Source organism: Trachypithecus francoisi, unplaced genomic scaffold (genome assembly GCF_009764315.1).
Source record: "Trachypithecus francoisi isolate TF-2019V2 unplaced genomic scaffold, Tfra_2.0 Lachesis_group3, whole genome shotgun sequence".
Classification (NCBI taxonomy): domain Eukaryota; kingdom Metazoa; phylum Chordata; class Mammalia; order Primates; family Cercopithecidae; genus Trachypithecus; species Trachypithecus francoisi.
This window is the reverse complement of record NW_022681468.1, coordinates 75,986,535-76,108,430: the sequence shown is the minus strand read 5'-3', so window position 1 is coordinate 76,108,430 and position 121,896 is coordinate 75,986,535. Positions and strand designations below refer to the sequence as shown.

At 38.1% G+C, this 121,896-nt stretch overlaps 1 long non-coding RNA gene across 1 annotated transcript; it reads left to right on the top strand.

Annotated features, from left to right (window-relative positions):
- Positions 1-2,692: 2,692 nt before the first annotated feature.
- On the top strand, positions 2,693-94,040 carry LOC117069867. The gene is made up of 3 exons (XR_004431694.1): positions 2,693-2,796; positions 20,226-20,277; positions 93,979-94,040. It is a non-coding gene; the product is annotated as an uncharacterized LOC117069867 (long non-coding RNA).
- Positions 94,041-121,896: the final 27,856 nt, after the last annotated feature.

The following is a 121,896-nucleotide window of genomic DNA, read 5'->3' as shown; positions in this document are numbered from 1 at the left end:
TAAGAACCATTTCTATGTTACAAATATATGAGACAAAGGCAGGTATAATTATTTAAAAATTTTCACAAGTTTTATGAAATATTTTAAACACAATAGCCACATGTAGTATACATTTGTCATTTTTAGCTGCACATCTTTTGAAAACCCACCTGCATTTTTGTATTTACCACAAGATAAATTCTGTTTTCTTTTTTTTTTTTTTTTTTGAGACGGAGTCTTGCTCTTTCGCCGGGCTGGAGTGCAGTGGCCGGATCTCAGCTCACTGCAAGCTCCGCCTCCGGGTTTTACGCCATTCTCCTGCCTCAGCCTCCGGAGTAGCTGGGACTACAGGCGCCCGCCACCTCGCCCGGCTAGTTTTTTTTTTTGTATTTTTAGTAGAGACGGGGTTTCACCGTGTTAGCCAGGATGGTCTCGATCTCCTGACCTCGTGATCCGCCCGTCTCGGCCTCCCAAAGTGCTGGGATTACAGGCTTGAGCCACCGCGCCCGGCCAAATTCTGTTTTCTTAAGATACAATTTTAAGACTGCATTTCCCAGCTTTTCTTGTGCCCAGAATTACAGGTGGGGACCAGTTTCCAATAATCATTTCCACCTGCATATGTCTTCAATTTGGAAGTGATCAAGTAGGGAAAAGCTCTGGCAGAGCACACATTTTTTTTTTCTGGTGGCTGTGGAGTTGGCACTGTCATAGGTAGCTTCTCCCTTGGGACTGTTTTTGAAGCAATTCAGAAATTGGCAATAGACTAGGGGTATTGTTCTGGTGAACTTAGCTTGTTTATTACCCTAGCACAATCAATGAGCATACATGCTACCTAGTATCTTTAATAAATATCTATTCTGCTTAATCTGGGTGAAATGAATGTGTTTCCTTGCAACTAAGGTTGTTTAATAGAATAATTTGTACTAAAAGTGCAAGGAACCCTCAAGGAAATAAGTATCTGGGATTCATTATCTGGCAGGTTGGATTTGAAAGCTCTGAGAATACAATTAGTTCTAGAGAAAAGAGCACTGGCACCCATGGCATACTAAAATGAAACACTTGCTTATATTTATCATCCGTGTTCTTGGTTACCTGGAATAATGTTATTATAGAAGGTAAGGAAGTAGGAGAGTTTATGCTTAGAAAAGTACAATAGGCATGAAGAACATAAGAGCTATAGGGTGACTTGGCTACTTCTAAATGTGCTTAAGCTTTGAAAGAAAGGAAACAACACCTTAAAGTTTTAAATTCTCAGCTCAACATAGTAAAAAAGCCAGGGCGATAAAATGATTACCCTAAAATTAGCTCTCCTCTCTGTATGGCTGATGAAACTGAAAATTAAATGCACAGTCTAATGCTGTGGTTTCTCAATTACATCAGTTGAATTCTAATCATACCATGACTCTTACTGAAAGTTAAGACACTTCCATGGAATTGTAATTGAGACAGATGGGAAAACCCTGAAAACTCAGAGTACTTTGAACACTCAAATTTACTAAACATCCCTTAGTAGAAGAAATAGCTTTTTCTCCAGTCTTTAATGGGTTGTTCCTGCTTTCCTGAAAACCATGTAAGCACATTGCCCGAGGCAGTTACCTCAGGAGGTGGTATAACTTTCTTCACAACTCATTCCTGACACCTTTCAATGCCTTGGACCCAAACCTAGTGTCAGAGTCCAGAGTGCTCCAAAAAGCTAGGGCAAAATTAAACCCAGGAAGAAAAGGCTTACCCACCAAAGGAAAAGAAAAGCAGTGTTTTGCCAAGTTATATTGGCAAATACCTGCAGGAATATATGTGAGAAAGCATTTTAAGATGCTAAAGCAGAACAAATGAAATATAATGCATATGGAAGCAACGTTTTAAATATGGACCCAGAAAAAGGAAAATATGTGATTTCTAAAAACCATAAAAACAGACACAAGCATCTTTGAAAAGTGTGCAGTATCTATTTCCTACAAGATGAAAACAAAGGTGGGAGATGCTGCCATTAATATGAGCCTCATTAGCAGCACTTACCCACGTTGTGATAATCAGAGTGCTTTGACACACACTTTGCCTTGCTGATTGATTAGGGGGTCCCTGGGTCTGAAAACGTGTAACCATTAAGGTCCCACTTGATCTGTATAAGTAACACAAAAAGAAATAAACAAACAAAAACAGCAGCAACAAATAAGCCTAGAAAACAGATTTCCAGGATTGTGCTTCCATGCCATGACTCCGAGTTAAGTCACAACACAGAATTTCTTGAATGAAGAGTGGGCTGGGAATTCTTGAGGAAGAACCCATAACCAACCCACTCCTGGGATAATGGTATTAATTATTGATGAAGGCAGAGCCCTTATGACATACTTACTTCTTAAAGGTCCTAGCTCTTAATACTATCACAATGGCAAATAAATCTCAACATGAGTTTTTGAGGGAACATTTCTTTTTTTTTTTTTTGAGACGGAGTCTCGCTCTATCGCCCAGGCTGGAGTGCAGTGGCCGGATCTCAGCTCACTGCAAGCTCTGCCTCCCGGGTTTACGCCATTCTCCTGCCTCAGCCTCCCGAGTAGCTGGGACTACAGGCGCCCGCCACCTCGCGAGGGAACATTTCAACCATAGCACCTGTAGACACCTACTTTTTCTTACTTGGTGATCATGGAAATGTTTATATATTAACATTTCCCATGCTCTACCTTTTCTAATAATTATTATATTTTTCCATAGATTAGAAAATATCCAGAAAAAATTGTGAATAAATCAGAGGAGAAATGGACATTACCCAGATGTCAGGCTTGAAGCTTCATAAAGTAACTGAAGAGAATTTGGAAAACAGTAAGTGTGTTATAATTATAACTGATATTTATAGAATACAAGGTTGGAACATAGCATTGTTGCTATGCTTTTATAAATTTAATATAGTAGAAGAATATATATTGATTTTGTCCACTAAAAGATGGGCTGAGAGAGACATCACTCATTTATGTTTGCCTACCAAATACATTTTGAACAGCCACTTTGCATTTTGATATTTTACCACACTCTAAATTCTACTCAAGGTTGATTTCATTTTAAAAACTCCCATATGTCCTAGAGAGTCTAGTAGCTAGGTTGTGGAAATGTGGCTATGGTTTCATCAATCAGAAACATTCATGCAAGACAATGACTCAGAAGTGACCTATGTGCAAAAAGTTTCCATATAGTAATTTTTTATTATGTTTTTATTTTTATACTTTAAGTTCTAGGGTACATGTGCACAATGTGCAGGTTTGTTACATATGTATACATGTGCCATGTAGGTGTGCTGCACCCATTAACTTATCATTTACATTAGGTATATCTCCTAATGCTATCCCTCCCCACTACCCCCAGCCCATGACAGGCCCCAGTGGGTGATGTTCCCCAGCCTGTGTCTAAGTGTTCCCATTGTTCAATTCCCACCTATGAGTGAGAACATGCAGTGTTTGGTTTTTCCATTCCTGTTTTAGTTTGCTGAGAATGATGGTTTCCAGCTTCATCCATGTCCTTACAGAGGACATGGACTCATCCATTTTTATGTCTGCATAGTATTCCATGGTGTATATGTGCCACATTTTCTTAATCCAGTCTATATTTGATGGACATTTGTTGGCTCCGACTCTTTGGTATTGTGAATAGTGCCGCAATAAACATATCTGTGCATGTGTCTTTATAGCAGCATGATTTATAATCCTTTGGGTATATACCCACTAATGGGATGGCTAAGTCAAATGGTATTTCTAGTTCTAGATCCTTGAGGAATTGCCACATTGTCTTCCACAATGGTTGAACTAGTTTACAGTCCCAACAACAGCGTAAAAGTGTTCCTATTTCTCCACATCCTCTCCAGCATCTGTTGTTTCCTGACTTTTTAATGATCGCCAGTCTAACTTACGTGAGATGGTATCTCATTGTGGTTTTGATTTGCATTTCTCTGATAGCCAGTGATGATGAGCATTTTTTCATGTGTCTGTTGGCTGCATAAATGTCTTCTTTTGAGAAGTGTTTGTTCATATCCTTTGCCCACTTTTTGATGGGGTTGTTTTTTTCTTGTAAATTTGTTTAAGTTCTTTGTAGATTCTGGATATTAGCCCTTTGTCACATGAGTAGATTGTAAAAATTTCCTCCCATTCTGTAGGTTGCCTGTTCACTCTGATGATAGTTTTTTTTGCTGTGCAGAAGCTCTTTAATTTACTTAGATCCCATTTGTCAATTTTGGCTTTGGTTGTCATTGCTTTTGGTGTTTTAGTTATGAAGTCCTTGCCCATGCCTATGTCCTGAATGATATTGCTTAGGTTTTCTTCTAGGGTTTTTATGGTTTTAGGTCTAACATTTAAGTCTTTAATCCATCTCGATTTAATTTTTGTATAAGGTGTAAGGAAGGGATCCAGTTTCAGCTTTCTACTTATGGCTAGCCTGTTTTCCCAGCACCATTTACTAAATAGGGAATCCTTTCCCCATTTCTTGTTTTTGTCAGGTTTGTCAAAGATCAGATGGTTGTAGATACGTGGTTTTATTTCTGAGGGCTCTGTTCTGTTTCACTGATCTATATCTTTGTTTTGGTACCAGTTCCATGCTGTTTTGGTCACTGTAGCCTTGTAGTATAGTTTGAAGTTATGTAGTATGATGCCTCCAGCTTTGTTCTTTTGGCTTAGGATTGTCTTGGCAATGTGGGATCTTTTTTGGTTCCATATAAACTTCAAAGTAGTTTTTTCAATTCTGTGAAGAAAGTCATTGATAGCTTGATGGGGATGGCATTGAATCTATAAATTACCTTGGGCAGTATGGCCATTTTCACGATACGGATTCTTCCTATCCATCAGCATGGAATGTTCTTCCATTTGTTTGTGTCCTCTTTTATTTTGTTGAGCAGTGGTTTGTAGTTCTCCTTGAAGTGGTCCTTCACAACCCTTGTAAGTTGGATTCCTAGGTATTTTATTCTCTTTGTAGCAATTGTGAATGGGAGTTCACTCACGATTTGGCTCTCTGTTTATCTGTTATTGGTGTATAGGAAAGCTTGTGAGTTTTGCACATTGATTTTGTATCCTGAGACTTTGCTGAAGTTGCTTATCAGCTTAAGGAGATTTTGGGTTGAGACGATGGGGTTTCATAAATACACAATCATGTCAGCTGCAAACAGGGACAATTTGACTTTCTTTTTTCCTAATTGAATACCCTTTATTTCTTTCTCTTGCCTGATTGCCCTGGACAGAATTTCCAACACTATGTTGAATAGGAGTGGTGAGAGAGGACATCCCTGTCTTGTGCCAGTTTTCAAAGGGAATGCTTCCAGTTTTTGCCCATTCAGTATGATATTGGCTATGGGTTTGTCATAAATAGCTCTTATTATTTTAAGATATGTCCCATCAATACCTAGTTTATTGAGAGTTTTTAGTATGAAGGGCTGTTGAATTTAGTCGAAGGCCTTTTCTCCATCTACTGAGATAATCATCTGGTTTTTTTCTTTGATTCTTTTTATATGATGGATTATGTTTATTGAGTTGGGTATGTTGAACCAGCCTTGCATCCCAGGGATGAAGCCAACTTGATCGTGGTGGATAAGCTTTTTGATGTGCCACTGGATTCGGTTTGTCAGTATTTTATTGAGGATTTTTGCATCGATGTTCATCAGGGATATTGGTCTAAAATTCTCTTTTTTTTGTTGTGTCTCTGCCCAATTTGGTATCAGGATGATGCTGATCTCATAAAATGAGTTAAGGAGGAGTCCCCCTTTTTCTATTGGTTGGAATAGTTTCATAAGGAATGGTACCAGCTCCTCTTTGTACCTCTGGTAGAATTTGGCGGTGAATCCATCTTGTCCTGGACTTTTTATGGTTGGTATGCTATTAATTATTGCCTCAATTTCAGAGCCTGTTATTGGTCTATTCAGGGATTCAACTTCTTCCTCATTTAGTCTTGGGAGGGTTTATTTGTCCAGGAATGTATCCATTTCTTCTAGATTTTCTAGTTTATTTGCATAGAGGTGTTTATTGTTTCCTCTGATGGTAGTTTGTATTTCTGTGGGATTGGTGGTGATATCCCCTTTATCATTTTTTATTGCCTCTATTTGATTCTTCTTTCTTTTCTCTTTATTAGTCTTGCTAGTGGTCTATCAAGTTTGTAGATAGTTTCAAAAAACCAGCTCCTGGATTCATTGATTTTTTGAAGGGTTTTGTGTGTGTGTGTGTGTGTGTGTGTGTGTGTGTGTCTATCGCCTTCAGTTCTGCTCTGATCTTAGTTATTTCTTGCCTTCTGCTAGCTTTTGAATGCGTTTGCTCTTGCTTCCCTAGTTCTTTTAATTGTGATGTTAGGGTGTCGATTATACATCTTTCCTGCTTTCTCTTGTGAGCATTTAGTGCTATAAATTTCCCTCTACACACTGCTTTAAATGGGTCCCAGAGATTTTGGTATGTTATGTCTTTGTTCTCATCAGTTTCAGAGAACATCTTTATTTCTGCCTTCATTTCATTATGTACCCAGTAGTCATTCAGGGGCAGGTTGCTCAGTTTCCGTGTAGTTGAGTGGTTTTGAGTGAGTTTTTAAATACTGAGTTCTAATTTGATTGCACTGTGGCCTGAGAGACAGTTTGTTATAATTTGTGCTCTTTTACATTTGCTGAGGAGTGCTTTACTTCCAACTATGTGGTCAATTTTGGAATAAGTGTGATGTGGTGCTGAGAAGAATGTATATTCTGTTGATTTGGGGTGGAGAGTTCTGTAGATGTCTATTAGGTCCACTTGGTGCAGAGCTGAGTTCAAATCCTGGATATCCTTGTTAACTTTCTGTCTCATTTATCTGTCTAATATTGACAGTGGGGTGTTAAAGTCTCCCATTATTACTGTGTGGGAGTCTAAGTTTCTTTGTAGGTCTCTAAGGACTTGTTTTATGAATCTAGATGCTCCTGTATTGGGTGCATATATATTTAGGATAGTTAGCTCTTCCTGAAGAATTGATCCCTTTACCACTATGTAATGGCCTTCTTTGTCTCCTTTGATCTTTGTTGGTTTAAAGTGTGTTTTATCAGAGACTAGGATTACAACCCTTGCTTTTCTTTGTTTTCCATTTGCTTGGTAAATATTCTTCCATCCCTTTATTTTGAGCCTGTGTGTGTCTCTGCACATGAGATGAGTCTCCTGGATACAGCACACTGATGGGTCTTGACTCTTTATCCAGTTTGCTACTCTGTGTCTTTTAATTGGGGCATTTAGCCCATTTACATTTAAGGTTAATATTGTTATGTGTGAATTTGATCCTGTCATTATGATGTTAGCTGGTTATTTTCTCCTTAGTTGATGCAGTTTCTTCCTAGCATCAATGGTCTTTACAATTTGGCATGATTTTGCAGTGACTGGTACCAGTTCTTCCTTTCGAAGTTTAGTGCTTCCTTCAGGAGCTCTTGTAAGGCAGGCCTGGTGGTGACAAAATCTCTCAGAATTTGCTTGTCTGGAAAGGATTTTATTTCTCCTTTGCTTCTAAAGTTTAGTTTGGCTGAATATGAAATTCTGGGTTGAAAATTCTTTTCTTTAAGAATGTTGAATATTGGCCCCCACTCTCTTCTGGCTTGTAGGGTTTCTGCTGAGAGATCCACTGTTAGTCTGATGGGCTTCCCTTTGTGGGTAACCCGACCTTTCTCTCTGGCTGCCCTTAACATTTTTTCCTTCATTTCAACTTTGGTGGATCTGACGATTGTGTGTCTTGGAGTTGCTCTTCTCGAGGAGTATCTTTGTGGCATTCTCTGTATTTCTTGAATTTGAATGTTGGCCTGCCTTCCTAGGTTGGGGAAGTTCTCCTGGATAATATCCTGAAGAGTGTTTTCCAACTTGGTTCCATTCTCCCCATCACTTTCAGGTACACCAATCAGATGTAGATTTGGTCTTTTCACATAGTCCCATATTTCTTGGAGGCTTTGTTCATTTCTTTTTACTGTTTTTTCTCTAAACTTCTCTTCTTGCTTCATTTTATTAATTTGATCTTCAATCACTGATACCCTGTCTTCCACTTGATCAAATTCTCTCCTGAAGCTCGTGCATGCGTCACATAATTCTTGTGCCATAGTTTTCAGCTCCATTGGGTCATTTAAGGTCTTCTCTACACTGTTTATTCTAGTTAGCCATTCATCTAATCTTTTTTCAAGGTTTCCTCCTTTACCTCGGAGAAGTTTGTTATTACTGATCATCTAAAGCCTACTTCTGTCAACTTGTCAAAGTCATTCTGCATCCAGCTTTGTTCTGTTGCTGGTGAGGAGCTGCATTCCTTTGGAGGAGAACAGCGCTCTGATCTTTAGAATTTTCAGCTTTTCTATTCTGGTTCCCCCCCATCTTTGTGGTTTTATCTGCCTTTGGTCTTTGATGATGGTGACATACAGATGGGATTTTGGTGTGGATGTCTTTTCTGTTTGTTAGTTTTCCTTCTAATAGTCAGGACCTTCAGCTGCAGGTCTGTTGGAGTTTGCTGGAGGTCCACTCTGGACCTGTTTGCCTGGGTATCACCAGTGGAGGATTCAGAATAGTAAATATTGCAGAACAGCAAATGTTGCTGCCTGATCCTTCCTCTGGAAGCTTCGTCTCAGAGGAGCACTCCCCTGTATGCGGTGTCAGTCGGCCCCTACTGGGAGGTATCTCCCAGTTAGGCTACTCACTTGAGAAGGCAGTCTGTCCATTCTCAGATCTCAAACTCCATGCTGGGAGAACCACTACTCTCTTCATAAGTTGTCAGACAGGGATGTTTAAGTCTGCAGAAGTTTCTGCTGCCTTTTGTTCAGCTATGCCCTGCCCCAAAGTGGAGTCTACAGAGGCAGGCAGGCCTCCTTGAGCTGTGGTGGGCTCAACCCAGTTTGAGCTTCCTAGTCACTTTGTTTACCTACTCAAGCCTCAGCAATGGTGAACACCTCTCCCCACAGCCTCGCTGCTGCCTTGCAGTTCGATCTCAGACTGCTGTGCTAGCAGCGAGTGAGGCTCCATGGGTGTGGAACCCTCCAAGCCAGGCATGGGATATAATCTCCTGGTCTGCTGTTCACTAAGACCATTGGAAGAGCACAGTATTAGGGTGGGAATGTCCCGATTTTCCAGGTACCGTCTGTCACAGCTTCCCTTGGCTAGGAAAGAGACTTCCCCTACCCCTTCTGCTTCCCAGGTGAAGTGATGCTCTGCCCTGCTTTGGTTCACACTCCATGGGCTGCACCCACTGTCCAACAAGCTCCAGTGAGATGAACCTGGTACCTTAGTTGGAAATGCAGAAATCACCCGTCTTTTGCATTGCTCATGCTGGGAGCTGTAGACTGGAGCTGTTCCTATTCAGCCATTTTGGAACCAGTTCGTATAGTAATTTTTTATCCTAATGCAGGCAGTGCCATCGTTCTAGAGACATTGCTGATAGATTTCTCATCAGGCCAATTTTCTGATGTGTTTCTGTTCTTTGTTTCTGGAATCTTATATGATTTCTTTGCTTCTCCCTCTTTACTTCTTTTTCTGTGTATTAGCCAGAGTGGATTCTCTTGTTTGCAATTAAGAATTTTTATCATATCTTATAAAATAAATATGTTTGAAGCTAGTTTTCAAGAGCATGTAGTATTGGAGCAAGTAAATCTTTTAAAACATCTCTTTTGACTTTTACATAGCATTCTCTAAATTAACTTCTCTAATTGCTAATCTTATTTCAGAGAATAAAAATGAGATTTCAGAGATGTCCACAATTTTCTTACTGTAGCCTTTTCTGGAGGACAAATAAGATGAGACTACTCCCTTTCGTTCTTGGTCTTTGCTGATTTGTAAATAAATAATAGACTACAGTTTGCAAGCATCCATAGGGTAATCACCACCTTTAGCCCTCTGTACTATTAGGTAAAAAGAATAGAAGCAGCAAAAACATTGCAGAAAAGGCAAACACATTAAAAATAACAATTTAGTAAAACTTTTGGAAGTTAACTTAGAGTGATCATAAACTCAGGTTATAAGATCATAGAATAAATAAAATAGAAGGAAAGGGAAATGCTTTAGAGAATAGAGAAAGCTGACTGACCCACTCTGGTAGATTAAAGGTGGCCACAGATTCTTTGATAATTGTTTCATTGCTTAAACAGTAAATTATGGTGGAAGTGATGCTGTGCCAGATCTGAGTCTCACCTTTAAGAGAACTCTTTATGTCCATTCCCCTACATTTGGAGCCATGAGGGACTTTGTAAGAAGTCTGATTGCCTGTGGCTATGAGGAAGCCCACAATAGTCACAATAGCCATGGGTTGAGAGAGAGGGGAAGAGAAGGAGAGATAGAGATTGTAAGCTAGTCTCTAGCTGAGCCAGCCTCAGCCATTAGAGTCATCCAAGATGACTCTAGACATTGTGAAGGGGAGAGAAGCCATCATCCTGTCTGTGCCTGTCCAAAGTTGTGATCCACAGCATCATGAGATAAAATAATAATAATGTTGTTGCTGTTTTTAGCCACCAAGTCTTGGAGTAGCTTGTGCAGCAATAGATAACCAGAACACTATACCATCTTCATTTATTTCTTCATTAATGTATATACACTGAATACTATTTGGTATACCAGTCTCTGGCGTTAAAGTATATTGGAATAAGTTTCTCCTAAACTGGATTCTTTAATATTCTCATTTCCAAAGGAGAAAAAATGTTTTAAAAGCCGCAGGAGCTGATTGGAAGTTATAATAGAAAAAGGTGAATAAGGTGAGAAATTTAGAGTTGAAGGAAGAGAAAGTTAAGAGAGGAACAAATCAAGGGGTTACTTAATGATTTGCAGGGAGTCTTTCCCCCAGAAAGTCAAGCAAAGAGGGGTGCTAGTGACAGTCAAGAGGCATAGACAGACTGACTTTTAGTCTGAAAGACACAATAGGCACTGAACAGAGGATGATGGCAATGGTAGAATGAATCATGAGGCTCATAATCAGGAGACTTAAAGCCAAAAAAAAAGAAAAAAGAAAAAAAAAATCAACAACCAAACAGCAATGGGTGAAGAGTTCCCAGGAAAGGCTAATCTATAAATAAACACTGTGATCTTTCCTGGCCTGATAAAACATCTCATTATGAATAAAAATACAAATGCAGGCCAACAATTCCAGATGTGTTAGAGAATTAAATTTTTTTAAAATTTAGAAACCAACATACACTTACTATATATTTAAAATCTTCATCTGGGTTTAAGGCCACACTGTAATGAAACATATTCCTTTTTTTGTTTTGTGGCAAAATGTATAAAAATAGTGGATAATGATACAAATAGCTTCACATCAGTTCATGTTGTGTTTTGCTACCAAGTGAGTGCAGTTTGGGTTTGATTCTGGCACTTTGTGAGTCATGAAAGTTTTCAGTTTTAAGAGTTTCTTGAATCTTATAAATGTGGACAAAGGATTGTTGATCTGTATTAAATTGACTGTGGCTGAAGATATATAACATCTATAAGAAAATATACTTTCACTTGGGAAAAAATCTATTGTACCTAATTTTGGAAATAAACTGAATGTTAACTTTAATGACTGATTATTATGCTGAAACAAAATCTAAAATTATTTCTATTGAGTATTAAAATCATATATATAACAATTATTTCTAGACTTCAGCTGACTTTGAAGTGTTACTGAAAAACAACAAAAAATTTAAAGCAACAAAATAATTTAGACCATTCCAAATAGTTTACTATAATAGAGGTTGGACTCTAATACTTTTTGGACTAAATGAGATAAACCGAAGAAAGGAGAGAAAGCTACAGTATAGAATATGAACTTCTATTATTTTGAAAGTGAAAATAGCAATAAATCTTATATTTGCTTACCAATTTCAACTTTTAAAAATGTTTCAAGATGGCAAGGTAGAATGATTCTCATTCTATTTCAAATTTTTGATACTCCACAAAAGTATTTGATACTCCATAAAAGTATTAAGTACAATATTTGTCAGTTTTCTCTAGAGGAACAGCATACACACACACACACACACACACACACACACATCTCTCCAATAGATACATAAATAAATAGAATGAATAGTATTTATATATTATCTCACTTATATGTATGTGAGATTTATTAATATCCTGTGACCTTGTCAAAACTTGGCATATAAAATTAACCATCACAGTACTATACTATAGTTCTTAGTCTTATGATAGAACTGTGAGAAATACAAAGCAAATACATGTCATGGACCCTACTTCTTAACACATTGAAATAATTAGATAATATTACAGGAGTGTTATGTGCATAAATGTTAAATGAACAAAATCAAGACCCAGTGTATTAGGGTATTGGGCAGAGACAACCTCATCTTCCCCTTTCAGATAAAGAAGTAAACTTGTACACAAAGCTACGTAACACACTATTATAAAAATCAATTTCCTTCTCATTTGTCTGGGTCCTTGTTCACTCCTCTATCCTGGCGGCAGGGAAGTCTTTGAACGGTGACTCAGGAAATAAGTCAAAGGACTAATTGGAGGAATTCTTATCTCTGTCAATGTCTAAAGAAGGACATTGAGAACAAGGGATTCAGTGGGTTTAGAGTTCCCATTAGTATAATTTTTCAGACCAGAATAACCTCTGGAATGAAAGGGAAGAGGTGCAAACCTTATGATCATCTTTTAATCTTATAAAAAACTTTAAAAAGTTATGCTTCACCTGCAGTGTTTGTGGTTGCAAAATAAACTCTGATATGACAAGTATCATATTTCATTTATTCCTTCTATAAATGAAACATAATATAAAAGCTACCAGAGCAAGGTCAATGCTTCTCCTATGAAGTCCTTAGGTAGAAATCTTATCTTCTGACAAGCTTGTGGAAGATAAGTCTTCATTTGTGACTTTTAAAGTTTATTTTACAGAGAGCCCTTAGTAATAAATTACTACACTCCAAGGTCAGCTCTGTTTCTACTTTAAAAATCTTACCAAAGGCTATAAAAATTTTCTTGAGAAGATAGAATCCTACAGCTATTTTAGAGTGTGCTACTTAGAACAAAGTTAAATAATAAAAGGAGACACAATTGTTAATACATTATCAAATTATTTAAAAGATAATCTTTCGAAGATGGCCGAATAGGAGCAGCTCCAGTCTCCAACTCCCAGCGCGAGCGACACAGAAGACCGGTGATTTCTGCGTTTTCAACTGAGGTACTGGGGTCATCTCGCTAGGGAGTGCCGGACAATCGGTGTGGTCAGCTGCTGCAGCCTGACCAGCGTGAGCTGAAGCAGGGCGAGGCATCGCCTCACCTGGAGAGCAAGGGGGAAAGGAATCCTTTTTCCTAGCCAGGGGAACTGAGACACACAACACCTGGAAAATCGGGTAACTCCCACCCCAATACTGCGCTTTAAGGAAACAGGCACACCAGGAGAATATATCCCACACCTGGCCGGGAGGGTCCCACGCCCACGGAGCCTCCCTCACTGCTAACACAGCCGTCTGCAGCGATCTATCCGCAAGGCAGCAGCGAGGCTGGGGGAGGGGCGCCCGCCATTGCTGAGGCTTAAGTAGGTAAACAAAGCCGCTGGGAAGCTCGAACTGGGTGGAGCTCACAGCAGCTCAAGGAAGCCTGCCTGTCTCTGTAGACTCTACCTCTGCGGACAGCGCACAGCTGCAGCCCATTAGGGGAAAGAGCGGGCGGGGGGCTGCAGACGCCAACGACTCTGTCTGACAGCTTTGGGGAGAGCCGTGGATCTCCTAACGCGGAGGTTGAGATCCGAGAACGGACAGACTGCCTGCTCAGGTGGGTCCCTGACCCCTGAGTAGCCTAGCTGGGAGACATCCCCCACTAGGGGCAGTCTGACACCCACACCTCACAGGGTGGCGTCACCTCTGAGAGGAAATTCCAAAGAAAGAATCAGACAGGTACACTCGCTGTTCAGCAATATTCTATCTTCGGCAACCTCTGCTGCTGATACCCAGGCAAACAGGGTCTGGAGTGGACCTCAAGCAATCTCAACAGACCAACAGACAGTCCTTCTGACTGTCAGACGGAAAACTATCAAACAGGAAGGACACCTATACCAAAACCCCATCCGTACGTCACCATCATCAAAGTCCAGAGACAGATAAAACCACAAAGATGGGGAAGAAGCAGGGCAGAAAAGCTGGAAATTCAAAAAATAAGAGTGCATCTCCCCCTGCAAAGGAGCGCAGCCCATCGCCAGCAACGGATCAAAGCTGGTCAGAGAATGACTTTGACGAGATGAGAGAAGAAGGCTTCACTCCATCAAACCTCTCAGAGCTAAAGGAGGAATTACGTACCCAGCGCAAAGAAACTAAAAATCTTGAAAAAAAGTGGAAGAATTGACAGCTAGATTAATTAATGCAGAGAAGATCATAAACGAAATGACAGAGATGAAAACCATGACACGAGAAATACGTGACAAATGCACAAGCTTCAGTAACCGACTCGATCAACTGGAAGAAAGAGTATCAGCGATTGAGGATCAAATGAATGAAATGAAGCGAGAAGAGAAAACCAAAAGAAAAAAGAAGAAAAGGAATGAACAAAGCCTGCAAGAAGTATGGGATTATGTAAAAAGACCAAATCTACGTCTGATTGGGGTGCCTGAAAGTGAGGGGGAAAATGGAACCAAGTTGGAAAACACTCTTCAGGATATCATCCAGGAGAACTTCCCCAACCTAGTAGGGCAGGCCAACATTCAAATTCAGGAAATACAGAGAACGCCACAAAGATACTCCTCCAGAAGAGCAACTCCAAGACACATAATTGCCAGATTCACCAAAGTTGAAATGAAGGAAAAAATCTTAAGGGCAGCCAGAGAGAAAGGTCGGGTTACCCACAAAGGGAAGCCCATCAGAATAACAGCAGACCTCTCGGCAAACAGAAACTCTACAGCCAGAAGAGAGTGGGGGCCAATATTCAACGTTCTTAAAGAAAAGAATTTTCAACCCAGAATTTCATATCCAGCCAAACTAAGCTTCATCAGTGAAGGAGAATAAAATCCTTTACAGATAAGCAAATGCTTAGAGATTTTGTCACCACCAGGCCTGCCTTACAAGAGACCCTGAAGGAAGCCCTAAACATGGAAAGGAACAAGCGGTACCAGCCATTGCAAAAACATGCCAAAATGTAAAGACCATCGAGGCTAGGAAGAAACTGCATCAACTAACGAGCAAAATAACCAGTTAATATCATAATGACAGGATCAAGTTCACACATAACAATATTAACCTTAAATGTCAATGGACTAAATGCTCCAATTAAAAGACACAGACTGGCAAACTGGATCAAGAGTCAAGACCCATCAGTCTGCTGTATTCAGGAGACCCATCTCACATGCAGAGACATACATAGGCTCAAAATAAAGGGATGGAGGAAGATCTACCAAGCAAATGGAGAACAAAAAAAAGCAGGGGTTGCAATCCTAGTCTCTGATAAAACAGACTTTAAACCATCAAAGATCAAAAGAGACAAAGAAGGCCATTACATAATGGTAAAGGGATCAATTCAACAGGAAGAGCTAACTCTCCTAAATATCTATGCACCCAATACAGGAGCACCCAGATTCATAAAGCAAGTCCTTAGAGACCTACAAAGAGACTTAGACTCCCATACAATAATAATGGGAGACTTCAACACTCCACTGTCAACATTAGACAGATCAACGAGACAGAAAGTTAACAAGGATATCCAGGAATTGAACTCATCTCTGCACCAAGCGGACCTAATAGACATCTATAGAACTCTCCACCCCAAATCAACAGAATATACATTCTTCTCAGCACCACATCGCACTTATTCCAAAATTGACCACATAATTGGAAGTAAAGCACTCCTCAGCAAATGTACAAGAAACAAAATATAACAAACTGTCTCTCAGACCACAGTGCAATCAAACTAGAACTCAGGACTAAGAAACTCAATCCAAAAGCTCAACTACATGGAAACTGAACAACCTGCTCCTGAATGACTACTGGGTACATAACGAAATGAAAGCAGAAATAAAGATGTTCTTTGAAACCAATGAGAACAAAGATACAACATACCAGAATCTCTGGGACACATTTAAAGCAGTGTGTAGAGGGAAATTTATAGCACTAAATGCCCACAAGAGAAAGCAGGAGAGATCTAAAATTGACACTCTAACATCACAATTAAAAGAACTAGAGAGGCAAGAGCAAACACATTCAAAAGCTAGCAGAAGGCAAGAAATAACTAAGATCAGAGCAGAACTGAAGGAGATAGAGACACAAAAAACCCTCCAAAAAATCAATGAATCCAGGAGTTGGTTTTTTGAAAAGATCAACAAAATTGACAGACCGCTAGCTAGACTAAAAAAGAAGAAAAGAGAGAGGAATCAAATAGACGCAATAAAAAATGATAAAGGGGATATCACCACCGACCCCACAGAAATACAAACTACCATCAGAGAATACTATAAACCTCTACGCAAATCAACTAGAAAATCTAGAAGAAATGGATAATTTCTGGACACTTACACTCTCCCAAGACTAAACCAGGAAGAAGTTGAATCCCTGAATAGACCAATAGCAGGCTCTGAAATTGAGGCAACAATTAATAGCCTACCCACCAAAAAAAGTCCAGGACCAGATGGATTCACAGCTGAATTCTACCAGAGGTACAAGGAGGAGCTGGTACCATTCCTTCTGAAACTATTTCAATCAATAGAAAAAGAGGGAATCCTCCCTAACTCTTTATGAGGCCAACATCATCCTGATACCAAAGCCTGGCAGAGACACAACAAAAAGAGAGATTTTAGACCAATATCCCTGATGAACATCGATGCAAAAATCCTCAATAAAAACTGGCAAACCGGATTCAGCAGCACATCAAAAAGCTTATCCACCATGATCAAGTGGGCTTCATCCCTGGGATGCAAGGCTGGTTCAACATTCGCAAATCAATAAACGTAATCCAGCATATAAACAGAACCAAAGACAAGAACCACATGATCTCAATAGATGCAGAAAAGGCTTTTGACAAAATTCAACAGCCTTTATGCTAAAAACGCTCAATAAATTGGTATTGATGGAATACCTCAAAATAATAAGAGCTATTTATGACAAACCCACAGCTAATATCATACTGAATGGGCAAAAACTGGAAAAATTCCCTTTGAAAACTGGCACAAGACAGGGATGCCCTCTCTCACCACTCCTATTCAACATAGTGTTGGAAGTTCTGGCTAGGGCAATCAGGCAAGAGAAAGAAATCAAGGGTATCCAGTTAGGAAAAGAAGAAGTCAAATTGTCCCTGTTTGCAGATGACATGATTGTATATTTAGAAAACCCCATGTCTCAGCCCAAAATCTCCTTAAGCTGATAAGCAACTTCAGCAAAGTCTCAGGATACAAAATTAATGTGCAAAAATCACAAGCATTCTTATACACCAGTAACAGACAAGCAGAGAGCCAAATCAGGAATGAACTTCCATTCACAATTGCTTCAAAGAGAATCAAATACCTAGGAATCCAGCTTACAAGGGATGTAAAGGACCTCTTCAAGGAGAACTACAAACCACTGCTCAGTGAAATCAAAGAGGACACAAACAAATGGAAGAACATACCATGCTCATGGATAGGAAGAATCAATATCGTGAAAATGGCCATACTGCCCAAGGTGATTTATAGATTCAATGCCATCCCCATCAAGCTACCAATGACTTTCTTCACAGAATTGGAAAAAAACGGCTTTAAAGTTCATATGGAACCAAAAAAGAGCCCGCATTGCCAAGACAATCCTAAGTCAAAAGGACAAAGCTGGAGGCGTCACGCTACCTGACTTCAAACTATACTACAAGGCTACAGTAACCAAAACAGCATGGTACTGGTACCACAACAGAGATATAGACCAATGGAACAGAACAGAGTCCTCAGAAATAATACCACACATCTACAGCCATCTGATCTTTGACAAACCTGAGAGAAACAAGAAATGGGGAAAGGATTCCCTATTAATAAATGGTGCTGGGAAAATTGGCTAGCCATAAGTAGAAAGCTGAAACTGGATCCTTTCCTTACCCCTTATACGAAAATTAATTCAAGATGGATTAGAGACTTAAATGTTAGACCTAATACCATAAAAACCTAGAAGAAAATCTAGGTAGTACCATTCAGGACATAGGCATGGGCAAGGACTTCATGTCTAAAACACCAAAAGCAACGGCAGCAAAAGCAAAAATTGACACATGGGATCTAATTAAACTAAAGAGCTTTGCACAGCCAAAGAAACTACCATCAGAGTGAACAGGCAACCTACAGAATGGGAAAAAATTTTTGCAACCTACTCATCTGACAAAGGGCTAATATCCAGAATCTCCAAAGAACTCAAACAAATATACAAGAAAAAACAAACAACCCCATCAAAAAGTGGGGAAAGGATATGAACAGACATTTCTCAAAAGAAGACATCCATACAGCCAACAGACACATGAAAAAATGCTCATCATCACTGGCCATCAGAGAAATGCAAATCAAAACCACAATGAGATACCATCTCACACCAGTTAGAATGGCAATCATTAAGAAGTCAGGAAACAACAGGTGTTGGAGAGGATGTGGAGAAATAGGAACACTTTTACACTGTTGGTGGGATTGTAAACTAGTTCAACCATTATGGAAAACAGTATGGCGATTCCTCAAGGATCTAGAACTAGATGTACCATATGACCAGCCATCCCACTACTGGTATATACCCAAAGGATTATAAATTACTCTACTACAAAGACACATGCACACGTTGTTTATTGCGGCACTATTCACAATAGCAAAGACTTGGAATCAACCCAAATGTCCATCTGTGACAGACTGGATTAAGAAAATGTGGCACATATACACCATGGAATACTATGCAGCCATCAAAAAGGATGAGTTTGCGTCCTTTGTAGGGACATGGATGCAGCTGGAAACCATCATTCTTAGCAAACTATCACAAGAAGAGAAAACCAAACCGCATGTTCTCACTCATAGGTGGGAACTGAACAATGAGATCACTTGGACTCGGGAAGGGGAACATCACACACTGGGGCCTATCATGGGGAGGGGGGAGGAGGGAGGGATTGCATTGGGAGTATACATGATATAAAGTCATGCACATGTACCCTAGAACTTAAAGTATAATAAAAAAATAAAATAAAATAAAATAAAAATTAAAAAAAAAAAAAAGATAATCTTTCATGATTTCTACTTGCTTTTGAACTACAAATATTTTTAAAATAAACATTTAAAAGAAGTTTTACTACTCTAAATGTTTTATCAGTAACTCTTATTTGGCAAATTTTCTTTTTTCATTATCTACTAGAAAAAGTATAGGATTATGTTGTGTACTTCTGTTTTATGTACAGTTGACCCTTGAACAACACAGGTTGAACTCTGTGGAACACTTAAAAATGGATTTTATTCCACCTCTGCCACCTCTGAGACAACAAGACCAACCCCATTGTCTTCCTCCTCCTCAGCCTATTCAATATAAGGACCACGAGGACGAAGACCTTTATAATGGTCCACTTCCACTTCTTCCACTTACTGAATAGTAAATATATTTTCTCTTCCTTATGATTTTCTTAATAACATTTTAATTTCTCTCAAACTCCTGGCCTCAAGCAACTCTTCCACCTCAGCCTCCCAAAGTGCTGGAAGGCCACCACGCCTGGCCACATTTTCTTTTCTTTAGCTCACTTTATTGTAGAAATACAGTATATAATACATATACAAAGTATGTGTTGACCATTAATGTAATAGTATAGTTGCTGGTCAAGAGTAAGCTATTAGTAGTTACATTTTTGGAGAGTCAAAATTTATACACAGATTTTTTTTTTTTTTAAGAGGAAGTCTCGCAGTGTTGCCCAGGCTGTAGTGCAGTGGCCCCATCTTGGCTCACTGCAAGCTCTGCCTCCTGGGTTCACTCATTCTCCTGCCTCAGCCTCCCAACTAGCTGGGACTACAGGCGCCCGCCATCACGCCTGGCTAATTTTTTTTTGTATTTTTACTGGAGACGAGGTTTCACCGTGTTAGCCAGGATGAATCAATCTCCTCAATCTCCTGACCTCGTGATCTGCCCACCTCAGCCTCCCAAAGTGCTGGGATTACAGGCATGAGCCACCGTGCCCGGCCTATACACACATTTTTAATTGCGTGAGAAGTTGGGGGTTGGTGCTGTAACCCTTGCATTGTTCAAGGGTCATCTGTATTTAGTTTTTGAATTCTTCTCCTTGTAGTTCATTCACTCTCTACTGTCTCATTAAGTGCTTTCATTCCTTCACTTGCCAACAAACATGATAATTTTTGTATGTTTGTTTTTTCAGCGGTTCTTCTTGGAATCTTCCTAATGTTTCAGGCATAACTTTTCACCTCATGGTCAGTATCAATTTCTCCTCTGACAAATCATATGTGATTAAAAATACAAACATCTGTTGCGAGGTCTTTAGTTTTGTAGCAGACTTAACTGTTCTTATACTATAATGTTTTAATTATTATAACTTTACAAATATGCTTTAGTATCAGTAAAGCAAGTTCATTCTCCTTACTCTTCTTTCATTTATATTTTTTCTTGTAATATTTGTTCATGTGTTATTACAGAAGCAACATAAAAATACTTTAAAATTGTTTTAAATTCTGTTAATATACGGTTTGTTTTGTTTTGTTTTTATTTTTTATTTTTTATTTTTATTTTTTTTTTGAGAAGAGTCTTGCTCTGTTACCCAAGCTAGAGTGCAGTGGCTCAATCTCGGCTCACTGAAACCTCCACCTCCCAGATTCAAGAGATTCTCCTGCCTCAGTCTCCCAAGTAGCTAGGAGGTGCAACCATGTCCAGCTAATTTTTGTATTGTTTTTAGTAGAGATGGGGTTTCACCATGTTGGCAGGCTGGTCTCAAACTCCTAACCTTAGGTGGCTCACCCACCTCAGCCTATACTTTAGTATTTAAATTACAAACTACAATTGTAATTCACAGAAGAGGGAGGGCATATTTAATTTATTTTGGAATTCAATTAAAATTTATAGGCATAATATTTTCATGTTTGTTAAAAAGACATTGCTTTAACATATTGGAAAACACTAACTTTGAAAATAATTAAAATGAATATAATATGTATGAAAACTCAGTTACAAAGTCAAACTTGAAGCAGTTCTATGGTATTTTTATTATTAGCTGAAAGTATTAAAATAAATTCACTACACATAATGCTTAAAAAGGTAGAAAGAAAACACAACCATCTAAAGTAACCAGGACAAAAAAAGTAATGAATTCACTTATAGATATCAGTTCAAAAATCTTAAGCAAAATGCTCAATAAAAAAATGAAAATATACTTCAAAATGATCAATGAAGGAGAAAGTTGATAATTAAGAGGAAAATCTGTTTCTTTTGTATTAATCAAAAAAGTTTAACAACCCAGAAGAAGGTTGAAATTTTTTTTCTAAACTTAAAGATAAATTAACATGATTAAGAATTTCTATTTCTTTTTTTTTTTTTTTTTGAGGCGGAGTCTCGCTCTGTCGCCCAGACTGGAGTGCAGTGGCGCAATCTCGGCTCACTGCAAGCTCCGCCTCCCGGGTTCACGCCATTCTCCTGCCTCAGCCTCCCGAGTAGCTGGGACTACAGGCGCCCGCCACCTCGCCCGGCTAGTTTTTTGTATTTTTAGTAGAGACGGGGTTTCACCATGCTAGCCAGGATGGTCTCGATCTCCTGACCTCGTGATCCGCCCATCTCGGCCTCCCAAAGTGCTGGGATTACAGGCTTGAGCCACCGCGCCCGGCCAAGAATTTCTATTTCTAACCAAATTCTCATCTTATATTTAATAAAGCACCCCATCAAAGTTAAATTTAGGAATGACGTGGCCTGGCAGCACCATCTCTATTTTTCCCGGAATTCAAACTAATGCTTTGAAACAAACCAAAACAAGAAGGAAGGAAGGAAAATGAAGAGAAAGAAGGGTAGAGGAGGAGCTGGAGGAAGAGAAACTGTGGTATAAATATTGGAAAAAAATATATACTTGGATTATAATAGGATTATCATTGGTGCCCTAAGGAAATATTAGCTACTAATTAAAAAGGCATAGAATTTCTATGAAAACAAAAGCAAATTAAATGTTAGACCTAATACCATAAAAACCCTAGAAGAAAACCTAGGTAATACCATTCAGGACATAGGCATGGGCAAAGACTTCATGTCTAAAACACCAAAAGCAACGGCAATAGAAGCCAAAATTGACAAATCAGATCTAATTAAACTAAAGAGCTTCTGCACAGCAAAAGAAACTACCATCAGAGTGAACAGGCAACCTACAGAATGGGAGAAAATTTTTGCAATCTACTCATCTGACAAAGGGCTAATATCTAGAACCTACAAAGAACTCAAACAAATTTACAAGAAAAAAACAAACAACCCCATCAAAAAGTGGGCAAAGGATATGAACAGACGTTTCTCAAAAGGAGACATGCATACAGCCGACAGACACATGAAAAAATGCTCATCATCACTGGCCATCAGAGAAATGCAAATCAAAACCACAATGAGATACCATCTCACACCAGTTAGAATGGCAATCATTAAAAAGTCAGGAAACAACAGGTGCTGGAGAGGATGTGGAGAAACAGGAACACTTTTACACTGTTGGTGGGATTGTAAACTAGTTCAACCATTATGGAAAACAGTATGGCGATTCCTCAAGGATCTAGAACTAGATGTACCATATGACCCAGCCATCCCATTACTGGGTATATACCCAAAGGATTATAAATCATGCTGCTATAAAGACACATGCACATGTATGTTCATTGCGGCACTATTCACAATAGCAAAGACTTGGAATCAACCCAAATGTCCATCAGTGACAGACTGGATTAAGAAAATGTAGCACATAGGCCAGGCGCGGTGGCTCAAGCCTGTAATCCCAGCACTTTGGGAGGCCGAGACAGGCGGATCACAAGGTCAGGAGATCGAGACCATCCTGGCTAACCCAGTGAAACCCTGTCTCTACTAAAAAATACAAAAAACTAGCCGGGTGAGGTGGCGGGCCCCTGTAGTCCCAGCTACTTGGGAGGCTGAGGCAGGAGAATGGCGTAAACTCGGGAGGCGGAGCTTGCAGTGAGCTGAGATCCGGCCACTGTACTCCAGCCTGGGGGACAGAGCGAGACTCTGTCTCAAAAAAAAAAGAAAATGTAGCACATATACAACATGGAATACTATGCAGCCATAAAAAAGGATGAATTTGTGTCCTTTGTAGGGACATGGATGCAGCTGGAAACCATCATTCTCAGCAAACTATCGCAAGAACAGAAAACCAAACACCACATATTCTCACTTATAGGTGGGAAATGAACAATGAGAACACTTGGTCTCGGGAAGGGGAACATCACACACCAGGGCCTATTATGGGGAGGGGGGAGGGGGGAGGGATTGCACTGGGAGTTATACCTGATGTAAATGACGAGTTGATGGGTGCTGATTAGTTGATGGGTGCAGCACACCAACATGGCACAAGTATACATATGTAACAAACCTGCACGTTATGCACATGCACCCTAGAACTTAAAGTATAATAATAAAAAAAAGAAAAATATTTAAATGAATGGCCATATATTTCCTACTCTGTGTGTGTGTGTGTGTGTGTGTGTGTGTGTGTGTGGTGTGTGTGTGTGTGTGTGTGAGAGAGAGACTAAATACGGTGAATGTATCAATTGCCTCCAAATTAATTTATATGCTAAATGCAGTTCAAATAAAAATCTTGGCCAGACTCACACCTGTAATCCCAGCAGTTTGGGAGGCTGAGGCAGGTGGATCACCTGAGGTTAGGAGTTCGAGACCAGCCTGGCCAACATGGTGAAACCCCGCCTCTACTAAAAATACAAAGTAGTAGCAGAGTGTTGGGGTGCACGCCTGTAGTCCTAGCTACTTGGGAGGTTGAGTCATGAGAATCGCTTGAACCCAGGAGTTGGAGGCAGTGAGCTGAGATTGCACCACTGCACTCCAGCCTGGACAGAGCGAGACTCTGTCTCAAAAAAAGAAAAAAAAAAGAAAAAGTGGATTGTCTTTATTATATGGCATAAAATGATATATTTGTAATTTCTGAAATCAAACTTTCTAATCATATTATTTATATCTTCTGTACCCTTATTTATACTTTAACTTAATTTGTCAAAGATTGATAGAATAGTGTGATATCTTTTTTTTTTTCTTTTGAGATGAAGTCTCGCTGTGTCACCCAGGCTGGAGTGCAGTGGCGAGATCTCAGCTCACTGCAAGCTCCGCCTCCTGGGTTCACGCCATTCTCCCGCCTCAGCCTCCCGAGTAGCTGGGACTACAGGCGCCCGCCACCACACCCGGCTAGTTTTTTGTATTTTTAGTAGAGACCGCATTTCACCATGTTAGCCAGGATAGTCTTGATCTTCTGACCTCGTGATCCACCCGCCTCAGCCTCCCAAAGTGCTGAGATTACAGGCTTGAGCCACCGTGCCCAGCCTGATCTCTTCTACTGCATTTTTATAAATGAATACTTGTATTCCTGAAATATTTTGCTTTATATATTTTCATACTTTCTGTACTTCATGATTCATAACTTATTTTCCTTGTGTTGTATACTTTTTAATATTTTTTACCTCAAATTCTGCTTAATCTACAAAAACTACTTTTAAAATATTTGTATTGTTTGATATATTTTTTTCTGCCTTTAAAAAAACAATTGGAATGTTAGTTCCAATAAAAGAGAGTTATATATTATATCTATAACTTGAAACCATCTTAGACCAGAGGTCAAAATATGTGCATTTTATATGGATAGATCATATAATTGCATGCAATCAATTTTTAAAACTCCAGATAAAAAATTTTCTTTTTATTTAAATTCTTATACATTTTTAGTCATAAACTATTTGCTTATATCTTTGGTCAGCTTGAATTTCGCAAACTTCTTTTTTTACTCCCTGTATTACTCTTTGTTAATATAATCTATTTTTTGACCTAGACAATTTTATTTAAATATGATTTTTATATGGTATAGCTCCTTTTGTGCAATTCATTTTTCATGTTAGTTTTGTATTGAAACTTTGAATCATTTAGACTGACTTTATTTTTGCTTTGTTTCATCATTTGTCATTTTCTTTAAGTTCCTACAAGCCCTCTATTCTTGAGCTATTAATTTTGCTTCATTTCTCAATTATTTTGGGATCCTTTTTCCTTAAAAATATAATTTTTCTATTTTCAGTTTCCTTGATTATGTCAGAATGTCCTTATCCTTAATTTGACTGGGTAATATTCTTGAATGTTGTTTTTTTCTTTCTTCTGTATAAGTGAAACCTTAATGTTTAACCTCTCGTTGAATCAGAGGCTATGTGCCTGAGGATGTTAGTAAATGTCTCCTTACTTTTGGTAATACAGACTATTTCATGACCCCTAAACATGCTACTTTGGGAAGCCTAGGTTGTCTTTTTACTCAGTGCCACATGTGGAGGTCCAGATTCAACTGCCATCCTATCCAACAGCCTTTCACACTGTGAGCAATCATAATCTCCTGGAGCATCTTACTAATGACCTTAGTGAAAGCAGTTTTCAGAAAAGTGCTAGAAGCAGAATCCAGATTGTAAAAGGACGAGTGGGCAATAAATACTTGAGGAAATGAATTCAGACGATATAAACTACCAGATAGCTGGTGGTAAAGGGAGTGAGAGAGGAGCAGTAGTAACTAGAGGTGGAGACTGGTTGAGGGAAGTTATTTTCTGAATGGGAAAGATGTGTGCATGGCTGAAGGAAGTGGGAAAGAACCTTGTGGAACAGAATAGCTTGAAAATGCCCAAGAATGGGGACTAATGTGTGAGGCAGTGTTGCAGAGAGCACCAAAGAGGTTAGAATCTGTCTTAGTATGTTTGGGCCATTGCAACAGATTCCCAGCCTATAAAACTGTGAGAAATATTTGGAGGCTGGGAAGTTCAAGATCACAATGCTGGCATTTTTGGTGCCTGGCGGGGGCCTGCTTCCTGGTTCATAGATGACCATCTTCTTGAAAGGGGTGAGAAAGCTCTCCAGGGTCTCTCTTATAAGGGCACCAATCCCATTCATGAGGGACCCTGCCCTAGAGACCTAATCACCAACCAAAGGCCCCACCTCCTAATATATCACCTTGGGGGTTAAGGTTTCAACATATGAATTTTGTGGGGAAACAAACATTCATTGTTAGCAAGGGGAGCATACAATTACCTAATACATGCTTTGAGACATTGAGGATGTATATTTTCCACAAAAGTCTGTCTTTTTGTAAATCTCTAGGGTCAATAGTCAAACCCGCCCTTCAGAATTTCTAAATTCAAAGTAAGTTCCACTCTTTTTAGTCAGTCTTTCCTGAAGGGATTTTAAAAATGCCTAAAATATTATGATGAGAATAAATAATGCCATGTTAATGTTTGCCTGCTAATTGTTGTGTAGTTTGATAATTTTAGTCTTACATCTGATTTTAGCCATGAACATCAGAGTCTTGACTCTAGGGATGATCCTGACATGTCCTATGCCACATAGTTTGGCCTCTGAATTTTAAAGATAATTAAAGAGAATTACCACTATACTGACAGAGACTAAAAAAAGCTTTTAAAATTCATAGCTGTAATGTTTCTTTGTAAAACAAAACAAAACAAAAGGAGCACAAATGAACAATTATGCCATAGGCAATCAGTAGAACACTTTCTTTAATATTTATTATTATTATTATTATTATCATCTGTTTTTTTTTTTTTTTTTTTTTTTTTTTTGAGATGGGGTCTCACTCCATTGCCCAAGCTGGAGTGCAGTGGCACGATCTTGGCTCACTGCAACCTCCGATTCCCAGGTTAAAGCCATTCTCCTGCTTCAGAACCGACCCCCTTGCCCCACCACCCGCCCCAAGTAGCTGGGATTACGGGCACCTGTCACCACGCCCAGCTAATTTTTTTGTGTTTTTAGTAGAGACAAGGTTCTACCATATTGGCCAGACTGGACTCCAACTCCTGACCTCAGGGTGATCCACCCACCTCAGCCTCCCAAAGTGCTGGTGAAAGGGGAAAGGCCCCCTTGTCCCCCTCGCAGGGCATGCAATGGGTGTGTGACTTGCTTCTTCAGTGCTTCGTTGCTCAGACATCTAGGGGAGCATACAGACGAGCAGGCTGTGGGGCTTCAACCCACAGCAGTGTCTAGGGGTGAATGTTTACAACTCCTGAAGCCCCAGTGGGTGTGTGCTTTTTTAGTTTTGCCGTCTATAGGCGGCTTGTGTTACCTAGCTCAATTAGACCCTCTACCTTGTTGCAAGGACAGAGGGCTTTCTGCATTCTGGGTTGTTGACTTGGTGAGCTAGAAGGATTGGATCACATGTGGGCTCAGAGAATGAGTGCAAAGTTTTACTGAGTGGAAGTAGCTCTCACCTGATAGGGGAGCCAGAAAGGCGATGGTTTTCCCCTGGAGTTGGGCAGCTCAGCGGCCTGACTCATCTTAGACCACTGGTGCCAAACTCCGCGTCCTTCTGCCAGTCACTGGCCTGCTGGCCTGCCGGCCTGCCGGTGCATGCTCTTCTGCAGCCTACTGTTGTGACCAGCCACTTCTGTCTTCTTCCGCCAATGTGCGCCTCTCCACATCCAGCCACTTTTGTGTCTGTCCGCTAGGGTTTTCAAGGCCCAGGATGAGGGTGTGGCGGCCCAGCGTGGTCTTGGAAAATTCAGCATTTTGGGCACCAAAGCAGGAGTGCCTGTCCTCACCTAGCTCCGTGGGAGTAGAGCCCTAGCCAGGGACCTGCCTTTCTCTACCTAGCACTGCCCCCGTCCCGTATCACTGGGACAGGTGTGAGCCACCGCACCCAGCCGATATTTTCATTTAATCTCAAACCCTGTTCGGTACAAAAACATCTTTGGTCTGTGTATTTTAGGTATTTAGGTGACTTAGAATCACTTTCCTTAACTGTTGTGCATGTGCATGTGTTTATGTAGACGGACACAACTCTTCCATAATGAGGATAATAATGTAATAAAAAATTTATTGAATGTGTATAGGCTTTGCATCTGTTGTTTATGCATGTCAGTATTGAAAATGGAACTGCATAGACTGATGAGCCTGATATTAATTAAATGAGAATCACACCTGGTCTTACATGCATTACCCCTCAAATGTTGGCTTAAATAGTTTATTCCATACTGCCGTACTTCCAAATTTACATATGCCAATATTTAAATAATTATGCATGTTTTAACAATTGATTAGAAAACTAAGTTGAAAGAAATTACTCGATTGGCAAAATGGCTCCAGTCTGCAGCTCCCAGCAAATGCAGAAGGCAGGTGATTTCTGCATTTCCATCTGAGGTACCCAGTTCATCTCAATGGGACTGGTTAGGCAGTGGGTGCAGCCCGCCGAGGGCAAGCAGAAGCAAAGTGGGGCGTCACCTCACCAGGAAGTGTAAGGAGCCAAGGACCTCCCTCCTCCAGCCAAGGGAAGCTGTGAGGGACGTGCTATCTGGCCTGGGTACTATGCTTTTCCCAGGATTTTTTGCAATTTGCAGATCAGGAGATTCCCTAGTGTGCCTACACCACCCGGGTCCTGGGTTTCAAGCACAAAACTGGGTGGCTATTTGGGCAGACACTGAGCTGCCCTTTTTTTTTTTTTTTTTTACCCCGGTGGCTCCTGGAACCCCAGTAGGACAGAACTGTTCACTCGCCTGGAAAGGGGGCTGAAGCCAGGGAGCCAAGTGATCTCACTCAGCGAGCAGGTCGCACTCCCACGGTATCCAGCAAGATGAGAACCACTGGCTTGAAATTCTCACTGCCAGCACAGCAGTCTGAAGTCAACCTGGGATAACAGAGCTTGGTAGGAGGAGGGGCGTCCACCATTACTGAGGCTTGAGTGGGTGGTTTTCCCCGATAGTGGTAAGGGGGCCTGGAAGTTTGGACTGGGCAGAACTCAACACAGTGTGGCAAAGTGGCTGTGGCCAGACTGCCTGTCTAGATTCCTCCTCACTGGGCAGGGCATCTCTGAAAGAAAGGCAGCAGCTCCAGTCAGGGGCTTATAGACAAAACTCCCATCTCCCTGGGACAGAGCACCTGGGGGAAGGGGTGGCTGTGGGGACAGCTTCAACAGACTTAAACATTCCTGCCTGCCAGCTCTGAAGAGAGCAGCTGATCCTGACAAGGAGTGTTCTCCAAGCATAGTGCTCAAGCTCTGCTTAAGGACAGACTGCCTCTTCAAGTGGGTCCCTGACCCCCCAAGCCTCCTGACTGGGAGACACCTCCCAGCAGGGGCCGACAGACACCTCATACAGGACAGCTCCAGCTGGCATCATCCTGGTGTCCTTCTGGGATGAAGCTTCCAGAGGAAGAAGCAGGCAGCAATCTTTGCTGTTCTGCAGCCTCCGCTGGTGATACCCAGGCAAACAGGGTCTGGAGTGGACCTCCAGTAAACTGCAACAAACCTGTAGAAGAGAGGCCCAACTGTTAGAAGGAAAACTAATAAACAGAAAGCAACAATATCAACATCAATAAAAATGACCCCTACACAAAAAGCGCATTGAAAGGTCATCAGCCTCAAAGATCAAAAGGTAGGTAAATCCACGAAGATGAGGAAAACCCAGCGCAAAAAGGCAGAAAATTCCAAAAAACAGAGTGCCTCTTCTCCTCCAAATGATCCCAACTCCTCACCAGCAAAGGCACAAAACTGGACGGAGAATGAGATTGACAAGTTGACAGAAGAAGGCTTCAGAAGGTGGGTAATGACAAACTCCTTTGAGCTAAAGAAGCATGTTCTAACCCAATGCAAGGACACTAAGAACCTTGATAAAATGTTACAGGAACCGCTAACTAGAATAACCAGTTTAGAGAACATAAATTACCCAATGGAGCTGAATAACACAGCCCAAGAACTTTGTGAAGCACACACAAGTATCAGTAGCCAAATTAATCAAGTGGAAGAAAGGATATCAGAGATGGCAGATTGAAATAAGGCATGAAGACAAGATTAGAGAAAAAAGAATGAAAAGGAACAAACAAACCCTCCAAGAAATATGGGACTATGTGAAAAGACCAAACCTGTGATTGATTGGTGTACCTGAAAGTGATGGGGAGAATGGAACCAAGTTGGAAAACACACTTCAGGATATTATCCAGAAGAACTTCCCTAACCTAGCAAGACAGGCCAACATTTAAATTCAGGAAATACAGAGAACACCACTAAGATACTCCTCAAGAAGAGCAACCCCAAGACACATAATCGTCAGATTCTCCAAGGTTGAAATGGGAAAACAATGTTAAGGGTAGCCAGAGAGAAAGGTCAGGTCACCTACAAAGGCAAGCCTATCAGACTAACAGCAGATCTCTCAGCAGAAACCCTACAAGCCAGAAGAGAGTGGGGGCCAATATTCAACATTCTTAAAGAATTTTCAAATCAGAATTTCATATCCAGCCAAATTAAGCTTCATAAGCGAAGGAGAAATAAAATCCTTTCCAGACAAGCAAATGCTGAGAGATTTTGTCACCACCAGGCCTGCCTTACAAGATCTCCTGAAGGAAGCACTAAATATGGAAAGGAAAAACCAGTACTGGCCACTGCAAAAACACACCAAAATATAAAGACCAATGACACTATGATGAAACTGCTTCAAATAATGTGCAAAATAACCAACTAGTATCATGATGACAGGATCCAATTCACATATAACAATGTTAACCTTAAATGTAAATGGCCTAAATGCCCCAATTAAAAGACACAGACTGGCAAATTAGATAAAGAGTCAAGACCCATTGGTATTCAGGGGACCCATCTCACATGCAAAGACACACATAGACTCAAAATAAAGGGATGGAGAAATATTTACCAAGCAAACGGAAATTTAAAAAAAGGCAGGGGTTGCAATCCTTGTCTCTGGTAAAACAGACTTGAAACCAACAAAGATCAAAACAGACAAAGAAGGGCATTACATAATGGTAAATGGATCAATACAACAAGAAGAGCTAACTCTCCTAAGTATATATGCACCCAATACAGGAGCACCCAGATTCATAAAGCAGGTTTGTAGAGACCTACAAAGAGTCTTAAACTCCCACACAATAGTAGTGGGAGACTTTAACACCCAACTGTCAATATCAGACAGATCAATGAGACAGAAAATTAACAAGGATATTCAGGACTTGAATTCAGCTCTGGATCAAGTGGACCTAATAGCCATCTACAGAACTCTCCCCTACAAATCAACAGAATATACATTCTTCTCAGCGCCACATAGCATTTATTCTAAAATCGACCACATAATTGGAAGTAAAACACTCCTCAGCAAATGCAAAAGAATGGAAATAATAACAAACAGCTCAGACCACAGTGCAATCAAATTAGAACTCAGGATTAAGAAACTCACTCAAAAGTTCACAACTACATGGAAATTGAACAATCTGCACCTGAATGACTGCTTGGTAAATAATCAAATTAAGGCACAAATAAAGAAGTTATTTGAAACCGATGAGAACAAAGACACAACGTACCAGAATCTCTGGGACACAGGTAAAGTAATGTTAACAGGGAAATTTATAGCACTAAATTCCTGCATCAGAAAGCTAGAAAGATCTGAAATCAACACTTGAACATCACAATGAAAAGAACTAGAGAAGCAAGAGCAAACAAATTCAAAAGCTAGCAGAAGGCAAGAAATAACTAAGATAAGAGCAGAACGGAAGGAGAGAGAGACATGAAAACCCCTTCAAAAAGTTAATTAATCCAGGAGCTGATTTTTTTGAAAAGATTAACAAAACAGATAGATTGCTTGCTAGGCTAATAAAGAAGAAAAGACAGAAAAAATAAATACACACAAAAAATGACAAAAGGGATATCACTACTGATCCCACAGAAATACAAACTACCATCAGAGAGTACTATAAACACCTCTACACAAATAAACTGGAAAATCTAGAAGAAATGGATAAATTCCTGGACACACACACCCTCCCAAGAGTAAACCAGGAAGAAGTCAAATCCCTGAATAAACCAATAACAAGTTCTGAAATTGAGTTAGTAATTAATAACCTACCAACCAAAAAAAGTCCAGGACCAGACGGATTCACAGGTGAATACTACCAGAGGTACAAAGAGGAGCTGGTACCATTCTTCTGAAACTATTCCAAACAATAGAAAAAGAGGGACTCCTCCCTAAGTCATTTTATGAGACTGGCATCATCCTGATACCAAATCTGGCAGAGACACATACACAAAAAAAGAAAATTTCAGGCTAATGTTCCTGATGAACATTGATATGAAAATCCTCAATAACATAGTGGCAAACCGAATCCAGCAGCACATCAAAAAGCTTATCCACCATGATCAATTTGGCTTCATCCTTGGGATGCAAGGCTGGTTCAACATACACAAATCAATAAAGGTAATCCATCACATAAACAGAATCAATGACAAAAACCACAGGATTATCTCAATAGATGCAGAAAAGGCCTTTGATATAATTCAATGCCTCTTCATGCCAAAAACTCTCAATAAACTAGGTATTGATGGAACATATCTCAATATAATAAGAGCTACTTATGACAAAGCCATAGCCAATATCATACTAAATGGGCAAAAGCTGGAAGCATTGCCTTTGAAACCCGGCACAAGGCAAAGATGCCCTCTTTCACCTATCGTATTCAACATAGTGTTGTGCCGAGACCAGCTCAGTCAGGAAGACCCTAATGCAGCGGTGCTAGAGGAATTAAAGACACACACACAGAAATATCAAAGTGTGAAGTGGGAAAGCAGGGGTCTCACAGCCTTTAGAGCTGAAAGCCCTGAACAGAGATTTACCCACATATTTATTAACAGCAAGCCAGTCATTAGCATTGTTTCTATAGATATTAAATTAACTAAAAGTATTCCTTATGGGAAACAAAGGGATGGGCTGAATTAAAGGAATAGGTTGGGCTAGTTAACTGCAGTAGGAGCATATCCTTAAGGCACAGATCACTCATGCTATTGTTTGTGACTTAAGAATGCCTTTAAACAGTTTTTTGCTCTGGGCGGGCCAGGTGTTCCTTGCCCTCATTCCCGTAAACCCACAACCTTCCAGCATGGGCATTATGGCCATTACGAACATGTCACAGTGCTGCAGAGATTTTGTTTATGGCCAGTTTTGGGGCCAGTTTATGGCCAGATTTTGGGAGGGTTTGTTCCCAACAGTATTGGAAGTTCTGGTTGGAGAATCAGGCAAGAGAAAGAAATATAGGATATCAAACAGGAAGAGAGGAAGTCAAATTGTCTCTGTTTGCAGATGACATGATGTATATTTAGAAAACCCCATTGTCTCAGCCCCCAAACCCCTTAGGCTGATAAGCAACTTCAGCAAAGTCTCAGGATACAAAATCAATGTGAAAAAATCAGAAGCATTCCTATATACCAATAACAGACAAGCAGAGAGCCAAATCATGAGTGAAATCCCATTCACAATTGCTACAAAGAGAATAAAATACCTAGGAATACAACTTACAAGAGACATGAAGGACCTCTTCAAGGATAACTACAAAACACTACTCAAGGAAATAAGAGAGGACACAAACAAATAAAAAAAAATTCCATGCTCATGGATAGGAAGAATCAATATTGTGAAAATGGCCATACTGCCCAAAGTAATTTATAGATTCAATGCTATTCCCATCAAGCTACCATTGACTTTCTTCACAGAATTAGAAAAAACTACTTAGATTTCATATGGAACCAAAAAAAGCCCCTAGAGCCAAGACAATCCTAAGCAAAAATAACAAAGCTGGAGGCATTACACTACCTGACTTCAAACTGTACTACAAGGCTACAGTAACCAAACAGCATGGTACTGGTACCAAAACAGACATATAGACCAATGGAAAAGAATAGAGGCCTCAGAAATAACACCACACATCTACAACCATCTGATCTTCAACAAACCTGACAAAAACAAGCAATGGGGAAAGGATTCCCTATTTAACAATTGGTGCTGGGAAAACTGGCTACCTATATGGAGAAAACAGAAACTAGACCCCTTCCTTACACCTTATACAAAAATTAACGCAAGACAGATTGAAGACTTAAACGTAAAACCTAAAACAAAAAACCCTAGAAGAAAACCTAGGCAATACCATTCAGGATATAGGCATGGGCAAAGACTTCATGACTAAAATAGCAAAAGCAATTGCAACAAAAACCAAAATTGACAAATGTGATCTAATTAAACAAAATAGCTTCTACACAGCAAAAGAAACTATCATCACTGTAAACAGGCAACCTACAGAAAGGGAGAAAATTTTTGCAATGTATCCATCTGACAACGTCTAATATCCAGAATCTACAAGGAACTGAAACAAATTTACAAGAAAAAGACAACCCCATCAAAAAGTGGGTGAAGGATATGAACAGACACTTCTTCAAAAATTACATTTATGCAGCCAACAAACATGAAAAAAAGTCCATCATCACTGATCGTTAGAGAAATGCAAATCAAAACTACAATGAGATACGAGCTCATGCCAGTTAGAATGGTGATCATTAAAAAGTCAGGAAACAGCAGATGCTGGCAAGGATTTGGAGAAAAGGGAATGCTTTTACACTGTTGATAGGAGCATAAATTAGTTCAACCATTGTGGAAGACAGCATGACGATTCCTCAAGGATCTAGAAACAGAAATCCCATTACTGGGTATATACCCAAAGGATTACAAATCATTCTGTTATAAAGATACATGCACCCATATATTTATTGCAGCACTATTTGCAATAGCAAAGACTTGGAACCAACCCAAATGCCCGTCAACAATACACTGTATAAAGAAAATGTGGCACATATACACCATGGAATACTATGCAGCCATAAAAAAGAATGAGTTTATGTCCTTTGCAGGGACATGGATGAAGCTAGAAACCATCATTCTCAGCAAACTAACACAGGAATGGAAAACCAAACACTGCATATCCTCACTCATAAGTGGGAGTTGAACAATGAGAACACATGAACAGAGGGAGGGGAACATCACACACTGGGCCCTGTCTAAGGGTGGGGGGCTAGTGGAGGGAGAGCATTAGGACAAATACCTAATGCATGCAGGGCTTAAAACCTAGATGACAGGTTGATAGGTGCAGCAATCCACCATGGCACATGTACACCTATGCAACAAACCTGCACATTCTGCACATGTACCCCAGAACTTAAAGTAAAATAAAATAATGTGTATATATACATTTATATATTTATATGTATATAGATAGATATAGATACAGATGAAGATAAGTCACAATCAGAACCATATGTTTTAACACTGGACTATATTCTTGTTTGTCCGTAACTGTGTATCTCTTATCTATTTTATGATTGCTTTCATCCATGTAGGTAGATCCCTACAACTAGACTGTAAGTTTCACAGATAGGAATCAGGCCACATAGCTGACAAATGCTAATAAACACCCAGTACAACCCTGAAGGGCAGAAGTGTTAGACACTCCCTGCCAAAAGAAGAAATTACTCTTTTAACAGTTGTTTTAAATACATGTTAATAGTTTAGTGCATTTGAAATAGAAGATGGAATTGAAGCCATATGATCTTAGAGGAAATCATTCTCAATTACTTTTAAAACCATAACTAGTAATGAGTTTTCAATTTAAATGGACATAAAGTTGTTAGAAGTAAATTTTCTGATCAAATCAGGTGGCTTTTCCATTTGTATTTAAGAGGCTAGCTGGCATCAAGCAGTAACCAAGGCAGTCCATCTGGAAACTATTTTGTATTGCTGATGCTAATATAAAAAAGATAGAAACAAAATGTGATTTCATTAATTGATTTAATATATATACTTTAATCAAGAATTGGCAGAAAAAGGGATTCATTTAAAAGTATACAAAAGTCCTTATTGTTCAAGTGAATACAATTAACAACTTAAAATTTTTTAAAATATTTGGATAGGACACAATGAAATAAAGAATAATATTGCTATAGGTATAACATTTTGTCAATAAATTCAAGAACCAAAATTATAATCCCTGTTTAATCTTTAGTTTTTAGTCCCTAAATATCCCAAAAGATACCTTGTGAACTAAATGGAGAGGCACAGATTACAATGGGAATGAGTTAAAATGATAGTATGTTTGTTACAAAAATTTAGCAAAATTTATGGGCTTTATCAGAAAAATAAAGGCAAAGACAATGTACAACAAAAGCATGAATCATATGCAGTTTTTCAACAACTAGGGCAGATTAAACAAAGTAGGTTTATTTTTATAAGCATTTTTACAGCTCAAGCAACCTAAATTTAAAGAGCTCATAGAACCTTCTTACAAAATAAAAATTCAGCCTCTAAATGACAACTACTTTTTGGAAACCTAAATAAGGAAATTAAAACCAAATAAGTTATGGGGCCAATAAATTATCGTTCAAGGAGAGGAAATTAGCCTGCGATTTTTCTGCTGGATGAAAAAATATTATATACGTACATATATGTGTGTATATATACAGATATATGTTTATATAAGTAAATATACATAAATACACTTTCTTCTTCTTTTGTAGTTTATAAGACTGAATTTTTACAAAAAAAAAAGAGGAAGATTAAGATATCATCCAATGCTAGCATCATTATATATCTTGAACTCAGACAAAAATGACAGTGACTGCATGTCTCCCTTACCTCTTGTCAAATTCTAACTTCCTGGTAATGAAATGTATAAACTGTACCCACCTACCACTAGACTTCATGGATAGCTCTGTTGATTTGAGAAAACTTGAATTCTGAAGGGATAGAGTTGCTGACAGATGTCACATCAGACTCTCATGTGAACACATGCTATTAGTATATACTAAGGGAAAGAAAAAAGATACTCTTTTTTTTTTTTTTTTTTTTTGAGACGAAGTCTTGCTCTATCGCCCAGGCTGGAGTGCAGTGGCCGGATCTCAGCTCACTGCAAGCTCTGCCTCCCGGGTTCGCGCCATTCTCCTGCCTCAGCCTCCCGAGTAGCTGGGACTACAGGTGCCCGCCACCTCGTCCGGCTAGCTTTTTGTATTTTTTTTTAGTAGAGACGGGGTTTCACCGTGTTAGCCAGGATGGTCTCGATCTCCTGACCTCGTGATCCACCCGTCTCGGCCTCCCAAAGTGGTGGAATTACAGGCTTGAGCCACCGTGCCCGGCCGAAAAAGGATACTCTTATGTGTTCAGTAGTGATGTGAAACTGGATGCTCTCATCTCCAAATAAAAACACGTGGCTTCCTTTTCTTTTCTTTCTTTCTTTCTTTTTTTTTTTTTGGTTAATTGGCTAATTATATTGGTTAGTCTGTTTATGAAAATGGAGAGTATGATTTAGGGATGCCAGGCAAACATTCCCATCTAAAGTATCCTGGGTATTCTGGAATCAGAAGAGTGGGTCTCATCCCCAATTTTGAAGTCTGTATGACCTTCATCAATTAGAGTATCTGATTAAGATTCAAATTTCCTATTTGTAAATAACCAATTTCCTATTTGTAAAAAACCAGTCAGCAAGATTATTTCTAAGATGGTGTGTCCAAATCTAAGCTTTTCTAAATTTGCTTGATAAAGGCATTCAAATTCTCATGAAGATAGGGTCAGAGCATGGACTTTGGAAAGCTAAGAGGGTCATTTGAAGCACCTTCAATGTCCAAATCAGTAGAGCTTTGTATTCTGCAACTTTATTTTTCAAGTATATATAGCAGCAAGTCAAATAATTTTTTTAAAATGACAGCTTAGCAGAGATTTTTAGTTTCCTTTAAAATGCCTCACTTCTAAAAAGACATGAATTATCATCTTCTATGTAAATTATGAAATAAGTAGAAAACCAGTCCCAGATAGCCATAATCTATATACTATATCACTTAAAGGAAATGATGGGGAGAGGGAGAAGATGCTGCACACACATGTAGAGTGGTTAGAAGCTGTCTTCTGAGCACTAGTCTTTCTGTCCCTTCAAGCTTTTTTATCTGCCATGGTAGGCCTATCTCTCAGGGAGGATGTGAAGTTCAGGGGTGAATTAAGAGACTGTGTGTGGGGCTAGGAATGGGGCAGTCAGTGTTTAGCCTAAGTGAAGGAAAATCCATATTGTTGAGTTCATGCAAGGCCCTGTGCTCACCCTGTGGGACCTTTGTTCATAGGCCCATTCAACAAGCATTAAGAGTAGCTGGAATTAAAAACTGACTAATATCCATGGGTCAGGTGTTTTTACTTATTGATTTATTAAAATCTTTCTCCACAGTGAATGCCCTCTGGTGACAATTGCATGGACTGTATCTATTCCAAGAAGTTCATCCACATGTCCCTCCCTATTTCCTCCTTGTTATTATTTTTTCAATGTTGTTCTTTCCATGTCCCTGACCAAGAGTTGGCTGCTCTTATGAATCAACATAAATCTGTACCTGCAGTCATCTCTCTTTCCCTACCAACTAGACAACTAGGTGTTCTGTTCCTTTGGAGGGCTTTCCTTAATTCTGTCTTTCAGGGTCACCTCTGAGTAGAGCTGTAATCACTGGTTATCTACTTTCTGGAACGTGTCAGCCTGCTATACTGAGCCCTGACTGCAAGTTAAGCAAAAAGTGGGCAAAGCATTAGGAGCAGAATCCATGGGATACTGAGCCACACATTCATTCAATTTAGTAGAGCCTCAGATATGCTAAAGCTCAATCTTACATTCCATTTTTCATTTAATATTGGAGCATCACTGTACTATACAATTTAATAATTGTAGATCATAATGTGGGTGCTTCAAATTGCATAGTCACTGGAAGTCCATTGGTGAAGTCTTAAATCTCTACTGAAGCAAGCTAGGAGCTGATTTGCAAATGGAAAATGGTTAAACCAAGAGGATATGATCTTACTAAAAACCCTAAGGGCTTTCCTATCAGGGGCTGCCAGGTATTCCATAGATCCTCTCTTCCTGCCACAGACTCTCTGAATACAGATGGGTCTTCTGGCTCCTAATGCCTGCGTGGCAAGGCAGTTTACACTGCAGCTGCACCTGTTAGGAAATGCTCTTGACATCACTCAAAACTGCCTTATGGATTACCAACAAATAAGTTACAGCAATATGTTCAAACTCAATATATGTGACTTCCAATATCCAGAGATCCACAAAATTGTGCCTCTTTCTTTGTGGTGGGCATTACAATGTGTGTCTCATTTTAGAAGGGGCATCACAACAAGCTCTAGGCTGTATAGATGCCTAGAAGCTTCATTGAAAGATGAAGAATATATATATTACTAGCCTTTTCCTCACTAAGGCATATATATATATATACATACACACATATACATATGTATATATATTTGACTTGTCTTTGGAAAGTGAATGAATGTGATACCTATTCACTTTGAATGTGGAGAGATGAGATCATAGTTTATATTCTGTAATAGAATCACTTATTTGCATTTTAATGAGATGCCATGGAAAGGCCACCATTCTAACATTAGTAAAAAATGCATTAATGTAAAATGGCAACATTAGCCTGAGATTTAAGCAACAGTGATTATGTATTCACATTATTCAAACTGTGTGAAGTGTGTGTGTGTGTGTGTGTGTGTGGTCCCTTTGAGATCTACTTTTACATTTTATTGCTTTTACAGTCTTAGAATTATTTGTGAGGAAAATATGTGTGCTAGAAAGTGATTTAGTGCGTTGACTGGTGGCTCCCCAAAAAAGATGTGTTCACTTCCCAGGATCTGTGAACGAGACCTTATTTGGTAAAGGGCTGTTTATACATGTGGTTAAGCTAAGGTTCTTGAAATAAGATTATCCTGGATTATCCAGATGGGCCCTAAATCCAATGGCAAGTGTCCTTATCAGAGACACACAGACGAGAGGCACACAGAGAAGAGGAAAAGCTATGTGAAGACAGAGACCAAGAAAAACCTGCAGCCTGTAGAAGCTGGAAAAGATGAGAAGGGATTCTTTCCTAACCTTTCACAGGGAGTGCAGTCCTGCTGACACCTTGATTTCAGACCTCTGGCCTCCAGAACTGTGAGAGAATACATTTCTGTAGTGTTAAGCTGCCAAGTTTGTGGTAATTTGTTATGGCAGCCCTGGGAAGCAGATACAGACATCCATAAACATTTAACTTCAGCACATTTTCTGATGGAAATGATGCTATGTATTTGGGACATAAAAAATGATTATGGCATAATGTCTTTTCCTAGAGGGCAAACAGACACATCTATAATTAACTCAGTGTAGCAATGCTAAGTTAGCAGTATAAGGGGAGCACAGAAGTGATAACTTTTGGCAGGATTATTCAGGAAATGTCAAGTGGTCTGATGCAGTTGGAGCAAAAGCATGCATGACAGAGAGGAACAAGAGATGAGATTATGAAAGAACATAGAGGGAAGACTGAATACTCTCGATTACTGTTTTAAAGAGTTTAGGACTTCATCCTGTGGGTTTGGAATAGTCAACCTTGAATGACAACTATTAGAGACAGGTAGACAGGTAGTTGCTGTCTGGAGTTTAGTGTTTAGATGGATTGTGAAGCATATCGGGCTCATTTATTCACTCATCAAAAATTTAGTGAGAATATGTTATGAGCCAGTATTATGAAAAGGACTTGGAATGACAAAGTAGACCCTGCCTTCGTTAAGCATATAAATGAAAGGAGAAAAAACCATGGGCATGTGGGGAGAAGACATGTTTACAATTCGTTTACCAGCTATGCCTTAAGAAATGGGGAGCTATTGAGGGTTTGCAACTGAGTAGTGACCTGAATATAACTGCACATCATGGAAATCACTCAGTTATTGAGAAGAATGTATTGCTCTGGGAAGAGAACAGAGGCCAAGAGATCTACAAAAGACTATTGTAATAATCTGGGAAGAAATTATGAGGACTATCATTAGAGGAAAAGCAGTGGCAATGGAGAAGAATTGTCAGAGTAAAACTGTATTCCAGAAGCAACACTGATAGAGTCCTGTATTTAATTGGGCACAGAGAGTGAAGATGTTGCAGAAGCCTTCGATCATTTTAGCTTAGGTTAGTGCCGATTGAAGACACCCCTGATTGTAAAATGCACCATTATTTTGTGTATCACTAAGATTAAACTCTGACATAATACTTTATTGCTTAGAATTTTTATGTTGAACCACCTGAAAGAGCTATTTTAGATTTATTTAGACAGAGATTTTAGAAGTCATATTTCACTCTCGTGGAAATGAAAATGTAAGCAAAATAAATCAGTTAAAATATTTCTAAAACACTTTTACATTCAGAATCTAATTCTTACAAATCTTTTACACAGAATTGTCAAAATCCATATTTGTCCATATACTATTGTCCTCAGTGCCAACAAGAGTTCTCCACTATTGTTTCTGAGATTTTCTTTGAAGTTGTAAGCTTTGATGTTGGCACTTTGTTGACTTACGAGAAAGTGTCAAAAGAAAGCTTTTAGACAATGTCTAGGATTTATATGACTTCAAGCAATTCTTAAAATTTTTCTTGACTAAAATATCAAGGAATTACCGTTGTTCAGCTGTATCAACTGGAATAAGTAAGACATTCATGCTTGTAGTAGCAATGAAAACTATATTACAACTGTGTTCTAAGCCAACAACAATTGCAAGATGTCATTAATTTAAGTCACATCCTGATTCCAGAGATGTGAAAATGAGGGGGGAAAAATGCACTGTAGAATTGATAAAATATGGAGAATGATGATATTAAATAACATATAATATCAGGATGGCAAAGATTCAAGTTAAATCATTTCATTGTCATTTAAGTGGAAACATGAATGTTCTACATTAACTCTAAGAAAATTATAAAGTATTGCGTGATAGTGGAGATTTTGAACATATGCTTCTTTAAACTATGTGCTATAATATTTTAGTGAGATTACTTTGGTAAATTGATGAGTTAATAAAGTGTATGCCTATTTGACTGAAATGTATACTGAAGCTCCCCGTATTTCCTTTCTTAGATACTCTTCTAGGGAGTGTAATATGTACCTTCTTTGACAAATCACACTTGGGCCAGTCTGTAGGATGCACAGAAGCACTCCTGGCTGCTCTTGTAAAGTACTGGATCTAAAGAAAAGGGCAAGCCTCAAAGGTACACTCACCAGGCTCCACTTGACACCTAGAAGGTTTTCATTTTTAAAAAACCATTAAGCTCTGTTCGATTTGTCAGAGCCTGTACAAAAAGTACTTTTTAAAAAATGAAGGTTATTTAGGCTGGTTTCCATTACCTGCCATTTGAAGAACTTTAAGTGACAATCTAACAAGGGTTAGAGGAAACCAGACAGTGAAGAAGAAATTTAAACTGTTCTCTACTTTGTATTACTTTTTAGTTAGCAAAGTTTTGCAATTAGTAGTCTCATCTTGGACTCATGTATTTCAACTACAGTTTTTCTGTTTGTTTTTCCTCATAACATTAATAGCAGTGAATGAGGAAGTAGTTATTTTTAATTTCAAGTTGACACCTTGAAAACATAGTAAAACAGACTGTTTTTCAGCAAAATTTAACTTACATGATAAGTGGGAGTGGATGTCATGTGCCCACTTTTGAGTGTTAGACAAAACTAAGTTCAAAGAAGAGCATTATGACCTCCTCAGTGTGTGAATTTGGCAAGTTACCTAACTTCGTTGAGCTTTCATGTCTTTATTTGCAAAATGGATATACCAATATTTTATTTGTTTTGATTAAATAAGATAAATAATATAAAATTCCTTGTACATAGAAGACACTGTAAGTAGTAGCTACCATATCAGCATCAAATAGCGCAGCCATTAGAGGAACTCCTCGGTTTACACAGGGCATCTTTACCTTTGGGGTCTGAAGGGGCATCAGCAAGTCAGTGTAGATAAGATTTATGTGCTTTGTGGCTGGGCGCGGTGGCTCGCGCCTGTAATCCCAGCACTTTGGGAGGCCAAGGCAGGCGGATCATGAGGTCAAGAGATCGAGACCATCCTGGCCAACATGGTGAAACCCCGTCTCCACTAAAAATACAAAAATTAGCTGGGCGTGGTGGTGCACACCTGTAGTCCCAGCTACTTTGGAGGCTAAGGCAGGGGAATCGCTTGAACCCGGAAGGCGGAGGTTGCAGTGAGCCGAGATCATGGCCACTGCACTCCAACGTGGCGACAGAGTGACCCTCCGTCACAAAAAAAAAAAGGATTTACATGCTTTGTTATTTCATACATATTCATATGAACATATTTCATATGTTCAACCTAATATTATTGAACGTGTTCAATATGCCAGCTGGCTACCTGCTGTTTTGCTTTTTCCATTACTGCTTTAAAAATGTCATAAAAATCCATCATTGCTGGGATAAGAAGCCAGTTTGGATAATAATTTTTTTAGTGCTTTTCTTTCCAATGGTGTTTTATTTTTTGACTATCAAAATAAGTTGAATTGTTACTATAGCAAATTATAAAAATTATGGAGCAAATTTTTAAAAGCATAAGAAACAACAAGTGATAAACAAGCTGTGAAGTACATTTCCATCTTTATTGATATCACTGGATCCTGCCTTGTGTATATTGGTGGTATGATGAAGAAATAGTGGGAAAGCAGTCTCTATGTCTGAAATATTGCCATTTCCTGTGTGTTGAATACCACTCAGTTTAGAAAGATGGCTTAGATGCTGAGATTATGTGGAGGGACAGAGGTTCTAGAAAGAGGAGTTGAAGGTTGTCCCAAGATAATGTTAATTATCTCATACATTGCATTGCACCTTCACTCACCTCTAATGTTTTTGGCTGAAAATGAGACATGAACACATTCAAAATGTGGTATGATTTATTATTCTTGGCAACTGTTGAGATTCTTAATCCCACCTACTAAAATTATACTGATAATTTTCAGAGTTATATGTCACTCACCGATAAAAACTAATTTGACTTTAGGTACCAACGTACTTGTCCTTCCAACAATAACTTTTTTTTTTTGAGATGAGTTGTGTGCATTTTGTGGGGACAAAGAAACAAATGCAAGTAATTGAAAAGTGTGATTTACGTATGTAATTTAATTTTCATTTAATGGCCGAAATTCAAAATGAGAACAAATTCACTGTTGTAGTTTGATTTTAGGTTTTTCAAACAAGGTTGTACATCAAGTATCTTAACTCTGGTTTATATAAGTTAAACAAAGACAAAATAAAGAGAGCTTTACATTGATTAGGTCTCCCCTTTATGGAATTCAATCATTAATAGTCACTTTTAATTTTATGTTTGCCAAAGCTAGAACAAAACCAAACACAATTGATATGTATTAGAGAACTATTTAATGGTAAGAGATGACCTTGTATTTTTAGAGAAAGATATAAACAGGGGTGTGTATAGTGTGTATGTGTGTTGGGGGATAAGTAAGTACAAAAATTTTAATCTTTAAAAATGAATGTGTTTCAAGGAAAGGGTGGAGAAGCCGACCAGAAGCAAATAGAAATGTGAATGCATTGGTAACGTGGGAGTTCAGAATACAATTAGATAGACATTTTTGAAGATAAATTTACTTACTTTTTTGAATAACATGTTTACTTCCTGAAATGCAAGTTACCTTTTTTCTCCTTCAATAAAACTTGTTTATCTTGTTCTACAGCAGCCAAAGGCTCAGAGAGAAATAATTTCTCCAGAATGTTTTGTTCTGGAAAACAGGGTCATTTAAACACTTGATAACCTGCTGAAGCCTCAAACATTTGTAGCCTCTACATAGATGAAAGGATTTTCAACCTTTTGATATTTACTACCATTTCATCTTTAAAGAGAAGAACACTTGCCTAATTATATTTTTTTAAAGAAATATGGATGTTATTTAACCACTGGGTTGGAATGAATTTGGATATTTCCTTTGTGTTCTGTGAACCCCTACCCTGTTGCTGACTGAGTATAGACAAGTAGTCTAACATTTCTCAAAAGGTATTCAGCAGTACACTAGCCCTTTATACCATGTTCTTTAAAAAAAGTATTGTGTGACTTAAATGAGTTTGGGATACATTGTGAAAAATGGTCTCTTTCTCATTTTGTATTTTTAAATGCTCCAAGAAGCAGTGCTGTAATGAAACATATTTAGCTTTAACATGGTAACTCCAAAATGTCCTTGATCATTAATATAAAAAGAGAGGGGAGGCCGAGACGGGCGGATCACGAGGTCAGGAGATCGAGACCATCCTGGCTAACACAGTGAAACCCCGTCTCTACTAAAAATACAAAAACTAGCCGGGCGAGGCGGCGGGCGCCTGTAGTCCCAGCTACTCGGGAGGCTGAGGCAGGAGAATGGCGTAAACCCGGGAGGCGGAGCTTGCAGTGAGCTGAGATCCGGCCACTGCACTCCAGTCCGGGCGACAGAGCGAGACTCCGCCTCAAAAAAAAAAATATATATATATATAAAAAGAGAGACAGAGAGAGACAAGACATAGTCTGTCTTTGCGTACATTCTACTTTTCTTCCTCATCATAATGTTTTTTCCTCTGCCGACGGGGCAGAAGAGAAAAGGAAAATACCAATGTCTGTCTAACAGACTGTCTTGGCGAGTGACTATAATTTCTGTTCAGGTTATTCTCATCATCTTGTTGTAAAAGAAGTGGTGGCTTTATTAAGGGATTCACTCCCAGCAGCTCCTAGCTTTGATGGCCCATCGGAAACTCAGGTATAAGTTTTTGCTGACTGGTAGCTGGCAATATCACATTGTTTTCCTCTGAAGCATATGCTTCTCTGTGTTATGTTGTCACAGCCCCTTGCAAGGCTAAAACCCCAATGTCATCTACCCACTGAGGCCAACTCTTGAGTTTCAATCTTCCATGGGAACAGGTGACTTGGAGAAGGGGAAGTCCTGGACCATTTCACCTGATTCTGCTGAATGTCACCTCTCAAGATGCCTTTCAGAATGGTGGTTGACCCCCCAAACCAGCTTTTCCTGAAGTCAGAGTATGGACTTTTGGTATCTTTGTTTCTCTGCTGTGGCCCCCAGGCCAATTCTAGCACTGATCAGCTAACAACTCCTTGCTTCATGAACAATGGAAATAATAACTCAACAGTTTGCACAGCATTTTACAGAACTGTTTAACTGAGGAATCCCCATTTTCTCCCTAAAAACCTTTTGGGAAATAGTGCATTTAGCCATATTAGGGATGACAGAATAAAATATACCAGTTATACACTTCACACCATAAACTTCTTTTCCAAGAAGTCCAAGAAATGAAACTTCTCTTTCTCCCCATGTTCTGTCACACTGTGTTTGGAAATCCTAGCATCAGTCTCATTAATCCTCTCCAGGGTTGTGTTATGTCTTTGAAAGATGCTGTGGCAACAAGGTGATATGGTAATGGGGAGAGGGACATACAGGATACTGCTAGGATGTTAATTGATTTAGTTAGCAAGGCCTTTAAGGTCTAGGCAAACGTTTCATCTTCTCTGCTACTCTTAGAACCTGGGATTCCCTTTGGGACACTGCTCAAGATCCTATTTGTCTTCAGCTGTATTCTCAGGAAGTTATTCAAAGCAACACCATTTTCTCCTCCCATCCCTCTGATTCAAGGACACTTTGTCAAGTTTCCAGGCATTTTTCTCCCTCATGTTTCTGTTTTAGATATTTAATTTATTTTTTTAAATCTTACATCCCTTCTCTGAGACTATAAAGACTATCTTTTATTTGTCTTAATAGGGGGAATGGAAAGAAGGAAAAACTGGGACAGGAAATATACCATAATAGCAGAAAAAATATTATCTTGACACATTCTTAAAAAATTGTTTTTCTGCTAATAAATTTTACTTTTCATCTAGATATTATCCTCCACCCCATCTCAAGAGTGTGAGACATATGTTTCTGTCCCCAAACAGATTTTTGAGGACTGTAACTCTTACTCTAATATCACTGGCTGGCTGTGTGGTGATCTTTCCCCACGTGTGAAATAGAGGAGCCTCATTATAGGAGAGACATTTCACCTCCTTTGTCTGTGGGTCACTATGTGTTCCCTCAGGAGGGTCACAGTCCTGCTTCATAGGAAGCTCAGCTATAGGTTCAAGTGGAATGTTCCTTGTTTGGAATAAACCCTCAGTAGGCCTCACATAATTGGTGGGTAGTTGAGGCAAGGAATTGGAGGTGAGGAGCAATAGGCAGTTATCCAACCTGACTCCACTTGTAACTTTGTCTTCTTCATAGAGTTCAGACACCTGGTGCTAGAAAACAGATGCGACTGAGCCTGGCTCTTGGGGGCCAGTGGGACTCCACTCTCTGCTCCTGGTCTCATTTCTTGAGACTCCCACAGCCACCTGTATCAGCAGATCAAAAGTTGCAGCAACTGACACCTCCCCGACTACTATATCCTCATACATGAAAAGATTAGCCCTGCGGTCTTGGAAAGGAGAATGTTTACCCTTAAAAAAGTCCATCTGCTCCATAATCAGGGCAAAAAGAATAGTGATTACACTTTTCTAAATCTCAGAAATATGATGCCGTCGTGTCATGCTGAGCAGATTTCTCACGAGGAATCCTCCCCTTAGTCTTAGTGTCTCCGTTGGTGCCCACAGGTCACCACATGGGAAGCAACTTTAGTGTCTGCCCTTTTGAGGGAGCACAACTATTGCTTTTCCTTGGGCCAGGTTTGGGAGTCTGGTCTATCAGGCTTCCCACAAAGCTAGAAAAGTGCCAGTCAGGACTTACAGGTGTGCTGAGAGCCCATGATAGTGCAAGAGCCTGAGCCAGTGTCCCTGGAATCACCCAACTTGTACTCAATACTTCTTTTTTTTTTTCTTTTTTTCAATTCAGCATTGAAAATAAGGCTTTAAAAATCATCTTTAAACTTTGCATTTTTATTTTCTTGGGAATCTAACAATTTAGTAATGTCAGCAAATTGATAAGGCTACACTGACTTTTCTTCCTTTTCTGTGTCCAGAGTTACAGGGCATTTTATAGAACTCTATGGCCAGTCTCATCACAGTCAACTGGTATTTCTGAAATAATTAATACATGATGAGATCTTATAAAGTGGTGGTTAAGAATGTAAGCCCCAAATTGCATGGATTTAAATCCTCAGTCTACCATATTAGAAGTGTAATCTTGTACAAGTTAATTAACTGCTACATGCTGTATTTTCTTCATCTAAAGTAGCTGTATCCACCAAAAATACACTTATGATGAAAATGACACTGAAAATTTCAGTGACTAATAATGCATTTGTAACAACATAAAAAAAATCAAATACTGAGGAATAAACTTAATAACATAAAAAACTTGCAGACCCATAAAATTGTAAAGTACTGTTAGAAAAATTGAGATAGACCATGTTCATTGATTGTATTGAAAATTGATCTGTAGATTAAATGCAACTCCAATCCAAGTGACATCTTATTTTGTTCTTTGTAGAAGTTGGCAAGGTAATCCTAAAATTCATATGGTAATGCAAAGAAATAGGGATAACAAGACCATTTTTAAGAAAAAGAAAAAATAATCAGAGGACTTTGTGATGTTAGCCTAAGGACAGACTAATAGACTACTGGGACAGAGTAGAGAATCCTGAAACAGAGCCACATAAATAATGACAAAAATAAAAGCCGTGCAAAGCAGTAGGAATATGGTGGTCTATTCGATAAATTGTACTGCATCAATTAGATATTTATTTGGGAAAAATAGTGAAATAATTTCTACTTTAAACCTTGCAAAAGATCAAGGGATTACAAATTGAATATGAAAAGTAAAGCAATAAAATTTCTAGAGGACACTAAAGGAGCATAGTTTCATAATAGGGAACAATTCTTAAATAGAGCACAAAAAACACTAACCATAAAAAATGATGAATAAAGTATACAACAATAAAATCAAGCACTTCTTGTCTACAAAAGATACAATTAAGAGGGATATGACAGGTCGCAAAGGGAGAAATACTTGCAACACTTGTAAGTGGTAAAGAATTTGTATCCAGCATATACAAGAAACTCCTGATCAATAAGCAAGTGACAGTACAATAAAAGGGAAAAGATCTGAACAGATATTTCACAAAAAAGACACATAACTATATGAGAGTCTTCTTGAACCTTCGTCTTTAGAAAAATACATATTAAAACCACAATGAGATAAATCTTAGTATATGTATACTTTTATGCCCACCTAGTATGTATATATTGTGTATAGTTTTTTATACACTGCTGGATTCTATTTGCTAATATTATGGTAAAAATTTTTGTGGCTATATTTATGAGGGGCCTTGGTCTACTGTATTTCTCTTGTTTTGACATCATGGTAATACTAGTGTATTAGTCTGGGTTCTCCAGAGAATCAGAACCAATAGTATCTCATTCTTAAAAAAAAAAAAATCAAAACAATTGAATTCATGGAGATAGAGAGTAGAGGAATGGTTAGTAGCTGCTGGTAAGGGTAGTGGGGGTCAAGTGACAGGTGGGGATAGTTAATGGAAAGATTAAGATCTGGTATTTGATAGCACAACAGGGTGACTATAGTAAATAATAATTTAATTGTACGTTTAAAAATAACTAAAAGAGTATAATAGGATTGCTTGTAACACAAAGAATAAATGCTTGAAGGGATGAATACCCCATTTTACATGATGCGATTACTACATATTGCTTGCCTATATCAAAACATCTCATGTACCCCATACATACACACACAAAATTAACATTTAAAATTTAAAAAAGAACCAATAGGTTCTCTCTCTATATATGTATTTTAGGAGATTTATATTTAGGAGATTTCTCTCTTTCTCTTTTATACATATACACACACATATAAATATATATGTATGTATATGTATATATTTGTATACACACGTATATGTACATTTATATATAATTTATATATAAATGTACACAACACATATGTGTGTACATACAAATATATACATATACATACATATAGTTTCGTAAAATAAGTTGGGAATATATATGAGGATATTTATGATGGGAATTGACTCACATAATTATGAAGGCCAAGAAATCCCACAATATGCCATCTCCAAGCTGGAGAACAAGGAAAGCCAGTGGTGTAATTCAGTTTGAGTCCAAAGGCCTGAAAACCATGAAAGCCGATGCTGCAACTTCCAGTCTGAGGCTAAAGGACTGAGAACCATATATGTGAGGAGGAAATGCTGGTGTTAGTCCTGGCATCTGAAGACCAAGAACCAGGAGCTGCAATGTCCAATGGCCGAAGGAGATGAATGTCCCAGCTCAAAGATAGGAAAAAAACAACAACAAAACTGCCCTCCCTTCAACTTTTTGTTCTATTCTAGCCCTCAATGGATTGTATCATACTCACCCAAATTGGTGAGGATTGGTGAGGACAGATCTTTTTACTTAGTGTATGGATTTAAATGCTAATCTGTACCTACACTCACAGACACACACAGAAATAAAGTTTTGCCAGCAATCTGAGCATCCCTTAACCCAGTCAAGTTGACATATAAAGTCAATCATCACTAGTTTCATAAAATAAATGGAATTGTCCCATTTTTTCATATTTTCTGGAAGAATCTTGTGTAGAATTGGTGTTAATTCCTCTCTAATTCAAGAATTTGGCAGAATTCTCCAGTGAAATCATATGGGCATGAAGATTTCTTTTTTTTTTTTTTTGAGACGGAGTCTGGCTCTGTCGCCCAGGCTGGAGTGCGGTGGCCGGATCTCAGCTCACTGCAAGCTCCACCTCCCAGGTTTACGCCATTCTCCTGCCTCTGCCTCCCAAGTAGCTGGGACTACAGGCGCCCGCCTCGTCGCCCGGCTAGTTTTTTGTATTCTTTAGTAGAGACGGGGTTTCACCATATTAGCCAGGGTGGTCTCGATCTCCTGACCTTGTGATCCGCCCGTCTCGGCCTCCCAAAGTGCTGGGATTACAGGCTTGAGCCACCGCGCCCGGCCAAGATTTCTTTTTTGGTAGTTTCAAAATTATAAATTCCATTTCATTAATAGTGTAAACTATAAATAAAATCTTAAGCCACCAGTGACTGAACGGACTCCCTTTTAGCCATGGGGACCTCAGAGAAACCTTAAAACCTGAGTTGCCAGTTATGATGGGAAGAGGGGTTAGACATGCCTCATTTTACCCCCACCCTTTTGGAATATAGACACAGCTGAGCAGAATTAATGTTAAAATAGGGATCATAAGACAAACAAAACAGATTATTTGTGACAATAAGATACCAAATTACAAAGAGGACCTCAGGCCATGTTAGGCAAGGATTAAGTCAGGCCTGCAGGCCAGACCATCAGTTTTGCTAAACAAGTCATTTCACTGTGGCTGACTCTGAGATGGCATAGTATCTTAACTTACATACTCTTTTTAGCTATCTCCAAGTTTCAGACAGAGCCTTACTCTTTAACTAACTGCAAATTAAAGAATCTCTGAATCCACCTATGATTTGTAAACCCCCGCTTCAAAATATCCCACCTGTTTGGGCCAAACTGATGTATACTTCCCATGTACTAATCTATGTCTTTGTCTGTAACTCCTGCATGTCTAAAATATAGAAAACCAAATGTAATCCAACCGTCTTAGGGCCACTTACTCAAGGCTTCTTGGGTTTGTGTTTTTCCCAGGCCATGGTTACTCATATTGGCTCAGAATAAACCTCTTAAAATATTATACAGAGTTTGATTTTTCTGTTAACAATAGAGCTATGCAAATTATCGATTTCATATTATCTATCAAATAATCTGTTTATGGTTTTCAAACAAGTAATCCATTTCACCAAAGTGTCAAATTGATGTGTGTAGAGTTGGTCACAGTAATTCCTTATTATCCTCCCAGTGTCTGGGGGATCTGTAGTGAGATCCCCTGTTTCATTCCTGATGTTGATAATTTGTATCTTTTTTTATTTCTTCAGTCATTTTAGAGGTTTGTAATTTTCACTGATATTTTCAAATAATCAGTTCTTTGTTTCAGTTCTTTGTTTGACTTATCTTTCTCTTTAAATTTCATTTATTTCTGTTCTTATCTTTGTTATTGCCATCTTTTTTGATTACTTTGGGTTTCCAATGCTTTTCTTTTTCTTTTTTCCAATGCTTTTGTTTTTCAAAGCATTGGAATGTTCTAGATATAATGTTAGATAGATATAATGTTCTAGGTTCTTGAGGTGGGATGTCTAAAATTGTTCCAACACAACTGTATGTTTAAGATTTGTCATAATAAAATGTTGGGATGAAAAAGACTCAACTCAAGCATTAGGCTCTTTGAAGTATCTTTCCTGACCTTCAGTGCCATTTCTACTCTAGTATAAGATTTTCTATTTTCTCCTCCCTTAAGCTCTTGTAATGCCTTGCACATATTTTGACTATTGTATTTTAGTTATCTAATTGCATTTGCCTTTTCCATTAAACTTTAAGCTTCTTAAAGGTATGAACTATGAAAATTACCTTTGGTACAGATTCTCCTTGACTTGTGATAGGGTTACATCTTGACAAACCTATGGTAAGTTGAAAATACCGTAAGTTTGAAATGCATTTAATATACCTAACCTAGTGAACATGAGAGCTTAGCCCAGTCCACCTTAAATGTGCTTAAACACTTACATTAGCCTACAGTTGGGCAGAATTATCTATCTATCTGTCTCTCTATATATGTATATTCAAGGGTAATGTTTAGAAATATATTCCAAAATACAAAATGTTTCTTAACAACCCTAAACTGGAAACAATCTAAGTGCTCATTAATGATAGAATGAATACATTATAGTAAAATGCAACAGCAATAATAAATCTCACAAACATAATGTTGATTGAAAGAAACCAAATGTGTAAAATAATATATAATGTGTGATTCAATTTTTATGAATCTTCAAGTTGAGCAGAACTAACTGATGTTAGAAATCTGCATAGTGGTTATCTTTGGGAAAGAAGGAGTTTGTGATTAGTCACAGCATAAAGGAACCTCTGGGGTTCCTAACCTGGCTGTATTTGATTTGTGATAATTCATCAGACAGAATACTATGATTTTATGTAAATACTATGTGTAATTTCTGTATATGCATTATATAATTGAAAAGCTGTTTTTTATTTTTACTTTTTTGTTGTTGTTGATCCTGAATATTCTTTTTTATTATTATTATTATTTTTTTTTTTTTTTTTTTTTTTTTGAGGCGGAGTCTCGCTCTGTCGCCCGGACTGGAGTGCAGTGGCCGGATCTCAGCTCACTGCAAGCTCCGCCTCCCGGGTTCGCGCCATTCTCCTGCCTCAGCCTCCCGAGAAGCTGGGACTACAGGCGCCCGCCACCTCGCCCGGCTAGTTTTTTTGTATTTTTAGTAGAGACGGGGTTTCACTGTGTTAGCCAGGATGGTCTCGATCTCCTGACCTCGTGATCCACCCGTCTCGGCCTCCCAAAGTGCTGGGATTACAGGCTTGAGCCACCGCGCCCGGCCTTTTTTATTATTATTATACTTTAAGTTCTAGGGTACACGTGCACAACCTGCAGGTTTGTTACATATGTATACATGTGCCATGTTGGTGTGCTGCACCAATTAACTCGTCATTTACATTAGGTATATCTCCTAATGCGATCCCTCCCCTCTCCCCCAACCCCATGACAGGCCCCGGTGTGTGATGTTCCCCTTCCTGTGTCCAAGTGTTCTCATTGTTCAATTCCCACCTATGAGTGAGAAAATGCGGTGTTTGGATTTTTTGTCCTTGCAATAGTTTGCTGAGAATGATGGTTAAAAGCTGTTTTTTAAAATTGATAAAGCCTTCAAGAGAACTTGGCATTCATTGTTTATGAGGAAGACTTCAAGACACTTCTACCAATAATTGATAGATAGACCAAGTGGAAAAACATGTTGAGGATACAGAATATTTGGACAATAAAATTAATAACTGTACTCAATAACTGGAGAAGACAAGAAATGCTTATAAAATTTAATCAGATATAATGTCTTAGCATTCTATCTATACCTTAAATCCTTTCCCTTCTCTGGGGTTCAGGCTGTTGGTTTATAAAGGCCAGATAATCAGTTTGCTTTCTTTTTATCCTGTGATGTATTCTCTAAATCAATGAACTCAAAGTAAATTGCTTGAACTGTGGAACAGAAAATGAGAACTCTGGATAGAAAACAGTTAGAAGCTAATATCTCAAAGATCAGATGGCTGTAGATGTGTGGTATTATTTCTGAGGACTCTGTTCTGTTCCATTGGTCTATATCTCTGTTGTGGTACCAGTACCATGCTGTTTTGGTTACTGTAGCCTTGTAGTATAGTTTGAAGTCAGGTAGCGTGATGCCTCCAGCTTTGTCCTTTTGACTTAGGATTGTCTTGGCAATGTGGGCTCTTTTTTGGTTCCATATGAACTTTAAAGCAGTTTTTTCCAATTCTGTGAAGAAAGTCATTGGTAGCTTGATGGGGATGGCATTGAATCTATAAATAACCTTGGGCAGTATGGCCATTTTCACGATATTGATTCTTCCTATCCATGAGCATGGTATGTTCTTCCATTTGTTTGTGTCCTCTTTTATTTCACTGAGCAGTGGTTTGTAGTTCTCCTTGAAGAGGTCCTTTACATCTCTTGTACGCTGGATTCCTAGGTATTTTATTCTCTTTGAAGCAATTGTGAATGGAAGTTCATTCCTGATTTGGCTCTCTGCTTGTCTGTTACTGGTGTATAAGAATGCTTGTGATTTTTGCACATTAATTTTGTATCCTGAGACTTTGCTGAAGTTGCTTATCAGCTTAAGGAGATTTTGGGCTGAGACAATGGGGTTTTCTAAATATACAATCATGTCATCTGCAAACAAGGACAATTTGACTTCTTCTTTTCCTAACTGGATACCCTTGATTTCTTTCTCTTGCCTGATTGCCCTAGCCAGAACTTCCAACCCTATGTTGAATAGGAGTGGTGAGAGAGGGCATCCCTGTCTTGTGCCAGTTTTCAAAGGGAATTTTTCCAGTTTTTGCCCATTCAGTATGATATTAGCTGTGGGTTTGTCATAAATAGCTCTTATTATTTTGAGGTATGTTCCATGAATACCGAATTTATTGAGCGTTTTTAGCATAAAGGGCTGTTGAATTTTGTCAAAAGCCTTTTCTGCATCTATTGAGATAATCATGTGGTTCTTGTCTTTGGTTCTGTTTATATGCTGGATTACGTTTATTGATTTGCGAATGTTGAATCAGCCTTGCATCCCAGGGATGAAGCCCACTTGATCATGGTGGATAAGCTTTTTGATGTGCTGCTGAATCCGGTTTGCCAGTATTTTATTGAGAATTTTTGCATCAATGTTCATCAGGGATATTGGTCTAAAATTCTCTTTTTTTTGTTGTGTCTCTGCCAGGCTTTGGTATCAGGATGATGTTGGCCTCATAAAAAGAGTTAGGGAGGATTCCCTCTTTTTCTATTGATTGGAATAGTTTCAGAAGGAATGGTACCAGCTCCTCCTTGTACCTCTGGTAGAATTCAGCTGTGAATCCATCTGGTCCTGGACTTTTTTTCATGGGTAGGCTATTAATTGTTGCCTCAATTTCAGAGCCTGCTATTGGTCTAAATGGGGAAAGGATTCCCTATTTAATAAATGGTGCTGGGAAAATTGGCTAGCCATAAGTAGAAAGCTGAAACTGGATCCTTTCCTTACCCCTTATACGAAGATTAATTCAAGATGGATTAGAGACTTAAATGTTAGACCTAATACCATAAAAACCCTAGAAGAAAATCTAGGTAGTACCATTCAGGACATAGGCATGGGCAAGGACTTCATGTCTAAAACACCAAAAGCAACGGCAGCAAAAGCCAAAATTGACACATGGGATCTCATTAAACTAAAGAGCTTTTGCACAGCAAAAGAAACTACCATCAGAGTGAACAGGCAACCTACAAAATGGGAGAAAATTTTTGCAACCTACTCATCTGACAAAGGGCTAATATCCAGAATCTACAAAGAACTCAAACAAATATACAAGAAAAAAACAAACAACCCCATCAAAAAGTGGGGAAAGATAGGAACAGACATTTCTCAAAAGAAGACATCCATATAGCCAACAGACACATGAAAAAATGCTCATCATCACTCGCCATCAGAAAAATGCAAATCAAAACCACAATGAGATACCATCTCACACCAGTCAGAATGGCAATCATTAAGAAGTCAGGAAACAACAGGTGTTGGAGAGGATGTGGAGAAATAGGAACACTTTTACACTGTTGGTGGGATTGTAAACTAGTTCAACCATTATGGAAAACAGTATGGCGATTCCTCAAGGATCTAGAACTAGATGTACCATATGACCCAGCCATCCCACTACTGGGTATATACCCAAAGGATTATAAATTACTCTACTACAAAGACACATGCACACGTATGTTTATTGTGGCACTATTCACAATAGCAAAGACTTGGAATCAACCCAAATGTCCATCTGTGACAGACTGGATTAAGAAAATGTGGCATATATACACCATGGAATACTATGCAGCCATCAAAAAGGATGAGTTTGCGTCCTTTGTAGGGACATGGATGCGCTGGAAACCATCATTCTTAGCAAACTATCACAAGAAGAGAAAACCAAACACCGCATGTTCTCACTCATAGGTGGGAACTGAACAATGAGATCACTTGGACTGGGGAAGGGGAACATCACACACTGGGGCCTATCATGGGGAGGGGGAGGAGGGAGGGATTGCATTGGGGAGTTATACATGATATAAATGATGAATTGATGGGTGCTGACGAGTTGATGGGTGCAGCACACCAACATGGCATAAGTATACATATGTAACAAACCTGCACGTTATGCACATGTACCCTAGAACTTAAAGTATAATAAAAAAAAAAAAGAAGCTAATATCTCAAAATATTTCTTAAACACTTATCTTATACCAAGCACTGTGTTAGCTTTTAGAGATACAGAGATACATGATATGGGATTCCCACCTTTGAGAAATTAACAGTCTAGTAGAGGAGACTGATATGTAAAATGATATCCATTGGTGTACTGGAACTGACATAAAGGCTCATGAGAACCAACTGTTAAGCATTTGGGACTTTTTTGCCAGCCAGTTGTTAAGCCATTGATAGATTCAAATTGGTTATGGTGGATGTGTTTATACCGTGGAAACTGACAAATGCTACAAATCTGGGCTTCCCATCCCCCTAGGGAGCTTGTTTACCAGCACACTACTGATTATATCATAAAACAACCTGATAAATGTTTTGCAGTGCAAAATGAACCACGTGTTGTGGGAACACAGAGAATGTATCAATCAAGGAGGAGGAGACAGTTCTATTCCACTAGTAGAAACCTATCCCACTAGATAGGCTGAATTTGACTTGTCTGAAAATAAGTGAACAGAAGTTGGTCAGAATTATAAAAGCTACTGTGATATTTCAATTAGAGGGGATTGGATATGAAAATTCTGAAGATACAAAAGAGTCATGTGTCAGGGACTGGGCTGCAGCATATGCTTGTTTAGGTTGTACACTACACAGAAGCATCATATCTAATGGATTTTAATTCATATCTGCTTCATTTTTCATCTTGCATATTTTCACTATAACTGTGTTTAATCCAGAGATGGGTGATTTGTATATTTATGGCAATTTTCTGGAATTTATTATAGCAAATAAATGAAACAATCTTGTTTCTACAGAGTTGGTTTTGATTGTCCTGTTTTGACTGTATTGCAAATTCAATACAGGTCTCATTGATCTATTGTAACTTGTGTTTCTAAAAGAGGAGCTTTTTTCTCACTAGTAGGGGGGCATAGCTTTACATTACAAAAAATTACCTGATGGCTTATTCTGGATAATTATAATGCTTCATTTTACAGTTAGTATTATCTAACATAACTCCACCAGAAGATTTGCTGAGTTCCAAGTTTAAATATACAAGCACTTTCACTAAGAAATGAAGCACATGTAATCTGATTCAATAACTAATATTTATTTAACAATAATAATCCTTTTGTTGTAACAAAATCCAATAGGAGTAACAATTCAATTTGTTGTTAAAAAGAAAAAAGAAAAAAAAAAAAGAGGGGAATCTAGAGTGAATATATGATGTAATTGCTGAGAGAACTATCCAATGACTTTGTGTGGGAACATGAGGGTATGGAATTCATTGTGTGGGGCTTTGCCCATACACAATCTTCAGAAAATTTATACTTAATATATACCCATTTAAATACATTTTTATTAGCAACTTTATGAATGTCATCTGAACAGGTCCCAGTTAATGACTTCCACTACTTGCATAACTTATTATTGCCAAATTATTAATTGTTAATGGTTTAGGGAGACTGAAATAAATTGGCAATATTTAATTTTATTTCCAGAAATGTAGTGATATATAAACAAGACATATTACTTAGAGCCATAGTTCTAAATGATGGCTGTGGGATACAATCCCCCATGACCTGCCCCCTTATACTGATGCCTGTAATAAATGAGAAAATTCCCACAAAAGTGCTGCATGGGTAGGCAGCATCTGGCCAGGGAGAATAGGATTGTAAGGTACCAGTGGTTAGGGAGTGAGAATGGGGAGGGGGGCTGAAGAACTTCCATCTTATGTGCTAGTTGCTTGAAAGTTAAGATAGAATATTTTCTATTCAGTCACTCATTTATTTCTCATTTCCTAGTTGCCTACTATAGAAGAACTAAATTCTCTAGAAAATATATGAAGTACATAGTAGGGAAATGAGTAACATAGAATTGAATTAATAAGTACACAAACACTTACTTAAAAACACTCTAACCCTTACAATCACAAGGGCTCTGGAAAATGCTCTTGTGATTAGTACACATTAAATATACAAACACAACAAGTAAGACAAAATGATGTGAATTTCTTGTCTAGAGGGCCTATAGGAAGCAAGGATGTTAAAATTACATTAAAAATAACTTCTATTTTTATGTACCTTTTTAAGAAAATAATCTTTTTTTTTATTATTGACAGTTTTATTTATAGTAGAACCACTTTGTTCTTCATTTTCAAAGTGAGAAACCAACCATAGGCCCAAAGAAATGTATTGGAATATCTAAGGTCATATAGCTTGTGACAGCAGAAATGCATCTTAATTTCTTGGTGGTTGTCATACTGGCAGTGATACCTGCGGATGTGGGCATTTTCCTTTTCATAATATAGAGTAAATTTGGGGGCCATCTATTAAAGGTGAGTAGTCAGTGAGTGGAGGAAATCTTGCCACCTGGTTGGAGGCCTAGAATAGTTTGCTGAATGAAAAGGAGAATTCCCCCCAAATTACCCGGATATCATGCCTATGCTTTTGAAGACTGTTGAATATTGTGATGGTCAGTAAAATTTTGACTGGGCTAGGACAGGTAGTACCTTTGCAAGTGATAATAGGGATAAATACAAAGATTACTTAAATGCCTAAACAACTATATCGATGTGATTTTTGTGCTCCAAATTTACCTTAAAATCTGTGCAATTGAATTAAAATCTGTTGTACTGTTACTGATAACATTGCTATGTGTTTGCATTGTAGTAAAGTAGCCATTTGTTCTACTTTTGGGGTGATATTTATTTTAATTCTTACACAGTTCTTGGAAGTAGTGTTTTGACTCATTGCCACCTGGTTTCCCAAAGAATAAAATATCTGATTGGTTGTTTTGGATAGCTATAACTGCTAAGTTCTTTTAGCGAATTAAGGAGTTTTCTCATGTGGTAACATTCCTGTCTTTTGGGATGTTACATACACTGCTTAAGGGCAAGAAGCATTTGGTTGTACTTTTGCATGGAAAAGCATAAAAGCATAAGAAGGACTGTGATGCATGAACAGTGTTACTGGTAGGTGGTTGAACTGAGATGAGCTTGGGACTCCAAGGAAGCCTGAGATACACTGTCAATACTTATATCAATTCACACTTAAAGAGAGCCACACAAAAGCAATTTGATTTCAAATTGTTGTACCAAGAGTTGTACCAAGACTCTAGGGGCAAAAGTTTCCTGTGGGTCAGAAAAAGAAAAAAAAAAAAAAAATCACAAGAAGTCAAAAGATTCTGACTACCGATTCTTTGTATCTAGGCAGTCAGAATTCAAAGTCGGGATTTCACAGAAAAGCAGAGTCCAGTCTGTGCAATTAACCAAGGTGGCCTTACATTGGCTGTGGGTGAGTGGTACAATTCGATGAAACTTTCCTTCTCCCTCACAAAAAGGGCTCCCTCCCTTGTCCTTTGTCAGCTTTTAAGACACAACTTATCCCTCACAAAAAAGAACATATTCTATGATTTTTATTTGTGCAAACTTCTAAAACAGGACAAAGCTAATATTTGGTGAAGAAAAAACAATGGCTGTCTCAGGGTAAGGACTGACGAAAGTGGTGTGAGTGATCTTGCTAGAGTGATGGTAACCTTCTGTATCTTGATAGGAATTTGGTTACACAGTTGTGCACATATTTGTCAAGGCTCAGCAAATGTTACAGTTTGTGTATTATATTGTATACACATTTTATGTTTAAAAAGCTGTTAGACACAAATATTGAACTCTGGTTAATGATATGCATGCTGAAACATTTAAGAAAAGTGTGATGAAATTTACTTTGAGGCTCATGAAAAATAATGTGATTTGATATATACATAGAGGAGGGATAGATATGAAAAAGCAAGTATAGTGAAATGTTAATGGTAGAACATTCAACATTGCTAAACTTTTATAACTTTACTATACGTGTGAATTTTTTGCAATAAAATATTTGGGGAGAAAATACTCAACTCAGGCATTAGTTCCCTCAATGTATCTTTCCTGACCCTCACCTCCATCTCTACTCTAGGATAATGTGGGTTATTTCCTTTCCTTGAGAGCCCTGTAATGCCTAGCACACAATTTCACTGTATTTTAGTTATCTGATTGCATCTGTCTCCTCTATTAAACTGTGGACTTCTTGAGGATAGGGACTATGCAATTTGTATCCGAAGCACTTGTGTAGGCACATAGTAAGAGCTCAATAAATAAAGTATTTGAATAAGTGATTATAAACATCACATCTTTTCCTGATCACAGGGGATAGGGGGCTGGCCAGTACAAGAACAAATAAAGACAGATATCATGAACCATAGAAATCACTGATAAAGTAGGAATATAAGAAATATAATACAGCATGCAGTAATTATGTCTTGCTCCACAGAAAGATGGAAGAAGGAAGAAAAATGTTAAGGGACCTGTTGAGAAAGCAGTAGTGGATAACAATTTGGGGATATGCTATTAGATGGAATAGGAAATCGCAAAACCCACGATTTTCTCTATGGACAATGGGAAAATGTAAAAACAGTTTACAGAGGTGAAGAACATGGCCTGAGAACAAGGCACAACTATACTGAAGCCTAAAAGGCACTTTGCAGGACAGTGAGTGACATTTTTCCCCCTTCTACATTTGTCTGCAAGACTTTTCATTTGCCTGCACTGATAAGTGGAATTAGAGGTTGTATGATTTGTTTAATGATCCAGAGAAAGACCCAGTGTGACAGTCTTGTTAGAGCGTCACTGAAGCATTAAGCAAGTGCCAATGTTAAGGTCTTTTTAGCTTTGTCTATGAGCACTGATTACTGAAACAAAGTTGAGACTGTGTGAGCAAAGTGAAATAAGGAATTGAATAATCAATCAACCAACCTCCAGGTAGCTGGTCATTCCACGCAATTTACACACACAACGACCGTACATATGATTCTTCCTCAAGAGCATATTTTTATAAGTAGCTCAGTGTTCCCTGATATTCATTCTTTGAGTATCCAAATAGTGCCTACTGCTCTTCAACCTTATAGGTAGCTTTATTCATGTATCACTAGTGAAAACTACCAATCATTAGCTACAAATGAATTGCCTCATGTATACTCCCTGTTACAGTGGCACAGCTATAATTTTCCTATATCACTGATCTTTATTTAGTAATCTACCTTATTCAAATATTCAGTAACCTAAAACCAACTAAACAATTTGGCTTATAATTCCAAAACATTATCAAAATTGTGAGTTGCACATCCTAAGTGATGTTTGGTGTCCAAATATTGATACAAACAACATTGCACCTGTTGTTTCACATTTATTTACATTTGGTTTTAAATATACTTTATCAATTATTTTGACCACAGTTTCAAATAATAATTTATATTTTTGGATTAATGGGGAACTCTGCATTTTAGGGTTAACCTCTTGTTTCTTTCAATTTCCGGAAACTGTTTCCTTCAATTTCTCAGAGACTGAGATCTCAGTCTCTCCGTGTGATAGTGTGTATGTTAAGAGAGTCAGAAGGAATGGAGTTCACCTATTTCAAACTCCTAATCAATATAAAAATCCTCCTACAGCATTTTTGTCAACAGAACTATTTCTGCCAACTTTGTCTTTCTAAGTAGCAGAAGTATATGATTCAGGGTTACTGGAATTGTGTGATAGATTCTTACCTGTAGCTGAAGAGTTGTATTCCTAGAAAGCTTTCTGAAAAATGCAGCCTTTCCTGGATGAAAGCTGAGTGACAAGATGACTCCCAGAACTCTCTTTTGTTATGGCCATGATCAACGAGAGAGTGAAACATCTATCTTACTTATCAGGCAGCTAAACAAAGCAACAATTGAAGGCTTAAGAAAAGAGGAAGCTGAACTGTTGGATTAATTATACTTTCTGCACTTGCTCATGGGGCAGTGATGGGATGGGGGAAGATGTCTTCCCTGCTTACCTAAATAGACGTGGGCTAAGATTCTATTTTAGCTGTCTATAATGTGCATACTTGGAAATAACTTCCTAACATATGACTCCCCTTTCCCCACTATTAACTGTTTCTCACAGAAACAATGAAGCCATGGCAGAGATAATTTCCTTCTGTGTCAATGGTTGACTGGGTGGGTCTAATCAGGAGTTTGGAACCAGGGTGAGGAGAACCTGACTCAATTTCTTTGAGAGACTAATTTTTTTTTTTCTTTTTTCTTTTCTTTCTTTTTTTTTTTTTTTTTTTTGAGGTGGCGTCTCGCTCTGTCGCCCGGACTGGAGTGCAGTGGCCAGATCTCAGCTCACTGCAAGCTCCGCCTCCCGGGTTTACGCCATTCTCCTGCCTCAGCCTCCCTAGTAGCTGGGACTACAGGCGCCCGCCACCTCGCCCAGCTAGTTTTTGTATTTTTAGTAGAGACGGGGTTTCACCGTGTTAGCCAGGATGGTCTCGATCTCCTGACCTCGTGATCCGCCCATCTCGGCCTCCCAAAGTGCTGGGATTACAGGCTTGAGCCACCGCGCCCGGCCTCTTTTTTTTTTTTTTGAGACAGGGTCTCACTTTGTTGCCCAAGCTGGAGTGCAGTGGTGCACTCAGCTCACTGCAGCCTCGACAGATGGGGCTCAAGTAGTCCTCTCACCTCCGCTTACTGAGTAGCTAGGACCACAGGCATGGACCACCATGCCCAGCTAATTTTTGCATTTTTAGTAGAGATGAGGTTTCACCATGTTCCCCAGGATGGTCTTGAACTCCTGGGCTCAAATGATCCCCACACTTCGACCTCCCGAAGTACTGGGATTACAGGCGTGAGCCACCCTGCCTGGCCGACTATTCTTAAAATATGTAGGCTCAAAGGCTCTGGTGGGCATGATCTTCCTTTAAATGGACCAGAGAGGTAGAGACAGCTATTACACAGAGAGAAATGAGAGTAAAGCGGATGTGTGGAAATTACTATGTTGGTGCAAATGTAAGTGCAGTTATTGTATTACTTTTAAGGGCAAGAACTGCACTTACATTTGCAGCAACATAATAGAAAACCAGGTGAAAAGAAAAGGGGTCTGAGTGCAAAATAATTCTGGACAGCATCCCGTGCTCTAGTTCCTGTACCTCTCAAGGCCCTACTGCACTTCTGATCTTTGAATCTTGAAACATTGCTTTATGCTTAAGCTAGCTGGCTTTGTTTTTTGTTACTAGCAACCCAGAGATCCACAGGAGATTAGTTTAACATGCAACCTAAGAATTTACTTAAATTTCTGAATCACTTATGAGAGATACCGAAGAAATAAAAAGATAAAATTTTGCTTTGGATTAACTTAAAATCTTACTGGGAAAAAAAGGCTTATATTTATGACAAAACTCTGCAGAACAATGCAGCATATTCCATAATGAGTATTTTGTGACACAATTATGTGCAGTAGAAAATGGAAAAATCTATGTGGACTCTAGCAGTGAAGGAAGAAATTGGAGGAATAATCTTTTATGTTAAACCTTGAATGATGAGTAGCAGTTGGTTAAAAAAAAAGTGAAGTGTGTTCTAGATTAAGAGATAAAGTAGCCAAAAATGACAGTAGTATTTGTAAGACTATAACTAAACACTAAATTTGAAATAAAAGATGAGATTGGGTTGGGAGGGTGAAGTCAGATGACGGAGAGGCTTGAATTCCAAAATGAGGGATTATTTGCACTTTCTGTAATCAGGTAAAAGAGGAGTTGTAGACACTTGAGTAGTAGTGTAAAGTGACCAAATCTCTGTTTAAAAAGTTGAATCTAGTTGTGGTTTGCTGTATAGTTTAGAGGCAAGTGGACTAATTTGGAAGAGAGTTTATTTCTTACAGTTATTCGAGTGAGGTGAAAAATAGGACATGCGGAAGGAAAAACATAGTAACTTGAATCAGTGCTTCTCAAAATTTACTGTATGCATGAGTCATCTTCTCAAAATGCAAACTTTTATTCAGTAGTTCCACACTGAGGCCTGAAAATCTGAATTTCTAACCATCTCCTAACTAATACCTATGCTGCTAGTCTGTGGATCACACTGTGAGGGACCAAGATTTGAAAATGATGATCTAATCTGGTGTGATGAAGGAAAATAAAAGAGTCAAGGATGACCCCAGGGTTTCTAGTGTGATACAGTTGACAGGAGAGAGAGAAAAAAGGAACTGGAAACATCTATTGAGTGACTACTGTTTGTTGTTTTCTTTTCTCCTGAGACTCCACCTTACAAATAAACTCATTCATTCACTTACTTAACACTTATTTCCTGAGCACTCACTAAGTGCCAGGCATTATTGTAAACCCTGTGGATTCAGTAATGAATAAAACAATTTAATAAGAAAACTCTGCTCTTGATTTAAGTGGGAGGATAAATAAAATAATAAAAATATGTAGTATTGCGATAAACCAAGTAGATAATCTTAAGTAACGTAGATATAACTTTGGCTGAGTCTCAGTCATACCAGTCACAGTGAGCAACTTCTGCATAACACAGATATGACAAATTTACAAGACAGTCAAAACATATGTTGAAATTAAAACTATTTTTAAATCCTTTGAAAGGATTTTACTGAGTTCATAAAATATTTCTGAAAGCTCTAGATATTTTAGATATGTTGCACTTGAACATATTTTTAATGAAAGCATGTACAAGAACGTGTAATGGAATATTTTGCAGCTTTTACAGTCATTCATCTCAGAATAAACATCTGTCTTGCTATTCAGTTGATGTATGGTCTAAGAGCTTATTTCCTATTTATAAGAGGCCTGTCTATACATTCCTCTTTGTTTCTTACCATAGATCACACAGAGGCACTTCTTTCCAAATCCACTGTAGAAATATATTTCTATAGTAAATTGTAGGAAACACTATGGGATTAATTATTCAAAGAAAACAAAGAAACAGATTAAGAAATTTATCCTTGTATTTATGTATCTATCTACATTTGTACTCCCACCGTCTATGAATCTGTAAAAAAAGAATAAATAAAATGTAAACGGAAGCCTATTAAACAATAATTGCTATAAAACAATAGCTTCTCATCTTCCAAAATTTATATTTAAAAATTGCTAAATGTATCTTTGTTCACTAAGCACTTTAATTAACATCTATAACATGGTGATTATATTATTCAACATTTAAATGCTTAATTTGCAATCTGGAATTGCAGGCATTCCCTGATATATTTTCATTTGTTGCATTTGTATTTTTAGTAGAAGACAAAAATAAGAAGATACTTATACGATAATATGATACTAGATCTGTAAACAAAAGTTTTACTCACTCTTTTTCACTGTACTTGAGATTTAAAACACCATAACAGTATTTGTATGTGTTGAGCTGTTGGGTATTTTCATGTTATGAGAGGTTTGAAGTGCTGTACCTGCCATCTACTGGAAGTCTATGGGAGGTACATTTCCCTACTAGCAACTCAAGGCCTCCAGAGTCTAGAAAATGCTATCAGTGCTGTTGAGGAAATTGTATCACAGGCTGTGAGGTCCTTTATTGCTGCTAAAGAAAATTAAAGATAAAATTATCTCATTAATCACTGGTTAAAGTACAAAATGGACCCATTTAAATGTTGGTAGGCGAAATGTAAAGAGTGATTCACTTTTGAGATGTTACGGTTTTACTAGAAGGCCAGGAGCAGAAAGACTAACAAATGTCCTTCCCAGCATTCTTACTAAAGAAAGTGCTCCAACTCTGGAAAAATATGTGCACAAATCATAACTATTGCAAGTAGCTCTTAGCATCTAGGGCAGCCAGGTTTCTGAGATCTTCTCTAGTAACTTCTGTTTAATATTTCCGGGCTCATCTGGATTGTGAGAATAAGGGTAAGTGTATATGTAGGAGAAGACAGGGTAAGTGGAGACTAGCTGAAATGTTGAAATACTGCAAAGAATGAGATACCATAGTTAGTTCTTGAAATACATGCTTTGTGACTATATTTAATTCCTCAACTATGCTCTGGGTTAGAATAATCAACTCCAGATGTTCATATAATCTAGACACCTACAATTCCAGTTTCCTAGACTTTTCCTATTCAAATAATGTCAGTACATTTTCTTGTCCTAAATAATTTAAATCTATCTAATAGCTCTTTTATTCCCCGAGTTGAGGAAAACAAACAAACACAAAAGAAAAACAAAAAAAAACAAAAAAGAAAAACAAAAACAAATTAAATCTATCTAATAGCTATTTTATTCCCCGAGTTGAGGAAAACAAACAAACACAAAAGAAAAACAAATACTGAGTTATTTAATTCAACTTTTATGAATGACTTGAAAAATTATGATTAGATAAACTTAAAAACATAAAACCTTTTAGCTTTTTTTTTTTTTTTTGAGACAGAGTCTCGCTCTGTTGCCCAGGCTGGAGTGCAGTGACCGGATCTCAGCTCACTGCAAGCTCCGCCTCCCAGGTTTACGCCATTCTCCTGCCTCAGCCTCCCGAGTAGCTGGGACTACAGGCACCCACCACCTCGCCCGGCTAGTTTTTTGTATTTTTTAGTAGAGATGGGGTTTCACTGTGTTAGCCAGGATGATCTCGATCTCCTGACCTCGTGATCCGCCCGTCTCGGCCTCCCAAAGTGCAAAACCTTTTAGCTTTTAATCATCCTGTACTTTCTGGTAGCTAGAATAAATTCTTAGAAGTAAGTTCTAGAATGACATGATCATACACATTTACAGTGTTAGGGTTTCATATAGATAAAGATTAATAGTGGCACTAAGAGGTAGAATAATTTAACTCAAGGTCATGCAATTTAGTGACAGAGCTTAAACTATAATCCAGGTTGTTTTACTCTAGTCACTTGCTATATCTACTACCTTGTAGAAAATAGAAAGATTAGTAAACTGATGATTCTCTTGAATGTAATTATAAAATATACATCAGACTTGAGATTAAAATAGGAATGCCCTTGAGTGATTGTCATGTGAGAGAAGGGAAAGTAGCTGAGGAAGTATGAAAACATTTGCCAGAGGTGTCCTTGGCATTCTTTGAAATTCAGACAAGGAGATCACTCTCCATGTCAGAGTCTCAGACTTAAATTAGGCCTTCCTTTACTTAAGCATACTGGAGAGAACACATAAAGGCAAAGGTGTCTGGGATTAGAGAGAAGTTAGTGAGACAAGTGGCAGCCAGATATTTCTAAGGCTAAGTGATGACACAGTAGAAAGTCTATGTCTAGCAATATGACAGACTAAGACCCTGAAATCCTACTGCAAACACCTGTAAGTATGGGATAAAAATATAATGAGCATTATTTAAAATGCATAGCTAAACTCACAAAGAAGTATGTAAAATCCCCTGGGGCGAAAAGCAAGGAGAAAATGGAAAGACAGATTAGTAAATGGATGCTGACACTTTGTCAGCTTGAGTTGGGAGTTGGGAGGAGTATTAGTCAGTCTTGCTATTCAAGGGAGTTGAATGAACATGATGGCCCAAAAGACAAGGCTTTGGAACTGCTTGAGTTGGGGAGTTGGAATGGCAAACTCTCACTTCACAGACACATTCATAAAGCCAGGACACATAAAGGGCTCTGCCCTACAGGAAAGGGTAGATAGGGAGAAATCTGTCTACTAGCAAAGTGAAATGAGAACCTTGTTGAGTTGACCTGGGATCTAGACAGGAAAGAAAGGCTACATCAAAACTTTGCAATCACAAAAAGAGCAAATTAGACCCTAGGAGCTTCAGATAATTAAAAATCAAAACACACCACAAAATGTTCAAACTTGATTACAATAAATAGAGGAAAAAATCAAAAGTCTAAGAAATGAATACTATCAAAATACACAGAATACTTTGCAGCAACTTAGAAAAACTAGACCTACATATGCTGATATGTAAAGATCTTCAAAATTTACTATTTTAAAAAAGCTAAAGTATAAAAGCATCCTAGAGGGTAATTCCATTGTTGTTGGCAGTTGTTTTTTTGAGACAGAGTCTGGCTCTGTTGTCCAGGCTGGAGTGCAGTGGTGTGATCTGGGCTCACAGCAACCTCTGCCCCCTGGGTTCAAGCGATTCTCCCACCTCAGCCCCCCGAGTAGCTGGGATTATAGGTGCAAGCCTAATTGTTGTATTTTTAGCAGAGATGGGGTTTCACCACGTTGCCCACGCTGGCCTTGAACTCCTGACCTCAAGTGATCAGCTCGCGTTGGCCTCCCAAAGGGCTGGGATTACAGGCATGAGCCACTGCGCCTGGCCCCATTGTTGTTTAAAAGAATTTAAAAGGCACTTGTGTGTTTGCTTTAAGGATGTTCATTTTGTTTATATCTGGTCCTAATTAGCTATGTTATTCCCTCTAATTTATATTGAACATAATAAAACATGATTGCTAGTGAAAAAAGTTGGACCAGGCAAATAAAAAAAAAAAAAAGGAATAAAACATACTTGTAGAAATAAAAAATCTGGTCACTGAAATTTAAAAATGACATGGATGAAGAAAGGATTAGTGAACAGAAAGTTAAATTTGAAAATTGAAGAAAGTTCACAGAAATATACAGAGGTCAAGAAATGAAAAAATATGAAAGATTAAGAGACATAGGTAAAATGAGAAAGTCCTACATAAATTATAAAGAAATTTCAGAGGAAAATGAGAATGAGGGAGAGTCTATTTATTAAAATGGCTGACTATTTTCCAGAAGTGATAAAATACTCCAGTCCTCAGATTCAAGAAGTCCCATAATTCCCAAGTTGCCTCTAGAGCATCAAAGTCAAATAAATACTTTTTAAAGCAAGACAAGAGACAGACTACCATCAACAATTAAAAACTTGCCTGATTTCTCAGTAGTAATAATTTAAAAAGGGAAGACAGTGAGTTCTCCTCCTTAGAAAGCTGAGAAAAAATTAAATTCTCATAAAATGAATATTTTATGCTGATTTAATATCATCTAGGAATGGAATTTTAAAAAGACATTCTCACAAATATAAATAAGTTGCATTTACTGTCAATAGAGCCACACTGAAGGAATTTTTAATTAATACTCTTCATCAAGAAGGACATTGATTCAGTAAAGAAAAACTGAGATCAAAGAAAAGTGAGCAAATAAAGTGATAAATAGTAGATAAAGCATTGACTGCATGAATCAACAATGGTAATGATAATTAATTTGGGAAGGGGAAAACATGTAGAGACTTAAATACTCAATGAAAATAACATGCAAATTGGAGTGATAATGATTGGTATTAATAGTTCTAAGGCATTTTATTTGAGGAGAGTCTGGTAAAGTATTTTATTTAGACATTATTATGTCAAGCAGGCATGTTAAAAAAATTAAAATAGCTCCTTAAAGAATAGAAAAAGAATATGCAATATCCATGCAAGTAGAGGAGATTGGGAATAAGAAAACCTCAATCAATAAAAATGGGAATAGAAGAGGAAAAAGAGAATGAGGCATATAAAAACATGTTAGGTAGAGAATAGAACAAAAGAAAGAGAGAAATACTAGTGCCCAGACCACTAAAAACTCAGGTTTCTAGGAATGAAAGTTTGGGTCACCCAAGCAGATTAAAAAAAACTCCAACCAACTGAAACACTAAGGTTAGGACAAAGAGAACATAGAACTGGTAGGAGAAGACGGAAGTTGTAAATTTCATCTATGGTCTAATGGCCAATTGCAGAAAAAAGCACTGTGCATCTAAACATATGTTACTCCTTGCTTGTTTTAATAAACTCTATGTATTAATAAAAAAATTCCTTATCCTTTTATCTATTATTTTATATGAGCAATGTTGGGGGTGTTAACTTTAAATTTGTGTTATAGCAGTGATAGTATGCCCAGGAGTGCAACAGCAGTTTTGGATTTGTGGGTTTGATCCCAGAAACATTAGCACCTTCCTTATCTTTTTGCATCATCTCTTCATTTTTGTTCCTGCAGAAAACTCTCTCATTATTTCTCCTCCTGCTATTTCAAGAGTTTTGTACTAAATTTCCTGAAGTAAATGACTTTTGTGTGAAATACTTGGCATGGTTTCTGTTTTCCTGGCCAGACCATAACTTAATATTCTACAGTATGTAGGAATTTAAGAGAAAAAGAAAAAGAAAAGCATGCATACCTTTACTTCATACTATAACATCCCCACAAAAATTCAGTTGTTGTGGATCAAAGAACTAAATGTTAAAGCAAAACTTTTAACCTCGTAGAAAGAAAATGTTGGACAATACTTTCTGAACTTGAGGTAGAAGAGGAGTTCTTAAAACAAAATACATTTCAAAAGGAAAGTGTTGATGAATATTACTACATTAAGTTCAAAATTGTATTCATTAAAAGACTACACGGTATGCAAATAGAAAAGATAAACTGTAGACTGGCAGAAGAAAATGCAAATTAAAACCACAATAACATATTTTACCTCAGCCAAATGGCAAAAGTTAAAATCTGATAGTGCCAAGTGTTGGCATGAATATGAACCAATGGCAATTGACATATACTGTTTCTAAGAGTGATAAATATGAAAGTATAAGGTATAAAACCTTTAGTGAGAAATTTGGCAATATCTAATAAATTTGATAATGCATATATCTTTTAAGGATCCTACTGAGCAGGGATTTCTAATCACTGAGTGTCAGCACACTGGGCACTGTGGTAGGTTCTATAGGTGTGTGGAAATATTGATTCCCCCAGCCCTTGGGGAGCAGGAGCAGGAGGGGCCTCCTAGGCTAACTATCTATGGGCAACGTTGTTCATTTATCCCAGTGTGCCATACAGATATTATAATTTTCTAAGTGTACCATAACTTGAAAGAAGTTGGAAAACACCCTTCTAAGATACCAATTCCTTGTTTGTTTTAATTGTTTCAAATATCTTTTTTTTTTTGTCATTTCTCTGTTAACACCTGTTTTGTAGGTACTCTGAGAATATCTCCAATTTTTTCTACTTCACTTTCACAGTCCCTCTGTGAGACTTGTGGAGAATAGCTGTTGCCTCCCCATGAATGTGAAGCTAAACCCAGAGCCCTGGATGAGATAGTAAATGGTTGATAAGCTGGCCTTTCCAAAGTATTTAAAAAGCATATTTCTTAGTCTCTTTTCCTTCTTACCTAGTTTCAATGAAAACTCTGACAAATAATCCTTAGATCAAGGAATAAAATGTGTGGGTAACTTTAAAAGTGTACTTGCCTCCTGCCTCCACAAAATAACTGGGAAGCTCTGCGACCAGATAGCTCCAAATAAATCAGAGGAAATAATTTTTAAAAGAAAATTGGCTAATATGATCTACTGTACAATAGACAATTAAAGAAATCTGATGTCCTCTAATCTTGTAGTATTCAAGCTAGTGGCAATTTTCAGTACCTTCTTCCTCTCAAAACAAAACCCAAAACAAAAAGTACTGTTCATAGTGCCTAAATATTATTAAAGATTCTCCATTTAACTCATAACCAGAGGTTTTCAAGGAGTTCATACATTAGCCAAATAGAAAAATAAAGCTCCATTCCTATCTCCTTCCAGAAAATAAAATTCCAGGTGCATTACTACAGAATGTGAAAAAAAAAAAAAAAACAGAAATTTGTGAAAATAAAACATGAAGAGAATATTTGTGGTCTTTGAATAGGTAAGACATTTTTAACTCAGATATAAAACACAGAAACCATTAAGGAATATAAATAACATACAGTTTAAAAAGAAAAGATTGAAAGATAAACAGAAAACTAGGGATAATTTTGTAACATGTGTAATAATACAATGGGTTAATAATCTTATAAAACAAAAAATAACTTTTATTACTGAAAGATAAACATTCCTATGGAAAGAGGTTATAAGCGGATTACTAAAAATACATATATTTAATAAATATATGAAAAAATATTTAACATCACTAATAGTAAAAAAAGATACCTGCATTAGTAATGTTTCATTAAGTTGACAGTAACTTTGAGAAAAATTCCAGTTTGAGGGCTGAAACTTCTGACACCTGCCATGTAAAGTTATGTACTTTTTTAAGACAGAGGTTACTAATAAATTGTACCCTTTGATCTTAAACCCATGTATCAGTGTCACAAGAGGAAAGACATGGCACACTCAAATAAGGACACCGTAGGTGAGTTTAATAAAGAAGCTGGTTATCAAAGATATCTGCAGTTTCACGTTTATTGCAACACTATTTAAAATAGCAAAGATTTGGAAGTGTCCATCAACAGATGAATGGATAAAGAAAATATGGTTAATATACATAATAGAGTACTATTCAGTCATAGAAAAGAACGAAATCCTGTCATATGCAACAACATGTATAGAACCAGAGGACATTACGTTAAGTGAAATAAGCCAGACACAGAAAGGCAAACTTTGCATGTTTTCACTTCTCTGGGGGAGCTAAAAATTAAAACAATTGAACTCATTGAGATAGAGAGTTTAAGAATGGTTAACAGTCTAGGAAGGGTGGTGAGGGGTTTGTAGGGAAGTAAAGGTGATTAATGGGTACAAAAAAATAGAAAGAATGATTAAGAACTAATATTTGATAGCATGATAAAATGATAATAGTCAATAACAATTTAATTATACATTAAAATATCTTAAAGAGTATTATTGGATTGTTTGTAACACAAAGGATAAATGCTTGAGGTGAAGGATACCCATTTACCCTGATGTGAGTAACACATTGCATGCTTATATAGAAATATCTCAATAACCCCATAAATATATATGCCTATTATGTACCCACAAAAATTAAAAATAAAAAAAAGCTGGTTACCAGTGTATGAGCAGAGTTTAGGTAACCAGTAAAAGATGGTGCACACTTCCAGAGCTAAGGACAATGTGGAGCCAATACCACCCTCAGCCTGAAGACAAAAGGACCAGAGTAGTTACTAGAATCTCCAGACAGTTAGAGGAGAGGGTCACCTGATAGAACCTGTGGCTTTTAGCAGAGGAGAGCAGTCACTGTGAATGGAAACCAGCAGGGAAGTAGCTGGGGAAATAAATACCCTGTTCTCACACTACTACCACTCTCAAGTCTCCTGTGATTGCGTTCCCATTGCATGAATTCACCTAGAAGCTAGAGCGTGGCCCATACAGATCATAGCCCTAGGTCACAGAGAAGGGAGGGAACGTGGGGAGTGAATCTGAAGGAGTAGATGGGAAATATCCACTGTGAACTTGGCAAACCAAAGTCTGAGATTTTCCCAGAAAGACATGAAGAACATTTGCAAATCTCTGTTTAGGACTTACTCATTTTGGTATGTATTCTTTAACTATTTTGGAAGAAGTAGGAGCCATTTTTCCTAAACAAAGCAAAAGAAAATCCAATGGGATTTCTCCATGGAAAAAGGCTTAGTGGGATTTAACCATCAAAAGATATTGTAAACCAAACTAAACAAAACGAAAACCTTAATTCATCTACTTTAGAGGGTTTCCTATATGCTGGAGGAGTACACAGTATATTTCCCTAGTCACAAAGTGAGCAATAGCTCCTGAGACCAACACAAGTTCTTTGGTTGAATTTCACCACCTTCAGGTGTAGAGCTGAAAACAAAAAGAGAAATACCTAAATGTTACTTGGAAATTACATTTGATTGAGAATTGCATGCATTGAATTGCACATAGTTGTATGTCTTGGAATGGTTTTTCTAATTGAGATTAAAAGAATAAAAGCACAGACTAGCCCAGATTTGATAAACAATCAGGCACAGGACTTAATTGAGAATGGGAGAAATTTTTAAAAGGCCGAATTCATATCCTAGATGAGTCTGGACCTGGTTGTCAGCTCTGTCTGCATTTTGGCAAGAAGAAATGTGGGTCTCTTTAAATGTGACCAAAGAAGCATGATTTACCTTAAATTGGTGATTGAGTCTAAGCTTGTCATTTTCTCTCCTTAAGGCATTAACAGCACTTAACAACAGCTACCAAGTACCACAAATTATATAGTTATTATTTACCCTGAAACTCATAAGCAACAGGAACATGACACAACCTAAGTCCATCTGTATCTCATCCAAGATCACTAGAGATGAAACTCTGAGCATTTGTATTACTACAGCACGTCAGGAATGATCAATACACTACTAACCACCAGCAATCAAGTCTCTGTTGCTATCTGGATAGTGAATGATTTAACTCCAGAGTCCCATTTGTAAAGATGACTTTCTAGAATCATCCCTGGCAACAACTGTCTTAGATTGGGTTTCCTAAAAGCAGAGTCAGAGACAGGGATTTATGTGCAAATAATTTAATGAGGAAGTTCTCTCAGGATAGCTCTTACATTAGTAAGGAAAGCAGAATAGGGCAGGGGATGAAGCATCTCCTGCAAACATGTAGCAGAAGTCTAGCCTCAGCCTGATCCCACTTTGAGCTCAGTGTGCGTGGCACACTGAGTCATCCACCTTGGGACAAGAGGATGATGTTTTGCATCTCTAGATCAGCTAACTCCCGGAAGAGAAAACATTTCAAACATTTTGGGTGAAAGGGCTCTTGAGTTCCTGTTGATCAGGTACATTTCTCAGGAAAAGAGGGCAACTGTATGTGAGCTGTTAACAGCCAATACTGATAACAACGGAGGGCTGGATGCTCTGGACTTCTAAAAGAGAGCTGGGCAGGGCACCAACAGCTCTACTATAGGAGGAATGAGAAACTCTTTTCTGAAGAATTAGAAAAGAGTTTGTCATGAAGATGACAATTGTCTTGTAAGGAAGAGAAAAGAATAATTAGGCTGAGAATACGGTAGCCAAGGTAGTCAGTCAACAAGTTCACTGAGTTCAAATCTGGAGAGGATTTGGATTCAGAATCTAATACTCATCTACTAGGTGTTAATTTTTATTTAGTTTCTTTTCAGTTTTTCTTTCTGGATTATTTGAGTTAATAGCCTGCCAATTCCTCCTGACAGTAATATCAGTGAATACAGCTACTTAATGAGGTATACTGGGGTTAGTTTACAACATTTATACCAATTAAAGTATTTAAATATCTCACTGGAGTAATAATAGATATCTTATAGAAAGACTATATTTTTGGCAGGTTAAAAACCAACCATGAAAAAAACTGTAAGACACATGCACACTTATGTTTACTGCAGCACTGTTCACATTAGCAAAGACTTGGAACCAATCCAAATGCCCATCAATGATAGACTGGATGAAGAAAATGTGGCACATATACACCATGGAATACTATGCAGCCATAGAAAAGGATGAGTTCATGTCCTTTGCAAGGGCATGGATAAAGCTGGAAACCATCATTCTCAGCAAACTAACAGGAACGGAAAACCAAACACAGCATATTCTCATTCATAAGTGGAAGCTGAACAGTGCGAATACATGGACACAGGGAGGGGAACATCATGCACTGGGGCCTGTCAGGGGATCGGGGGATAGGGAAGGGATAGCATGTAGATGATGGGTTGATGGGTACAGCAAATCACCGTGGTACGTGTATACCTATGTAACAAACCTGCATGTTCTGCACTTGTATCCCAGAACTTTAAGCATAATAATAATGAAAAAGCCTGTGTAAGCAAGGTAGTTTTGCTATGGGTTCCAAATTTCTGAAAGAATGTGGCATGTAAAGGTTTAAGTTTAAAATAATATAGGTAAAAAAAAAAAAGTGTCAAAGTGAGTTAGAGAAAGAGAAATTTGGATAATTTTAGATCAACTCAACTTATTATTTGTAGGGTATAAGGTATGAGAAAAATACAAAATGACACATGGCATAGTGTTCCATTTTGATATATCTATATTGAAGACTCATAATTTGAGTAAAAATGTTTTCTTTTCATATTGATATTCAGATAATCAGCATCACTCAGTGAGTCACAACCTACTAAAAAATGTTCAGAGAAGGAAGGACTCAAGGCTAAGTATGTGAGAGTGAGTTTGGGTGAGTGTGCATATTTATATGCGTGTGTGTGTGTAGGGGGGTGAGACTTTTTGTATCTCAGTGAATTCATTTCAAAACCAAATACAAATTATTTAAATTGTAAATTGTAAATGACTGTGTATCTCTGGTGTAGTGTGTAGGTAATCAAGAATTGACACCACAATAAGGCCAGCGTTTGAAATTACAAGAGGAGCAAAGATTTTCTTTAGAATCTACCAACCAGGATCTAGTGTTGTGCAGCCAGGAGTCAGGGTTATTAAGTGAAATCAAAAGCGCATCAGGCCTAGGAGCATCTTAACAAGCATTAGTGTTTCATTTAAAGGGAGTGTCTTGTTTCTGTAATATTCATAGCTGGAATCCACCACCACTGCTGAGATTTACATCTCCCTCTCCCCATTATGCTCACTGAATCTCTTTACTTGCTATTGTAGGAAAAATATTCAAAGATTTATAGGCAGCAAAGAGAAGGCAGCAAATTATGACATCCATTATTGGCATCTGCTCTTGTCTGTATCCCCAGGAAATGCAAATACAAATGACTTCCAATTTTCTACCACAACTGAGTTGCAAAGGGAACTGTTATATGCAGATGAGGCAACTTCTATTTGGACAGAGATAAAATGGAAGAAATTTCAGTCTACTACACTTGGCATACCATTTGCATAACTCTGAAAAAGCTGTCACAAAGGGATAATAAAAAATCATAAGACTCTTAAAGCACCACATACAATCCCTGTAGCTAGACTGCTTATTACAGAAAAGACACAGCTTTAGGTTGTATGGGCTGGTGGAAGATCCAAAAACAAAAGGGTGACTAAATATAGATGCTTCTATATTCACTGGTAAAAGTGATCCCTCTTCTCATGTTTGGCAAAAGGATTACACTAGGTTTGAAAATAACTTATAAGCTAGTATGCAGTAACGACAGGCCCCACATCACCAATTTTTAAAAAATTCTTTTGGCATAAATTATTGCTTCTTTTGGAGGCATGACTAAGGCAATGTTTCCCATTATGTTGTAGGCTCTTTGGGGGCAAGAATCTTTGTATCCACTGATGTCCTGTACCTTCAGTGTCAAAAATAGAATTTTGAACACAACAGATCTCAAAATAGAATGTTTAATGATGAGAATTGAAGGAATCACAGTGGTAAAGTATTGCAACTTAGGCGATGTGGATTCTAATCTAGTGCCTCTTTCTCAATTTCTTTATTTCTTTGGGCCTTGGCTCCCACATCTGATAAAACTAGGTAATAATACCTGTCTTATTTTATTTGGGAATATTTAAATGAATTATCATGGCTAGTGTCCACTATAACATCTGCCAGAGTTTTGTCACTCAAGACATGGGTCTTTTTTTCCCTACATCCGTACAACTCTCCCACATGTCTCAACTTGGAAAGCATAAAGGTCAGCAGTTTCTGACAATTTTAGGCCTTAGGCACATGCTCATGTCACCTGGCTCATGTCACCTGGCTCTTCACCCTCTGCCTGCACTGATCTTTAAGCCTCTACCAGCCTCAAAACTACTTCTCAATGTTTATTAAAACTTTAGCCTTTGACTTGCAATTTTCCTCTTGCCCAAGTCATGATACTATGGTAACTTAAGTGTCCAGGTGAACTACATACGCAGCTGTTTTAATGATCGCCTGTTCCCCTTGTTGGTGAGGTTGGGGGAGGATTCTCACTCTAGGAAATGAGGCTAGATAAACACATGACATCTCAAACTAAACAGGTGAGATGGACAGCAGTTTCCGTACTCATAGCTCAGGGGAGGAGGACACCCAGCACCCTGCCAGGCCACATGACGTTACATTTAGCAACAGAGTGAACCACTGAGGGCATTAGGAGGTAGACTTTGTAGTATCAAGAACATGAAGTGTCCTTTGGTTACCACAGGAGGATGCGATTGGCTGTTTGAATAACTGTGGACTGGCAGGGAACTAAAGCCCACTACTCAATTATAAATAAGAGCTGTGCCTATTTCCCATGAGGACGGGGTTTTGGGTGGGGGATCTTTTCTATGAGAGCAGAGTGGGCAGGAGAGCCTGTGGTGAGGTCATTTGAGGCCCTCCTGATTTTGCCATGTCAAGGTCGCACATCATAGTGACCTTCAGTTTGGGCCTCATTCCACACCAACTATTTGTCTCACACTTCAATTCCTTTACCTCCTGAACTTTAAGGGTTTTCACTTCTGCTCTTCCTTCGTAAGGCTCACACTTCCAGTCTAATGCTCAGAATCATAATCTCCAATTTCATTCTTACCATCTTTCTCATCTTATCTTATTCCTTTACCCCTTGAAAAAACCCAACTCTGAATCTATTGTACTTATTCCCATGCTGAAAACTGCTAGAGAAAACCGCACAGCCGATGATATTTGGGTTCTTCTATTTGTATAGTCTTTAACTGCAAGGGGATTATTAATATGACACAGAATCTCACAACCAGTTCTCTAATTTCCAGAGCAACAACTCCAAATGTCACTGCTGTTCACAAGGCCCTACTCAAGCTTTCCCGATTCTTACCAGAACATCTAAAATGAGAATTTTATCTACATTGCCATTCTACCTTGATCCTTAGAAGAAGGGACATCTCTCTCACTTTCCATGACCAAATGTACCCTTGTGCTGTGAATCCATTCCTATCTCATCTCCTTGACGACCTCATTCAATTAATTTTCTCTTCTTTTCTTTATCCTCATCTCCCCCTCTCGGTTGCTCTTTTTCCTTATCATAGAAATATGCCCAAGTTTCTGAATCACCCGAGCTCAGGAATTCGAGAACAGACAGGACAACATGGGGAAACCCCATCTCTACAAAAAAATACAAAAATTAGCCGGGCACAGTGGCACACACCTGTAGTCCCAGCTACTCAGAAGACTGAGGCAGGAGAATCACTGGAGCCCAGGAGGCAGAGGTTATAATGAGCTGAGAGCTTGCCATTGCACTCCAGCCTGGGTGACAGAGCAAGATCCTGTCTCAAAAAAACCCAAAAAACAAAAAAGAAATATGTACAACTCTCTTCTATCTTAAAAAGTCTACCTTTGTGGCCGGGCGCGGTGGCTCAAGCCTGTAATCCCAGCACTTTGGGAGGCCGAGACGGGCGGATCACGAGGTCAGGAGATCGAGACCATCCTGGCTAACACGGTGAAACCCCGTCTCTACTAAAATATACAAAAAATTAGCCGGGCGAGATGGCGGGCGCCTGTAGTCCCAGCTACTCGGGAGGCTGAGGCGAGAGAATGGCGTAAACCCGGGAGGCGGAGCTTGCAGTGAGCTGAGATCCGGCCACTGCACTCCAGCCTGGGCGACAGAGCGAGACTCCGTCTCAAAAAAAAAAAAAAAAAAAAAAAAAAAAAAAAAAGTCTACCTTTGTTACCACTATGTCTCTTTTCTTCCCTCATAACCAAGTTGCTTTAGATAATACATTAGAATGTAAATACCCTTCATCCCCATTCACATCCCAGTGTGATGCAGCAACATACCTGCCAACACACACCAATAAATGGGCTTTTATCAAACCTACTGAGGTTTTTTTTTTTTTCAGTCTTATCCTCCTTGAGCCTCTGGAAGATGCAGCATTGTCAACCCCTCCTCCAACTTCTATGACACCTCTTTTCTAATTCTCTGGCAACTTATTTTCAGTCACCTCCTCCTCCATTTCTCACGCTCTGCCCACCCTTAATGTTGGAGTTCCTCAAAGTTCAATCCTCAACTACGTTCCTTATTTTTTTTTTAAATCCATACCTATTATTGCCAACTCTCAAAACAATGTCTCTTACCAAGAACTTTTCCCTGAGCTCCAGATCTCTAATTCCATCTCTCTACTAATTGTTGCCACTTTCATATTTTGCGTGCACCCCAAACTCAGAACACATTAAACTCATCACTTTTCCCATATATGCACTTTTTACTTCACAAATGTGCCCATAACTCATTTTATATCCTCTATGTGGGTTGTAACTTCCAGGCCTCCTCTTACAGGCTTTGTCCTCTACATTTTTACATCGTTTCATTTTTCTACCATAGTCTGGTCTCTTATAGTAGTTTTTTTAAACCTTCCTTCAGTAAACGATCTTTAGTAATCCAAAGAGTTTGGGATCTATGCCAGAGTCAATAGTTCCCAAACCTAATTTAACACAGATGACCTAAAGAAGATTATTTACAATTATAGATTTGTTATCTGTACCCCATCTCCTACTCTTCCCTACCTACACACATATACATGCACATGCACACACACACACACACACACACACACACACACACCCTGAATTAGGAGGGAAGCAGAATAATCAGAATTTTTAAAGTTGCCCATATGATTATCAAGTAAACCATCCTCAGATAAACATTGGGTATTGGGGAAGCATTATAGTTGTGTTGTTGCATAGTATGTTTTGGAAAGAAAGCTCTGGCAGCACTGTGCAGAATGTACTGGAAGTTGGTTAAATGTTGCCAGCATGTTTTCTTGCATATAACATTTTAAAAGGCAATAGTTACAGCTACCACTGCATGCACAGTGGTTTCTGTCACAGTAACTCTATTTGTATTCTTATCTATCATTATCACTCATCATCTATCTATCAAATGACTGACAGCTGTGCTGACTCTGCCTACAGTGACGGAGAAACTCAGGAATATTAATTGATTTTCATAAGATCACACAGTAACTCAGTAACAACAGCAAAGACCAGATTTTTTGATTTTCTGCTCCTTGTCTTGCATAGTTCTCCCTGAGCCAGTTCACTATCTAGAGATAGGTTATCATCATATCTTGTTTAAATAAATCTTTCCAGTGGCTTGTAGAATTAGCCAAGACCTCATTTCCTCATTATGAAAGTGTTCAGGCAATCAGATCTACTCTCCAGCCCATGCCTTCCAAATCTGAAGAAGATTCAAATCTGAGAAGTGAATACATTTTATCTAAGCAGAGCCTGTCAGAACATTTTTAATAAAGACCTGGCCCAATTTCAGAGCTTTCTTTTCATTAGGGCAGGTCTGAAAGCAAAGACCTTGAAAGTGGTTAGAAAAACATAGTGTAATCACTATGGTACCATTATCCTGTCCCTCGGTAATCATTAGGCATCAGCTTGCCAAAGTGAAGGGTGGCAAATTACTCATTTATTGTTACCTGAGCTGTGCAGAAGATTGAAATCTGGACTACTAATGATTTTTTTTTCACCTTGTTTAGGAGACTCTGTAGAAAAGTTCACATATAATACACATGCTGACTTGCTGGCAAAAGTGCTGTTAGACAAATATGAAAGGGAAACAAAGCATCACCTTCCTTCAAAAGTAAAGCTGAAAAAGCTCCTATCATTTCATGAAAGCAGTTCTAAGGGGGAAATACTAAGAGTCGTCAAGATCTATAACTGAAGAGGAAACTAGTTAGTTGACTGTGAGTAGACTTTTATCTGCTCTAAAGAGATCAGACACTCAGTACATGTTAAATTTAACACAAATCAAGCTTAAGGTAAATATTTGCCAACAGTTTGTAGGAAAAAAATTCTTATTTAATGACATCATCTAATGAATTATAACTTTTTTTTTGCCCACTGTTTTTGCAAGTTTCAAATTCAATAAAGTGTCCAAGTCTAGGTGTGGTAAAAGGCAATCAAACCATTCCTAATCTTATTAAAGTTAAAAGTGTAAACACTTAACTTTGGGAACAGTAAAAGCCATTATTAAATTTGTATTGATACCTAAAATAGACATCTGAAGTGAACCTCTAAGCAATTTCTAATTCTTAAGCCCAGAATGAAATTTTATACATCATTTAGCAGAATAAAATGATATCTCCAAAGCAGATTGGAATATCTATATGACTATTTTAGATGGAGTGAAATTTCTGAAAATATATATTATCAGTCTAGATTAGTAGAAAGACCCTAATCTGAAATGAAATGCAATTTTTGTATTGGATCTGATTCTAAGGTGGAAAGGTGCTGAAGATAACTGATGTAGGTAAGGAGGGAGTTCTAGATAGTTTTCAATAGGTTTGTGAAGGCAAAATGTTACATTCAAAAGTAAAGATCTTGTTTCTTCCAAGTAATGCCTCTTGCTTCTGTGAGAAGTAGTACAGTGTCTGGAATGGGGACACGAGAATCAAAAAGCATTGATTTCTATTGCTGGCTTGGCCGGTGACTGCTTCTGTAGTCTGAGGCAATTTTCCTAGCCTATATGTGACTAAATCTCAGCATCTACAAAATGATGTTAGTAATCTTTTCTATTTGAGATCCAGCTAGTATTATTATTAGGACTTTGTTCATGTTATTAATATTTCTGATGTCTTTAGGGATTTTCAGATTAAAAAAAATTCTATGAGCCAAAACTGTTATTAATACTGTTTTTCATGTTATCCCAAAAAGGTATTGTGGAAGTTGACAAATTAACATTTGCCATATTCTTTAGAAAGGACTGGAATAAACAGTGTCAGTGTTACTTGATGCACAGGTTCACCCTTGAAGAACCTATAGAAAATCTACAAGTGATAGCTTCCTGATCCAACCTGATATTAGGCTCATCCCAGACTTTTAGTCGCTTAAAGCATTTGCCAAATGATTATGAATCTTTATCTATTTTGCCATCTAAACTCAGGGTCCCATTCTACCCACACCATCTAGAAAGGTGAAGTAATATCATGAAGTTTCATTTGTTCAAAACTTAGATCTAGTTATTTGTAAATTGTAATCCTTCCTTTTGTTTCACTGTTGATTCTTGAAATGTTCCTAATGCATTATAAGTCAATTTGCTAACAGACTGGATTTTAACATGATGGCATCCTTTGAGGTTTTGGATTTATTTTTCAGAGGCTTGCTTAATGTTTAATGCCTTATAGATGCTGGACTCATTTTTATGGTGCCTGGCTTTGAATGGCTATTACAGTGTATATTACAGTCATAGGGCAACTTCAATTTACACTATTTTACCTACTTATACCATTTCCACGGCTCTCTATTCTAACATTATCATTAAGGTTGCTGGCCCTTTTGCCGCCAACAACATGATTAAATCCTATTACAATTACTCTTGTTATAAAATCTTCTCATGCTTCTTGGCACTGAAAGTGCACAGAGCTATGCAGGTGGTAATATAAAGAGGAGCAATGTAATCTGAACTAAAATGATAGGAGAGCTTTATCCTAGAGCAGGAAAATAGATCCCCAAAGTAAGATATTACTGTATTACTCTACTCCCTGGGGATGGATTTTCTTTTGAAGTTTATTTTATAATACTAAAGAGGGTTTTGTTCTTATTTTGTTTTTCTCTCTAGGGGAGCAGAACAGAGGGATGTGATGTGGAGGAATTCTTGACAAAGGGAGGCTTAGAAAAAGGCCTGATGATGACTAGGAAAATGACAGGCTGTTTTAAGACAAAGAGGAGGAGAATCTAGTCAATGAAATAATGTCTCATATTTCAAATGAAATAGTAGTACTTCTTGCATCTGGGAATGATGAAATGTGAATTGGGATATTTTTTCTTCTAGTGGTAGATAAGGATTCAGCAGTCCTCACAACTAGAAGCAAGAACCTGTAACACAGGTGGCAGCAGAACAGAGGTGCTCACTTTATGAAACCCAGCTTGTCTTCAAAACGATTTAACTTGACCTAACTAGTATCTTGGTCTAAGCATCCACATTTCAGGCAAGCAGCCAGGTCCCTGTGTGGTGTGTCTCTGAGCGGGACTGTAAGAGACAGTGCAGAGTGCTGGTTAAAGCCTCCAGTATGGTGGCCAAACTGCCTGTATTAACTTCTGGCCTCTGTCACTTTTTTTGGTGCTTTTAAGTCAAGTGCTCCTGCCTATGTCTTAGTTTTCTAATCTGTTTCCCCAGCCTCATAAGTTTGTTAGCAAGACTGAACTATTACTAGTTGGTATTTGTGAAACACTTAGAATAGTGTGTGGCCCACAGAACATGTCATCTTATCTTAGTGGTGTACTGTACTATTAATGTATGTGTGCCCTGGGGTTGGCATGCACATATATAAAGTTTGATGGGACTAAGGGACATTCATACCTTTATTTCCCACTCCACCTTAGAACATGCAAGTGTGAGAAAATTTGGCAAAAGGTAAATGGAACATTTACAAACATAATCAATTCAATGTAATAAAATGATATTTCATGTAGTAATAATGGATAATAATTATCGGACATGGACTTATATTAGACTAAGTACTTTATGTACATCATTGCACTGAATCTTCACAGTAACTCTACGAGTAGGCACTATTATTATTCTGTTTACCACTGAGGGAAATAAAACACAGAGGTTAAATTCATACTGCTTATGTATGATGAACTGGGACTTGTTTATCTGACTGATATTTTTCTACTTATCTTTTTCCTTCATATATAGATATGCCTTATGTTTGTAATGCTATGTACATTCGTGGTTTAGTCCACAGTTAACAATTCTTATTTTTGTCCATCCATATATATTTTCTCACAACCAGGACTAGAAATTTACAATAAAAATTAATTTATAGATATATAGCTCTAGATTTTATACTATTATAGCTGCGTTTTATATTTGTATGTGTCTTTATTTGTATAAAGGTACATACCAAGTATCTATTTTTTTGGAGTTCAATATGCATGTCTTGTCTATCCTCCTAAATGCAAGTAAAATACCAAGATGAGAGTCGTACAGGAGTGTGATCTGTTCCAGGTATAAGTTGCAAAGAGGCGCACTGTTATGGAGAATTTAAAAGTAATAATAAAGTCCAGAAGTCAACTTTCTTTTTCTTATCACCATGCAATTCTAAATTATGTTGATGATATAGCATTGCTCCTCATCAGGGCGTTTCCCGAGTCCTCTCCCACCTCCCTCCCCTTCGATGGGTCACTGCAGATCCTTGGGGATAGGAAAGTAAAGTGTGATACACAGGAAAGGACATATTTTCAATGACAAAAATACCTATTAATCATCTATTAGTAATGTATTTGCTTAGCATGTAGATACTTCTAACACCTGCTTTTAGGATACTTTCACTGCAGAGAGAAAAACAAAATGTTCATATAAACAAACATACAAACCCAGAAACAAAGGCAAATAACGGACACAAAATCATCTTTGTTCAATCCATCCCTTAGTATCCAGAAAGGCCGGAGGCATATATCTGCTTCATTTTGTTCCTGGTGTTTGGCAGGGGAATAGGTAGTTTTTTGGTGATGAGAGAAGAATAGAAGAAGTAGTCAAGGATAAACCCTTTCCCATTTAACTGTTCCATTCTTTTCTTCTCCCCAACGAGGTGTCTGATGCATGGAAAGGAATAAGAATTCAGAACAGTGTGACTAAATCACACTTGTTAAAGTTAGAAAAGCCCTGAATAGGTCAATTTTACTGACTTCACAGAGGGAAAAAAGCACAAGAACCTTTTCATGAGGGGCAAAAGGTGTCGTAACTCCCACCTGAGCTTACAATTACTGTTTACTCTCCTGCCTACCACCATTATTATCATCAAACTTTATTGATAAGGCCATCCCATGGGAAAACTATAAAATATGAGGAGCGTTTCTTTAGCTTATCCTTCTTTCAGAAGACTTTTACAGCCCCCACCTTATTGCATCCTGCTGCACCCTAGCTACCACTACCATCACCATCATCTTCAATGCCTTTTTCACCATACATAAGATTTTGAGGGCTTTGGCAGTAACTCGTGTTCCCAATTTTTTCCACTTTCTTTCTCCCATCAACATTTTCCCCTTTGATTTCCCATCCCTTCAAACCTCGACTGTGTGAAAATGGCCGGTGATCAGTCAGACCAATAGATCAGACAAGCCCATTCCTCAAGATGAGTTGGCAGGTTATTTTTTTAAAAGCAAATCAAATGTTTTCTCTGTGCTTTCAGACTGAGAACTAAGAATATAGACCCAGAATTTTTAGTAGAAGTACCCCTAAAATAAAGTCAGGATTAAAAGATAATAAGCAGCAAGTGCTACTGTTATCCAGTTATCTCCTAGGAGTGGGACTGAATTAATTGTCAGTTTTAGAGAGTGAAAAGAAAGCAAGGCCCATCCAGGAATTTGAGATGAGGTGATTCCACAATGAAAAACTGGTCCTACAGATTTAAGCAGCAAATAACTGTTTAAAGGCAAAAGGGGCCAGGCGTGGTGGCTCACACCTATAATATCATCACTTTGGAAGGCCGAGGCATGTGGATCACTTGAGCCCAGGAGTTTGAGACCAGCCTAGCAACATGGCAAAACCCCGTCTGAACAACAACAAACACAAAAATTAGCTGGGCATTGTGCCATGCACCTCCAGACCCAGCTACTCAGGAGGCTGAGGTGGGAGGATTGCTTGAGTCTGGAGGGTGGAGGCTGCAGTGAGCCATGATTGTGCCACTACACTCCAGCTTGGACAACAGAGTGAGACCCTTTCTCTAAATAAATAAATAAATAAATAAAGCCAAAAAAGTGAGAATAATCCAGAAAGAAGGCTGCCTCTTAAGGGTTCTAATTAAAAGGATAGCACCTCTTCTCCGATGAATCCTTTATAATTCCTCTGTCTTGCTCCTGCTTTTGCCATATGATGCACCTGCTTCCCCTCCTAGCTCCTGCTATGATTCTTAGTTTCCTGAGGCCTCCCCAGAAGCTTAGCAGATGTTGGTACCATGCTTCCTGTAGAGCCTGCAGAACCATGAGCCAATTAAGCCTATATTGTTTATCAATTACCCCATCTCAGGTATTTCTTCATAAGAATGCAAGAATGGCCTAATACAATATTTAAACACCAATCTTTTGCTGATACCTTCTAAAGTGATTTAATCTTTAGCTGGATTAAGATACATTTCTTTTGGTTTTTTTTCCCTTCAACTTTTATTTTAAGTTCCAGGGTACATGTGCAGCATGTGCAGGTTTGTTTCATAGGTAAACGTGTGCCATGGTGGTTTGCTGCATAGATCAAGCCTCACCTAGGTATTAAGCCCAGCACCCATTAGCTATTCTTCCTGATGCTCTCCCTCCCCCCACCCTACCCCCTGGCCAGGCACAAGTGTGTGTTGTTCCCCACCATGTGCCCATGTGTTCTCATCATTCAGCTCCCACTTATAAGTAAGAATATGTGGTGTTTGGTTTTCTCTTCCTGTGTTCATTTGCTGAGGATAAAGGCTTCCAACTCCATCCATGTCTCTGCAAAGGATCTGATGTTGTTCCTTTTTATGGCTGTATAGTATTCCATGGTATATATGTACCACATTTCCTTTATCCAGTTTATCATTGATGGGCATTTGGGTTGATTCCATGTCTTTGCTTTTTGTAAATAGTGCTGAAGTGAACATATGCATGCATGTATCTTTATAATAGAATGATTTATACTCCTTTAGGTATATACCCAGTAATGGGATTGCTAGGTCAAATGGTATTTCTGCCTCTAGATCTTTGAGGAGTCTCCATACTGTTTTCCACAATGGTTGAACTAATTTACATTCCCACCAACAGTGTAAAAATGTTGCTTTTACTCTGCAACCTCACCAGCATCTGGTGTTTCTCAGTGTTTTAATAATCACCATTCTGACTGGTGTGAGACAGTATCTCATTGTGGTTTTGTGTTTTTTTTGTTGTTGTTGTTGTTGTTTTTCTTGAGATGGAGTTCCAGTCCATCTCAAATGATCTCACAAGATCATGTCCTTTGCAGAGACATGGATGGAGTTGGAAGCCTTTATCCTCAGCAAATGAACACAGGAAGAGAAAACCAAACACCACATATTCTTACTTATAAATGGGAGCTGAACGATGAGAACACATGGGCACATGGTGGGGAACAACACACACTTGTGCCTGGCCAGGGGGTAGGGTGGGGGGAGGGAGAGCATCAGGAAGAATAGCTAATGGGTGCTGGGCTTAATACCTAGGTGAGGCTTGATCTATGCAGCAAACCACCATGGCACACGTTTACCTATGAAACAAACCTGCACATGCTGCACATGTACCCTGGAACTTAAAATAAAAGTTGAAGGAAAAACAAAACAAAACAAAATGAAAGAAATGTATCTTAATCCAGCTAAAGATTAAATCACTTTAGAAGGTATCAGCAAAAGATTGCTGTTATTCACACTGGAGTGCAGTGGCATGATCTCAGCTCGCTGCAACCTCCACCTTCTGTGTTCAAGTGATTCTCCAGCCTCAGCCTCCCGAGTAACTAGGATTACAGGTGCCCACCATCATGCCTGGCTAATTTTTGTGTTTTTAGTAGAGAGGGAGTTTTGCCATGTTCACCAGGTTGATCTCAAACTCTTGACCTCAAGTGATTCGCCCACCTTGGCATCCCAAAATGTTGGTATTGCAGGCATGAGCCACCGCACCCAGCCCTCATTGTGGTTTTGATTTGACTTTCTCTAATGATCAGTGATGTTGAGCTTTTTTCAATGTTTGTTGGCTGCCTGAATGTTTTCTTTTGAGAAGTGTCTGTTCATATCCTTTGCCCACTTTTTAATGGGTTTTTTTTTTGTAAATTTGTTTAAGTTCCTTGTAGACTCTAAATATTAGACCTTTGTCAGATGGATAGATTGCAAAAATTGTCTCCCATTCTGGAAGTCGTGTGTTCACTCTGATGATAGCTTCTTTTGCTGTGCAGGAGATATTTGGTTTACTTAGATCACATTTGCAATTTTTGCTTTTGTTGCAATTGCTTTTGTCATTTTCATCATGAAATCTTTGCCCATGCCTACATCCTGAATGGTATTGCCTAGATTTTCTTCTAAGTTTTTATAGTTTTGGGTTTTACATTTAAGTCTTTAATCCATTTTGAGTTAGTTTTTGTATAAGGTATAAGGAAGGGGTCCAGTTTTAATTTTCTGCATATGGCTAGCCAGTTTTCCCTGCTGTTGTTTATTTTTGCCTGTTTCAACTTTCCTTTTGTTCTTGTCTTTTCTTGCCTTTCCTGCCTGCTTTTTTTTCATCACTATATTTGACTATAGTTTTCTTGATTACAGCACTCCACTGTAAAAAGACTACTTTGTAAGTATTTTGGAAGAGTGAAAATATAGTTTAATTCAGATCATAAAGATTATGACTGATAGACTAAAAATTGTCAGGGAGAGGCCATTCAAGGCATTTGAACTGGGAAAGAACTGATGAACAAGTGTTGCTGAATCCTGGTGTAAGAATGGGCTGCAAGATGTTGAAATAGGTATTCATTTTTAAAGTAAAAACTAACATAGATGATTATGGCAAAAACAAAAACAAAAACAAAAAACAAAAAAAAAACTCACAGAAAAACAAAAGACATTCACCTTGAATACTAGGAGACTGCCTCAAACTGGATCAGCCATGTACCCATTACATTGTTTCAGATCCCAAAGGTGTGAAAAGCGGCATCAGTAGCAAAATGTAGTAGACATAAAAACAATGATAGAACATTGGTAATATATAAGTTTTCTGATTTTCTCAGTATTGTTTTCTCTTAGTTCATCAGATCTATTAAGGTTAGTTGTCATGTAAGCTTTCAGGCAATAGGCACATAGTACACTAGGCTTCTACCGCTTTTTGTCAAGGAGGGCTCTATTGCGCTCTTTGAACCTGAGTGTGTTTGACATCATTTGTTTTTGCTTTATGTGCAATCTTATATCTTGAAAAGAAAATAAGAGAAGAAAAAAGGAAAATATTTATATAGCCTTTTATATTTACCACCATTTCCAGTGTTCTTTATTTTTTCCTGCAGATTCTACTGTTTGTTGTCATTTCCTTTCAGCGTAAAAGACTACCTTTAGCATTTCTTCTAAGGAAGATACACTAGCAATAAATTCTTCCCAACTTTGTTTACCAGATATTTCTTAATGTAGCTAATATTTTGCCTTCGGTTTTGAAGTATAATATTTGTACATAGAATTTTCATTTTTTAACAGAATTATTGTGATATAATGTGCATACTGTATAATTCACCCATTTAAAGTGTACATTCCAATGACAGTATAGTTGGAGTTGTGTGGCAATTACAATTAATTTTAGAACATTTTTGGATATAGAATTCTGGGTTGAAAGTCATTTTTTATTTCTTTCAGCACTTTGATTATGCTATTCCATTATCTTCTGGCTTCTATTGTTTCTGAAGAGTCAGCCATTAGTAATATTATTTTCTAGTATTTAATGAATGATTTTTCTTTTGCTTGTTTCAAAATAATTCTGTGTTATTTGGCTTTCTGTAATTGACTCTGATGTGCCTAGGCACAGATCTCTTTGTCTTTGACCTTTTGGGGAATTTTTGAGCTTCTTGAATCTGTAATCTTTTTCATGAAGTGGGCGGGGGGTGATTTGGTCATCACTTCTTCTTTTCTTTCTCTTCTTTTGGGATTCTCATGACATATATGTTAGTATGCTTGATGTTCTCCTAGGTATCTCTGAGGCTCTGCCTATTTTTCTTGAATCTTTTTCAAGATTCTGATCTTCAGAATAGGTCTTTTCTATTGATGTATCTTCATGGTCACTGATTCTTTCTTCTGTCATCTGAAATCTGCTGTCAATCGCCTTCAGTAAATTTTTTATTTTGATTATTATACTTTCCAACTCTAGAATTTCCACTTATTTCTTTTTTACAGTTTATTTACTAAGATTCTCGATTTGTCATTTTCATTACATTTTCTTTTAACCATTTACATTTACACTATATGTGCACAGTTTCCTTCAATCTTTGAATATATTTATAATGGCTGCTCTGAAGTCTTTATCTAATAAAACCAAAATATAAGCCTACTCAAAGTTTCTGCTTTTTCCCCCCAAGTATTGGTCACATTTTCCTATTTCTTTGCATGTCTTCTACTTTTGTTAAACACTGGATATTTTAGATGATATACTGTCGTAACTCTGGATTCTGTTTTTTTCTGACTTTTCCAGTTAAGAGTTTTCTTCTCCCACTCCTCACACTTCTCTCTCTTTTTCTCTTTCTTTTCTTCCTTCTTCTTCTCTTTCTTTCTATAATCGATGGGACTTATTTGTAGAAGCTATCTCCTCTGCAATGTGCCACCACGAATGTGTCTGTTAAAATTTTTTAAATTCTTATATTTTTACTTTTTAGTTTGGCTTTCCAGCATCACCTGCATAACTTAGTGGTCAGCCAATGACTAGTCAAAGATTGTGCTCAAACACCATGAGTCCATAAAACCTACCTTCTACCACTGGATCTGTGTGTGATTTGAGGATGACATCCAAAGTTTATATAGTTTCCATATCTGCCCAGATTTTATTTTCCTGTCAGTCTTCTTGGGTGTGCACACAGTCCCTAGTTAGTTGGAGATGTATGGAGAATTTATACAGCCCCTCTATGACTCTCCCACTTCCAGGATCTCCCTATTACATTTCTGGTTGGTCTGTAAGCCTGCCACTCATCCCAACCAGGACTGCAACCTTAGACTAGAAAAGCTGCAGGCTTGCTTCATTCATTTCTTATTGAGTTCACTGCCTTTACTGAAAACATTGCCAGACATGGGTGTTTGACTCAGGTCCAAAGCAAGTCCACCTTTTCTGGCAGCAAATCTGCTGGTTTTGCCAGCCAGTTCTACCCTGCTCTAACTACTGTGCCAATCAAGCCGGGGTTAGAAGAAATGGAGGCAACCCCAGGCAAAAAGACCATGGCCTCCCTCTAATTTTACCTGAGATTAGAGCAACTTTTAATGAATAAATAGCTCTCTCTTTGTTGTTTGCCTTTGTTTAATTTCTAGAGCCCTGAAATGCTTGGGGCTTTTCTTTGACAATTTTGTCCAGTTTTTGTAGTTGGCTTTGAGCATAGAATATGTTCAAAATATGCTCAAAACCATGAGGTTTTGGACCTCAACCATGGTCCAAAGTCCTATCTACCAATCATGCATTGCTTATTCTATGGTGGCCTCTTTTTCTACCATTTAGTTTATGTTCTGGGAACTATTTTGACCTATAATGCCTGGCTAATGATGTGCAAGGGGTAAACTTGAAACTGTCTCAAATAAACAAAGTAAGACAATCATGCCAAATTTGAAAATGCAAATTTTACAGTTGTCTAAGCACCTTACTAGTTGTCTAGGACTAATAAATGGTCTAGAAAGGAGGATAAAGCTTAGAAAGCAGCCAGCATGCTACTAATTGGGATTCACAACATATTTATTATGAAAGGCACCATAACATGGCAACTTATGTAGTACTTTGGCACCTCATTCAATCTCTTGGCCTTAAATATTATCTACATGTTAATGACGCCCAAATTTATGTCACAATCCATACCTCCCTCCTATACTTCAGACTCACATATCTCACAGCCAATTTCAATATCCATGCTTGAGTGTGTAATAGACATTTCACACTCACCATGTCCAAAGCTGAAGTTATCTTGTCACCAAACCTCTCTTCTTTTAGCCCTGTCTATCTTTGATGATGGCAACTCCATTCTTTTAGCACTAATGCTAAAAATTGTATAGTCTTCATTGACTTCTCTCTTCTCACACCCCACATCCAATCCACAAAGAAGGTGTGTTGTTCAAAATATTATGAAATTCCAAAGTACAAATAAAATCCAACCACTTTCTTCATCTCCACTGATATATCCCCATAAACCCACTATTATGTCTTACCTGGACATGATAAATTCACTATCATGTCTCACCTGGATTATCATTATAATATTCTTCTAACTGGTCTGCTTCTACCTTTGTCCTCCTACATTCTATGATAGCAGCCAGAGTAAAACTGTTAAAGCTTAAGTTATATATCAAAAACTCTCTTGTGCTCAAAACCCTGCAATGGTTTCCCATTTCATGCAGAGCGTAAGCCAAGGTCTTTGCAGTAGCCCATAAGGCCCTTCATGAACTTATCCCATGATATCTTTGACCTCCTCTTACTCTATTTATTCTAGCAGTATGTCCACATCAGCCATATTGGCCTCCTGCCATTCATCAAGCATGTCAGCTTTGCCATTTCCTTAGGACCCTTGCCACATCTTTTCCTTCTGCTTCAAGTGCTTTTCCCACAGATACTTGCATTTTTAATTCTTTATCCCCTTCAAGTCTGAGTAATAATTACCTTCTCAATGGGGCTTATTCTAACCAACACTAACATCCCTTCTAAGTATTCACTATTTTGTACTTAACATCTTATTTATATTATATAATGTATTTATTTATTATGTTCATTGTTTACCATCTCTTTCCTCTAGAAGGAAAGGCTCATGAGGACAGGGATTTTTGTCTGTTTGTTCACGAATATATTTCAAGCACCAAGAACAATGCCTGACACATACCAGTAAATGAATATTTGTTGAGTGAATAAATGTTTTCTTTAGCTTTTAAGACTAGACCAATAGCTGGTCTTAAAACTAGCTAATAACTAAGTAGTAACCCCACCAGCTGAAGTATAATATAACCAGTATAACACTAAAAACTGCTTTCAAAAAATGTACCTCATCATGGGTACTAACATGAGTACATAAAATGTTACTCAACGTTTCCAACAATAAATTTAGTGGTGAAAACCAGTACAGTATGCTAGGGGACATGATAATGTAATGGTCTTTTAAGTGGCTGTAAGCTGCGATGATTAATGGTCCTTCACCTTAATGTAGAAGAAAACATGGCAGAGACTCATAATGTCTCTTTCTTGGTTTACTGCTGGACCCAATTTCTCAGCCCCTTGTATCTTAGATGGGGACATGAGAGTAGTTTGGACAATGTAGGTTGAAAAGATGTGATCCACTTTCCTGGCTAATCTCTTACATTTCTCTTGTGATTTTGTTTTCTTCCCTTGTCCCTTGGTTAGATGGAGAGGATACAGTGGAGGATTCAGAGGTTGTAGAAGATGGTGGAGTCTCTGGATGGAAGGAAGCTGGGTCTCCGAATCACAAGGTGGAAGACCACTCACAAAACACCTTATTGGACAATGACATGAATGACAACTAAAACCTTTATAACTGTAACTCACTAATAGTTGGGATTGATTGTTATGATAGCTAGTCTACCTAGACCAATAGAGCCAATTCCTAATAATATCATCTCGGAAGGGTAGGATGAAGCCTGATTATGCAAAGCGATGAAAATGACATATACTGAGTATCAAGGAAAATTGAAATCTTTGGCAAAGTGGGATTGCCATCTCTGAAAACAGTTCTTTTAACTAAAATACGCCAATGTATTAGCAATTCTTCTTTGAACTAAACAGATTGGCACTTTTTGGACCTGAGATGTGAAACTCTGCCCTAAGTTAGGATTCATCTTTCAATTCAAATAGCAGTGTCAATAGGAAAGCAAGTTGGCTGTTTGTGCTTGGCACCACCTGGCTGCAGTTACATCACTCAGCACTAAACATGCTGGCTGTGTCAGATTTGAGTACTGTCATTCTGATGAAGTGGGGAGTGTGCTGCCCTGGTAGGAAGCCTTTTAAATTGAATGACAAGGTTTTTCTTATTTGTTACATCCCCAGGCCATTGTCAAATCATATAATGCCAGCCCAGGAAAGTAATTACAGAACTGTTGTGAGGCTGTTAGCAGCTGCTTTTCATTTTTCCCCATTGTGACTGGGATGTGGTGGAGAAAAATTGGGATGACTAAGAACCACAACATAAATGCCACCCAATCTGCTGGCCAGTCACATATGGCACTTACTTTCAACCAAAGAGAAAAGAGGAGGCCCCTGAAATGTCGTGAGATGTAAGAGCTGAATATAATGCAGAATCTACAGCAAATTATCACAGACCAAGGTGTGAGGATAGGTGGATTCCATTTATTAAAGCATTATGGAAATCATTAGGCCACAAAGTCTAATTTTTAAAAACAAAATTCTGTGTTGATCCCATTCAGAAATCCCTCTTCCTCCTAGTTGCTACTTTTCTTTTAGCATTTTCCTTATTTTTGTGTAAGAATCACAGTGACCCTTTGCTTAATAACATGTTACTCAAAGTTTCCAACAATAAATTTAGATTCTCATAAAAAAGCAACTGCTAAGATATATGAAGGGGAAATCAACATTACTTAATGTGTTTTAATCTTACCATATTACCTTAATTTGATTCTTTGTAACAAGAACCTTATAAGTTATCCAGTACTTATTTTCAAAGTTAATTTATTTCCTAAACTCCAGTTCGTGAAGAATGGCAGACATTTAATAAGCTGATTTAAAGTAAAAACAGGGATGTATTGTTTTAAAGTTATAACTGCTTAAAGTTTAATGGAAACTTCTTAAAATCCCTAACACTACAAATGCTGTATTTCTAATCAGGTGACAATATAATCATGATGAACCTTAAGTGATTACTCATTGTTCATTTTCTTTGAATGAAATTGTTTAACTGGAAGCTAGTAAGTTACTATGTGCACATACAATCCATTCTTGTTCTGAAAGTCATTGCTTTCCTTTCCTTGGCTACTGAGATACAATAAATACATTTGTATGTCTTTTAAAAATTGCAGCAGGCAGTTGCTTCCCTATACTCTAGGCAATATCGCTTGCACTCAGAATTGGAACTCTTTTGAAAAAATAATTTATTTGCAAACGACGAAAGTGTTCAGAGGCTTGAGATCCAACAACATCCCAAATGAAAATAATTAGAATTTGTGGTAAAGATAAGAGTGAGATTTGAAACCTGTCGGTACATATCACCAAGTAGAAATAAATTATGGCTTGTCAAAAATGACAGATTTCAGCAAGGTGCTTCCTTTTCACTTTGAGTAAGACCTTTTTCCACCTAGCAATTAACTTTATTCCCATTAATATTCAGTAGCATTGACAAGGCTGACAGAGTAAAACTGGGTTTTATAAAACTAAAGACAGATTGATGGAGACTCATTACTTTGTCTAATAATTTCATCATTATATGTTGTATCTTAATAAATAAAGAACAAAGCTGTTGACTGTAGTGTTGATTTGTTGTGCCAGGTAAAGGACTCAGATTTTCTGTGTATATTTTCTTTTTGTGATTCATAAATTTATTTTTGAAAATAAACAGTAATTTTGCCTAAAGGGTTGCAGAGGTGATAAAATAATACATTTACACCATACCATAATACCCTTAGTACTGGCATTGGTTCCTTTAGATATTTCTTCACACGCTGTAAATAATAATTATGCCACACAGTTACATAAAATGAGCAACTGCACTTAAATGACCCTTTGATTATAGATTTTGAGAAAGCCTAAGAACAAGTATTTTCTTGTGGTTTGGTGGAAAAAGAGCAAAGGATTAACTAACAGCCCGAAGAAACCTAAAAACCAAACATTTTGGTCTTTCTTTTTTTTATGATATAAAAAGTTAGATAACAGAGCGGTTTCACAAAACTTTAAGACGTGTCAAAGATGATGTTGCTTGGAGACATAATATCTGCTCTGTTTTTGTATTTGTCATCTTTCCCACACTTGATCTCAGCCAAAAGGCAGAGAAGCAATTATTTGTTATATTTCCTTAAAAAATTAAAAATGAAACATTGTACTTTTCAAGGCTTATGGAAACAGTTGTTGGGCTTTTTTTATTTTTATACAGGACACTTTGGCTGAATTCAGCTTTGCTTTCTCTTCTAGAAGTGTGAGAAAAGAATTCTCATTGTTGATGAGAAAGATGTGATATTTGTCTAACGAAATCAACTTGATTTTTTTTTGTTGAAGTTTCTAAGTTGTTTTTTCCCTCTGCCATGAAAAGTGACTTCTCAAAAGTGAAAGTCTGCCATTTTTTCTTAAAGAGTTCTTTTTCCATTAACATTATGTAGCTCAGCACAGTTTTTTGCCAGCAGCAATAATAGTGATTTTTGGATGTATTATTTACATTAAATTTTGCCACTTGCATTTATTTTCTGGGCTATGACAACATACTGTTCTGTGGTAGAAATGACACAATTTTAGTCTTCATCAAATTCATAGTTTCTGCAAAAGTCTTATTTTTCATAAGCAAAAATTCATGTAGTGAAAATGGAGTCATTTCACACAGTTCTGACTTTGGCCCTGGGCACATGCACTGAGCAGCTCTCCTCTTTACTCCTTTATTTTTGTCGGTATTAAAGTCTGCAGATGGGTATGTCACACCTGAACACCCTGAGTACGGAGTGTGTAATTATAATAAGAGCTTTGGAGTCGATTTCCCTAGCTCTTGAGTGTCTTCTTTTAAGTACCTCTCTGATGTTCCACATCACCTTCGATTATTAGATCCTGTTAGCTCTGATCTCCTTCTTTTACACCAATCTGCTTTTCTGATTTGAGCTTTATTTGACGCCACTGCTCTCTCTCAAACTTCCCTTCCAATGATCGATGCTAGTGTTTTCCTTCAGTTACTGTCTTGTTTTCTTCTTGATTATTCTATTTTCAAGTCCATTTACGAACTTACCCTTACTCTTCATGAATAAAGACTTCTTAGAGAGAAGAACAGTTATTTGAAGAACTGCAGTCGTTAGTCAAATATTTAGTGAGAACTTATTATATGTAAGACATTGTAAGAAAACTCAGATACCTGATGTATTATCACTACCATTGATAATAACTAACACATATAATATTAACAATGAATCAGACATTGATCTGTGTGCTTTACAAATATTAATGCACTTGGCCCTCCCAATATGCCCTATGTTTTAATATGCAGGTTTTATCATTATAGGTAAGAAAGGCCATATGATCAGAAGATTGCTGCCATTGAAAAGACAGTTTGTTACTCACAGTTCTCAAGAGAGAATATGCCATGCTATGCCATGGAGGGCCATACAGGGAATCATCAGGGTTAGTCAAGAGGCAAACAGAGTGGGAGAAAAATGTGGGCAAGAGACTTTATTGTGGTTCCATTGGGAAGAAACAAGTGAGGCAGGGTAAGCAGGCTTAGTATTGGCTAGTTCAAATGCTTTCAACAGGCTCTTGGGTGCAGTGGCTGTCTGGAGTTGCCTGATACCTGGTCCTGGTGTGATTGGGGCAGGGGAATATGGGCCCAGAGTGAAGAACTTGATAGAGGAGGTGGGAAAAAGTGTGGGCTTTGGACTGGTTAGTTTGCACATGACGGTTGTGCTCATAGGCAAGGAAACTGGCTAGCTCTAGGAGAAGAAGTCTCCCCAGGGTCAGTAAGATCCCAGTTATCCAAATATCAGAATAAAAAGACATACTTAATATATCTTAGAGACAGACAGCTAGTAGGGGTTTGAATCCAGGTTCAGAGGTCTGGCTCCAGAGTTCACATTCTTAGTTCTATATCATGTTGCTTCACTAAGTAACTTGGATTTTTATAGGGGAAGTAAAAAATATGCAACATATATGTGATACTATTGTGCTGTAAGAAAAGTAAAAGGGGGCTTCAGAATTAAGAGGTGGAAGACATCAATTAGATTGAAACTCAGGCAAAAATTCAGGAAAGAAGCCATAATTGAGTGTGCATTTAAAGGATGACAGAGATTCCCACAAAAAGGCAGAAATCATTCCAGGCAAAGGGAATTGCTTAAACAAAGTTGTAAAGACCTGAAATCAGTGAATGTGATTAAGCTGCTGCATACCACCCATATAGCATAATGGCATATGCAAAGCTCAAAGGAAATGATATTGAGAAAGTTATTTAAAATTGGATTTAAGAAAGTCATGAATAAAAAGCTAAGGAATTTGAGCTTATGTATATTACAGGTTTGAGCAGTGCACTTCAGGGGTTAACCTTGATTTAGTGGAAGAAGAATTGGAAAGACAAGAAGCAGAAGGTGAAAGCATCATTAGTACGTTATGGAACTAACTCAAGTTATTGAAGTAACTCAAATGAAACTTAAGAATAATATCAAGGAGTATTAAGAGCTTGATTCGAAAACCATTGTAGAGATAGAATTAAAAGTATTCTATGTTGAAGCTCTGTCATATAAAGTAATGACGAAAGGAATTGGTAATTTTACTATGCAAAAGAGAAAATAAAGGGATAGACTCTCTTGGGTGTTGAGCTAGGCCAGACCTCAGAGGCTGCTCTGGGCTCCAAGGTGGGAGAGAATAAAAACATGGACAGAGCTCATGAATGCTTGTACTCCATCAGTTCAGTTCAGAAGCTGGTAAGTAGTGAAAAGAAGCCTCAGCTCCACTATGGTTCAGCACGGCACTGTTATTGGAATAAAAAAAAGAGTAATTTATAATAAAATAATGTGTATTTCAATATGTAAATGCTCAGACAAAGCTATCCCAGAAGAACTGATGATACAGACAGAGCTTTCACCTATTTATAATGAATACATCTGGATTTAAGAGAGTTAAGTTCAGAATCCCTTCAATACAAGAAATTCAGGAAGATGAAAGAGTAGATATCTAGGTCATCACTAAATAAAAAGAAGTCCTAACAGACTAGAATTATTTGTCTATAAGAAAAAAAAAGAAATAATCTTAATTGAAATAAGGATAACATGCCAAGACAAATTACTTTGGAAACAGAGAAAATGAAGTATGATATTAGTGCAAACGAGTTGGGCCTTATTTATAAGTGCAGTGTCAAAATTATTCCCAATATTATGATGGGATAGTGACAAAGTATCTCTGAAAACATATCTCCTGCCTTAAAATTCCTCCACATGTTGAGGCTCACAATCAGTCTCTGGCACTTAGAAAGACCCAGGAGACTCTATCCTTTGATAATCTATAGGGGAGGTAAGTTGTATTATAAAAAGAAGTAGTAATACAAGAAACCACAGGAACATTGTGACAGAGACAGAATCTGTGTCAACACTGGGAAAAAAGGCAACCCTCAAAATAAATAATTTCCTTATATTACTTATATAATCTAGATTTCTCATCATTGTTATTCATAAAAACTTTAAAATATATGTAATGGCAAGAATATAAAATATAAAAATAAATCTTTATTAAAAAAATTCAATTAAATCCCAGCATCTTGTATATTTCCACTAATTTAATAATATTACTTCTAAGTCATAAGAGTCTTAGGTTCCCTTTATTATCTGTCTGTATGTGGCAGCAATATGTGCCAAAACAGCACTGGTATGTTATATTGGTGACTCAATTACAATGAGGGGCATTGTTTCGCTGAGGTGATTTTCTGAAATGGTGAACAAGTCTCAGAAAACATAGTGCAAAGTTCCTTTGATTTAAACAGTATTGCATTCCTGAAATTTTTAATTTACAACTATGAAGAAATACATTTTGTTGTGATTGGTATAATTATTTTCTAGACTTTCAAATAACTGTAACTTTTTTCCCCTTACATGAATGTTGATGGAATATTTGAAAATCATGCAGCATAGTTACCTATTGGGTAAAACTGTTACATGCATCACAGGACACCTAGCATCTCTGTCCAGCTCAACTTCCTAAATAACAGCATCATCCTGCAATTTGTATGGAAAATAAAAATGATCACATATTTTAAAAATTATTTGTGTAAAAAAACGACTGCTTTAAGTAATGGTGCTCAATACAAGGGAGATCCCTGCTGTATGACATGATCAGGATTATGCTAAAATCTTTTAGCAGAGAAATGATAGAAAGATTTCCAGTATTGGGTGACTAGTTGGACTAGTTCAAAGTTGAAAAATCAAATGCCTACAGGCATAAAGCAGGTATAACAAATGTGTGAACTGGGCCAAGAGGAAGACAATAGAGAGTTGGGTGGTCTGTGACCAGTTGTCCAAGTACCACTTGTTGAAAGATTATTTTTTCCTCATTGAATTGCTTTAGCACCTTGTCAAAAATCAATTGACAGTAAATGTGAGGGATTATTTCTGAACTCTCAGTTCTATTCCATTTATCTATGTCATCTTTACACCAGTACCACACTGTCTCGATTACTGCAGCTATGTACTAAGTGTTGAAATCAGTTAAAGTGAACCTTCCACCTTTTTTCCTTTATTAAGATTATTTTGGTTATTCTGGGTAACTCGAATTTCTACATAAATTTCAGGATCAGCTTGTTCATTTCTACAAAGAAGCCAGCTGAATTTTGATAGTGATTGCATTGAGTTTGTAGATTAATTTTAGGGGCATTGATATCTTAACAATATTGTCTTCTGATCCATGAACATAGGATGTCTTTCTATTTGTTTAGGTCTTCTTAAATTTCTCTCAACATTGTTTTATAGTTTTCAAGTTGTATGTCTTATAATTATTTTGTTAAATTTATTCATAGTATTTTATTTTTTTCCATCTGGTTGCCTTTTATTTCATGTTCTTGCCAGTTGCCCTGGCTGGGTCCACTTAGCTTTTAAAACTTATATGTCTTACAACCCATTTCTCTTACTCATTATTTATTACACTGGTTCAATGAAACAAATCACCTAGCTTTCTCTTTTGGTAACTCTCCATCTCCTATAATCTTTTGGACCTTTTGTAACTTATTCTTGAACAAAAACATCCCTAATTAACACTATACCACTATTCCAGAGATTATTTCTATAATCTCCACCACTCTGACACATCCATAATTATAGTGTAAATTGCCATTTATCCTGTTACATTTTATTATCTGGGACAGATATTCTCATAATGTCTCATATTAAATTTTAAGCTCTTTTGAGTAGGGTCAAAGTTGAAAAATGAAATGCTTACAGGCAAATGTAGTATGTTTTCTACTTTGTTTTCTATTTCAAGCTCTTAAAAAAAATCCTAACAGAGTCCTGAACACAAAAGTCTGGCTCAAAAATGTGTTCCATTTCCTTTGCTCTTTTTTTTTTTTTTTTGAGACGGAGTCTCGCTCTGTCGCCCAGGCTGGAGTGCAGTGGCCGGATCTCAGCTCACTGCAAGCTCCGCCTCCCGGGTTTACGCCATTCTCCCGCCTCAGCTTCCCGAGTAGCTGGGACTACAGGCGCCTGCCACCTCGCCCGGCTAGATTTTTGTATTTTTTTTTTTAGTAGAGACAGGATTTCACCGTGTTAGCCAGGATGGTCTCGATCTCCTGACCTCGTGATCCGCCCGTCTCGGCCTCCCAAAGTGCTGGGATTACAGGCTTGAGCCACGCGCCCGGCCTGCTTTGCTTTTTTAACTGAAAAGTAGTTCAATGAGATGAGAAGAGCACTACCTTGTCTTGAGTCCTGGCTTTGCCACTTAAATGCTACATAATATTGAGTAATTAATTTATATCCGAGTCTCAGTTTTTCCATCTGTAAAGTAAGAATAACAATGTCTAACTTGATCAATTATAATAAAGATTAAAAATTGGCAAGTAAAACATATAGCCTATGGCAGGCTTTGGTAAATGACATTGTGATGGTTAATACTGAGTGTGAACTTGATTGGATTGAAGGATGCAAAGTATTGTTCCTAGGTGTGTCTGTGAGGGTGTTGCCAAAGGAGATTAACATTTGAGTCAATGGACTGGGAGAGGCAGACCCACCCTCAATCTGGATGGGCACAATCTAATTGTCAGAGATGTTTGAACCAGAGCAACTCCATCTTGAATAAGACCTGGGTAAAATAAGACTGAGATCTATTGGGCTGCATTCCCAGATGCTTAAGACATTCTAAGTCACAGGATGAGATAGGAGGTCAGCACAAAACACAGGTCATAAAGACCTTGCTGGTAAAACAGCTTGCAATAAAGAAGCTGGCCAAAATTCACCAAAACCAAAATGGCCACAAGAGTGATCTCTGGTGGTCCTCACTGCTACACTACCACCAGAACCATGACAGTTTACAAATGCCATGGCAGCATCAGGGAGTTACCCTATGTGGTCTAAAAAGGGGAGGCATGAATGATCCACCCCTTGTTTAGCATATCTACAAGAAATAACCATAAAAACGGGCAACCAGCAAACTGCTCCATCTATGGAGTAGCCATTCTTTTATTCCTTACTTTCCTAAAAAACTTGTTTTCACTTTACCCTATGGACTCACCCTGTATTCTTTCTTTCATGAGATCCAAGAACCCTCTTTTGGGGTCTGAATTGGAACCCCTTTCCTGTAACATCTTTCTGGCAACCACAGAAGGGACGATATTAAGGAAACCCCCGACCCTAGGCTAACTTTGGGTAAGTGGTGAGGTCTGGTAACATATTTCTGGTGAACCCTAAAGGGAAGATACTGAGGTGATCCCCCAACCCAAAGGAAATAGACTGCAGCACTGATTGCACAACTTTGGGTACGTGGGGTACATATACCTGGGTAAAGGATGGGATTGGATTAGAGGCTCAACTTAGAGGAGTTAGAGTATCTCCTAAGACAGTGAGGGTCCTTCTTAATAAAAGGCAAGCATGCTCGACCAACCTTGGGTTAGAGACCCAATTTAGGAGGGTTAGAGACCCTTCTAAGATTTAAGGGGTTAGAAGCCCCTCTCAGTAAAGTCCTTCTCAGCAAAGTCCCTTTTGGCTAAGAACGGGTTTGGTGCTATGGGATATTAATTGCTATTCTCTTTGTTGTTGTTGTTCATTCCTTTTCCATATGTTATTGCGGTTCAGGTGGTGTTTGGTTATGTGAGTAAGTTCTTTAGTGGTCATTTGAGATTTTGGTGCACCCACCACCCAAGCAGTATACACTGTACCCTCTTTGTAGTCTTTTATCCCTTGCCCCCTTCCCACCCTTTTCTCCAAGTCCCCAAAGTCCATTGTTTCATTTTTATGCCTTTGCGTACTCATAGCTTAGCTCCAACATATCAGTAAGAACATAAGGATGCTTGGTTTTCCATTCCTGAGTTACTTGACTTAGAATAATAGTCTCCAATATCATCCAGGTCACTGTGAATGCTGTTAATTCATTCCTTTTATGGCTGAGTAGTACTCCATCATATATATACATCACAGTTTCTTTATCCACTCGTTGATTGATGGGCATTTGAGTTGGATCCATGGTCTTGCAATTGTGAATTGTGCCACTATAAACATGCTTATGCAAGTATCATTTTGGTATAATGACTTCTTTTCCTCTGGGTAGATACCTAGAAGCGGGATTGCTGTGGGTTGTCTGTTTTCTGTCCTGACTGTTCCTCTATCGAAACCAAAAAAGGACATAACTAAAAAAGAAAACTACAGACCAATATCCCTGATGAACATAGATGCTAAAATTTTTAACCAAATACTAGCTAACTGAATTCAACAACATATCAAAAAGATAATTCACCATGATCAAGTGGGTTTCATGCCAGGGATGCAAGGATGGTTTACCATATGCAAGTCAAAAAATGTGCTACACCACATAAACATAATTAAAAACAAAAATCACATGATTATCTCAATAGATGCAGAAAAAGTATTAGACAAAAACCAATATTCCTTTATGATTAAAACTGACAGCAAAATCAGCATACAAGGGACATACCTCAATGTAATAAAGCCACCTATGACAAACCCACTGAATGGGGAAAAATTGAAAGCATTTCCTCTGAGAACTAGAACAAGACAAGGATGCCCACTCTCACCACTCCTCTTCAACATAGTACTGGAAGTCTTAGCCAGAGCAATCAGACAAGAGAAAGAAATAAAAGGCATCTAAATCAGTAAAGAGGAAGTCAAACTCACTGTCTGCTGATGACATGATCATTTACCTCAAAAACCCTCAAGACTCCTCCAGAAAGCTCCTAGAACTGATAAAAGAGTTCAGCAAAGTTTCTGGATACAAGATTAATGTACAAAAACCAGTAGCTCTTGTATATGCCAACAGCGACCGAGTGGAGTATCAAATCAAGACCTCAACCCCTTTTACAATAGCTGCAAAAATAAAATAAAATAATAAAATACTTAGGAATATACCTAACCAAGGAGGTGAAAGACCTCTATAAGGAAAACTACAAAACACTGTTGAAAGAAATCATAGGCAACATAAACAAATGGAAACACATCTTATGCTCATGGATGGGTAGAATCAATACTGTGAAAATGACCATGCTGCCAAAAGCAATCTACAAATTCAACACAGTTCCCATCAAAATGCCACCATCATTCTTTATAGAATTGGAAAAACAATTCTAAACTTCATATGGAACACCCCCACCCCAAAACAAAAGCCCTCATAGCCAAAGCAAGACTGAGCAAAAAGAACAAATTTGGAGGCATCACACTACCTGATTTCAAACTACACTATAAGGCCATAGTCACCAAAACAGCATGGTACTGGTATATAAATAGGCACATAGACCAATGGAACAGAATAGAGAACCCAGAAATAAACCCAAATACTTACAGTCAACTGATCTTCAACAAAGCAAACACAAACGTAAGTGGGGAAAGGACACCTTTTCAACAAATACTGCTGGGATAATTGGCTAGCTACATGTAGGAGAATGAAACTGGATCCTCATCTCTCATCTTATACAAAAATCAACTCAAGATAGATTAAGGACTTAAATCCAAGACCTGAAACTATAAAAATTTTGGAAGATAACATTGGAAAAACCCTTCTAGACATTGGCTTAGGCCAAGATTTCATGACCAAGATCCCAAAAGCACATGCAATAAAAACAAAGATAAATAGCTGGGACTTAATTAAATTGTTATTCTCTTTGAACTAATCTGCCTTGCACTTTTTGCTGACAGCTGCAGGTGACAGAATTGGCATGAACAGGATTATGGGACATAGAGAGCTTTTTCCTCACCAGAAAGGGGAAACCTGAATGCTGATGGGACTGCTGGAAAAGATCCCTTCACTATCGACAAGTAGCCACCTGCACTTTTTAGTGTCCCTGCAATGGGTGGGTCTTTCTCTGGCCTCTGTGAGCACCTCACCTTCCCCACCCTGCCTCAGGCAGTGCTTTCCTCTCCCTGTCTGTGTGCAAACTGGTTGAAAGGTAAAAATCACTGTTTATCTCCTCTGCAAAGTTTTAATTAATTGGAAAAAGGATTTGTGAAACTAGTCTTAAGCTACAGCAAATCTGTTGTACTTTGTGCTATTGTATTAGTCTGTTTTCACACTGCTGATAAAGACATACTTGAGACTGAGAAGAAAAATCTGTTTAGTTGGACTTACAGTTCCACATGGCTGGGGAAGCCTCAGAATCACGGCAGGAGGCGAAAGGTATTTCTTACATCATGTCAGCAAGAGAAAATGAGGAAGAAGCAAAAGCAGAAACCCGTGATAAACCCACCAGATCTCGTGAGACTTATTCACTATCGTAAGAATAGCATGAGAAAGACCAGCCCCCATGATTAAATTATCTCCCCCTGGATCCCTCCCACAACACGTGGGAATTCTGGGAGATACAATTCAAGTTCATATTTGAATGGGGACACAGCCAAACCATACTATTCCGCCCCTGTCCCCTCCAATCTTATGTCCTCACATTTCAAAACCAATCATGCTTTCCCAACAGGCCCCCAAAGTCTTAACTCATTTCAGCAGTAACCCAAAAGTCCCTTCTGCCTATGAGCCTGTAAAATAAAAAACAAGCTACTTACTTCCTAGACACCGTGGGGGTACACGTATTGGGTAAATACAGCCATTCCAAATGGGAGAAATTGGCCAAAATAAGGGAGTTACAGGGACCTTGCAAATCTGAAATCCAGCAGGACAGCCAGATTTTAAAGCTCCAAAATGATCTCCTTTGACCCCAGGTCTTATATCCAGGTCAAGCTGATGCAAGAGGTGGGTTCCCATGGTGTTGGGCAGCTTCGACCCTGTGACTTTACAGGGTACGGCCTCCCTCTTGGCTGCTTTCACAGACTGGCATTGAGTGTCTGTGGCTTTTCCAGGTGCACAGTGCAAGTTGTTGGCGTATCTACATTTCTGGGGTCTGGAGGATAGTGGCCCTCTTCTCACAGCTCCTCTAGGCAGTACCCTAGTAGGAACTCTGTGTGGGGGCTCCAACCCTACATTTCCCTTCTGCACTCCCCTCTCCATGAGGGGCCTGCCCCTGCAGCGAACTTTTGCCTGGGCAACCAGGCATTTCCATACATCTGAAATCTTCTGAAATCTGAGGTTTCCAAACCTCAATTCTTGACTTTTGTTCACCCACAGGCTCAACAACATGTGGAAACTGCCAAGGCTTGGGGCTTCCACCTGGAGTGGCTGGGACATAGGGAACCAAGTCCCTAGGCTGCACACAGCACAAGGACCCTGGGGCCAGCCCACAAAACAAATTTTTCCTCCTGGGTCTCTGGCCTGCGATGGGAGAGGCTGCCGGGAAAGTCTCTGACATGGCCTGGAGACATTTTCCCCATGGTCTTGGGGATTCACATTAGGTTCCTTGCTACTTATGCAAATTTCTGCAGTCATCTTGAATTTCTCCTCAAGAAATGTGTTTTTCTATTCTAATATATGGTCAGGATACAAATTTTTGAACTTTTATGCTCTGTTTCCCTTTTAAAGTGGAATGCTTTTAACAGCACCCAAGTCACCTCTTGAATGCCTTGCTGCTTAGAAATTTCTTCTGCCAGATACCCTAAATTATCTCTCTCAAGTCCAAAGTTCCACAAACGTCTAGGGCAGGGGCAAAATGTCACCAGTCTCTTTGCTAAAATATAACAAAAGTCACCTTTGCTCCAGTTCCCAACAAGCTCCCCATCTCCATATGAGACCACCTCAGCCTGGACCTTATTGTTCATATCACTATCAGCATTTTTGTCAAAGCCATTCAACAAGTCTTTAGAAGGTTCCAAACTTGGCCACATTTTCCTGACTTCTTCTGAGCCTTACAAACTGTTCTAACAGTTCAAACTGGGTAACCGCCTTCCACATTTTTGGGTATGTTTTCAGCAACACCCCACTCTGCTGGTACCAATTTACTGTATTAGTCTGTTTTCACTCTGCTGATATAGACATACCTGAAACTGGGAAGAAAAATAGGTTTAATTGGACTTACAGTTCCACATGGCTGGGGAGGCCTCAGAATCATGGCGAGAGGTGAAAGGCACTCTTACATCACGACAGCAAGAGGAACTGGGGAAGAAGCAAAAGCAGAAACCCCTGATAAACCCATCACATCTCATGAGACTTATTCACTATCAAGAATGGCATGGGAAAGACCAGATCCCAGGATTCAATTACCTCCCCTGGGGTCCCTCCCACAACATGTGGGAATTCTGGGAGATACAATTCAAGTTCAGATTTGAATGGGGCACATCCCTATTTTGGTCCTCCAGTTAAAGTAGAGGCTTATGGAGGTCAGGTAATTAATGGAGTTTTAGCTCAGGTCTGACTTACAGTGGATCCAGTGGGTCCTTGGACCCATCCTGTGGTAATTTCCCCAGTGCCAGAATGCATAATTGGCATAGATACACTTAGCAGCAGCTGGCAGAATCCCCACATTGGCTCCCTGACTGGTAGGGTGAGGGCTGTTATGGTGGGAAAGGCCAAATAGAAGTCATTAGAGCCGCCTCTACCTAGAATAATAGTAAATCAAAAACAATATTGCACCCCTGCAGGGATTGCAGAGATTAGTGCCACCATCAAAGACCTGAAAGACGCAGGGGTGGTGATTCCCATCATATCCCCATTCAACTCTCCTATTTGGCCTGTGCAGAAGACAGATGGGTCTTGGATAATGACAATGGATTATCATAAGCTTAACTAAGTGGTGACTCCAGTTGCAGCTGCTGTACCAGATGTGGTTTTATTGCTTGAGCAAATTAACACATCTCTTGGTACCTGGTATGCAGCCATTGACTTGGCAAATGCCTTTTTTTTCCATTCCTGTCCATAAGGCCCACCAGAAGCAATTTGCCTTCAGCTGGCAAGGCCAGCAATATACATTTACTGTCCTATCTCAGGGGTATATCAACTCTCCAGCTTTGGGTCATAATCTTGTTCAGAGAGATCTTGATCACTTTTCGCTTCCACAAGATATCACACTTTTCCATTAGGTTGACGACATTATGTTGATTGGATCCAGTGAGCAAGAAGTAGTAAACACACTGGACTTATTGATGAGACATTTGTGTGCTGGGAGATGGAAAATAAACCCAACTAAAATTCAGGGCCTTCAAGCTAAGTAAAATTTCTAGGGGTCCAGTGGTGTGGGGCCTGTTGAGATATTCCTTCTAAGGTGAAGGGTAAGTTGTTGAATTTGGCCCCTCCTACAACCAAGAAAGAGACATAATGCCTAGTGGGCCTCTTTGGATTTTGGAGGCAACACATTCCTCATTTGGGTGTGTTACTCTGGCCCATTTATTGTGTGACTGGGAAGTCTTGAGTGGGGTCCAGAACAAGAGAAGGCTCTGCAACAGGTCCAGGCTGCTGGGCAAACTGCTCTGTCCCTTGGGTCATATGACCCAGCAGATCCAATGGAACTTGAGGTGTCACAGGTAGATAGGGATGCTGTTTGGAGCCTTGGTAGGCCTTCATAGGTGAATCACAGTGGAGGCCTCTAGCATTTTGGAGCAAGGCCCCACCATCTTCTGTAGATAACTACTCTCCTATTAAGTGATGGCTCTTGGCCTGTTACTGGGCTTTGGTAGTAATTGAACATTTGACTACAGGTCACCAAGTCACCATACGACCTAAACTGCCTATCATGAACTGGGTGCTTTCTGACCTATCTAGCCATGAAGTGGGGCATGCACAGCAGCATTACAGTATCAAATGGAAGTGGTATATATGTGATCAGGCTCAAGCAGGTCCTGAGGGCACAATTAAGTTACATGAGGAAGTGGCTCAAATGCCCATGTTCCCCACTCCTGCCCCCCTGCCATCTTTCCCCCAGCCTGCACCAATGGCCTCATGGGGCGTTCCCTATGATCAGTTGACAGAGGAAGAGAATACTAGGGCCTGGTTCACAGATAGTTCTGAACAACATGCAGGCAACACCTGAAATTGGACAGCTGCGGCACTACAGCTCCTTTCTAGGACATCCCTGAAGGTCACTGGTGAAGAGAAATCTTCCCAGTGGGCAGAACTCATATAGTGCACCTGGTTGTATACTTTGCTTGGAAGGAGAAATAGCCAGATGTGTGATTATATAGTGATTCATGGGCTGTATTCACTGGTTTGGCTGGAAGGTCAGGGACTTGGAAGAAGCATGATTGGGAAAATTGGTGACAAAGAAATTTGGGGAAGAGGTATGTGGATGGATCTCTTTGTGTGGTCAAAAACTGAAGATATTTGTATTTCATGTGAGTGCTCATGAACAAGTGACCTCAGCAGAGGAGGATTTTAATAATCGAGTGGATAGGATATCTTGTTCCGTGGACAGCACTCAGCCTTTTCCCCCAGCTACCCCTGTCATCACCTAATGGGCCCATGAACAAAGTGGCCATGGTAGTAGGAATGGAGGTTACGCATGGGCTCAGCAACATGGACTTTCACTCACTAAGGCTGACCTGGCTAAGGCCATGGCTGAGTGCACAATTTGCCAGCAGCAGCAGAGACCAACAACTGAGTCCTCAACATGGCACAATTCCTTGGGGTGTTCAGCCAGCTACTTGGTGGAAGGTTGATTATACTGGACCTCTTGCATCATGGAAAGGGCGGCTGTTTGTCCTCACCAGAATAAACACTTATTCCACATATGGGTTTGCATATCTTGCATGCAATGCTTCTGCCTAGACTGCCATCTGTGAACTCATAGAATGCCTTATCCACTGTCATGGTATTCCACACAGCATTGCCTCTGACCAAGGCACTCACTTTATGGCTAAATAAATGCAGCAGTGGGCTCATGCTCATGGAATTCACTGGTCTTACCTGTTCCCCATCAACCTGAAGCAGCTGGATTGATAGAATGGTGGAATGGCCTTTTGAAGTCACAATTACAATGCCAACTAGGTGATAATACTTTGCAGGGCTGGGACAAAGTTCTCCAGAAGGCTGTCCGTGCTCTGAATCAATGTCCAATGTATAGCACTGTCTCTTGAATAGGATTCACAGGTCCAGGAATCAAGGGGTCGAAGTGGAAGTGGCACCACTCACCATCACCTCTAGTGACCCACAGGTAAAATTTTTGCTTCCTGTTCTTGTGACATTAGGTTCTGTTGGCCTAGAGGTCTTAGCTCCAGAGAGAAGAATGCTACCATCAGGAGACACAACAATAATTCCATTAAACTAGAAGTTAAGATTGCCACCTGGACACTGGGCTCCTCCTACTTCTAAGTCAACAGGCTAAGATGGGAGCTACAGTGTTGGCTGGAGTGATTGACCCAGAATATCAAAATGACATCAGTCTACTTCTCCACAATTGAGGTAAGAAAGAGTATTCATGGAATTCAGGAGATCCTTTAGGGCATCTCTTAGTATTACCATGCCCTGTGATTAAGGTCAATGGGAAATTACAACAGCCTAATCCAGGCAGGACTACAAGTGGCCCAGACCCTTAAGGAAAGAAGGTTTGTGTCTCTCCACCAGGTAATAAAACATGACCTGCTGAGGTGTTTGCTGAAGGCAAAGGGAATACAGAATGGGTGGTAGAAGAAGGTAGTCATCAATACCAGCTACAACCACGTGAACAGTTGCAGAAACAAGCACTGTAATTGTCATGAATATTTCCTACTTATTTTGTTAAGAATATGTTTGTGCAGGTATACACTTGTACTAGGAAAATAGCTTCATTTTATTTCCTTTTTCCTTTATCATGTGACATAAGACTTATTGACTTCATATCAGCATTTAAGTGTTGTTAACTTTATGAAATAGCATTTAGGTTAAGGATTAGTGAGCTTCCAGTTGTACAAAGGATAGCCGTACTATATTAGGCATAATTATGACCTTATTATTGTCTTCACTTCAAGATTATATATGATTTCAGGAGCTGTATATGGGTTCAAATTGACAAGGGGTGGACTTGTGATGGTTAATATTGTTAACTTGATTGGATTGAAGGATGCAAAGTATTGTTCCTGGGCATATCTGTGAGGGTGTTGCCAAAGGAGATTAACAGTTGAGTCAGTGGACTGGGAGAGACAGACCAACCCTCAATCGGGTGGGCACCATCTAATCAGCTGCCAGCACAGCTAGAATAAAGCAAGCAGAAGTTGGAAGGACTTGACTTGCTAAGTCTTCAGGCCTTCATTTTTCTCCCATGCCGGATGCTTCCTGCCCTTGAACATCAGATTTCAAGTTCTTCAGCTTTTGGACTCTTGGACTTACACCAGTGGTTTTCCAGGGTCCCTTGGGCCTTTGGCCACAGAATGAAGGCTGTACTGTCGGCTTCTCTACTTTCGAGGTTTTGGGACAAGGACTGATCCACCACTGGCTTCCTTGCTCTTCAACTTGCAGACAGCATACCATGGGACTTTACCTTGTGATCGTGTGAGTCAATTCTCCTAATAAACTCCCCTTTGTATATACACATATCCTATTAGTTCTGTCCCTTTAGAGAATCCTGACTAATGCAGGCATTAACATTCATTCTTTATAAAAGCAATGTGACAATTAATAAAAACCTAAGCTTATAGTTTTTCTTTTAGAAATAAACAAAGAAAATAGGAAAATTGAAATTTTAAATAGTTATAAAAGTTATCTAGGATTCTGATTATTTTATTTCCATGTCATATCTAAGGCTTCTCCATCAGTGCCATGTTCTCCTTGGAACTCTTCATCATTTATTTCAGGAGGAATATAGAGCATGAAGCAGAAAGTATGACACCTCCCCCCATCTTCTTGCTTATTTTATAAGACTTCTGGCATCTTACATTGCAAAACAGACAGAAAAACAACATCAAGAGAAAATGTATTGAAAGTCAATATTTAATGTCAAATACAACAAAGTTTAAAGGGCTCTACTCCAAGGCATTGATTCATTTGAAATGAAGTGGGAAACTTTGGAAGCTATGTTTATTGCTACTAGTTTTTTATTCTGTACTAGTTAGCCAGAGAAAAATAATGCAAAATGTTGTATGTTGCTTGATTTTTTCTATTTCACAAATAACTGAAATAATTATTTGTAAAAGTTTTTAAAAATATTTTTAAAATTCTAACCAGTTAAGTCTAATTAGAGAAAATATTAAGTAAAAAGCAGTATTTCCTCTTCTTGAGCTTTATTAAAGCAGAGATTCCTTAACTACAACCATCTTTGTCAAGGAAATATTTATTTTAAATAAATATATTACATCCTAAATAGAGCAAGGCAACAGATGTATCAGAGTGAATTAAAAAGTGGCACATTCTTGGGCTTCCCTCTGGCAGTTATATTTTTGGCTTTGCCCTCTGTGAGTGATGGAATAATTTCTAGTCTTTACAGGGATTTTTTTTAAAGCCACAAAAGTCAGAAAGGTTATTTCATATGTACTGAGGAAATTATGTATATCATCATAGAGTCTAGCCAGGAAACAGAAACCACCTGAGTAGTTAAAGAGACTTTAATGGAGAAAATTGATTCCCTGGGTGATGAAAGAGCTGAGAAACCAAACAGAGGACACTGGGCCAATGCAAAGATTCATAACAGCAAGAAGCCACCCTGACCCATGACTGAAGGGATCAAGAGTGAACGCAGTGTTACTGGCACTAGTGGAAGCTGGAACCATAGCTGGTTTGCCTGCCAAGAGCTGGATTCATAAAGCTGTTAGAAGGCAGGGGAAGAAAAGAGATACCCAGGCTTATTCCACCCCACCACCACCCCCATAATCTACTTGAAGCCACTGAGCATGGGAAACACAGCCGCAGAGGTTGGTGTCCCTTGATGCAGAGCAGAGGGAAGGCAGGGAAAGGATGAGAGGGCAAACAGGTCCAGAATGTTCTTACCATGGAATTGCCTACTAAAGTAGAAAAGATGTGAGGGAGTCAGGGAGGGGCTGGTGTTGAAGAAAGGCAACATGGAATGAATCTGGCCATCTATATTTTGGTAGGGACATGAAATGGACCTGTTTGTTTTGTTTACTCTTTTGTAAGAGAACAATCAACATATTTTGGACTGAGATGAGCTATTCTGCTTCTTGATTTTGTATTACATACTAGATTTATCAATGCTACTATCAGCTTACTTTTTTAGTTAGACACCTGGGGGCAGGGACCATAATCTGCATCTGTTTTACCATAAACTTTTAGTATCGCAGTATGATGTCATGATATTCTAGTGCTGTGTATACACATAACATACAAACACACATTTTTAATTAACAGAGACATGATAGGATATAAAATGTGATGGCTATGGGAATCAGTGATGCAAATTCTGAAACATAAGTAGCAATCTAATGTTCTGTGAGAGCATAAAAATCCAACCAGTTCATCAAGACACTCTTAATATAGTAACGACTTTTATGGCTTGATGGGAGACCTATTACAATGAGGTCAGATTTTGCTTCCCAAACTATTTTGGTTAAGAGGCCACATGTTAGCCACTGATGGATTTGCTGAAGCCAACAGAAAGAAGTTGAACAGGAGAGAGGAGAGTGTCTGACTAAAGTAGATCATGAATAAGGCTAGAAAAGGGATGTTTAGGGCCTCTGGGAAACACCAGCTAGTTCCTGTTCACTGAAGTTCAGGAATGAACTGTGCAAAACCATTAAGGGTATATTATTACCCTTCATCTGATCTTGACAAGAGAATTTTTGGTGATAAAAAAAGAAAAAAGACAGACTGATTAAGCTGCATCTGGGTTAACTTTCCTAAATAGCAAGTTGGGAGACAGCCTGGAAACAATGTAAATTCTGCTTCATTAAAATTACAATCACAGTTGATTTTTTTTTTTTTACCTAGCTGGCTATTGGGAAATAGAATGTCAATGGTTGCATGGTTTATGTAAAAGATAACACATAGTAAACCTGCACAAAAATTCCTATAGATGGGACTGGAGGCAACCATGTAAACTGTGTAGAAGAATGGGTGGCTGAGAGGAACAGCGACAAGTGCTGGCCCCCTCCAGAGGCCCCATATCCTCATGAAATGATGTTCTAAAAAGGTCAAGAAAAGAGGTTTGTTAATAAGCTTTTTTTTTCTTTTAGAAAGGAAAATAAGAGCTGATTTGTATATTAAATAAACATAGTACAGCTTTCATTGACCAAAAAGTGGCACATAAGAGTTTTTTTGTATAAACATTTTTTTCTCCCGCGATGAAACTCGAAACTCAAGGGAGCACTTTGCAAGAAAAGTGACAATGTAATATTTTCTCTATCAATTTTTAATAAAAGCCAAAGAAATACTGTCACAATGTGTGTCTACGGCATCAAATGTATATTGATTAACTCTTTCTAGAGAAAGCCTAAAGGCAAAAAAAAAAAAGTCAAAATTGACTGTGTTTTAGGTCAACGTATCCAGTAATATTTTGGGATCAAGTCAAGATAGGAAAATTGGGAAGATGAGTTTATGAGAGAAAGGTAAAATGCGTTTATTTTGTATATGCAAATAAAAATGCCTAATACGTAGTTAGAAATGTAGGATTGGCTTGTTCTTTTTCATGGTATTTCAGAGGGAAGCACCACTTCAGAGTGAACATGAATGTTTCCCTCTTGGTCGCTAGTTGCTAGAAACGCACTGAAATGGACAATGAACACAAACATCATATCTTTTATGAGAAGCGTATGGCCATAGAAGTTGCTGCTAATGCTGACTGAAGAGTGAAAAGCTTATGTCATCTGAATCAGTGATGGGAACTGCAAACAAAGTTTTCCCATGAAGCAGAATGTCTTGACCCGTGACTGTGTTTGCTGCTACTAAGTAAGGAGTGTTCCTATCACATGCCAAGGAGAACTGGAGAAAGTACAAATCTGTTCGAGGTTGCATTGTGGATGTCAATTTGAGTGCTCTTAATTTGGTTATTGTAAAAAAAAAAAAGTCGGGGGAGAGAAGGATATTCTTGGGCTGACTGATAATACTATGCCTCATCATCTAGGGCCCAAAAGAGCTAGCAGAATCTGCTAAGTTTTCAAATATCTCTAAAAAGATGATACCTACCATATACTGTGAGAAAGTCCCTAAACAAAAAAGGTAAGGAACTCAGGACCAGACTGCACAAGCTTCAGCATCCTGTTATTCCATGTGTCCTGCATGCAAAACATCCACATATTGCTCTGAAGACACAGCTTGCTAAGAAAAATAAGTAAGAGGCCGTAGAATATGCTAAACTTTTGACCAAGAGAATGGGAAACGAAAGAGAAATGCAGGAACAGGTCCCCGAGAAGCAGAGGCTGTTCTCTCTGAGAGCTTCTACCCTGACCTTGAAACCAGTAAAAAGTAAGAGTTTCTAAGAGTAGCAAATAAATAAGATCAGATTATTTTTTAAATGAAAAATACAGGAAGTTTGGGTAAAAGTCAGTAGTAAAAATGTAGGTTGTTTTTTTTTTCCAAACACTAATACCATAACTAAGGGTAAAGGATAAAGAATGGGAAAAGAGGTTAATGGCACATATAAGAAACAGAGGATTATTTTTCAGTAAGCTTCTACAAGTTAATAAGAAAAAGACAAAGACTATGATACAGGAACTTCACGGTGGTAGGAATAAAAATGACCAATAACCCCATGAAAAGATGTTCAGTCCCCCAGCAGCCAAGGGTATGGATATTGAAAGCATTTAATACCTTTCAAGTTAGCAAAACAAAAATTTAATTTGATATGGTACAGGCTTGTTTGAGTAGCATTTCTTGGGGAATACTCAGGGGGCAGAGCAGTAGCAGGTGCTGTGAGGGACTACACAGCAGCCTAGTAGAGCTTAACTCTCAGGTCTGAAAAAAGACTCAGATCTTTGGGCCATGATGCTTTTACGTTGCAAGATTAGGGAAATATCAACTTTATCCTAGGATGGGGGGCAGGTGGGCATAGTAAAAGCCAGGATTCGACAGCAATGTGATATGGAGAACCATTGTCAGAGCTGTAATCTGCTAGTTTGGTGTTCTTGTTTGGGAAGAATGTCAGCCCCTTTCTTGGGAATTAGGTAGGAGAGATATAAGCTTCACGCTTACAGCTGTGCATTGTGGTAAGTTAGCAAAGAATTCACCCCATCCACCTTCATGGCTGCGGAAGCATTGGCCCCTCGGCTGTTATGATGGGGTGAGGAAGTGGGGACCAAGCTTTGAGACTGACAGGTATTGATTGCCCTAAACAAAGACTGTATAGCCAATTTCCATGGGGCCTTGCAGAAGTCCAGGTCTCTCTTCGGAAAGCAGAATATATGGGAATAGTCTTGGACAAGTTAATCCTTATTTCTCACAAGGGTTAGCAAGAGTACAGGGGACACAGTAGTCCCATATAACACAAACAGGGGTTTTAGATTTTACAGCTGTTTTGAGAGTGAAGATAACTACTCCCTAGTCTCAGACAATATCCCAAGGTGATTGCAAGACTCCAAAGAGGAATAACTACAATTTTCCTACTCTCCAGAGATCTCCAGAGGTCATGTTTAAAGTATGATTTTGAAAAGCTGTAGAGTTACATTGGCCTGAATGGACTGTGTGGCTTGGACAATGGGCATTTCAGTAATAACCAGTGGAGACAGATAACCAATGTTCACAGCATCACCAGAATACCTTCCAACTTGTTTATCACATTAGATCCCTGGTGCAACCTTGGAGTGGAAGAGATTCAAGAACAACAGATAATGTTGCCCAGTAGCCCAATGGGAAGGGGAACTGAGCTGATTCTGAAAAAAAAATAAGGAATTGCTATATTTCTTATACAAAAAAATACAAGTTAAATTCCAAGAAAATGTTATTTTACTTTATCTTTTGACACATTATGTCCCATTCTGGAGGAATGAATATAATTTTATAAGTTCTTCTATGATTTGCTAATGTGTCATGCTGGCCATGAGCATTGAAAGTGAAACCAACCAGGTTTCAAACTACTCTACAATTGAGTGCCTGAGATATGATTTTTAATCTTTTAAGACTTCATTTCTACAAGTATAAAACAGATATTATCTATTAGTTGTCATTAATCATTACAATTAATGAGACAATGTTTATAAAACTTTTGGCACAGTGCTCCTAATCAGGGGGACTTTAAGAGTACTTTAAGGGCAATATCCCTATTATAGAAGACTGAGAAAACAGAAGAAAGGGGAAAAGAACACCAAAAACCTGATTACTCCAGCATAGTGCAATCTTTCGGATAATTTACTTTTACAGTGAAATTTTTACTTTTGGGGATTGTTTTGTTGTAGTTGTGCCAGTTTCATGAGGGCAGAGACTATGAACCTCAGCACTTAACGTAGTCAATGAGAAAAACTATTGCATGAATGAGTCAGTCAATACATTGGAGGTAATCTGTTGGGGGGGGGGCGGGGGTTATTTTTTCATTTTATAATAAAATGTTAGAAATTCTCAAATAGACACAAATGTTCTTTAAAAAATATTTTTGATGTATTTTTCAACAAATCAAGATTTTCATTTTTAAGTTGTCTACACTATTACTTCAAAATATCCCAAAAGTGTGATTAGGCTGCTTCAAATATGTGAATATTATTTCTCAACTCATTTTAAAGCACTCCATCTTCAAATATTTCATTATTATTCCTAATATGTGTAAATAAAGATAAGTTTTTACATGAATTTTACTGAGAATCAAATTGTTTTCCATATATGTAAAGTCAATTTCTCCTTTCTGTCTCTTAAAAAAACAATACGGCAATATACATGTGGAATTGCTAGCTTAATAAGATTCTTCAAACCCCGTGCTTTTTCTCCAAGAATTTTCTAATAGTCTCTCAAATCCCAACAAAATTACTGCTTTAGCAAGAGGCAAATCATTGTTTTCCACTATGTTTTTGTACTTTCCTAGGTAGAGTTTATTTCCTTCTTGTTATTAGTAAGACAATGTCTCAAAAGCAGCTCATGTCACTTATCTCCTGTCTCAGTATTTGCTTGCAATTTCTGTGATATGGACAAGAGAATGCTGACTAATTTAAAAACATATAAACTGAATCTAGGGGAATTAGGGCGATCTCTAGAAGACATGCTGGGCCTCTGATGGGAATATCTGCAGCTGCTGACCCATCTCTTGCCACTCTTTTTCTTCTCCTTTCACACATACCCTGACTAAATCTTTCCACAGCAACTAGTCGAGCTTTCTTCTCCTTCCCCTGGATTAATAATTATTTTGCACCCCAGTGATATTCATTTTTCCCCACATCCTTAAAGTAAGTCTCAATAATAACATAGACAAAATTGACATGCCTAAGTATCATTGATTCATAAATTAGTCCCTATCTTTCTTTACTTATTAATATGTCTGGTTATTTTGCCTGCAATTAGCTGCTGCGACGAAAGATTATTGGGGTAAGAAAATACAAATTAAATTGTGGTTTTAGTTTTCATCTTTGAGTCTTGATTGAATAAAAACCCAAAGTTTTATATACTTAGAGAAAGCACTCTTAGCATTTCCTTTTGCAGAAAATATCCGAGTAATATTTGAAATTAGTGTATATAATGGGCTAATATCAGAAATATTGGAAAACAAAAAGTATATAAAGAGACAGTTTTATCTCTATCAGTAGAAGCTGTTTCTTTATAATAAACAACTTGAAAATATTTAAAAAACTAAAAATTAATGAACTAATCTTTTGAAACTCCTTCATTTAAGACATGGAATTAAGCAAACTTCCTTCAATAGTCCTTCAACCCTACTGCCCTTCATCATCTTTATTAATATCATTTGAATGTCTAGTTTCATTTAACATTAACACATTATTTTGAACATTTAGTACTTTTTCTTAAAAATCACTTTGACACTTGTGTTGTGGATTATAATTACAATAATTTTTTGTATCACTGCCTGTTTCACTGAATGAATACAACGTTATTCAAAAGTCATGTTGACACCAGGCTGCTTCATTCTTCAATTCTTAATTCTGATTCCTTTCTTAGTTTTTATATATTTATTTTATAGGTAACTTTTTTCAGGAATATTATTTGAATTAATAGACTTTCAAATACTTTTTAAAATTGATATTTATGATTGTATTTATTTATGGGTTAGAGTGTGATGTTTCAACACATGTATACACTGTATAATAACCAAATCAGGGTATTTAGCACATTCATCAACACATTTCTTTGTGTTGAGAACATTCAAAATCCACTCTTTTAGTTATTCTGAAATATATAATATTGTTAACCATAGTCACCCTATTGTGCAATATAAAATATCAGAACTTATTTCTCCCGTCTAACTGTAACTTTGTTCCAGAAATCATTCCTCTCCTCTAACTGCAACTTGTCTCCACTGGCCAATCATTCTCTATTCCCCTAACTCTGGCAACTACTATTCTACTCTGCACTTCTGAGAACACCTTGTTTAGATTCCACATATGAGTAAGATCATATAGTATTTGTCTTTCTGTGTCTGGCTTATATCCCTTAACATAATGTCCTTCAAGTACATCCACATCACCACAAATTCCAAGATTTTACTCTTTTTATGGCCGAATAGCGCTCCATTATATATAGATACCCACATTTTCTTTATCCATTAATAGACACCTAGGTTGATTCTATATTTTGGGAATTGTGAATAGTTTTGCAATAAACATGGAGTGCAAATATCTCTTCAATATACTAATACTATTTCCTTTGAACATATATCCAATAATGCAGTTGCTGGATTATATGGTAATTCTATCTTTAGTTTTTTGAGAAACTGCCATACCGTTTTCTATAATGGCAGTACTAACTTACATTCACATCAAGACAGTATGTGTTCCTTTTATTCTATATCCATACCAGCATTTGTTATATTTTGTCTTTTCAATAACAGCTATTCTAATTAATTGAAGTGATATTTCACTGTGGTTTTGAATTGCATTTCCATGATGGTTAGTGATATTGAGCATTTTTTCATAAACCTATTGATGATTTGTATATCTTCTTTTGAGAAATGTGTATTTGAGCTTTTTGCTCATTTTAAAATAAGATTTTCTTTTTTTGGTTTGCTTGAGTTCCTTATATATTCTGAATATTAGTCCCTTGTCATATAAATAGTATTTGACACATTATGTAGGTTGTCATATATGGCTTTTATTGTTTTGACATATGTTCCTTCTATACCTAGTTTGTTGAAGTTTTTATCATGAAGTGATGTTGAATTTTATCAAGCGCTTTTTCTGGATCAATTGGAATGATTATATGATTCCTGTCCTTGATTCTGTTAATGTGTTGTCACATGTATTGATTTGCATGTGTTGAGCCAAACTTGCATCCCTGGAATGAATCCCTCTTGATCATGGTGAATGATCTTTTCACTATGCTGTTGAATTTAGTCTGCAAATATTTTGTTGAAGATATCTGTGTCAACTGTTCATCAGTGATATTGACCTGCAGTTTTCTTTTTTTGTTGTGTCCTTGTCTAGCTTTGGTATCAGGGTAATGCTGGCCATGTAGAATGAGTTAGGAAGAATTCTCTCAGCTTTGATTTCTTGGAATAGTGGGGAAAGAATTGGTATTAGTCCTTTTTTAAATGTTTGGTAGAATTCAGCAGGGAAGCCATTCAGCCCTTGGCTTTTCTTTGATGGGTGACTTTTTATTATTGATCCAATCTCATTAGTGGTTATTGATCTGCTTAAGTTTTCTATATCTTCGTTATTCAATTTTGGTAAGTTCTATGTTTCCAGGAATTTATCCATTTCTTCAAGTTTTTCCTATTTGTTGGCAAGTAGGTGTTCATAATAGTCTCTTATGATTCTTTTATTTCTGTGGGGACAATTTTTAGTATCTTTGTTTTTTGTCTCTGATTTTATTTATTTGGATCTTTTCTTTTTTTTCTTAGTCCAGCTAGAGGTTTGCCAATTTTGTTTAGTATTTTTATTCATTTTATTTTTTTTTGTATTTTCAAAGTCTATTCCATTTACTTGTGTTCTGATTTTTATTATTTCTTTCCTTCTACTAATTTGGGGTTCTTCCTAGTTCCTTGAGGTGCAATGTTAAGTTGTTTATTTGAGATCTTTCTTCTGTTTTATGTAGTTGTTTATTACTATAAACTTCCCTCTTAGAACTTCTTTTGCTGTACCTCATAGGTTTTGG